This window comes from Brassica napus, chromosome A1, assembly GCF_020379485.1.
Source record: "Brassica napus cultivar Da-Ae chromosome A1, Da-Ae, whole genome shotgun sequence".
NCBI lineage: Eukaryota > Viridiplantae > Streptophyta > Magnoliopsida > Brassicales > Brassicaceae > Brassica > Brassica napus.
The window spans coordinates 23,291,740-23,429,457 of record NC_063434.1 but is presented as its reverse complement, the minus strand read 5'-3'; the positions used below and the strand labels follow the sequence as shown (position 1 = coordinate 23,429,457).

At 34.4% G+C, this 137,718-nt stretch overlaps 20 protein-coding genes and 1 long non-coding RNA gene across 41 annotated transcripts in view; 13 read left to right on the top strand and 8 right to left on the bottom strand.

Moving 5' to 3' along the window:
* The first annotated feature begins 16,158 nt into the window (after positions 1 to 16,158).
* On the top strand, positions 16,159 to 16,946 carry LOC106379420 (cyclin-dependent protein kinase inhibitor SMR13). The gene has a single exon (XM_013819378.3). The coding sequence runs from the start codon at positions 16,356 to 16,358 to the stop codon at positions 16,779 to 16,781; it is 426 nt and encodes a 141-aa protein (XP_013674832.2). The 5' UTR covers positions 16,159 to 16,355; the 3' UTR covers positions 16,782 to 16,946.
* Positions 16,947 to 27,133: 10,187 nt separating this feature from the next.
* Positions 27,134 to 29,142, bottom strand: LOC106345695. 2 transcript variants are annotated; one of them, XM_022720521.2, is made up of 5 exons: positions 28,898 to 29,142; positions 28,314 to 28,628; positions 28,019 to 28,223; positions 27,579 to 27,807; positions 27,134 to 27,459 (listed from the first exon to the last, which is right to left on the bottom strand). In XM_022720521.2, the coding sequence occupies exons 1-5, from the start codon at positions 28,994 to 28,996 to the stop codon at positions 27,237 to 27,239; spliced, it is 1,071 nt and encodes a 356-aa protein (XP_022576242.2). In that variant the 5' UTR covers positions 28,997 to 29,142; the 3' UTR covers positions 27,134 to 27,236. The 2 variants fall into 2 exon arrangements, with proteins under 2 accessions (XP_022576242.2, XP_022576245.2); XM_022720524.2 differs by having other exon boundaries at positions 28,314 to 28,625; positions 28,898 to 29,129.
* An 8,956-nt stretch (positions 29,143 to 38,098) lies between these two features.
* On the top strand, positions 38,099 to 39,867 carry LOC106400142 (peptidyl-prolyl cis-trans isomerase CYP19-1-like). The gene has a single exon (XM_048737580.1). It carries the CDS (start codon positions 38,827 to 38,829, stop codon positions 39,679 to 39,681), a length of 855 nt encoding a protein of 284 aa, XP_048593537.1. The 5' UTR covers positions 38,099 to 38,826; the 3' UTR covers positions 39,682 to 39,867.
* Positions 39,868 to 41,877: 2,010 nt separating this feature from the next.
* LOC106405145 (peptidyl-prolyl cis-trans isomerase-like) lies at positions 41,878 to 43,739 on the top strand. Its single transcript, XM_048737583.1, has 2 exons — positions 41,878 to 42,470; positions 42,626 to 43,739. The coding sequence occupies exons 1-2, from the start codon at positions 41,923 to 41,925 to the stop codon at positions 42,885 to 42,887; spliced, it is 810 nt and encodes a 269-aa protein (XP_048593540.1). The 5' UTR covers positions 41,878 to 41,922; the 3' UTR covers positions 42,888 to 43,739.
* Positions 43,740 to 49,183: 5,444 nt separating this feature from the next.
* Positions 49,184 to 51,055, top strand: LOC106403378. The gene has a single exon (XM_022694318.2). It carries the CDS (start codon positions 49,651 to 49,653, stop codon positions 50,878 to 50,880), a length of 1,230 nt encoding a protein of 409 aa, XP_022550039.2. The 5' UTR covers positions 49,184 to 49,650; the 3' UTR covers positions 50,881 to 51,055.
* A 2,877-nt stretch (positions 51,056 to 53,932) lies between these two features.
* Positions 53,933 to 54,481, bottom strand: LOC106345717 (photosystem II 5 kDa protein, chloroplastic). The gene has a single exon (XM_013784887.3). The coding sequence runs from the start codon at positions 54,361 to 54,363 to the stop codon at positions 54,043 to 54,045; it is 321 nt and encodes a 106-aa protein (XP_013640341.2). The 5' UTR covers positions 54,364 to 54,481; the 3' UTR covers positions 53,933 to 54,042.
* Positions 54,482 to 54,635: 154 nt separating this feature from the next.
* LOC106345728 (protein RBL) lies at positions 54,636 to 57,361 on the top strand. Of its 3 annotated transcripts, none has more exons than XM_022720507.2 (7): positions 54,636 to 54,875; positions 54,954 to 55,007; positions 55,073 to 55,171; positions 55,237 to 56,324; positions 56,416 to 56,659; positions 56,836 to 57,030; positions 57,122 to 57,361. In XM_022720507.2, the coding sequence occupies exons 2-6, from the start codon at positions 54,989 to 54,991 to the stop codon at positions 57,024 to 57,026; spliced, it is 1,641 nt and encodes a 546-aa protein (XP_022576228.1). In that variant the 5' UTR covers positions 54,636 to 54,875; positions 54,954 to 54,988; the 3' UTR covers positions 57,027 to 57,030; positions 57,122 to 57,361. The 3 variants fall into 3 exon arrangements, with proteins under 3 accessions (XP_022576228.1, XP_013640347.1, XP_022576225.1); XM_013784893.3 differs by having other exon boundaries at positions 56,833 to 57,030; XM_022720504.2 differs by having other exon boundaries at positions 54,705 to 54,875; positions 54,935 to 55,007; positions 56,833 to 57,030.
* LOC106345729 (NAD(H) kinase 1) lies at positions 57,267 to 60,553 on the bottom strand. Its single transcript, XM_013784894.3, has 11 exons — positions 60,359 to 60,553; positions 59,874 to 60,045; positions 59,666 to 59,785; positions 59,344 to 59,525; positions 58,988 to 59,101; positions 58,781 to 58,875; positions 58,568 to 58,674; positions 58,406 to 58,479; positions 58,245 to 58,323; positions 57,843 to 58,150; positions 57,267 to 57,755 (listed from the first exon to the last, which is right to left on the bottom strand). Exons 1-11 carry the CDS (start codon positions 60,386 to 60,388, stop codon positions 57,447 to 57,449), a joined length of 1,590 nt encoding a protein of 529 aa, XP_013640348.1. The 5' UTR covers positions 60,389 to 60,553; the 3' UTR covers positions 57,267 to 57,446.
* Positions 60,554 to 76,784: 16,231 nt separating this feature from the next.
* Positions 76,785 to 79,256, top strand: LOC106345730. 5 transcript variants are annotated; one of them, XR_002664835.2, is made up of 7 exons: positions 76,785 to 77,036; positions 77,111 to 77,684; positions 77,780 to 77,872; positions 77,973 to 78,105; positions 78,219 to 78,289; positions 78,482 to 78,667; positions 78,756 to 79,256. It is a non-coding gene; the product is annotated as an uncharacterized LOC106345730 (long non-coding RNA). The 5 variants fall into 5 exon arrangements; XR_001270377.3 differs by having other exon boundaries at positions 77,746 to 77,872; XR_002664834.2 differs by having other exon boundaries at positions 77,111 to 77,872; positions 78,756 to 78,946; positions 79,049 to 79,256.
* Positions 79,257 to 83,794: 4,538 nt separating this feature from the next.
* LOC106345731 (zinc finger CCCH domain-containing protein 55) lies at positions 83,795 to 87,152 on the top strand. 7 transcript variants are annotated; one of them, XM_013784919.3, is made up of 9 exons: positions 83,795 to 84,891; positions 85,296 to 85,466; positions 85,551 to 85,730; positions 85,803 to 85,897; positions 85,974 to 86,222; positions 86,331 to 86,442; positions 86,521 to 86,653; positions 86,729 to 86,771; positions 86,863 to 87,152. In XM_013784919.3, the coding sequence occupies exons 1-7, from the start codon at positions 83,993 to 83,995 to the stop codon at positions 86,645 to 86,647; spliced, it is 1,833 nt and encodes a 610-aa protein (XP_013640373.2). In that variant the 5' UTR covers positions 83,795 to 83,992; the 3' UTR covers positions 86,648 to 86,653; positions 86,729 to 86,771; positions 86,863 to 87,152. The 7 variants fall into 7 exon arrangements, with proteins under 7 accessions (XP_013640373.2, XP_013640357.2, XP_013640351.2 ...); XM_013784903.3 differs by having other exon boundaries at positions 83,800 to 84,891; positions 85,971 to 86,222; XM_013784897.3 differs by having other exon boundaries at positions 83,805 to 84,891; positions 85,800 to 85,897.
* A 39-nt stretch (positions 87,153 to 87,191) lies between these two features.
* LOC106345768 (phosphoribosylaminoimidazole-succinocarboxamide synthase, chloroplastic) lies at positions 87,192 to 90,304 on the bottom strand. 2 transcript variants are annotated; one of them, XM_048737551.1, is made up of 14 exons: positions 90,062 to 90,304; positions 89,880 to 89,934; positions 89,448 to 89,782; positions 89,256 to 89,357; positions 89,048 to 89,177; positions 88,880 to 88,972; positions 88,697 to 88,785; positions 88,507 to 88,587; positions 88,274 to 88,363; positions 88,071 to 88,160; positions 87,923 to 87,973; positions 87,792 to 87,838; positions 87,542 to 87,599; positions 87,192 to 87,440 (listed from the first exon to the last, which is right to left on the bottom strand). In XM_048737551.1, the coding sequence occupies exons 3-14, from the start codon at positions 89,775 to 89,777 to the stop codon at positions 87,375 to 87,377; spliced, it is 1,227 nt and encodes a 408-aa protein (XP_048593508.1). In that variant the 5' UTR covers positions 89,778 to 89,782; positions 89,880 to 89,934; positions 90,062 to 90,304; the 3' UTR covers positions 87,192 to 87,374. The 2 variants fall into 2 exon arrangements, with proteins under 2 accessions (XP_048593508.1, XP_013640411.1); XM_013784957.3 differs by having other exon boundaries at positions 89,880 to 89,939; positions 90,062 to 90,283.
* On the top strand, positions 90,062 to 92,134 carry LOC106345759 (kelch repeat-containing protein At3g27220). The gene is made up of 7 exons (XM_013784940.2): positions 90,062 to 90,370; positions 90,443 to 90,616; positions 90,689 to 90,918; positions 91,001 to 91,171; positions 91,252 to 91,357; positions 91,448 to 91,654; positions 91,746 to 92,134. Exons 1-7 carry the CDS (start codon positions 90,197 to 90,199, stop codon positions 91,914 to 91,916), a joined length of 1,233 nt encoding a protein of 410 aa, XP_013640394.1. The 5' UTR covers positions 90,062 to 90,196; the 3' UTR covers positions 91,917 to 92,134.
* Positions 92,135 to 92,198: 64 nt separating this feature from the next.
* Positions 92,199 to 94,484, bottom strand: BNAA01G25330D. Of its 3 annotated transcripts, none has more exons than XM_013784968.3 (9): positions 94,128 to 94,484; positions 93,803 to 94,009; positions 93,601 to 93,703; positions 93,385 to 93,464; positions 93,224 to 93,301; positions 93,049 to 93,140; positions 92,832 to 92,943; positions 92,598 to 92,723; positions 92,199 to 92,496 (listed from the first exon to the last, which is right to left on the bottom strand). In XM_013784968.3, the coding sequence occupies exons 1-9, from the start codon at positions 94,356 to 94,358 to the stop codon at positions 92,380 to 92,382; spliced, it is 1,146 nt and encodes a 381-aa protein (XP_013640422.1). In that variant the 5' UTR covers positions 94,359 to 94,484; the 3' UTR covers positions 92,199 to 92,379. The 3 variants fall into 3 exon arrangements, with proteins under 3 accessions (XP_013640422.1, XP_048593514.1, XP_013640436.1); XM_048737557.1 differs by having other exon boundaries at positions 93,803 to 94,003; XM_013784982.3 differs by having other exon boundaries at positions 93,803 to 93,958; positions 94,128 to 94,483.
* Positions 94,485 to 101,327: 6,843 nt separating this feature from the next.
* LOC106345826 (GATA transcription factor 24) lies at positions 101,328 to 104,054 on the top strand. 2 transcript variants are annotated; one of them, XM_013785023.3, is made up of 8 exons: positions 101,328 to 101,568; positions 102,100 to 102,387; positions 102,468 to 102,554; positions 102,646 to 102,779; positions 102,861 to 102,992; positions 103,326 to 103,431; positions 103,534 to 103,605; positions 103,726 to 104,054. In XM_013785023.3, exons 2-8 carry the CDS (start codon positions 102,103 to 102,105, stop codon positions 103,774 to 103,776), a joined length of 867 nt encoding a protein of 288 aa, XP_013640477.1. In that variant the 5' UTR covers positions 101,328 to 101,568; positions 102,100 to 102,102; the 3' UTR covers positions 103,777 to 104,054. The 2 variants fall into 2 exon arrangements, with proteins under 2 accessions (XP_013640477.1, XP_013640468.1); XM_013785014.3 differs by having other exon boundaries at positions 102,468 to 102,560.
* A 378-nt stretch (positions 104,055 to 104,432) lies between these two features.
* On the top strand, positions 104,433 to 110,894 carry LOC111216203 (calcium-transporting ATPase 9, plasma membrane-type-like). The gene is made up of 32 exons (XM_048737511.1): positions 104,433 to 104,986; positions 105,072 to 105,188; positions 105,286 to 105,328; positions 105,413 to 105,531; positions 105,610 to 105,741; positions 105,835 to 105,924; positions 106,014 to 106,083; positions 106,207 to 106,277; positions 106,360 to 106,521; positions 106,593 to 106,664; positions 106,738 to 106,821; positions 106,906 to 106,988; positions 107,067 to 107,175; positions 107,248 to 107,303; positions 107,391 to 107,433; positions 107,513 to 107,596; positions 107,674 to 107,811; positions 107,882 to 107,947; positions 108,028 to 108,126; positions 108,219 to 108,329; positions 108,461 to 108,628; positions 108,701 to 108,760; positions 108,837 to 109,001; positions 109,075 to 109,191; positions 109,280 to 109,378; positions 109,453 to 109,590; positions 109,681 to 109,781; positions 109,859 to 109,904; positions 110,005 to 110,142; positions 110,223 to 110,330; positions 110,404 to 110,495; positions 110,570 to 110,894. Exons 1-32 carry the CDS (start codon positions 104,798 to 104,800, stop codon positions 110,673 to 110,675), a joined length of 3,276 nt encoding a protein of 1,091 aa, XP_048593468.1. The 5' UTR covers positions 104,433 to 104,797; the 3' UTR covers positions 110,676 to 110,894.
* Positions 110,895 to 111,154: 260 nt separating this feature from the next.
* BNAA01G25300D (protein MANNAN SYNTHESIS-RELATED 1) lies at positions 111,155 to 113,399 on the bottom strand. Its single transcript, XM_013784432.3, has 6 exons — positions 113,117 to 113,399; positions 112,703 to 112,853; positions 112,545 to 112,615; positions 112,343 to 112,428; positions 111,681 to 112,260; positions 111,155 to 111,598 (listed from the first exon to the last, which is right to left on the bottom strand). Exons 1-6 carry the CDS (start codon positions 113,216 to 113,218, stop codon positions 111,320 to 111,322), a joined length of 1,269 nt encoding a protein of 422 aa, XP_013639886.1. The 5' UTR covers positions 113,219 to 113,399; the 3' UTR covers positions 111,155 to 111,319.
* A 7,214-nt stretch (positions 113,400 to 120,613) lies between these two features.
* On the top strand, positions 120,614 to 122,164 carry LOC106345166 (glutamyl-tRNA reductase-binding protein, chloroplastic). The gene is made up of 5 exons (XM_013784413.3): positions 120,614 to 121,048; positions 121,160 to 121,240; positions 121,365 to 121,469; positions 121,537 to 121,686; positions 121,780 to 122,164. The coding sequence occupies exons 1-5, from the start codon at positions 120,665 to 120,667 to the stop codon at positions 122,026 to 122,028; spliced, it is 969 nt and encodes a 322-aa protein (XP_013639867.1). The 5' UTR covers positions 120,614 to 120,664; the 3' UTR covers positions 122,029 to 122,164.
* Positions 122,165 to 122,662: 498 nt separating this feature from the next.
* On the top strand, positions 122,663 to 123,296 carry LOC106455067 (ATP synthase subunit epsilon, mitochondrial). The gene is made up of 2 exons (XM_013784402.3): positions 122,663 to 122,921; positions 123,128 to 123,296. The coding sequence occupies exons 1-2, from the start codon at positions 122,738 to 122,740 to the stop codon at positions 123,163 to 123,165; spliced, it is 222 nt and encodes a 73-aa protein (XP_013639856.1). The 5' UTR covers positions 122,663 to 122,737; the 3' UTR covers positions 123,166 to 123,296.
* A 97-nt stretch (positions 123,297 to 123,393) lies between these two features.
* Positions 123,394 to 126,693, bottom strand: LOC106365601 (RNA-binding protein, mRNA-processing factor 2a). Of its 3 annotated transcripts, none has more exons than XM_048737494.1 (10): positions 126,424 to 126,693; positions 125,967 to 126,146; positions 125,809 to 125,884; positions 125,542 to 125,671; positions 125,295 to 125,409; positions 124,924 to 125,015; positions 124,745 to 124,814; positions 124,568 to 124,650; positions 124,344 to 124,462; positions 123,394 to 123,720 (listed from the first exon to the last, which is right to left on the bottom strand). In XM_048737494.1, the coding sequence occupies exons 1-9, from the start codon at positions 126,583 to 126,585 to the stop codon at positions 124,360 to 124,362; spliced, it is 1,011 nt and encodes a 336-aa protein (XP_048593451.1). In that variant the 5' UTR covers positions 126,586 to 126,693; the 3' UTR covers positions 123,394 to 123,720; positions 124,344 to 124,359. The 3 variants fall into 3 exon arrangements, with proteins under 3 accessions (XP_048593451.1, XP_048593455.1, XP_048593446.1); XM_048737498.1 differs by having other exon boundaries at positions 123,394 to 123,698; XM_048737489.1 differs by having other exon boundaries at positions 123,394 to 124,462; positions 126,424 to 126,692.
* A 2,385-nt stretch (positions 126,694 to 129,078) lies between these two features.
* Positions 129,079 to 130,774, top strand: LOC106379245 (mitogen-activated protein kinase kinase 5). Its single transcript, XM_013819253.3, has one exon. The coding sequence runs from the start codon at positions 129,534 to 129,536 to the stop codon at positions 130,527 to 130,529; it is 996 nt and encodes a 331-aa protein (XP_013674707.1). The 5' UTR covers positions 129,079 to 129,533; the 3' UTR covers positions 130,530 to 130,774.
* A 4,854-nt stretch (positions 130,775 to 135,628) lies between these two features.
* LOC106455039 (ABC transporter C family member 8-like) overlaps positions 135,629 to 137,718 on the bottom strand; it is a 5,982-nt gene continuing 3,892 nt past the window's right edge. For both annotated transcript variants that reach the window (XM_013897100.3, XM_022720444.2), the window contains exons 5-11: positions 137,717 to 137,718; positions 137,477 to 137,641; positions 137,110 to 137,404; positions 136,463 to 136,983; positions 136,319 to 136,382; positions 135,983 to 136,222; positions 135,629 to 135,882 (exon numbers count right to left, since the gene is read on the bottom strand). The exon at positions 137,717 to 137,718 is cut by the window's right edge and continues 577 nt beyond it. In XM_013897100.3, coding sequence (XP_013752554.2) covers positions 135,755 to 135,882; positions 135,983 to 136,222; positions 136,319 to 136,382; positions 136,463 to 136,983; positions 137,110 to 137,404; positions 137,477 to 137,641; positions 137,717 to 137,718 — 1,415 coding nt within the window. In that variant the 3' untranslated portion in view covers positions 135,629 to 135,754. The remainder of the gene's footprint in view (positions 135,883 to 135,982; positions 136,223 to 136,318; positions 136,383 to 136,462; positions 136,984 to 137,109; positions 137,405 to 137,476; positions 137,642 to 137,716) is intronic.

The window sequence follows — 137,718 nt, the reverse complement described above, 5'->3', positions numbered from 1 at the left end:
GTGTTTACTTGAAATTAAATTTTGTTCTGTTGGGTTTCTCATTCTCTCATTGATAACTAGTTGCATTTTAAGATCCACGCGGGTCAACATTAGTGGGTTTTAAACAGAATATGCAGTGGTCGCAATGTGTGAATCCTAAAAGATTGGTGCCAAAAGTCCAATAATGTAGACATGGTAATTTGATATTATTACATTAGTATTAAACTATTAATTAGATTATAAACGAAGATGTTCCCGATTAAACACGAGTGTATGTACATTTTTGCTGTATTTGAACCTTTTTACATTTGCATAAGTGCCTTCTTTCAGCCTCTCTTTGTCTTTTATGTATCCTTGATTGTCTCTTCTCGGACATTTCTTATCTATATATGCACCTCATGTCAACTTCCCTTTTAATATCATGTTTCATGTTTTTTTTTGAACAAACATGTTTCATGTTATCTTTGGATGTGTGTATGTAAGTGCATGTCTGTATTTGTATAGTATATATGTTTTTCTAAACTCTTTGCTTTGGGATTGGCCATGATGTTGTTTTGTGAGTTTTCAACTCAAATCTAATGTTATGGCTCTTAATTGTATAATGTTATATTTCAAAGGTGTTATATGCCATGTTTAGTTTTTATAGAGTTCCATTAACAATTTTGAAGAAATTGGAATTGTAGCAAAGGTGAATTTACGAGATAACAATAGGTTTGATTTAACCAAAATATTATTGGACTCGAAAAAAATATGCACACAGATACAATATATATAGGGAAATTCTCTCAAATAATATTTTTTTAAGTTTTTGTCACAAAAATAGCATTCAATAAAAAAATGACCAAAATAGCCTCTTTTTATTTTGAAAATTTTAATTTTAATTTTAATTTTTTAAAATATGAAATCATATCCTCAAAACTCCAACTTTTAACTCTAAACCCTAAATCTAGATATTAGTTAACCTTAAAGTATAAATGCATTTTAACTCTTTAATAAAACTTCTTTTGGTTATTTTTGTGACAAAAACTTAAAATGGCTATCATAGAGAGTTTCTCATATATATTAATCGGTTTAGAACCGGTTTGATTTAGATTAAAAACTTCGTTAAATGAATATTCTGAAGTGGCAGAATCTCCATCCATGCTGGGAGAAATGACGAATACAACTAGAGATGAAATAGAGAAGAGGTGAAAGAAATGCATATTTACACTTGAAGCATCTCCAAAAAAACTCTCTATTATACAGTTTACAAAACTTTATATTTGAAGTTTTAAGGTGTTTTTTCCAAAAATAAAACTTCAAATCTAATTTCAAAATTATTTGTAATTTACACTATAGTCTTTATATTTGTCATAATTAATATAAAACCATAATGTTTTTATAAATAACTAGAACATATATAAAAATATTACAATAATATTGTTTAATAAAATATTACACTAAAATATAAAATAATTAATAGAAATTCTAATTAAATATTAAACTACAAGTAAAATGCCATATTATTCTATTAAATTAATTCCGTAATGCTCAATCTTTTGTCACACAAAATTTGTTTGGACAATATTTTAGAGGTTCAAGAGAAATTTTACAAGACTATTAATGTTGTTGTAATATTTAAATTTGTATAGTAATTATGTCTTCAAATATATTTTTAACACGTTTTATTAACTTTTTTGTAATATTTTTATTGTCTAATTCCAGTTTTAAATATTATAAATCATATTTTAAAATTTTTATTTAATTTTATGTGTAAATTTTTAATTTATAATAATAAATTTGAAATATTTATGATATACAAAGTTTTAAAGATTAAAATGATAAATGAGAAAATAGTTAATAATCATAAATGTGATGTTTAATTAATTATAAAGACCAAAATGCAATTAAAAAGAGGAAACTTTAAATTTAGAGTTTTGAGTAGTAAACTTCAAATATGAAGTTTCACTTCTTAAAACTCAATTTGAATTTTTGAAGTTCCTTTTTGGATAGCAAAAAAATCTATTTTTGAAGTTATAGATTTTCTTTTGGAGATGCTTTAGTGAAAGAAAATTTCATCTGATTTAAATATAATACTAGAGTTTGATCTGTGCACCCGCTAGAAAGTTTTTTGAATTTGTTTTATAAATAAATATTTATTTGTATAAGTGATAATATATATTTTAAATTTATCTGTTTAAAAAATTGTTTAATCTGACATTTATGAACACAATAATTTTATAGTTTATATTGAGTAATTTTATTTTATCTTGTAAACCATCAGTTGTATCATCCATATTTTTAAAATATGACCTGTATATCCGCACAAATGTATTTTTATTTTCTATGGATCAAAATTTTATGATAATATATAATAAATTGTTGTATATACTATTTAAAATATATGGTGCTATTTATTTTCTACTTTTCAACATTTATCATACTGAATTTACACTGAAATATTATTTATATGAAAATATATGTACAATAATATATTTAAATATTAATCTATATATTATATAAGTGATTCTTTTTATGTGACTTTTATTTTAGTTATTACTAATAAATAATAAAAATATAATTATATAGCTTTTAAAAACAATATTGTTCATTAACTATTTAAAGCTAGGTAGAGAATTAATAATTTAAAAATCCTAAAAGGTAGGTTAATTAATATGGAATTAATTATTACGTAGATATGGAATTAGTAAAATAATTACCATATAATGTATGTATTTAATTACAAAATTTATATATGAAATTAATTATTTCCAAACATGCATATATATAATAAAATAGGAAAAGACAAAGAATACTAAAAGCTATGTTTGTTAATTATTGTTGCGATGATATTTTGTTAGAATTTAATTTTATAAATGCATTAATTAAAGAGTAAAAGACAAAGAATCCTTAAAGGTAGGTTAATTAATAATTTTAGGAGGATATCATTATAAATAAGTTGAAAAACTAACGGTTATTTTATTTTGTTCTGGAGAAGCATAGAGATGGGGCCGGTGAGGGTTTCTTTGGGTCGAGCAAGAGGACGGTGGTTGTGGTCTGGTGTCATATCTGGCTGCTGGAAGAGATTTGTTTTCTTCTTTGTCTTCTGTGCTCGTCCTTCTCGGTGTGGGAGAAAAGTCCAGCATGGTCTGAGCGTTCGTCGATGTTCTGCTAATGGTGAGGGTGTGGTGTACCTTTGCTTGTTCGGGGTCCTCGGTTGCGCGTTCTTAGGATCTGTCGGTATTGTTCTCAGAGAGCCTTAAGAGAGGTTTTTGTTTCCAAGGTTGGAAGATCCTCCGCGGGTTCTCCGTTGCGGGCGCGTGAGAAGGAGTGGTGCTGGTCTTGTCAACCGATGCTCTCTTTCTTGGTGGCTATGCGTGCTGGGCATGCTGGTTTCAGGAGCAAGATCTAGGGCTGCTACTGACTGATTTTCATTAGGTGGTGCTGCCTGTCTCTGTTTTCTTATGTGTAGGTTCGACGGCTAGTGGCGACTCTTAGAGGTTTCTCTTACCGAATAAATCTCGGTCTCTGTTCTTGTGAGTGTGAGTGTAATTACCGAGGGTATTCCGAGGAAACAAGGTTCCTCGGAATATTTTCATTTAACCGCCAAATATTTCGCGAAAATTGAATTAATGATTTCCGAGGAAATTCCAACGGAAATATTTAATAATGCCGAGGAAATTCCGACGGACATTTTCCGTAGGACGCGTCATTTTATTAGGTCGAACCAGATCTTCTTCCCCATTTCTCTCCGCCAAACTCTCTCTTCTCTCTCGCGAATTCCGGCGTTTCCTCCCTTCTCTCTCGACGATTTCCGGCGAAGCCGCCCTAATCCTCCTTAATTTCAGTCACTGCATCATGTATGAACCCTATTCCACTCTCTTAGGTTAGATTTGTTAAGTTTTTAAGTAGATTTGATGATTTTGGAATGATATTTATAGATTTTTGTTAGGGTGAATGGTAGGATTGTGTAAAATCGAGTTTGATTATGGTATTCACTGGATTTTGAATTTTTTTTTAAGTTTTTATTAATTTTGTGGTTATAAAAATCTAATTGATAATTATGTATATATAATATGAAAACGTTTTTTGTATATAAAATCTATTTTTTGCATTATAAAATCATTTATATATTTATTAAACATTTTTAATATCTATAAAACTTTTTTTTTGATTAAAAACTATTATTTGGGATTTTAAAAAAAATATATATATATATATATTTATATAATATAAATTTCTATATTTATTAAACATTTTTAATATTATTAAAACTATTTTTTGCATTATAAAATCATTTATATATTTATTAAACATTTTTAATATCTATAAAACGTTTTTTGTGATTAAAAACTATTATTTGGGATTTTTTAAAAACAATATATATATATATAATATAAATTTCTATATTTATTAAACATTTTTAATATTATTAAAACTATTTTTTTGTAATTATTAAACTATTTTTTATTTATTAAAACTATTTTTTTGTAATTATTCAACTATTTTTTATTTATTAAAACTATTTTTTGTAATTATTAAACTATTTATATTTTTGTGATTAAAAACTATTTTTTAAACTATTTTTTATTTAAACTGTTTTTTTATTTATTAAAATTATTAGAACAAATTTTTAAATATGTTTTTTTTAATTTACATGTCTAATGATGATCAGACCCGGCCTCGACAGGATCGTGGTCGTGGTGGTACGGGGAGCCAGTCTCGGAGTTCGTCCAGCCATATTCCGGATTCGCTTCGCCCGACAGCTCCTACAATACATCCCCCTCTCCATTTCCCGCTCCTGCTCCTCCGGGTCCTCCGGGAGTGATGAGTGTTGCGGAGTTGGTTCGACAGCCCGGTCGTGACCATCTTCCCTATCTCACTCTGTATCCACATGGACGGGCTCAAACATGGTAATTAAACGTATTTTTTTCACTAAAATTTGATTCATTATTAATAATTTGTTCTTTTTATTAGGTTCAACTGATCCGGAAACGGGATCAGCACATTGGTCAACCGTATGATGTACTCGGTCCTCGACAAGGGACATCCGACTTTCACTAACTTCCCTACCGACAAGCAGCATCTGTGGTTTCGTCAGTTTGCGGTAAGTATTCTAATTTTTTACTTATATTTTTAATCTTTAATATAAATTTTCTACTAATTGTGTTTTTTTTTCAGCAAGAATTCTACTGGAATTCTGATGATACGCTCTTTATCTATCACCATTTCGTCCATAAAGTTATGGACAACTATGGGAAGCAGATGTACTAGTGGAAGAAGAAGTGGGAAATAAACAAGGTGGCTTTTAATTTATTAAACAATTTTTTAATTTACTAAACTATTTTTTTGTTTATTTAACTATTTTCTTTTTTTTTTTATTAAAAGGTCCCAAAGTCGATGAACGACACGGTCTGGAAGGAGTTGTGTGTGCATTGGGATAAGGAAGAGACGAAAGAAACTTCTTCCACCAACTCCACCAACCGCAGGAGCGATCGTAAAGGGAAGGGCGTCTTCAAGCATAACTTGGGTGCTCAATCTATTGCTACTCTGGGGGATCGCATGGTAAGTTCAGCCACTTTTTCTTCAATTATTTAAGTTTTGAAATTTTTTTTTTGTGCATTTCTTCTAATTTCTAATGTTTGTTTAATTTATGTTTTTTTCAAGGCGGAAGAAAATGATGGCGAGCCGGTTGATGATCTCGCCCTAATGAAGAGGGCATATGCCAACAAGAAGACCGGCCAGATTGATGATGGTCTTGTGAGGGACATGGTCACCCTGGTCCAAACTCAGGTGCAAGACGAAGTGTCTCAGTTTCAAACCGAGGATGACGATTCGACGGCTTCGACCAACTTGTCTCGGGTTCGAATCAATGAAATCGTTGAATAGGTAAGTTCTTTTTTTTTTTAAGTTCAATTCATTTATTTCTTGAGTTTTATTTTATCATCTTTTATATTATTTAAATTTGGCTATTTTCTATTTCAGTCGGTTCCAAATAAGAAGGGACGTTTGGTCGGTTTGGGTCGTCGCTCCCGGTCGGCTGCTCATTTTTCTGCACCACCGCCATTTGTTGATCCAGAAGTACTTACAGCTCAGTTGAAGGACAAGGATGATCGCATATCTATGTTGGAGACCCAGATGGCGGCTCAACAGGCGGGCAATATGGCACAGAAGAGGCTGAACGAGCAAATGATGGAGATGATGAAGAGGATGTACCTGAACGTGCAAGACCCGTAATTTTTTTTTTGTTTTTTCAAAAACTCGGAATGTTTTATTTTTATTTGTACAACTTTGAATATTATCTAATATGTTTTCAATTTTAATTTTAATTTTATATTTTCTAATTTAAATTTCAAAAATTTTAATTTTAAAAAAAATTAAATTTTTTTTGAAATTTCGAGGAAAAGAACCCTCGGAAATTTCCGACGAACATTTCCTCAGAACAATTCCGAGGGATTCTTCCTCGGAATTTTCCGAGGGCTCCTTTATTCGAAATTTTCCGAGAGCTCCTTTCCTCGGAAATTCCCGATGAAATTCCGAGGAACATTTTGTCAGAACTTCCGAGGATTGGACCATCGAAAAGTCCATCGAAATATTCCGAGGAAGTGCTCTCTCGATATATTCCGAGGACCTTTCCGACGAACTGGTGGTCCTCGGAGTTTCCTTGAAAATTCATTTCCTTGGAATTCCGTCGGAAATTTCCGAGGAAAAATGAATTTCCGAGGACATGTTTCGTCGATATGTCGTCGGAATAACGTTATTCCGACGACATACCGACGATTTTTTCCCTCGGTATGCTGCTGTTTTCTTGTAGTGAAAAAACAAAAAGGATGGTCTTACCTTAAGTTTCTGGGCTTCTTCAAGTTTCCCTTTCAGATGAAGCTGTAAGAATTTAGCAGCCAATTGACTCACGATTAACGATTTCATATTGGGAAGAGTCGCTTCAGTGATCTCCACGAGTTTCTACGATTTCCACTTATTCATTCTTTTGCTTAGAAAGCATTTTTCTTTCATGAACCTTTCATCATCTGAAAACTTATTCAACTGAGCTGCAGCTTCAGATATCAGCTTCGAGATTTTCATATCTATGGGTTTGGCCTTTTTTCCCCCAAGATAATTAACATGAGCTTTTTTCGTGTTAGGTTTTGCTGTACTACTAGTTTTATCCGTTCTTTTGGTTTTGCTGTGTTGATGCAGATTTTGGAGCATCTGCATCAATATTTGAGTTCAATGGGTGCTAAATCTTCTTCTAATTCACTTGTGTTGCTAGTATTGTGGCTTATGATCACTCAGCGTATGGTAAACTAATCCTTCTTGGATTGTAACATTAGTCTTTTGCTGAAAGTTGTGGAATTAGTAGTAATCCAGATTTCTTTTTGTTTTGAGAAAAAGTAATCTTGATTTCTTCTGTGGTTAAAACGACAGAAACCTTGTAGAGTAATTGTTTTGGATTCTTTGTAGTAGTGTTTTTGTATAAAAATGACTGAGAAAAGTTATTTGTCTTCATTGATATTCTAGTTTGGTGAGAAACCAAAAACAATATCGTGCATTTCTCTTCGATATTTTTTTTTTTTTTTTGAATGTTAAATTTATTCGAATCAAAAAACCATTTTACAAAGAATGCAGCTTTGTTGGTAAAAAATTACTATAAAGGTAAAACCAAAATAATTGTGTTTCTCTCTTCATCAATGATTTGCAAACCACAGCTGCAAATACTTGTCAAACCTACCATTCCTGGTACCTCGAAGCGAGTCGATACGGTTTCGAATCAGCTTATCAATGAAACCACTAAGGTGAGCTTGGTCACGTGATGGTTCACCGTGTTTCCTACCATTCCTCTCTCGCCACAGAGAGTGTACCGTAGCTTGAAAAGCATACCGAAGGATATACAGATAGGCGCTGCTCCAGGTCGTGTCCACCAAGGAGGACATGATGTTCCAGACTGTAGTGTATCGTGACCCCATCAACTTGCCGACTAGATTCTTCCACACTCCTGCTGAATAGTGGCAACTGAAAAAGAGATGGTCTCTCCTCTCAGTTGCATTATTACAAAGAGGGCACACAGAATCCACTTGCGGATTCCATTTTTTCAAACGATCACCTGTGGCCAGGCGGTCATGCACTGCAATCCAAACCATAACCGAGTATTTTCTTGTCTTCGATATTTTCATGATTGTATTTCAGACATTATAGGGCCAAAACCATTGGACATATATGTATCAGTGCAACGGTAGTATAGTTGTTAGGTCTATTCGTTTCTTACCTTTTTCACCTCTAAAAGACAAGACTTCGGATTATCCAATTGATGACTACACTTTGTCTTTTGTCAGTCTCACGATTATTCTAACAGAATTTGCGAGCTCTGAAGTTACAATAACAAACAAAGTTATGTAAATAATACCCTTATACATTAATTTGGGGAAATTATTGATTTTTAAATAATAACAATAGTTATGATTTTTAAATAATAATAATAGTTATGCTATTAAAATTACCCAATATAATATCTTGAAATATTTTGGTAATATAATTATATCAAAGCTGATGCTATTAAAAATTCAATAATTAGTTTAATTTTTATTTTTCGTTACACTGTATAAAAGAAAAATATAGTTAGCTAAGAAAATCGTGTTTCAAAAAAAAAAAATAAAAAAAAAAAGTTAGCTAAGAAAAGGATAACCGGAAAGTAAAAGAAAAGGTTGACACAAACATTCATGTAGCTAGGAAGGAAGGAGATCACGTGGACTGACATGCAAATTGAATGTATACAATAATGTGTATCAACTACAAATATGGGTTTGTGTACACCTCAACCAACTATATACGATTTTAGTTGAGGTATGGTTGTGCATGTATTAGTGAAACAGCAACAATGCCAAATTTTAAAATAATTGATTAATAAAAAAAGGTGAATAAACCTTTTGAACCCCAAAAGTACACATATATATATATATATATATATATATATATATATATATGTATATGCGAGATTGGCTCTAGTGATCATGGGATCCTAAAACATAGGATTCACTATGTTAAAGCGGCCATTTAGATTCTTATACGTCTTAAGTGTTCACACAGACACTGGTAAACAACTTTGTGACTTTTTCTGCCAGCTAAGTATTCATTTGTAAATTCGTTATAAATGTATGTCTCATACTGATGTCATATTACATGCAAACAAGTTTAAATTCGCAGAGCAGAAGAAGTTTAAGAGTACATTAATGTATTTGTTCTTAAAGTATGAGTTTCCATTAAGTTAACATTTAGGTACAATGTATACAATTTATTTATTTGTTTCGCAAAGGAATTATACAACGTTATAGTCAGAGGCGGACCCAGTAAAGGATTGGGTGTGTCAGTTGACACATGTTAAAAGATAAAATTAATGTTTTTTTACATAAAGACTGAAAGAGAATCATCAGTCTAGATGTTAAATGCTAAGGGTTTGACACCCCTAAACCCAAGTAAACCCAAGTTCGATGCTCCATATTGCTTTTCTTATTGTGATCTTTTTTTAAACAAAATATAATGACACAGGTTAATTTAATTGCTGGGTCCGCCACTGGTTATAGTACAAATTAAATAAAAGAGAGACCGGAGTTACGCGATGTTTCATTTTAATAAATCTTATTCAATAGCAAATTATATTGATAAATATGTCATTCTTATAAATCCGCAGGGACACCCGATAATTTTCACATCCTAGCACTTACCCAAGCAAACTCCCATCATCATCATCGCTTGATGGTACACAACATAATGTAGTGACATATACAACTTTTCTCTTCAATAGTACACTAATGGAAGACAGCAGACTTGGACTCTGGATTGAAATATAGTTTCTTTTGGTTTTGGTTAATACGCATATCTTTTTTAAAATGTATACTTTCAAATTTCAAGGGAGATAGAAAGTCCAACAGCAGATTACTTACCAACGCCTAAACCTAACGAAGAAGCCAGTTCAACCATACCATGTCGAAAGATAACAAAGCTATCGAAGATAACAAAGGTAACGGCAAAGATATAGAAGAGTTCAAACATAAACTACATAGAAAAGAGAAAAAGAACCAATCAATTTTGAAGTGCTCAAGAATAATACCCATTTGAGAGCATTGTGGAGGGGGGCTTGTGTTGAAAAAAATTGTAGAGCACCCGAGAGAGATAAAAAAAATCACCTTGTGCAGCACTTTCAGGAATATAGTAAAATGTGATGCTTAAATTTTAAAATGGATTCTGTTTTTTTTTTTTTGATAAAAAAAAAATGGATTCTGTTCCGAATTTCTATTTCTATTTGATAAAAAATGGAACCGCTCTTATTTTTTCTTTTTCCAATTTTAATTTAATTTTGAAACAAATTTAGATAATCATTGATTGATAGTCCTTAGAAATCAGATATATTAGTACAAAATTAAAGACTGATTTTGTGTGTGAATATCTTGATGTACAATGAATGTCATTTTAGGAAAGTGTTATATGAATCAGCACTGTAATTGGAGGTAGAAGCATTGTGATGGACGATGGAGAATATGCTTCAACATTCGCCGTGCCAGAGCTTTGAAACAGACTGCAAAGAGCTGATTGCAATAATAAAGGAACTTCAGGAGTGGCCAAGTGTCGCGACAGAACTGGAGAAGATAGAGACGCTGCAGATTTGTTTCCCGTACTTCAAAATCACTCATGTGCCACGTGTGAGCAACCAGTTTTCTGATTTTTTAGGTAAAACTGCTAGAACCTTTCGTAGGGAGTTACTTTTCATTGGTTGTTTTATTCCGGTCTGGTTACCCAAACCACCTCAAGCTTGAGTAATAGAATGGTAGTTCGACGTAAAAAAAAAGAGAGGCCATTTTTAGTCCTATTTGGAAGGTAGAATAAATGTAGTCGATATGTTAATAATAAAAAGGTTATAATGCTAAAATCTCATTTTCTAATAAAAGAAGAGAAATCACATTAAAAATTCACTACTATTGTTTTAATGTGACAAAATATTTTTGTCTCATTTTTATTTATTAAATATAAAAATAAACAGTTTTATAACAAAAAAAATTAGGACAATAGAAATAATTCAATAAATACTCATATCAATTTAGCAGTCTTTTTTGTTATAAAAATTGATAAAATATTTCAAATAGTGTTCTACTGAAAGAATATTTCATTTCCTACAAAAAATGAAATAAAATAAATTGTATTCTATGGTTTGTTAGGGAATCTATGTGTTATATAATCAATAAACTAACTTTCAAGCTTTATATAACATTTGAGGAATATCTATTGTTATCAACATTCTCTGAATTTTGGTTGAATACATCTTTTACTGTTAACCTATTATTCTGAAATAATCTGAAAACAATTCTAAAATTGATTTCTTTAGTAGAATATATTTTCAAATCTATTGGCTTGTTTCTATATGTACATTGTAAGAACTGTAAATTACGGATAATTATCATCAAATCTCCAAAAGTCTAGAAAACACGGTTACCTAATATTCAGAAAATATTTACAATTTTTTTTATTTATAAATACAGTTACCAAATATCAAAATTTTTTTTTTATAAATTTTGTTCATACACAAACAAATTTCTATGCATGAAAAAAAAAGAAATTAATTTACCCGCTTTGTGAATTATATGTGGGTTCATTTTCTCCTTCTCCGCAACCAAATCAAGACAAACATACCACCGAGCAAACATCCATAACCATTCACACAAATTAAGCAGTTCTGGAAGAAAGGAAAATCCAAGTCTGAGAAAGTATATGCATCTATATTTTCCTTTACAAGAAATTTGACTTCGTTTTTATTGAAGAAAATCGAAAAGATAGAGAGAAGAACATAGATATTATGTCAAGTGAAAAATGAAGTATTTTACTTTTCCAATTATTTATTTTTAATTTTAGTTGAAATATATATATATATATATATATATATATATATATATATATATATATATATATATATATGACAATTAGTTTTATTAAGTTTTAAAAGTTAAATAAGGATTTAATTTGAATTTTCGTAGACATTATACTAATGAGATAATATTCCAAAAGGATTATCTTATTAGTACAATAATAGTGAAACTTTTATGCTATTTTCCAATTTTTCCGAAAAGGAATAACAAGAAAGAAAAATAATAAATAAAATTAAATGGAAAAGGTCATTTTTTCAGTTTGTCGTTGTCGGGTACTATGAGCATCCAAGTAATAATATTACTATTCGTATTAACTTTTTCTTAGTTTATATTTTCTTTCTCTCTCTCTCGTCCGACACCATTAATTTAGTTTAAACAGAAAGATTTTTTTGAAGAACTAAAACAGAAAGGTTTTACTCCCTACTTAGAAAATTTACAGTCGCCATGTGAATTGATAGAGAGCCACCACTGTAAACCTGAATTAATGACATCCTGTATTTCACCTTAATATTGACTAGATTTCCACCCGCACAACCGTGCGGGTATATATTTTCACATTTATATATATAGATATTTGTTTTAATAATTATTATATATTTTTAATGTTACTCACATATTTAAATTTTTGTATAATTATACAAAATATAATAATTTTATAGTTTTCATACTGTAAATTAAAATCATCACATATATATGTTGCTTATTATATATTTGTCTTATTGAATTTGCGTTTGATTACTAAACTAAAATTTTTAATGCATGAAACAACATATATGAAAACAATTTTGTATTTAATTTATTATAATCATGATCCGTAATTCAAATCGCTAGATTTTTTTAGTAATTTTTTTAATGTTTATTAATTTTATATAATAAATTACTGCATATTAAAAAGTTTAAGATAAGTTAAATTTTGATACATGTATTATATAGTTTACTAATATTAACCCGTTCTACCAACATATTATATTTTTAGCATAAATATTTTATATTTATAAAATAAAATATATTAACATATCAAATTTAAAATAATTTTATCATATTTTGTTCAATATAAAATTTTTATTTTAAAATGATAAATAGTATTATAAAATTGATAAAATAGGATATAATTTTATTCTTTTAGTAACATTTCATTACTAATTACAAAATTAGTTGAAAATATTTATATTCAATTTATGACAATTAAGATCTTATTATAATCTTTTTCAAGAGATTTTTTAGAATTTTGACATAAAAGATATTATGATTAAAGTAGTTAAAAATATTATGTATATTAGCATTAGTGATATACATTTAATATAAAATATAAATGATATAAATGATGGTCCAAATAAAAATATCACTCATAAAAAAATCATGATTTTTATTTTATTAGAAAACAAAATTGAAAAAATTAAAATAAATATAAATATTTATTTCTAACAAAATCTTTAAAAATTATTAATAAATATATTTGTGAAATTAATTAATTTCATTTTATTTAAATTTTCGTTTATAAACCAAAACTATATTCAATTTTAATTTCTAATTATATTTCATGATAATTTAAATGAAAACTAACTAATTTTTGAAAGTAAATTTAAAAAGATTCTAAGAAGATTTTAAAAAGATTTTGTTAGAACATTTTAAATATATTCATTTGTATTTCAAATAAAAAAAATAAAGATATTAAAAGATATAATAATGAAGTTATGTTAAATATGATATTTTCTAGGAATGGTCCAAACTAAAAAAATCACACATGAAAAGAAGTCATTACTTATGTTTTAATATATAAGACTAGATTTTGATCCGCGCTTTCAAAGCGCGAGATTATTTCAAAACATTCCAAATTTATTTGATATAAATTTGTATTTTAATTGTATCTATACTTAGATATTACAAATGAAAAATTATATTCAATGTATTGAAATCCGACCCGGCCCGCAGTTAAATTGTCAAATTCGGTGGTTCATATGTAATCCATTTTAGTTTTCAGAAAAAAAATTGTTATTTAAAAATTCTATAAAACCCGTAACAACCGCTAAAACCAGAGATCTGGTTATCGGTTGAACTGATAGATGATTCAATATGTAATCCGGTTTGATTTATTATTATATTTATGGTACTGTAATATATATTCATGAACGTTCAGATGAATAGTAAATATATTATGAAATTGATATTCCAATTTTAATACAATTTTAGTCCTACTAAAATTCCATCTTGTTAATGGATTAATATTTGAGTGGATGCACACTAAAAATAAAATAGATTTGAGCATCAATAATGTGTATACGTCTATTACAAATTAATGATTTACGTTTGCAAAAAAAATATAATTGTTTATTTAGTTACTATACTTTTGTTATTCACATATTATTAGATACTTTTTGATGTTTTGTCTATGGCTTATTTTAAATTTAAAAGTTAATTTCATTATTCGCATTAGAAATGTAAATATTTATTATTTTAATTTTGATATATATTTATTATATTTAATTCTTAATTTTTATAATTTATAGATATAATCATATTTTTAACAATTAAAATATTGACTCTTACTCTCTGGCTTCAATTTATGTTAATGTAATGTTTTATGATATATTTGTGTTAATATATTTGTTCAATTGGTTTGTATTTGATATATATATTACATGTCTGTTTGAGTAACCCGTAAACAATATATTCATTAAACTATCAATAGTAACATATTTCATCATATAATTACTATTAATATTTATTTTATAATATATATTTATATATATATATATATATTAATACTCTAACTATAAGAATTATATTTTTATGTATTTGGTGAGGGTTTTGAACAATTTGTTTTTTTTTTTGCATTTGGATTAATATATAGTTGTATATATACGAATGAATATATATATATATATATAATTATTTATTACATTAATAACTAAAATATAATTGATTAGTTATTTGAATTTCGAATTAATATAAATTAAATTCATTAGTTTAAAAACTAATCGATTAGTTAGTTAGTTCTTTAATTTTAGGTATGATATATATTTAACAATTAAATTAGATATGAATAGAAATAATAGAAAATATAATTAAATATAATGGTCCAACCTAGACTATTTGTAAGTAGATAAAAATTGTTTCTGTTTTAATAGTATTGATGTTTTCTTATTTTTTATTTCTAATTTTAAATATTTTCGTAGTAGCTTAAGATAATTCTCCAGTAATGAACATTTCAACTATAACTTTTATTAACATATTTCACGCTTTTTTGTTAATTTTTCAACCTCAATAAAATTCTCTCTAAATATATAACAAGTTATTTCTCCTTCGAAATTATCATATAGTATCATATGTTTCCTGAACTATGACTACATTTTATATATCTCCAAATCAAAAATTAAAGACTTGAATCCCTCTAAAATAAAAATTTTACACTTGAATCTCTCTGAAAATAAACTCGAAATTTCAAAATCCCTAAATATTAGTTATATTTAGTGTACGGTTTTCTAAACAAATACTTAACCATATTAAAGCAATCATAAAACCAAATTAAGACTTGATTATATTCAATAGACCACAAAAGTGTCTGATTATGATCCAAACCTGGTTAGTTTTGGTATTTGTTTTCAGTTTGTTCTGGTTTGGTTTATTTTTGGTGATTTGATGGTTTGATTTTTGTATTACATTACAAACCATCAAAACCTACATTCAGAAGAAAATAAATATGAAATTTTTGATTCGAAAATATATACAATGTGGTCATAGTTTCGGAGACTTCTGATACTATATGATTGTTTTTATGGAAAAAAAGTCTGTTGATTCTATATTATATATCTTGATTTTGCACTGTATACACGACATATCTTTACTTAATATTTCATATGGGTTCTTTACTACTTGAGCTTTATCGTGGTGAAAATATTATAGTGACAAGTTGATACATAGTTCTTCATAAGCTTTGAAATATTTTCAATTTTCCCAGCAAAACAAAGCTAAATAGTTGTTTCTTTATAATCGGACAAAGTAGATGTAAAATTCAATTTTGATGGAAATGTTCACCTCTAGTTTTGTTTACCTAGTCATGCCTTATTATAATGCTTATTCTTTGAGTCTTTTAAAACGGCAGATAAAAATATACGACCCATTTTGTTGGTCAGGCTTACGTGTAACTTACTACATGCAAATTGATCCTTAAAAAAAAATCTTTTTACCTTTTTTTTTTTTTTTTTGAGCAACAATCTTTCTACCTTTGAAAGAAAAATCAGTTACTTTTCTCTTTGGTTCGTCTCAGTGGAAAAATGTAGAAACTTGACACTCCCATTAACGTGTTGACTCGTGTCTCCTACTATATATTATATGCAAAGTAAGCAAATACACAGCGATTCTCTTCTTCCGATCTTTCCTCTCCCTTTCCTCCTCACCTAACCTCGCAAAGAAAAAGAAAATATAAACTCTCTTCCTCTTTTCTTTCCTTTCTTGAAAAAAAATCCTCATCTTTTGATCAGGTCTAAAATGCCATCACAAAAGGCAAGAAAACCAAACCGAGCCGAGAAGAAACTCAAAAGAACTCATTTCAAGAAACCACTTCCACAACACAAGAACACGGACACAACTAGTATTCTAGATCATGCTTCTTCATCCAGTATGGTTTCTTCGTGTTCTTCAACAACGACGTCGTCTTCTCATCAAGATACAAACAACTATGTTCCCTCTCCTTCTCCGGCGGTGCTGACGTCGTTATCACCAGGTGAAGGTGGTGGTGGCGGCGGTTATTGTACCCCTAAAGCTCATAAGCATCGGATACCGGAGCTGTTGACTTGTCCACCGGCGCCGAAGAAGCAAAGAGTCCCACAGAACTGCGTGTTACATCGGAGGCAGATCGTTTTCTTTGCTCCTCCGGAGATCGAGCTCTTCTTCGTCAAAGCAGGGGATCAATGAACAAATTTGAATTAATATTTGTAGTCTTTTTGTTATTGGTGATAGTTAGGATCAATCGATACAGAAAGTTGTATGTGAAGATGATTAAAATTTTCATCTCTTTGATTTGTTAATACAATAACGAAGAGTATATTATAATATTTCGAGTGATGTTTTTTCTTATTATTTTGAGTTATTTTTTCTGTAACGTTTTGTTCCTTTGGCGCTTGTTTTTTTGGGGATGATTTGAATGAAGTCGGTTTGAGTTTTGTGGTAGGGTAATATCAAAATCAACTACGATTTAAAAGTATCATTAATAGCCAATCTTTTTTATTATTTTATACTTTTCTGGCATCTTTTTCTTATGTGCTATGTGTTAGGTTGCTATCCTTTAATTTCTGGACCTATTAGCTTTGTCGGTTTCTGTAATTTGGTGCGTGGTTTGAGAATTTTTCCTTTTTTTTGTTCTTCGTGGCTAGTTTTGTTCATATTGCTCGAGTTTTTTGTTCAATTTCCTCATTCATTTGATCGACAGAAACAGTTGGTCCCTACACGGAACATTCGCACTGTTTGGATCCCAATAGCATTAAGACAACAACGATCATCTTTAGTTTACAAGTTCACACCACTGAGGTTGTGATTCTCAAACTATATATCAGCATCGAATACTATTTTTATACATGCATATGTATGCACTCTCACATCTCTTGGTATATAAAAACAAAATTTAAAATAGTCCTTTTTCTATTGGCTATGTAACATAATGGGCGATGATATCACTAATTAATCTCATCCGAGTGATCGAGTATGTTGAGAAGCTCAATTTTTTTGTCCAACTTATTGTACCTTTATGTATGTAAAATATATTATCTTTATAAGTTACAAAAGACATACTATCTTTACATTATATTTTTATAGTTCAGCTGGTTTTGTTACACTTCATTTAAGTCTCCGAAATTTTGTTTGGCCAAACTTTGGTTGTTTCGTTATTTTCCACTAATTAGAAATATAGATATGTTTAAAAATAATGCGAAAGCAAAGAGACGAAAAATATGTGAAGAGTTAGTGGGGATGGCCACAGTGTCGAGGCAGAGGATAAGTGATAACATCTGCCAAGGGAATCCAATGAAGCGACTCGTGCGGCTTTATCTTCTTCTTTCTTTTTCCATAATTTCTCAGAAAAAGTTAGAAACACATATTTATTTGATCATTCTTCTCCTTTTTTCCACAGAAATACAATTCATTATTGACTATTAATACGTTCTGCATACAAATCTACACAAAGGTCAAAGTAAGCGAAAATGTCCTTATGATATAATTAGAAATGTACAATACATTATACATGAAGAAAATATACAAAATCCATGGACTGAAATAGAAAATAAAACCCCAAGAAGCCAAAAAACATTTTGAAAAAAAAAGCTACTGGATTTACTAACTCGAGAAAGAATAAAAACACCAGACATGATGATAGTTATTTTAACTGATAACACCCCCCCCCCCCCCCCCCCCCCCCGTACAATAATAGATTGCTTTTACAGTTCCATAAAAATTGTAAATAATTTTTTATAATTTTTTTTACTAATTAGACATGATATTGATTTAAAAGATGATTGTTTCACTGTTTTATAGTCAAATTTAAACTTTTCACTTATTCTGCTTATCTGTTTTTATTCTTTTTATGATTTTTTTTTTAGTTTGAGTTTCTACTGTATTACCATTACCAATCAGGTTACTAGTGCTACAAATCTATATAAAGAGTTGTATATGATTATTTTTCTTTAATCTTTGCTAAAAGTGTAAAATATACAAAAGTGTAAGACCATGTTTATCGCTGGGGAAAAAAACATAATTGGATGAAGAATTTTATCGTCTAAATCTCTTAAAAAAGTGCGATATTTTCACCGACGAAAGTGAGCTCCTTTGCTGCACATCTCCGGAGGCTCGCGCGGCGGCGGAATCCGGCACAAATTCCCTGTCCGCCCTCCCGTTCATCATGGCCAAGAAGAAGAAACCCAAGCTAGGCCTCTCAAGTAGAGGAGCCTCTGCTTCTCCTGCTTCGTCCTCCTCATCTCGATCTTCCGGAGCCCCTTCGGACGCCTCCGCAAAATCTCCACCTAGCTCGACCTCCAAGAAGCTTGACCTCGCAGCCGCTATTGCAGTGAGCTCGGTTGACCTTCTTGTCTCAGATCCCCCTCTTGAGACTAGGGCTACAGAGAAATCCACCACAGACGCAATCGAGCTTTCCGTATCGGATAAAGCTTTGGCTCCGTCTCTACCTCTGATAACTGAAGACGGTAACCTCAAGGACACACCGGCTTCCCCCTCTGTGCACGCTGCTACTGTAGCAAGCCCAGAACAAAATGCTCCAGCCACGACTTCAATGGACTTGGCTGCAGAGAATCTAACACCACCCCCACCTGCGAGCAATCCTACTGATAAATGGGTTGGTTTATTCAAAGGCTACGGGAAAAAACTAGAGAAAAAGGGTAACCCTTTTGCTTTGCCCTCTGGTGAAATGTGTATTAAAATCCCAAACTCTTTGATTGAAAAGAACAAGAAATCTTGGGAGGCTTTTGTTATCGGTCAATTCTACTCAGACCCGCCAGCACAAAAGTTAATTCACAACATCGTAAATGGGATCTGGAGCAAGCAATTCAGAGACATTACTGTGTCTAAGCTTGAAGGCAATGCCTTCCTATTCCGCATCCCAAACGTATCCACGAGGAATCGGGTCATCAAAGAACGGCTCTGGCAAATAGATGGCCAAACCATGTTCGTGGCTAACTGGGAACCCGGAAACCTTCCTGAAAAACCGGCTTTATCATCTGCTCCTATCTGGCTTGAGCTGCGCAATGTCCCTCTTCAGTTCTTCAACGAAGATGGTCTTGAAAGAATCGCTGGACTTGTAGGGGACCCAAAGTATCTTCACCCGGCAACAGCTAACAAATCAAACTTGGAAGTTGCCAAAGTCTGGACTATCATCGATCCAAGGCAGCCTCTTCCAGAGGCAGTAAATGTTCAGTTTGACTCTGGAGATATCAGCAGGGTATTGGTCTCAAGCCCGTGGATGCCTCCAGTTTGCTCTCACTGCAAGGAAATTGGACACAGCATCAAGCGGTGCCCCTCTGCTCCAATCACGTGTGTTAACTGCAAATCAACTACTCATTCTACTGAAGCTTGTACTCGATCAGGAGGACAAGGGAACAAGAAAAGAAACAGACCGAGACGTCCTCGTTCTCATTCAAACCGACCAAACCATTCCCGTAATGGTGAACCTCCTAAACACACAACCACTCCCGGAAAGCAGGATCATGCTCCAGGCCCCGACAAAGGAAAGGGAATTTTTAATGCTGCTCCCTCAGCTGCGAAAGACTCTATTCCCAACCACAGTGCTAAGACTGCTATGCACACTGCTCAAGCTGAATCTAGCAAGGCCCATGATCCTCTATCGGTATCAGAGGCAGAGTCTGACTCCTCGGATATTCAATCTTCCGAGTCTGATGTTGAGGAAGGACAATACATCCCAGTCAAAACAAGGCACAGGGCCAGAAATGGTCGGGACAGAGGTCCCAAAATCAACTAATCCTTTTTTAATGTGTATAGAAATTTTTTGTTGGAACGTGCGAGGTTTTAATAAATCATCGCATCGTAGCGGATTTAAATACTGGTCTAGGAAGAATAATCACCTATTTGGGAGTTTGATAGAAACTCATGTTCAGCAGAGGAAGCAACAGAAGTTCTTGAACAAGTTGTTGCCTGGCTGGCTGTTTGATAATAACTACTCCTTCTCGGAATTAGGAAAAATCTGGATTATGTGGCATCCTAGCGTCAAAGTGGATGTTTTCTACAAGTCCTTGCAGATGATAGCGTGTGAGGTTCAGTTTCCTGACTCTCCCTCTCCTCTGGTTATCTCTTTTGTCTATGCCTCCACGGATGAATCTGTAAGGAGACACCTTTGGAATGATTTAACTTCTCTCTCGGCTGATCAGCGTCTGTTAGGAAAGCCTTGGGCTGTTCTTGGTGATTTTAATCAAGTCCTGCGCCCTGAAGAAAACTCGGCTGCGTCCAGTCTGAATGTTGATCTTCCTACACGTCTGTTTGCTGACTCCCTGATCCAATCGGGACTCGCAGACCTTTCTTTCAGAGGATCTTCTAGCACTTGGTGGAATAAGCGGAAGTCTGAACCTATAGCTAAAAAGCTGGACAGGGTTTTAGTGAATGAGGACTGGCTCCTGCGTTACCCTTTGTCTTTAGCGTTTTTTGGTGCGCCGGTTTTTTCTGATCATGCTTCAATGTCTCTATCTACGCAATCTGGTGATCCAAGGAAAAAGAAGCCTTTCCGTTTCTACAATTATTTGCTGCAAAACGATGGTTTCCTTCCTCTAGTCGCAAGTCACTGGTTCTCTTTTCAAGTCTCTGGATCTTTTATGTTTCGTGTTGCAAGGAAGCTCAAGACACTTAAGCGCAATATAAGGGACTTCAGTAAAACAAATTACTCTGACATCGAGATGAGGGTCAAGGAAGCCTCGGAGGCTCTGGCTGCAGCGCAAGTGCTCACTTTGAGCAACCCCTCCATCGTGAATGCCGAAAGGGAGCTTGCGCTCCAAGAGAAATGGCTCACTCTATCTGCTGCTGAGGAAACATTTTTCTTTCAAAGATCCAGAGTCACCTGGCTCCAAGTTGGTGACCGTAACACCCCCTATTTCCAGCGAATGGCTAATGCAAGGCAAGCTTCTAATCACATTCATTATCTGGAAGATGCGAGTGGAAATCGGTTTGAGTCTCAGAGCGAAATTCAAAACCATTGTGTGGAGTACTTCTCAGAGCTCTTGGGAAAGCCTGTGGATCCACCCCTGTTTATTCAAGAGGATATCTCTGGTCTACTTGAGTTCACTTGCTCAATAGCTCAGCAGGACTCCTTGGTTGCTCCATTCACCAACGAAGATATCCGGGCGGCCTTCTTCTCCTTGCCCCGCAACAAAGCAAGTGGCCCAGATGGTTATACTTCAGAGTTTTTCACCTATACTTGGTCAGTGCTCGGAGGTGAAGTAACAGCAGCAGTAGCGGAGTTCTTCAGCTCAGGACAGTTGCTAAAACAATTAAATGCAACAAATCTTGTTCTCATCCCAAAGATCCCGAATGCTTCCAAGACCACAGATTTTCGCCCTATATCTTGCTTGAACACGATTTACAAGGTGATTTCTAAGCTTTTATCAGACAGGCTAAAAGGAATTCTATCTATTGCAATTGGCCACTCTCAGTCAGCTTTCCTTCCGGGGCGTCTTCTATCTGAAAATGTCCTTCTTGCGACAGAGATCATTCACGGTTACAACAAGAATGGAGTTGACCCTAGTGGTATGTTGAAGGTTGATTTGAGAAAGGCATTTGATAGCATCAGATGGGATTTTGTCATTGCAGCACTCAGAGCCATCGGCATCCCTGACAAGTTTGTCAAGTGGATTTTCACATGTATAAGCACTGCATCCTTCTCTATATCGGTTAACGGACACACGGGAGGATACTTTAGAAGTACTCAAGGTCTGCGGCAAGGAGATCCACTGTCTCCCTATCTCTTCGTGCTTGCAATGGAAGTTTTTTCGGGTCTCTTGCGCTCCCGATATAACTCTGGCTACATCAGATACCACCCTCATACCGAGGATTTGGGAATATCGCATCTTATGTTCGCAGATGATGTCATGATCTTTTTTGATGGTGGATCCTCTTCCCTTCATGGTATTAACGAGACTCTTGATGATTTTGCTGGATGGTCTGGCCTTCATATGAATAGAGATAAGACACAATTGTTCCATGCGGGTTTGAATGCTGAAGAAACCAATGCGCTTTCAGCCTACGGTTTCTCAAATGGCTCATTACCTATCCGTTACCTTGGTCTTCCTCTAATGCACCGGAAACTGAAGATATCAGAATACTCTCCACTGCTAGACAAGCTCAATGCGAGATTCAACTCATGGGCCACTAAATCTCTCTCTTTTGCCGGACGTGCGCTGCTGCTAAAAACAGTAATAACAGGTCTAGTTAATTTCTGGATCTCCACTTTTGCTCTTCCAAAAGGGTGTATCTCCCGGATTGAATCTCTCTGCTCTAAGTTTCTCTGGTCTGGATGCACCGATAGACGTTCCAATGCCAAGGTTTCTTGGAGAACTGTGTGTTTACCAAAGGAAGAGGGGGGACTAGGACTCAGAAGTTTCAAACGCTGGAACACCACTCTGCTCCTGCGTCTGGTCTGGCTCCTCTTCTCAGGCAGTGACTCGCTTTGGGTGGCTTGGCATAAGAGATATAACTGTCAATCTTCGTATCAGTTCTGGTCTCAACAGGAATCTGTTTCACAATCTTGGAACTGGCGGTGTTTGCTTAGACTAAGAGACTTGGCCTCAAAATTCCTATTCAGTAATGTTAAAAATGGTATTTCAACAAGCTTTTGGTTTGACAGCTGGACTGCATATGGCCCTCTTGTTGATGTTTTTGGTACAGATGGGACTAGAAGGCTTAGGATAAGAATTGATGCGTCTGTTGCAGATGCATGTAACTCCAGCGGATGGCGACTTCCTCACCCAAGATCGGATCAAGAAGTAAACCTCCACACGTACTTATCAGCCATGTCGTTGCCTTCTCAGGAGACTGGACCGGATTCGTTCAGCTGGTCCATTAACGGCGTGCTAAGCGACACTTATTCCTCTTCCAAAACGTGGGAGGTATTAAGACCTCGTGGTAGTATCCAAGCGTATGCTAAATTCATATGGTTTAGTGGAGCAACACCTAAGCATGCCTTCCACATGTGGGTCACAAATATGAACAGACTTCCTACTCGCTCTAGACTGTATTCTTGGGGTATGCAGGTTGCTCAACACTGCTGCATCTGCTCTGCCCATGAAGAAACACGTGACCACTTACTGTTGTCTTGTTCATACGCTTTAGTAATCTGGTCTGAAGTCCGGCGCCGTCTACATTGCCATGTGCCAAATTTCAATTCATGGTCAGACCTTATGCACTGGACCTGTGCGTCTGTCCCAAGAGCACCATCTGTTTTGAAGATGCTTGTCATTCAAGCGCTTACTTACTCCATTTGGCAGCAAAGAAACAACATGTTACACAATCAGAACTTGGTACCTGCACTGGCTCTCTTCAAAGACATCAATAGACAGGTTATAAACTCCATCTCTGCACTGAGGAAACGGAAGAAATTCAGAGACCTCATGACTCTTTGGCTCATCTAAGCTTCAGCGCTAGTCAAAGTTTGATATGGGCTTCGTCGAACCCCAACTCTTATGTCTTTTATCACTATCCTGTTTTTTACGTTCTTTTTTTGCCAGGATTGTGATTGTATAGATTAGCTACATTGTAGTGAACTCTTTTATCTCTAATGATATTAACATATTTAGCAAAAAAAAAAAAAAATGTTTATCGCTGGGTCCTTAGTGGATTTTTAAGCAAAATAACTCATTTAATTAAATCAAAACAAAATAAAACTGGGTTTAACGATCCTTAACTAAGGGTTTTTTTGGGACTGATTTTAAGGTGGATTTTTCCACCACGTGTCAGCAAGAAAGGGCACAAGAATTTTTTTTTTCTTTTTTTTTTCTTTTCTCTCTTTTGTTTCCTTGTCTTCTCCGTGGAAAGTCTTCTCAACTCTCCGGACGGCACTGAATTCTCCAAGAACAGCTTGCTAGCTTCTAAATCTGATTCATACGACGATGATAATGGTTTTGTCTCTCGTCTTCCCTATCTCAGTTTGTCTTAGAATTGCTAAATTCTCTGTATTTACTCTGTTCTTGGCTAAAGTCTTATCTTTTTGCTCTGTTCATGGCTAAAGTCTTTGTATTTACTCTATTCTTGGCTAAAGTCTCTGTCTCTACTCTGTTCTTGGCTAAAGTCTCTGTCTTTGCTCTGTTCTTGACTAAAGCTTTTCTCTTTTTGCTTTGTTCGTGCTTTATCTTCTGCTCCAAGTTACAATTGAAGCCTTTTAATCGAATTTAACTTGGCTAGAGTTGTCTTTGCTCTGATATTAGCTAAATCTTGTCTCTTTTTGCTCTGTTCTTGTTAGTGTTGGCTTCAACAACTGACATAGGAGTAGCCACACTGTCGGTTTTGGACCTAAGCGATACTCAAGCCTCGAGACATCGGTCTGAAGGTCTTACGAGAGAAACCAATCAACAGAAACCTCAGCAACTGATCAAGGCTGAATTGAGTATGGCTCTGAGGCCACAAGAAGATGAAAATCTTGATTATGACAGTAACGCTAGCTCATCAAGCTTCGAGTTTCACGGTGGTGTTCGTGGAGAGCGTTCGAATCAGAACCATGTCTCAAGGCTTAGGTGATGCTTCCATTCAACTCATTTGGGACAATGGCAATGGCTAGAGAAGTGAGAGTTCTTTCTCTTATTTTCTTTCTTCACAATTGAATATATATATATATATGTATGTATGTATATATATATATATATATGTTCTAATTATATGTAATGCAAAACATGAGTTTGAGAATGACTCGGGATCGAGCCAAGTGTTTTGGCTGCTGAAAGAGAGTGAGCTGACGCCAAGCAGTTCCAACATCTTGGACGGTCGTTACGCTGTCTTCGGTTACGTTACCGACTTAGATGTTGAGATTTTGTCATTGTTTGGTTGTCGATTGATTACTAGTTATGTTTGGTTGTTGATTGATTTCGTCATTGTTTGGTTGTCAACATAGATGATCCTTGTTTGCATTACCTTTTAGTAGTCAACTAGGTAGTTTTGGACTAGCTTTTTGTTTGATTTGTTTGTTCAAGTTTTAGAGATCCTATCTATTGATAACTTTTATGTGTGTAATACTTCTCATTTGGATTGAAGAAAGTTTCATTTTGTAACGTTCAAGCTTTGGAGATGATTTCAAAGTCTCATTCAAGCTTTGTATTCACAAAGTTTCATTTTTTTTAAGAACTCTTAGCTAAGAAATTCTCATTGGACCACTCAAAATGGAAGTTTCTTACCTAAAGTTCTTAGGTTACTTTTATTAATCAGGGTGATAGGGATAAACATGAAGTGAAGAGGATGGACCTTGTAATACAGGGCTTTTGAAGCTCGTTATAGGCTCAGACCAAACGACTCACACTAGTCCTTTCACGTAGCGAACACGTGGCAACCAAGTTTCAAAACGATCAAAAAACAAAAAAAAGTCCATAAAAATTGCTTTTTTTTTTCTTCTTCCTCTGACTGAAACCAACTCAGATCGTTCCTCTTCGCCTCCGGGACGGTCTATTCGCTCTTTTGATTGAATGGTATGTTGAAAAGTTTCGATTTTCATATCAATTCGTGGTTGATTTTGCATGAGCTCCCATTTTGTTTCAAAGTTGTGAAATTCTATCCGATTTGGTGAATTTAACCACTCAATGTTTCTGGGTTTCGAGATTGCTGAATCCTATTGAGTTTTGTTGTTGTTGTTGTTGTTCTGTGTTTGTTGTGCCTTTGACTCGATTCAGTTAGAGAAGTTAGTTCATATGTTTCATCACTAACGATTAGATTCCGAATAGGAAACTGAAGACATGCAATTCAAAATCTGACAGTAGGAGTCAGAACACTAGTGCAAGTTCTTTTGTGGAAGAAGCTGGAGACAGACCACCACCATCTAGTAGAGATGGAAATGGTAACAAAGAGACACAAGTCACAACCTCTCCCCAATCAGGTGCATTGAATGACTTGTCGTCTCCCGTCGCTTAAGCTTTGCTGATTTGCTTACCTGTTGTGTTGTTACTGTGTTTCTACATGCAGCTGGTGATTACAGTGAAAAAAGTCAAGAACTTGTGGATCCTTGCATTACAACACCTCAACTTGTTAGCCACACAGTTGTATAATCTTTGATCTAGCTGATAAAATTTCAATAATTTTATGATAACACAAGAACCAGTTTACGTGAATGCTAAACAGTACCAGGCGATTCTGAGGCGAAGGCAGGCTCGTGCCAAGGCAGAGTTAGAGAAGAGAAATGCTTGTCGTACTCAGTCCCCAACATCATCTAGCTCTGATCAGCCTGAAGCTTGGAATGATAAGAATAGAACACAATCCAAGGAGATGCAGAGCACAGCTTGTAAGAGAAGGGAAGAAGCAGACTGCTCAGGTCAGCAATGGAACATCATTTCCTTAAATCATCCTTCTCAAGCTCGTCTAGCAATCAAGTGACATTGTCTAGAGGCAACTCATTCTTGGCTTTCTCTTTGTTGGCTTTTTTTGCTACTTGTGCTCTTTTCTTTTGCTACTCTCTTTAGTAAACATTTCTTAGCAAGTGATAGAGGTTTGCCTCCCAAGACTTTGAATCCAAAACTATGTGATTAAATAACTAAATACAAGAGTGTGCCAAAGTGATAAGAGTAATGGAATACCACAAAATCTTTCAAGACTTCCTTATAAAAAACTATCCTCGTCTTGGTCACACAGGCTGACTTATTGTTACAATGAAATTTCGTTTCTCTATATATATTTTTATGTTTTTATATTAGAGTTGGTCCAGTCTTCAGCTTCCTCCTCGCTTTGTGTTTCGTCTACGTCAGCTTCTTCAGTATGGTCGGGACTTGCTGCATCTGAGGAGTTGTTAGCGGCCTCTGTGATGTTCACCGGTGGCTGATTCTCCATCAAACCAGAGAGTGCTAGCTTTGGGGACCACTCAAGGACATCATCAATGATGTTGGACATCCTTCTTTGGTACCTGTATGCACAAAAGGTCATCACAAGTCAACAAACCGGAGAACTCATATCAATTAAAGAGAACAACCTTCTCCTGAGGAGAGAGTCCATTAGTTATGTACTGGTTTTAAGTTAGTATACCTAGCTCGAGCAGCCTCATCAGGGGCATGGCGCCTGAGAAGCATGACAACAACAACAGCCACAACTGTGTAGAAAAGTCGAGATGTCCACTTGGGCGGTTCTTCCTCGTCTTTCTTTGGCCAGAAACGGAACAGTTCCTTCAATGTGGCTTCCTCCGCAAGAATGTTGGGGAAGAACCAGACACGCTTTCCAAGAAGAATCCACATAGCACCGAAAGCAACTGCTCTCACTGCACCATTCAACGTAATAAACAAAAGACTAGTTTCAGTACAAGCCAAGTTAAAACTATTGCCTAGCAGTGCTTAGTGGTAATTCACTGTTCTTCCAATTCTCAAAAGTACAAAAGAACTAGTTTTAGAGCCAATAAAGAGCCAGCCAACACACTCAGAAAGTGACTCTCTATGGTGGAAACTCCAACAGATTATAAATGTAGAGCTTACCGAAAAGCAAGGAGAGAATCATCAAAAGAATGCCGGCACATGAGTAGAGAACAATGAGCTTGCAACGGTGTGGGTAGACAGGAAACAAACAGATTGCAAGAGTCAACACAGGCCAGAAGAAGGACAAAAGCGTTTGCCAGAGTGGATGCCGTTTCTCAAACGTCCATGCAAAAAAGGCATCAGTCTCAGAGAAAGCTTGATCTTCCTGCATTAGAAAAGAGTAAAAAAAAGAATCAAAACCTCAAAACATTTGAGCTTAGCAAATGAACCAACAACCAACAGCAAAACAGCTTACACGGAAAATCTCAAGATGAGCAGGCCAAGTAGAGAGCTTTTTCTTCCCGGGACGGAGGGTTTTGGTAACACGATCACAGCGAACCAAAAGGTTCTTCTCCAACAACACATTGGCGATATCTTCAGTGTCGAGGTCTTTATCTTCTTCTAGAACCTCTTTACACTCGGGGTTGTTCTTAATGAAGTTGACGAAATCTTTGCCTCTGAAGTACTCTACACGCGCTTGCTCCATAACAGCCCATCTTGATTCCAACCCCTTGTGGTCTCTAACTTTCTCAGCAAACATCTGAAACAAATCCTTCTTCACACCTTTCTTCTAGTCAACCACCACAAAAAAAAGAAAGATCAATTCGCATTACAAAGGCTAAAGACTCAAACTTTCAACATGCAAGTGAACAAAATTAACATTCCCACAGGTAAAATGTTCTGAGAAGACAAAACATAACAATGATGTGTACACACAGACATATATACAATTTATGGTAAATTGTGTAATCACAGGTTTACGCTCTATCAGAGAGACTGAAACAGATCAAACAAAGGCCTAAGAAACAAAAGAACGAGAGAAGAGAGGAGCAAACCAACCCTTGGTGGAGCATCAGAACCGGAATCTCTAGCGGCGGTGGATGCAGATCCCGATGATCGTTTAACCCTTTTCTTCTCGGCTCCGACCGGCCTCTTCATCTCTCTCTTCTCCCGAGACGAAACTTGAGAGTTTTTTCGATTTTGTCTTACAGATCCAAAAGTTTTTTTTTTTGTTTTGTTTTGTTATAGCAAAAAAAAAAAAAAATCTCTGGTTTGGTGTAAACCCGTCGAATTGTCGAAGACAGACCGGAAAATGGATTAACACGATTCCATCTCCTGTGTTTGACTATATAAATATTTATACAAATAGTCAAAACAGATTTTTCACGATTCATGTTTGACTAATTATAGTTCTAGTATAAATCTTAACAACTATCAGTTAGAGGATTTCAGATTTTGCATTTATGTTATATTGAATTTTTTTTCTATGAACTTAGGCGGACTTGAAGTGCTCTCTTTTAGGTCTGAAGATGATTGCAGTTCAGAGACTAAGAATTATGGCAATGGAAACCCACACATGTGTTTCCTTGTTTGATCATGAGATATTGAAACGTTGGATGACAAACCAGGAATGATAGTAAAGCACATATGGTTGATCACTGTGTTCAACTGCTATCTAATGTTTTGTGGATGTGTTTTTTTTTGTTTGTCTTAGCCATGAAATATAAATTTGAGAATAAACCCGACAACATGAAAAAGAGAAATGAAAACGTGAGAAAAAAGTAATGTTTTACCTTATCGTCATATTCAAAATGACTTGCAAGAACTGTTATGCGGTCCATCAGCACAATTCTTGCATCAACAAAGTTCCTCATCATACTAGTACTAGTTAGAAAATGTCTTGGTGACATGTTGATAAGCTCATAAATGTCTGGATTGGACACATAAAGAGTCCCGATGTAGGTTTAGTGTCAACTTCAGAAGTTAGTGACATATGTTGGGTGATAGTGCTAATTAAGTCCTTTGACTTCTTGTTGACATCTGATACCCAACATATGTCACGAATCTCTGAAGTTGGTACTAAACCTACATCGGAACTATTTATGTGTACAATCCAGACATATGTCACTAACCTCTGAAGTTGGCACTAAACCTACATCGGGACTTTTTATGTGTCCAATCCAGATTAGATGTCGATCAGATGGTAAAGGTGAATATTTCAGTTAAAAGTTGGTTTGGTTTGATTTGGTTTTGTTAATTCGGTTCTAAGAAACTTTTTACTGAAATTAGTTTGGTTTTGTGTTGGGATCAGTTTTAGTTTGGTTTGGTTTGAGTTTAGTTCAATTCAATAGGTTTGGTTTCTAATTTGGTTTCATTTCGGTTAAAATATAAAAGATGCAATTCAATAATTTTGAATCATATCTTCAAACATAATACAATGATCGTAGATTTCCTTAATGTAGAAAGTTATGTTTCTTTTTGTCGTAAAACATGTTTTCATTGTTGTTTGTGTTTTTTCTATTCATATAAAAAGTAATATAAAACTATGTCTAGTTGTTTATGTTGAATGATTAATTATCTTAATTTTATTGTTATTAGTACATATAATTTTCATGGTCGAGTTTTGTGCATATAGTTAGCCTAATTAAACACAATTTGAGTCTTCAGTTCAGTTTGATTTTGGATTGATAAAAAGATTAACTAAACGATTGAGATATATACATCAATTTAGTTTAGGTCGGTTTGGTTTTGATTGGTTTGATTTGGTTTCTTTTTCCAATCTTACCGGATGGACACAAATTAGAGGTTAGCCATTTTTTTAAAAAATTATCGGGATATGCTAATTTACTGTTTCTTTTCTCTTCGATTATGGTTGTATTGTGTGTTATTAAATGTTAATTTTGTTAACATCATATATTTTTTGTTGATGAAAATACACATGTGAAATACCGATGGTCACATATTGCGCATCCAACAGATAATTTTGATATTTGCCTCACAACAAGACGTTATTACTTTCTGCGAGTTGGAACAAAGTTTTGATGAACAAATCGACGACTGTATTCCCGAGATTCTAGTTCAACCGAAGCTTCCCCTTATTTGATAATATGAAAAACTCTTGTCAGTTCATTTAGTTTGTATGATTTTCACGTATTAGTGTATTTTGTGCTTCATTTAGATTTTATTTATCATATAACTACAATAATGCTTGTTTAAAGGTTTGGTGTGTTTTTGTTTTCACGTTTGGATCTGAATTTGTTGTGTTTTTCTCGATTGTTTACCGATTAATTATGATAACCATAAATTTGGTTGTATTTTGATGGAACCTTTACTACTGTAATATACCATGTGAGACCATTTTTTTTAATAGAATAAATGTTTAAAATAAAAGTTAATACAATTAAATATTTCATCTGTTTTAATTTAAACGGTGTTTTAAGAAAAAAATTGTTTAATTGATATTCTCAAATTTCTATGTATTAACTAAATGTAATTGATGTTTATGATTTCATGATTTTTTATTAGTTGAATCAATTGTAATAATTGTTGTTTCTAGAAAAACAAGATAAAGTGCAGATGTAGTATTTGTTAATAAAAATATGCATTTAATGCATTACAAGTAAAGGTAATTTTTTAAAATACTATTTTAAGTTTTTGTCACCAAAAAAAAATTCATAAGAAAAAAATGATCAAAAGATGTTTTATTAAAGAAACAAAAAAACATCTACCCTTTACTTTTATAGATATATAAATGAAAATAAATCATAAAAATAAATTAAAAATACAAATAAATATAATTTTATAGTTTTGAATTATATTTTTTCAAATTCGAATTTTTTAATATTTTCGAAATTTTTCGAATTTTTTTTTTAAGTCATTTTTGGAAAACAAATTAAATTTTTTTTTATAAACCTTTTTTTTTAAACAGTTAGGACGAGGATATGTGGATGATTTAGGCCAATGGTACTACAAAAGATATGACACAATATGAGAAGTAGTCCACTGTTTCAGACAAAACACAGAAATGCAAGCTTGGATTACGAGAGGGAACTCTTACGATCGAAGGAAGAGGAAACTTGAAGATTTTGACAAAAGAAGAGAAGACGAAGATGATGAAGAATGTGACTTTTGGTCCCGAGTTGAAAGAGGGCTATGGGACATCGTTGAAAACGGAGTATCGCCAGATCCATCAAATATTCCAGTGTTAGAGGCGACCATTCAAGCTCAATATCTTGCAACATGGAGATATTTTGTGGGTGGAGACATGAAAGCGCTCCGAATAATGCAACCGTCTCTACCTGATTGGATATTCAGAGAGACAATGGAGTCTGCTTCCGCCAAAAAACTTTGGGATCTGCTAGAATACCTTTAGATAACTACCTTACGTAGGTGTCATACGAATAGAGTGATATTTCTAATGTTTTGATAAAATAAATGTTATATCTATACTATTAAAAGGGAATCACTCCTAAAAAATCTACTTAAACAAGGTTGTTGGACCTATTTATTTTCAACTTAATATATTATAATAACCAAAATATAATTTAACTCAATTATAGGAACAAACGAATATCCTTATCCTATTACAGTTAATCAAACCAACGTTTATACGTTAGCAACAAATGATGTTTGCAAAACTATGTCTTCCAACTTCTTTCATCAGCTTCATAACAAAACTATGTGAGACGTCGATAGATTTACGTTTTGAATGTTTTTTATCTCGATATATGTTGACTCCATAATACTACAATCTGAATTTGTTGACTATTATATAGTCACAGTCCTAACTATGTTGTCAAATGTTAAACCATCATCATCTTAAGGGTTGGGTTTGTTGCGAGAGTCATAGCTAACCATTTAACCAACAGGTTAACTTTTGAAAACGTGTAGTTCAAAACATTTAAGTAAATTACACAAAAAACTGTATTATCAAATATTCTGCAGTCAAGAGAATATACATTTTATTCTGATATCTAATAAATACATTAAATAAATAAACATATATATACTTTTTATTTTGATATCTAAGCAAATATCTTACTAGACAACTTATGAGAAAACCACTTTACACAATTTCTCAAATAATTTGTAAAGAAAACATCCTATAATTATAGAAATATATTATAAGATTTTTCCAATTTATGCAGATTACGACATATAATTAAAATGCAACAAGATTGAAAATAATAAGTATTTAATATATAATGCACACATTGAAATTAACTTCTGAATTTAAACAATAGCAATTTAAAACAAATTAGATTAGATATCGATCAAACTTCGAGTTTTAGCGTTTTTGGGATTTTAAGATAATGGATATCTCTTAAAATCCAAACCAGATAAAATATCGCATCACCAAGTTATCAATTCAACCGCGGGTCCAGTTTGAGTTTAAAAACACTGATTTAAATGCGTAATGCTTTAAATAGACAAAATTCTTACAAAATGTTTTAAATGGAAAAATCGACAATTAATATATTTACTACATTTAAATAATGAAAACACATTGTTCTTTAGCATATAATATCTATACTATTAAATCACACATATCATCTTTAAATCTATTTCGAATAAAAAAACAAATGATAAAACATAAAACCTCAATTGTTAAGATTTGAAACAAAAATAATGGTAGTTTTAAACTAATTTTGAATTAATAAGTAAAAAAAATGCACGCTTTCTAAGAAAAGTTGGAAACCGGCTAATATGCAAAAAAAAAAAGAAATGAGTCAAATTCAGTTTTTGTTTGATTATGGTTTTTCGGATAATTACGGATTTAGAAATAAAAATATCGGATAATTTGGGGTTTCCATTTTAAATATAGGACAGTTCGGATAAAAATATCGGACAATCAGGACAATTTTTAATCTTTTGACTAAAAACTGATTAGGTAATTTGTTTTTTTTTTTGGGTAATTCGGTTTGTAAATAGTATTTTCAGATATTTGGTTATTTATAAATTAAATATAATTAATATTTTTAAGTATAATTTATATTTTTTAAATTTAGGTATCCATTTGGTTCTCAGTTCGTTTCAGTTTTTCGGTTTTAGAGATTTATAATCTGCTCGGTTATTTATGAAGTTTAGTTAAATTTTGTTTTCAATTTTTTCAGTTTAGTTTGCGGTTCCTGCTAAATGTACTCAAACCTATACATTATTTTATGGGGGTTTTTGCCAAAACTAACCTACAACTTGATTTTAATCCCAAACCTATACCCAAACTTGAATCAAATGCAAAACTAACCTAAAAGCCTAGTGAAATTACAGCTCAGCCCCTTGTGACCAAACAAAAAAACAGAATCCATTTTTACGAATATAGCCCCAGTAAATCGTCTGAGTCGTCTGAGATGTTGGAAGTCGTCTGGACGACTGAAGTGTAAGTCGTCTGGTACCAGTTTATTTTAAAAATAATTTATAAATCTTGTAAAAAAATATTTTGATGCGTAAAAATAAAAATCAAGTAATTATAAACAGTTTTAACTGATATAAATTAAGATATGATAAAATTGATTTGTTTTGAAGATAGATGAGTGGAAGTAGTGAATCATGAAATACTTTGGTTTAGGAGTTTGGCAAACATATGTTGTAGTATTGTATGTATTGTTAGGGTTAGATTTTGGAAAACTAAAATGTTTTTTTCAAAAATTAGTTTTCACCTATATGTGTTTATTTCTGTGTATAGTAAACACTTTTCAAGTTTGATTTGGTTTTATGAAGTGTTTAATTAGATAATTAAGTTTAGGGGTTATGTTTAGGGTGTGGACGACTTATATTTCAGTCGTCTGTTGAATAATTTACCCGGACGACGTATATTTCAGTCGTCCACATCGTACCGAACCTTATATTTTACCAATGTACGTTTTAACCTAACCGGATCATTTTACTCGGACGACTTACATTTCAGTCGTCTGGTGAAGAAATTAAAACAGACGACTTACATGTAAGTCGTCCAAATATTCCCGCCTAAAATTTTTAAAAAAAATTATTTTCCCGCTTAAATAATTTAAACCAGACGACTTACTTGTAAGTCGTCTGGAAAGTCTTCTATTTTAGTTTCCCGCTAAAAATATTTAATTTTCCGCTAAAAATATTAAACTCTTCTGGGTCTGTTTTAATTTCTTCACCAGACGACTGAAATGTAAGTCGTCCAGGAAGTCGTCGGAGTCAAAAATATTTAACCTAATTGGATTTTTTGTCTCCCTATATAAAGAAAAATTTACACATTCTCTCTCCTCCTCTCAAATGGCTGCAACAAAAATGTAATGTTCATCATTCTAAAACTCTCCAACCTCTCTCTAATCTCTTTGACTTGAAAACACCAAACTTTATATGAATTTTTCAGTTTTGTCTCATGTATTTCTTACTAATCTATCTCTTTTTCAGGTTTTTAATCAAATGGTACTCATCTTCCACTAATTTAGAGGTAGATCTATTAATTTTAGATATGTATTTTTGTGTGTTCTATAAATGTAGATTTATCTAATCTTCCACTCATTTTCTCTATTTTTAAGTCATTTGAACGTTTTTGGATATGCAGGTTTTTCAGATCTGGATTTGATGTGCAGGTTTTTTAGATCTGGAAGACTTCTGGGACGACTTACCTGTTAGTCGTCTGGAAGTCGTCTGGACTTCTTGGAAGTCTTCTGACAAAGTCGTCTGGACTTCCAGGAAGTCGTCTGGACTTCCAGGAAGTCGTCTGGACTTTTAGGAAGTCGTCTGGATTTTTCTAAGCGTTTTGGTAAGTTCTTATGTCTGATTTTTCTTCATTTGGTAACTTCTTGTTGTATAAAGTTCTTACTTTTTTCCCAAACTAAAACTCTCCAAACCCACTCTAATCTCTTTGACTTGAAAACACCAAATTTTATATGAATTTTTCAATTTTGTCTCATGTCTTTCTTACTAATCTATTTTTTTTTTGCAGATTTTTAATTAGATGGTACTTATCTTCCACTAATTTAAAGGTAGATCTATTATTTTTAGATATGTATTTTTGTGTATTCTGTAAAGGTAGATTTATCTAATCTTCCACTCATTTTTTCTGTTTTTAAGCCATTTGAACGTTTTTGAATATGCAGGTTTTTCAGATCTGGATTTAATATGCAGGTTTTTCAGATCTGGAAGAATTCTGGGACGACTTACTTGTTAGTCGTCTGGAAGTCGTCTGGAAGTCGTCTAGACTTCCTAAAAAGTCGTCTGGAAGTCGTCTGACTTCCTTAAAATCTTCTGACAAAGTCGTCTGAACTTCCTAGAAGTCGTCTGGACTTCTTAGAAGTCTTCTGGACTTCTTAAAAGTCGTCTCGTCTTGTCTACTCAAGTGGAATCCAAGCTTGTCTTTGTAGATGAATGATCTATAATAGTTTTGTTTGTGGTCTGTTTTGTGAATTGCATGTATACTCTTTTAGTTGTGAATTTTTTGTAAAATCAATAATAATGTTTTCCAAGATGTATTAAATGTGTTAACAATGTGTTTACACATTTACAAATCAATGAAATAATAGACTTCAGTAGCCTTTTTCTTATCTTTGGATCTCTCATATGCAATAATAAACTCCAATGGCATTTTTCTCATCTTAATAAACAAGTCAAAGCATATCATATTTTTTATAAGTTTGCATTGAAAAGCTTAGTAACTAGTCAAAGCATATCATATTTTTTATAAGTTTGCATTGAAAAGCTTAGTCAAATTTAGTAAAACTAAGGGAGAGAACATATTTTGTAAATATGAGTTTTACATATCTTGAAGTTACTTATCACTCTTAAAAATACAAGTTATTCAAAAACTAACGTAGAAGACTTAAAAACTAGTGGAGAAGACGCGGACGACTTCAATCTAAGTTGTCTAGACGACTAAACTATATGTCGTCTGGTCAACGCAGAGGTTATTTTTGCAATTGACTTTGAAATCTGTTATTTCGGACGACTGAAAGTTAAGTCGTCTACTATTGTTTGGTTAAAAAAAACTCCAAAAAAGCTAGACGACTTACATTTCAGTCGTCAGAGGTTAGTTTTGCATTTGACTGGATTATTTCAGAAGTTTGACTTTTTGGACGGCTTACATTTCAGTCGTCTAGTGAAAATTAAAATAATAATATTTTTTTAAAAGTAGACGACTTACAGTTAAGTCGTCATAGGTTAGTTTTGCAATTGAAAAAAAAAACTTCAGGATTTAATTATATACAGACGACTTATAATTCAGTCGTCCACGAGACGACTGAAATGTAAGTCGTCCAGGATTTACGAGGTTTGACCAGAATCTCGGAAAAAAATCCTGGACGACTTACAATTAAGTCGTCTGGTGGACGACTGAATTATAAGTCGTCTGTGTATAATTAAATCTTGAAGTTTTTTTTTCAATTGCAAAACTAACCTATGACTACTTAATTGTAAGTCGTTTACTTTAAAAAAAATATTATTATTTTAATTTTTGCCAGACGACTGAAATGTAAGTCGTCTAGGGAAGTCAAACTTCTGAAATGATCCAGTCAAATGCAAAAATAACCTATGACGACTGAAATGTAAGTCGTCTAGGTTCTTTGGAATTTTTTTTGAAACCAAACAATAGTAGACGACTTAACTTTCAGTCGTCTCAGGTTACAGATTTCAAAGTCAATTGCAAAAATAACCTCTGCGTTGACCAGACGATTTCCAGGTAAGTCGTCTACAGCCAGACGACTTCCAGGTAAGTCGTCTACAGCCAGACGACTTCCCAAGTAAGTCGTCTGACGAACAGATCTGGAAAAAAACTCGATGTTATACCTTAAATTGGTGAGATAAGTTCCTTAGCATACATAAGGCTTCTCCAAGCACACAGAATCACAAACGAAAGTCACCCACCCATAATCGTTAGCTTCTATGACTCTATGAACCATAAAAATTTTAGAATCAAAATCTTGGGTTTTTTTAGTTCATTGTGGAGAGAAAGTGAGAGATATGTTGTGTTTAGTTCACAAGAATGGAAAAAGAAGAAGGGTAAATCGATTTTGGGAGCATTAAGAGCTTCAAATTGGTTGTTCATGGTGGTTGTGGTATTGATGACAATGGCAATCTTGTAATTATTTGAAGATGATGAGGGTGAGAAAGTAAAAATGTCATTTTCGAAAAAAAAAAAAAAATTGATGGTATTTTTGTAAATTATATGAACTTGTGGGGTGAATAGGGTAAAACTAATTTTCAAAAAAAAGGGTGGTTAGTTTTGTGTTTGACTTTAAGTTGTAGGTCAATTTTGCAAAAACCCCTTATTTTATATAGAAATATGTTTAAAAATTAATTTCAAAAACAAATCTGCGCTTTCCAAGCGCGGGTCAAAATCTAGTATAGGTTAAGTATTAAAAAGTTATCAATTAATTATTTTTATAAAGTAATAATAAAAGATTTTTCAGTTGACCATCACGTGGATATCTAATGATTTCTACCGTAAGGGCATCTCCATTGAGAGTTCAATGGGGGAGTTCACACGGTTTTCGAAAAAGAAAAATATTAAAATAAGTAAAAGTGGTGAACCTGTCTCTTGCAAGTTCACTGCAGTGAACCCGGGTCAACACTGTAGCGCGGGTCCCACGGCACGTGGCGGCCCGCGATTGGTCCGATTAATTTTTTTTTTTTTTTTTTTAAACAAAATTCAAACAGAAAAAAAAAATAATAAAAAAATGTTTTGTGAATCCCTCCCATAAGGTTCACTGATGTACATGGCCTAAAGTACATTAAATTATAACATTTATCGTAACTCTACTCGGATATTCCACCTCTGAAAGCAATGTTTAACAGATTAAAAAAAATGTTTACATAAACATACTTCATTTTTTTGGTCTAAATATAAACATGCTTTCTTTTATCCACGGTGAATCTATACACTTTAAGATCTTTACACGTGTATCCAAGGTCAGTGGCTTCTTCCTTTTTTAATCGTTTGGAACTAGTTCCTCTTTCCATACAGCTGCGAATCTCTTCTCGCAGAAGAAACCCTAAATTTATCTGATCCATCTCAGAACATGGAAATTACTTTTCGTTTTAATGAAACCGACAGAGCCGCCTTTACAATTAACGTTCCGTCAGGTGGTGGATTCACAGTTAACTTTAAACCCGTCGGCCAACTCGTTCCACCGGCTGGTGGCCGATTAAACAACAATGGATCCCACGTTCACCCTCAGGCTAGTGGTGGTTTCACAATCAACGTTAACCCTATTGGCCTACCTGTACCACCTGCCAATGAACTAAACGTTAATGGAGCCCATGTTCATCCTCCTTCGGCTGGTGGCGTCAAAGAGAAATATGAATCTGAAAACCCTAAACACTCTGATCCCTCTTTGAAAATGGCCAACCCTAGGGTTTTCTTTGATATGACAGTGGGCGGCAAACCAGCTGGTCGGATCGTGATGGAGCTCTTTGCCGACACAACACCACGGACGGCAGAGAACTTCCGTGCCCTCTGTACTGGCGAGAAAGGCATTGGGAAGTTTGGTAAGCCACTCCACTACAAGGGAACAATCTTCCACAAGGTATTTCCCAATTATACCTTGTGTGGAGGAGATATCATTGGTGGCGGGGAGGAACCAGGAGGCGAATGTATCTATGGAAGTAGGTTTTTCGACGACGAGAACTTCATCAAGACGCACAGCGGTCCAGGTATCCTCACCATGTGGAATTGTAGAGAAAACACCAACGGATCTCAGTTCATGATCTGCTTGAGGAAGATCGTGGAATTTGACCAAGAATGCGTCGCGTTTGGCCAAGTTGTTGAGGGATTGGATGTGATTCAGAACATTGAGAAAGAGGTCGGCCGACCTGATCTTAGCGGCGTGCCTAACAAGCTCGTGGTGATTGCCGACTGCGGTCAAATTTCCTAGGTCTCAGAGATTTTTATCCTTTTGTTTTCATGTTTTGTGTGTCTTTTGTTCTTGGTTTGGATTTTATTTTGGTATGTTTCACTCGAGTTTGGATTCGCTACCATTGAATAAGAATAATTAGTGATATTATTGGTTATTATATCATCACAAGTGTTTTTAACGATGGTTCTTATTAGAGTCACATCTTAAGCTTTTGGCCGATATGAAAATCCCGGCGGCTTTAAGCTGGTAAATAAAGTAAGGTAATGGTGATAAGATGATTGTTTTCACCGTTTAGATGAGAAAAAGGGATAATAAGTTCTGCAAATCGAGCGTTGAAGTTAATGTATATGTGCTTTGTTTTTTGTTCTTGGGATTTGAGTTTGGTGTGTTTCACTAGAGTTTGGATTCCCTACCATCAAATTATGAAAGATAACATAAGTCTTTAGCTATTATTGCTACTATGAGAGCAAATTTCAAAACAAAAAAAAACTGTTGCAAACGTTATTATCATCACAAGTAATTATTTTTTAAGGATGATGCTTATTAGAGTTACATCTAATCAAATATGATTATTTCGCCGGCTTTGAGGTGGTAACGGGATGAAACTGTAAGATGATTGTTTCCACCATTTGGCTGAGAAAAAAAAAGGCTCATAAGTTCTGCAAATCGAGCAATAGAGTTGATATATACATGTGTTATGACAGAAATCTCTACCATTATATATTTGTTAATAAAAATATGGGTTGGTCTTTTGAAAAAAAAAAGATGGAGACTGAGAAAACTCTCAAGCAAGTTTAAAAAATATTATTTAAATCTTAATCTTGACCAAATTCGTTGGATTCTTGCAAATGCATTAAAGTAAACCAACACCGTTTCGAATTTTCATTTGGTTAATTATTTCAAAATTAATATAGGACTTACGGTTATGTAAAGTGTCACTATATAAAAATTAGGAAAATGTTCGTGTGAGGGCTATATATATTCGCTTCTTCTTCCTCCAAGAGAAAACAAAAAGAAAAGTTTTAAAGAAACCCTAACCGTTACGTCTATGGCGGCAGCGAGTCTCTCCGATGACTTTGACTACGACAACTGGGCGCCAACGGGGAAAGCGACTCTAACCGAGCAAGGACTTTGGGATGTCGTCGAAAACGGAGTCCCACCGGATCCATCGAAGATTCCAGAGCTATCTGTGACGATTCAAGCCCAAGAACTCTCTCAATGGAGAGATCTCGTGGTGAAAGACATGAAAGCCCTCCAGGTATTGCAATCTTCTCTCACTGATTCTGCTTTCAAGAAGACTCTCTCGGCTTCTTCGGCCAGACAAGTTTGGGATCTGCTCGAAAAGAGTAACGAACAAGCGACGCAAAGTAGGTTAGAGAAGTTGATTAGGGAGGAGGAAGGAGAGGAAGGTGTGGACAAGTTCAGTGAGGATATGTGGATGATCTACGCCAATGGTACCACTAATCATCTTACTCCGTATGAGAAGTACTTCACTGTTTTGGACAAAACACAGAAAGGCAAGCTTGGGTTCCCAGACGGAAAACATCTTAGGATCGAAGGAAGAGGAGATGTGAAGATCATGATGAAGGGAGGCAAGAAGAAGACGATGAAGGATGTGAGTTTTGTCCCCGAGTTCGACAGAAATGTGTTGAGTCTTGATTTGATGATAGCGAGAGGCTATACAATTGCATCGAAACCAGACAAATGTGTTTTTGTTGACCGAACCGGGGCAGAGTTTGGGGATACTGTGTGGGGCAATGAGAGAAGAGGACCAGCTCTGTGTTTGAACGTGATTGAACGTGAAGAAAGGATGTGAAAGACATGGTCTGCGTTTGGAGGACCTGGACCTCACCTGTTAATTACTTTCATGTTTTCACTTTGGTGCAGGACTTGGCTAGTAAGGTGGACGTATGTGGTTCTTTTTTTGGTTTGATGTCATTGTCTGATTATATTTACTGTTCGTTTAAAATCGGATTCTACTAGTTCGATGGATCTATTGAATTATCATTTGAGTTGATTTAGAATTATTTGATTTTCATTGAGTTTTTAGATAATTTTTAGATGAATTATGAAAGTTTTACAAAATCACAAATCAGTCCTCCCCGGAACTCTATTTTAAAAGGCCCCAACAGATAGTTCAAATAAAATAGAATTTAAATTACAAATTCAATAATATTTTAAATTTTAAGAGTTTTAAAATTCAATTTTGCTTGGAACTAGTTTCCTCCTCTTCTAGCAAAACAACCCTAATTTTTCCAGATGAGTATGGAAATTACTTTTCGATTTAATGAAACCGACAGAGCCGCCGTTACAATGTCGGGTGGTAAATTCACAGTTAACTTTAACCCTGTTGGCCCACTCGTACCACCGGCTGGTAGCAGATTAAACGACAATGGATCCCACGTTCATCCGCAGGCTAGTGGTGGGTTCACAATTAACGTTAATCCTCTTGGCCAGTTCGTACCACTGGCTGGTGGCGGATTGAACGTTAACAAGGCCCATGTTCATCCTCCTGCGGGTGGCTTTAAAAAGGGATATGGATCTGAAAATACTAAACTCTTTGATCCATCTTTGAAAATGGCTAATCCTAGGGTTTTCTTTGATATGACCGTGGACGGAAAACCGGCTGGTCGGATAGTGATGGAGCTCTTTGCCGACACAACTCCACGGACGGCAGAGAACTTCCGTGCCCTCTGTACAGGCGAGAAAGGCATTGGGAAGTTCGGTAAACCACTCCACTACAAGGGATCAATCATCCACGAGGTGTTCCCTGGTTATACCTTGTGTGGAGGAGATATCATTGGTGGCTGGGAGGAACCAGTGGCCAACCTAGGTAGAGGAGAGTAGGTGCACTTGCCCCATAATAACTTTAAAATTTATTACATTTCTTAACAAATTTGATGCCTACACCTATAATCACATCTAAGTTTACACTATTCTAGCATTTGTGCATCCACTAAAAAAAATTTGGATTCGCCGAATGTATCTACGGAAGTAGGTTTTTCGACGATGAGAACTTCATCAAGATGCACACCGGTCCAGGTATACTCACCATGTGGGACTGTAGACCAAACACCAACGGATCTCAGACTCAGTTCATGATCTGCTTGAGGAAGATTGTGGAATTCGACGGGGAGTGCGTCCTGTTTGGCCAAGTTGTTGAGGGATTGGATATGATTGAGAACATTGAGAAGGAGGTCGCTCGAACTGATGATGTATCTTAATGGCGTGCCTACAAAGCGTGTGGTGATTGCCGACTGCGGTCAAATTTCGTAGGTCTTAGAGATTTGTATTTTGTCTTTGTCCTATAACAAAAAGTGGTCGTTTGGATGTTTCGTGTGTCTTTAATATTCTTGGTTTGGATTTGATTTCGGTCTGTTCCACTCGAATTTGGATTCGCTACCATCGACTAATGAGTGATATCCATAAATCTTAGCTATAACTGCTACGTAGTAGGAGAACAAATTTCCATAAATATGTTAAAAACGTTATTATCGTCACAAGTGTTTTTAACGATGATTCTTGTTAGTTAAATCTTAAGGTTAGGCCGATATGAAAATTCCTGCGGCTTTAAACTTGGTAAACTAGATTTTGACCCGCGTTTGGAAAGCGCGGGTTTGTTTTTGTAATTAAATATATTGTAAACGAATTTCTATATAAGATAGTGTATAAGTTTGAGCACATTTATCTAAAACCACGGACCAAACTATTCCAAGCTGAAAAACCAAAATTGAATTGAATTGCATAAATAATATAGCAAATCATAAATCTATAACCGAAAAATTGAAACCGAACCGAGAACCAAATGAGTACCTAAATTTTTAAATAAAAATTATATATTTAAAAATATTAATTACATTCAATTTTTAAATAACCACATATCCTAAAAATACTATTTATAAACCGGATAACACGAAAACTTGAATTACCCGAATATTTTTATTTGGTTGATAAATAATTTAGTTAACCAAAAGTATAATTTATGTATATAATTATTTATTTCAAATATATATAACTATGTTTAATATAACACATAGTATCAAAACTATTTTCAAAATAATATTATGTTTTAAAATAAGTAGATTTGTTCTAAAACACAATTCTACTGCTAACATGTTTTAAAGTATCGATATAGTGTTAATAAATAACAAAGTGTTTTCAAAGTTTTAGAAGTTATCACTAACCGATTTATAATTGGTTAGACTAAATATCTAACAGAACCGAAAATAAATAGTCATTTTCTGAAAATATAGCAGATGGAAAGATTGAACCGGTTTTATGTAGACCATAATCATATGTATGGATTTTTATAGGAACTGGTTTGGTATTAAAATAATACAACCAACTTGGAATATTAAGTTGTGACAAACATCGTTTAATTTGTGAATGATAATGTTGAAGTATTCATATATATAACATGGTTAATGAAATCAGTTTAGTTAATAAGGTTAGTATAAAATAATGGTTCATCTCTGTAAAAATGTATTTTTTACAATGGATATTATATTTTGTTTATAGTCTTCGAAGATATTATCTATTAAATAAATCACAAGTAACCATATACTATATAAATATAGGGTGGACATTATTTAATATTAGCTCAAAATATTTATGATGGAATAATGCGTATATAGTAAACGTATAAGTAGATAATTAGGTTAGTACCATTTTTTATGACTAATTTGCTTTTACTGAAGAATAATTAAGTTAGTAGTATGAGAAATAATAGGATATCTAATTAAATGAAATGGTCCAACTATGACTTGCTTTAAGTAGATTTTTTAGGGCTCCTTCCTTTTTAATAGTATTGATAAAGTAAAGTATCCCCCTGTATATTAAAAGAGAAATCACTTTAGTGATTTCTGGTGACGTGTCGCTCATAGGTGAAGTTTCAATTTAATTGTTATAATTTGATTTGTCGATTGTTCTTAATTTTTATTTATTTAATTTAAATCTAAAAATTTAAGGTAAGTCTAAAATCATTTAACACCACTTGCCATATAATCTAAAGAATATTACAAATAACAATTTATGGAAACTAATTCTCGAAATTATAGAAAGATTAATAATGTTTTATTTATCACTTTCAATATTTATAAACTATAAAATATAATGAACGAAATTTTATATAAGACAATTATAATAGTTTTATACTCTACTTGATGAATTGTATTCGAATATAATTATATAATAACTATTTTAAATATAACAAAATCCAAACATGTTTATTAATATTATTTTTAAATTATTTATCGTTGTTTAAAGAATAAATTTATTAGAATTTTAAAATAACTTATGAATAGTTTAAATGTAAGTTACCTTATTTATTTTGCAAAGTAACTTATGAATAATTTTTTTTTCTTGCGCAAATTGCAAAGTAACTTATGAATAGTTTAAATGTAAGTTACTTTATTTATTTTAAACATTTCTTGCCCAAGTTATTATCACATTTATTAAAATTTTAAATGCCAATTTACCTTAATGTTTCTAAATTCTTAATTCGTTTATAATGACTTACCTTATTACAATATAAAATTCCCGGTGAAATAGTTAATAGGGGGATAACTTTCTTTAATCTTTTTCAATATTTATTATGAAAAACAAATATAGCAACGTCATTTATTTTTGAAAGGTCGACAATATAAAGTTGCCTTATTGAGAATAAGCATTTCTTGCGCAAGTTAGTATCACATTAATTCAACTTTTAAATCTTTCTTGCCTTGTTTTAAATATGCATTACTTGCGCAAGTTCTTATATATATTAAATGCAAACCAGCTTATGACAATGTAGAGTTAATATCTTTTTTTAATCTATTTTAATATTTATTGCGGAAAATAAATATTCAAACGTCATTTATTATGAAAAGTTGACTATATATAAAGATACTCCCAAGGTCTTACATACAATACAATACAGTGTTGTGAAGATATCAAATTTTTTAAAACAGTATGACAATAGTTCAACCTCCCAAACACCGAGTGTCTTTTATCAGGCAATTAAAACCATGTAAAGATACATGACATATTGACGTTAGGGATTCTTCACTTGTGGAGAAATTACAACAAAGATTCCGGAAACACCATCGGAATGGTTTTCGTTGATAAAGAAGTAAGTAGATTACTACATTTTTTACAACTCATAATCGTCTTTAGTCTTTTGTTCTCAATCTAAGTCATATAACTTTATCTCATCTTCGTGTAGGGGACAAGAATTCATGCTTCAGTTGGTGAACAGCTCATCAAACAATTTGAAGGGAAACTAATCGAGGGCGATGCGAAGGTCGTCCAGTTATTCAAATTGTACGATGCTATTGGTGATTATCGGACAACCGCGCATCCGTACAAAATTGGTTTCTTTCAAACAAATTTTGTTGGAACAGCTGATGAATTTCCGAGTGAAGTTCTGGAGAAGTATTTTGTGGATGTGCGGTATGTCAATTTAATATTTCGACAATTTCAATTTAATATTTCGACTATTTTGCGGATGCGCGGTATACCTTCACAGCTTACGAATCAAGTATTTCGACTATTTCGATGACGGTATATCAATTTAAAATTATTTTCTGTTCAATAAAATTTAGAAACTTATAGATCTATCAAATAATGTTAACCCGTCCAATTGCTTACAAAATTTAAGAAATTTTTTGATCAAAGAATTGTACTTCACAATTTATATTATTTATGGATAATATTTTCAATTTTATTATATTTTCTTTTAATATGTCTACATAAATTTTTCGATATTATTTATGTAAAAATAATATTATTCACCTAAAATAAAGAATTACAACACATATACAATACAATTCTAATTAATGATAATATAAAATCTGTTACTTCTAAAACTATGTACTATTTATTCCATATTTTGAAAGAGAAGTCACTTTAGTGATTTCTGGTGATGTGTCGCTCATAGGTAAAGTTTCAAGAAATTGTTATCATTTGATTGGTCGATTGTTCTTAATTTTTATTTATTTAGTTTAGATCTAAAATTTAAGGTAAGTCTAAAATCATTTAACATCACGTGCCATATAATCTAAAAAATATTACAAATAACAATTTATGGAAACTAATTCTCTAAATTATTGAAAGATTAATAATGTTTTATTTATTACTTTCAATATTTATAAACTATAAAATATAATGAACGGAATTTTATATAAGATAATTATAATAGTTTTATACGCTACTTGATGAATTGTATTCGAATATAGTTATATAATAACTATTTTAAATATAACAAAATCCAAACATTTTTATTAATATTATTTTTAAATTATTTATCGTTGTTTAAAGAATAAATTTATCAGAATTTTAAAATAATTTATAAAATGTTATAAATTATTTATAAAAATATAAACCTACTACATATTGATTGAGAAGTCATATAAGTGATTTTTTTATTACGTGTCGATCATAAATGAACTCTTCAAATTGTTATAATTTGATTGGCCGATGATTTGAGGATTTTATTTATTATAATTATATCTAAATGGAAAGGATAATTCAATTACCACTTTTCAAATAATCTACATAATTTTAGAAATAATTATTTATGGTAACTAATTGTTGAAACTATGAAAGAGTAATAATGTGATCAAATTTTTTATATATTTATAAATTACATAAAATAAGAAACAAAAATGTTTATTTGAATTGATATAATGATTTTATATACGTATAGAAAGCCTTATATTTGTATATAAAGTATCATAATAACTATTAATATCTAATAAATTTCATGCATGCTTTATAAATCATTTATTAAATTATAAATAAATTTATAAAATTATTTATATTGGCTTATCATATGTTTTAAATTATAATAAGAAGTTCTATATGTTCTTTGGGAATGTGAGCTATATCATCATTTTTTTTTTCTTCAGCTATTTTCCTATTGCACATGTCGTTTTCTGATTTGACATGTGCAAGTTGCAAAGTAACTTATGAATAGTTTAAATGTATGTTACCTTATTTATTTTAAACATTTTTTGTCCAAGTTATTATCACAATTATTGAAATTTTAAATATCAATTTACCTTAATGTTTCTAAATTCTTAATTCGTTTGTAATGACTTAACTTATTACAATATAAAATCCCTCTTGAAATTTTCTTCTTAAACACACAAATTATTTTGGGACGTTGCAATTATACATATACACAATAACTACCTTTTGATACTGAAGTTACTTTGTTCCCTCTCGTCAATGTCAAATATTGAGTACCAGCTTTTCTCCATGACTGATGCTTTCTCACAAAGACGGTGGTATTAAGATGTAAAATTTGTTACTTCTAAAACTATACACTATTTATTCTATATTTTGAATTTTGTTATGCCCGGTCACCTAGTCTTCTCTATTAAAAGAGAAGTACCATTTTTATCTATCATAAAAAGTCATACTAGCCTTATTAAGTCTATTTCATTAATTACATTTATTTAATATTAATCTATTCAATATAAAAAGATATTAATAATAAATCAATTTTAACTGTAAATTCAAATTTTATTTTTAGTTATAACAAAATGTTAAGAAAAAATCTAACAAAATCTTTTTAAAAATTTAAAATATTTTATTTAAATTAATACCATTTATTAATTTTGTAATTAATAATATATACTATTATAGATTAATTTAAACAAAATTTTATTATAAAAAAAATAAAATAAAAGTGTATGCTATTTTTCAAATTTTATAATCATATTCTATATCTTCTTTATTAAAAGAAATACCATAAAAATTCATACTAGGTCTATTTCATCAATTACATCTATTTGACTATTTAAGTTAATCTATTTAATATATAACATTTCTAAAAAATCTTATAAATTATATAGATATTAATAAATAAATTTTAACTATAAATTTAAATTTTATTTTTACTTATAACAAAATATGTTGAAAAAACTTAACAAAATCTTAATAAAATTTTAAAATATTTTTAAATTAATGCAGAGATTGATTTCATAATTAATACTATAGTATTATTATAATGTATTTACTCATAAAATCCAACAATATACTAAAATAAATAACATAGAAATATAAATTATGCTAAGAAAATATCAGTTTTATAGTATAACTAAATAAAATTTTAAAATGAATTGTATTCCGTCTGTAAAAGTTAGAAAAAATGAAGGAGATTCTCAATTTTTTTATTTTATACTATGAATTTATTTTACCAAACTCGAAAATATGTTAACATATAATAACAATTAATAATAAAGTAAAATATATAAAATAAATTATTATACATTAATAATATCGAATAAGAAACATAACCAATAACATTATAGATTTACACAATATATAACACTAAAATGTAAATATATATCTTTTAAAGTTTTGCGATGGTATCCGTTATATATTTATAAAATGAAAATATATATGTACGGATGTGCGGGTGAAAAATCTAGTTTGTTATAAGATGATTGTTTCCACCATCTAGATGAGGAAAAAAGAGATCATAACTTTTGCAAATCGAGCGTTAGTTAATGTATATGTTGTTAATACTGTATGTGTTATACAGAAATCTCTATCATTAAATATTTGTTAATGAAAAGATCGGTTGGTCTTTTGAAAACAAAAGATGAAACTTTTGTAGACTGAGAGAACTCTAAATCAATGAGTTCAAAAGTATATTTATGAGGATGATGGGTAAGTGTTGGGAGTATTTTCCTTTCTATGGCCATTATAATTTACCAAAAGTGCTTTAAATAAAAATAATTAAAAACTTTCTACCAATCAAACTTTGACCACATTCATTAGGATTCTTGCAAAGGCATTAAAGTAAAATCAAAACCGTCTGGTAACTCGAAACGTTTCATTTGGTTATAATTATTTCAAAATTAATTTAGGGATTACGGTTAAGTAACGTCTAACTATTATTAAAAGAGGATGATCGTGTGAGGGAGGCTATATAAGTTTATTCGCTTCCTCTTTCTCCAAGAGAAAACAAAAAGTTAAAAAACCCTAACCGTTACGGCTATGGCGGCAGCGAGTTTCTCAGAGGGCTTTGACTACGAAACATGGGCTCTAACGACGAAAGCGACTCTAACCGAGCAAGGACTTTGGGACGTCGTCGAAAACGGAGTCCCACCGGATCCATCCAAGATTCCAGAGGTATCGGCAACGATTAAATCCCAAGAACTCTCTCAATGGAGAGATCTCGTGATTAAAGACATGAACGCGCTTCAGGTAATGCAATCTTCTCTCACTGATTCCGCTTTCAAGAAGACTCTCTCCGCTTCTTCGTCCAAAGACGTTTGGGATATGCTCAAAAAGAGCAACGAGCAAGCTAGACTAAGTAGTAGGTTAGAGGAGGAAGAAGTTCATGAGTACTTGATGTTAGTAGAAGGTGTGGATGAGTTGAGCTATGATGAGGATATGTGGATGATCTGCGCCAAGGGTACGACGAATCATATGTCACGGTACGAGAAGCACTTCTCCGTTTTGGACAGAACACACAAAGGCAAGGTTAGGTTAGCAGACGGAACGTTTCTCAGGGTTGAAGGTAGAGGACACGTGAGGATTATGATGAAGGAAGGGAAGAAGACCAAGACTAAGACGATGAGGGATGTGATTTTTGTTCCGGGGTTGAACGTGAACGTTTTGAGTATCGATCTGATGATAGCAAGAGGTTACTCACTAGAATCGAAACGGGACACGTGCGTTTTTTTCGATCGGAAGGGGGCGGTGTTTGGGGATGCCGTGATGGACAAGAAAGGACCAGCTCTGCGTTTGAACATGATTGAAGGTACTCAGGAGGAAGAGATCGCTGTTGATTATGTGATGGCTGCGGTGATAAGCAAAACTGATTTGGTTTATGATGAGGACATGTGGATGGTCTCTTGCTTCTCCACGATCCACATGACTCCGTATGAGAATGTTTTCACGGCTCTTGACAGGACACACAAAGGGAAGGTTGGGTTGAAGGATGGGGCGGTGCTCAAGGCAGAAGGAAAAGGAGATGTGGAGATTGTGATGAAGGGAGGGAAGAAGAAGAAGACGATCAAGAATGTGCTTTTTGTTCCTGAGATTATGAGAAACGTGCTGAGTTTTAGTCAGATGGAGACATACGGCTGTTCGTTTAGAGAGGGACGAGGTGGTGAGTGCATTATAAGCGATGAGACTGGGGCAGTGTATGGGGATACTACGTGGGATGTGAAAGATATGGCTCTGCGTTTGGAGGTGATCAAAGGTAACCGCACCTCTTAATTAGCTTCCTGCTTTTCACTTTGGTACTAGACTTGACTATTAAGGTGGACGTTTGTGGTTCTTTTTTAGTTTGGTGTCATTGTGTGATTTTATTTTCTGTTCGTTTAAATTTGAATTCTACTAGTTCGATGGGTTCTATTGAATTAAGAATAAATTTCATTGAGTTTTTAGATAATTTTAGATGAATTCTGAAAGTTTATAATTTTATTAATTAAATCATAAATCACTCTTCGGAATTCTATTCGAAAATATAAAATCAAATTTTATGTTTTTTTTTAATCTAAAAGCTCTTAAAATAGTTCCAATAAAATATATTTTAAAAATAAAAAAAATCATAAAAAATTAAAAGAATTTTTACAATTAAGATTAAATCCAACTTAGACGTTGTTCTTTTAACCATGGCTTGGTATTAATTCCAAAAACTATTCTTGTTTCTTCGCTTACCAACCCATATAAATTGAACCATATCAAGTATCAACTCACATCCCGATTTGAAAACTTGTGTACCAACCAGATTTACGACGCGTATGTAACCGAGTCGAATACTTGACCGATATTCACTAATTGTATTAAACCGAACCGATAACCAAGATGGTACAGCTGAGGATATTTAGCTACTTGGGTTTTGAATATTGTGTCACTATTATATAAATAGAAGTGTAGTCAATTATTGTTGCGTTCATCTTGCTCTGATTAATTTTCAATATCATTCATCACCAACTCAATTGCTGGAAAGTGGACAGACTTACTTAACCGGGTCAACTAACCTAAATTAAACCAGACTTGGCCAAAAATTGATTTAGCAAAGTTCCAAACAATGCTTAATCTTTATAGACAAGTGAACTGATTTGAAAACTTCAAATGTGTTGAATTTTTACCATACGAATGAACCGAGGCGAATAATTGATCGAAGCTAATTAGTAAATACATTCTCTAATTGCTTTAAACCGGACCATAACCGAGCCACTACGTTAAACCGGACACAAAGAAGTTAATTAGGGTTTGCGGTTTATGTGTATTTTCACCGTGACGAGTGAATACAGTAAGATTGATTTACACCAGTGCTTCGAATCACATGGTGAAGTATTTCACGACTTTAGACAGAACATACAGGGGCCTCTTCAGTTTCTTCTTGTAATGGTTCTGGGCCTGCCCATTAGGGCCTAAACTCTTTTGTCTTTCCTTTTAAGTCTTAACTAGATTTTGATCCGCGCAGGCGCGCGGGTGTATATTTTGAAAAATATGTTGATATTTATTTTTCATGTAATTATTAAGATTTGGAAAAATGAATCCGAGGAACATAACCAATACCGATCCAAAGATATAGTACCAAACCCAAACATAAATTGATTAAATATTCTAATTATTCAAAATTTTGTTATTTAGAGAACCGAATCTGATCCGAACCGAAGTATTTGGGCATCCGAATTTATCTAAAAATAGATTTATATACTTATATATATTAATTATTTTTAGATTTAACGTATATAAAACATCAAAAATGATACTTTTAAATTGGTTTAAATACTTAAAAATATATATAGATAGTCAAAAGTAAATATCTGAAATAGTTAAAGTATACTCAAATCACCAAAAATACTTAAAATAATTATTGATTTCGTATCCAAAATTTTAAATCAAGCCAATTGATATGTTAAGCTTAAGTATTATGACATATGTTATTCAAATTTATACGTAATATATTATTTTATTTATACATTTTGAGAAATTTAAAATATATAATGATTTAAGACTTTAAAAATAATTTAAATTAGTTATCCAAACCCAAACCAAACCCGCAAAGATCCAAATCGAACTCAAACCAAAATTTAGAAACATTCTAATAAGGCTGAAATCTTTGACCCCGAAAACCCAAAATACAAACCGATCAGAACTAAACCCGTATGGGTATCCAAAAGCCCATCCCTAGTCATTATTATATATCGTATTTTATCATCATATAATTAATCGTATTTTATATGTACCATCATATAAGTAATCATATAATTAATAGTATTTTATACATACCATCATATAAATAATTACATATATTATATTTTTAAAACTTAATATGAAATATGAAAACCATAATTTGAGTTGGTATTTCAAATTGGGCTTTGCATTATATTTTTCTTATATATATTGACAATATTTTTTTATAATGGTTATTGAAAAATAGTTTAGTAAAAATCCATTTTTGAATATATGTATATTTTTGAATCAATTTTTGATATAAATCAAATTTGAATTATTATTTTGATTTGAAATATGTATATAAAGTTTAAATTTTGTTTTATGGTTAGTTTAGAAAAAAAATTTTTAGGGAATTAGATTGACCCATTTTGGTATATTTTAAAAGTGGCCTAGATAACTTTCAATTTTTTAAAAAAACATAAGCCCATTACTTTTTTTCTTAATACTACTATCCTTGTTTTCAAACAAAAATATTTTTTTTTAAAAGAGTGCAATCCATGTTTCCAAACACTCCAAATTTTTAAAAGTCCTATTAAAGTCTCCAAACACTCCAATTTTGTACTTGAGTTTTAATAAGATAGATATTATCAGTTGTTCAAAAAAAAAAAAAGACAACATACAGGGGTCGTGTTGGATTAGCTGGTAGACTGGTTATCAGGGCAGAAGGGAGAGGAGATGTCAGTATTGTAATGAAGGGAGTGAGGAAGACTATCAAGAATGTTCTTTTTGTTCCTGGGTTAAAGAGAAATGTGTTGAGTGTTGCTCAGATGACATCATCAAGAGGGTATACAGTGATAATGGGAGCTGGTGAATGCATTATTAAGGACGAGACTGGGATTGTTTTTGGGGAGAGAGAGGCATTGGTCTGCGTTTGCAGGTGATTGAAGGTACTCTCACCTCTTAGTTAGAGGCTAGTCACTTCATAGACTTACTTGTCAGGTGGACATCTCAGTCTTTTTTGGTTTGCTTCTTTAGAATCAGTATTGGTCTTTTAACCTACAGCGGTTTGGTTTTAATCTCTAGTTGTCGGAACACTATTTTGTAATAACTATGCATTGCTTTTGTAAACCTTGTTGAATATGGTGAAAAACGATTTCTTGTAGAAAGATAATGATCAAATATATATGATTACATACCAAACTTAATTGAGAGAGATAGAGAGAGAGACATGAAAGGTGGATAGTTGAATCAGTAACGGCAGATCTTGGCGGTAGGCATAGTGACACAAACTTGAGCGTACTTCTTCTTAGCCGCCTCGGTTCCTCGCTTGGGCTCCTCCTCGTCAGCCATGGCTGCCTTAGCCAAGGAACAGACCGCCGCAGCTGCAGCAGTGAACATGAGATCCCTCCTCATTGTGGTGCTGCTCTGTTCCTCCTTGGCCTTGACTTGTAAGCTGGTTGCGTTCTCGCTCGTCGAGGCTCTGACCACCGAGAGCCTTCGTCCGCCGGTGGTTGACGGAAGCTTAGCTACGGCCGGGAGAAATGTTGATGTCATGGTCATCGATGCCATTGCTTGAATCCTACGTTTGATTCTACTCTCCAAATATCACTCGCTAGCTCTGGGTATATGCGTGCGAGAAGGTGGAATGTGTTTTAAGAAGTTTGTGAATAATTTAAGTTTGTGGTGAATATTATCCATTTTCTTATCCAAATATGATTTTTTGTGCAAATGGTCTGTTGCCACGTGTCACGTTCTATCTTTGTTGCGAATAATTCGCGAGGCGCTCTCGCAGTTGTGAAGACCACATGTGGGTCCATACAAAATAGTAAGCCCAAAAGATTAATAATATCTTCGTCAGATAAACAACCTATCCGAATTATAAGACCGGCCGGGTAGCACCCGACCCGTATTTAACCGGATACACAGTTTTAAACGACACTAATCGCTCTCGCTCTCAAGTTTCCTTTGTTCATCCTCGAGAGATTCGAATCGAAGCCAAGCTTCTTCGATTTCTCCCTCTAATACCTCAATCCTGCTTTCGCATTGCTTCTCTGATTTCGTTTCTCCCTCCGAGGAATCAAGTAAAGAGACTCATAAAACCCTAATCTTCTCTGATTCACGGCTCTTATAATCGTTAAAGGTTTTTGATTGCGTTGTAGAAAAGCAATTCGCATTGAAGACAAAGCAAGAGAGTATGAATGCTCCGATCATAGGTGAGCTCGATTCACAGTCCTTTCTCAAACAGTTCTAGTTACTTATTCACTTTCTCTCTGTGTAGATCCGTTGCAAGGAGACTTTCCAGAGGTGATCGAAGAGTATCTGGAGCATGGGGTCATCAAGTGCGTTGCTTTTAATCACCGTGGTTCTCTTCTCGCTGGTAAAGTTGTCTCCTTTAAGCCTTATGTGTCTCGTTTTTGATGTTATCTTTGATTTGTTTGATAGCTGGATGTGCGGATGGGAGCTGTGTCATCTGGGACTTCGAAACCAGAGGCATTGCAAAAGTGCTTCGTGATAACGATTGTGCTGCTGCGATTACAAGTGTCTCTTGGTCAAAGTATGGACACCGTTTGCTTGTCTCAGCTGCAGACAAGTCGTTAACTCTCTGGGATGTCTCCACTGGAGACAAGATTGCTAGGACAACTCTTCAGCAGACTCCTTTACACGCTCGTCTCAACCCTGGCTTGAGTTCGCCTTCTCTTTGCCTCGCGTGCCCGCTCTCTTCTGCTCCCATGATTGTTGACTTTGAGATTGGCTGCACGACTTTGCTTCCTGTGTGTGTGCCTGAGATGCCTGATGTGTTAGCTCCTCCGCAGCGCAGTAAATGTGCGGAGTCAGGTCCTCCTTTCTCTCCCGCTGCAGCGTGCTTTAACAAGTGTGGGGATTTAGTTTATGTGGGGAATGCTAAAGGGGAGATACTTATTGTTGATTATAAGAGTGTTCGAGTTCTTGCTTTGGTTCCTGTGTCTGGTGGGTCTGCGGTGAAGAACATAGTGTTTAGCAGGGACGGGAAGTATCTTCTCACGAATTCGCACGACCGCATCATCAGGATATATGAGAATCTTCTCCCAGCTAAAGATGTGCTTAGATCACTTGAGGACTTGGGTAAGAACGTAGATGGGGTTGATGGTGTTGAGAAAATGAAGACTGTTGGATCGAAATGCTTAACGCTCTTCAGGGAGTTCCAAGATTTAGTTACCAAGATGCATTGGAAAGCGCCTTGTTTCAGCGGTGATGGTGAGTGGGTCGTTGGAGGTTCTGCATGCAAAGGAGAACATAAGATCTACATATGGGATCGAGCGGGGCATCTCGTGAAAATACTAGAAGGTCCAAAGGAGGCCTTGATTGATCTTGCTTGGCATCCTGTCCATCCTGTAATCGTCTCTGTTTCCTTGACCGGTCTAGTGTACATTTGGGCAAAAGATTACACAGAGAACTGGAGTGCGTTTGCTCCTGATTTCAAGGAGCTTGAGGAGAATGAAGAGTATGTGGAACGTGAAGATGAATTTGATTTGATGCCTGAGACAGGAAAGGTGAGAAATTGAATGGATAGATTGCATAAGGATTCTCTGTTAATTACTCTGTCACCTGTTTACCTGAATATATGTGGTTGTATGTGTGTAGGTGAAAGTATCAAGTGTTAATGAAGATGAGGAAGTTGACATAGAGACAGTGGAAAAGGATGCTTTCAGTGATTCAGATATGTCAGTGGAGGAACTCCGCTACCTTCCAGCTGAACCGATCCCAGATACAAATGAGGAGCAAGACGAGTTAAAGTTAATCGAAGCTCGTATATCTGCATCTCCTGCTTCCGAAGAGGCTGTTCAGAATGGACATGTGACAGACCTTGTATCAAGTCCACAAGGAGGTGAGAAAGATCGTAACAGCTTCATATGAAAAAGACAGTTTATGAATTCCCCTACATTACATACTGGGAGAATATATGTGTGAATAGTATTGTGGATAGATGTATGAATCTGTGATGTTTTATTCCATAGACTTAGATCTTTATTTACTAATGCATTTGGCTCTGTATTGTAGAAGAAATGGGTGAAACACGAGGAAAGAGAAAAAGGAAACCATCAGAGAAAGCCATGGAGTTGCAGGCGGAGAAAGCAAAGGCATCAAAAGCTTCAGGAAGAACAGTACGAGAGAAAAGCAGAGCAGTAGGCGATCAAGAAATCGATGAGAGTGTAAATGGTGGTGGTGATGATGACGACGATGCATATTATTGACCAAGTAAGTCTACTAACCTATATGTATGCAACATAAAAAAGTTGCAGCAAGCTTAAGATATGGAATCATTTTTATTTGAATGTTTTGATTGCAGGCAATGCTGTGTTCTTCTCTACCACGACACATCTGCGCTGTGAATCAAGCTGGATTCTGCACACTAGGAATATATGTAGCCAGGATCTTAAATTTAAGCGTGTATTAAGACAATTTTTAAGCAGTTTAGAGAAAGAGATAGAGAGGGAACATAAACATCTTTTGATTCATTAACTTTGATCATCACATTAACAGAATTATTGCTCATAACAGTTACAGAATACATTTCCTTTACAACAAACAATGGATACAACCAGATAGATAGATAGATGTCAGGACTATGTGTGTATGGTTTTTAAAACGAAGAGTCCTGGATAAATTTGTTTTTAAGTTTCACGAGGGCCGTCAGAAGATTGAGTCTTTCTTAGGTTCCAGTGAAGACCGTCGTGGATGCTGCGTAGGAAGTCATTAGTGGATTCGACCTGGCAAGCCGTTGAGACTGGCCACGGTGCCATGCTACACACCAGTGCATCCCCTGCTTCAAGCTGTTTCCGGCCTTTCCCATCAAACGATACCCAAGCAGAGCTTCTGCTGTTGAATGGCACTTGCACTCTCACTGTCACGTGGTCCGGTAATATCAGTGGGCGGAACGACAGAGAATGCGGACAGATGGGTGTGAACAAGATCCCAGGAACCTGCAAAACATAGAGTTTAGAACTATTGTCTTCCATCTAAGAACTGACATTGCTTAAGCAGATGAAGTTCATGATGGGGCATATTACCTGTGGATGGACCATTGACCCTCCAGCTGCAAGCGAGTACGCGGTGCTACCAGATGTTGTAGATAGTATGAGTCCGTCGCCTTGCACACATGTGACAAATGAGTTGTCGCAGTAGCATTCAAGGTTTGTGAGGAAAGAAGTTATTCCACGGTCGATGGTGACTTCATTAAGAACAAGCATGTTCTCCTCTGTCTCGTAGTCATGCCTAGCTTTATCTCTGATGATGTGACACTGCAACCTGTGTCGTAGTGTTATACTGAGTGGACCCTTCAAAACCGCTTCAAGACATTCTCGGTATTGTTCGCTATCTGGGATCAAAAGAGTTAAAGAAAAGTTTCTAGTGACAGATAATGATGCTTAATGCAACTGATTCTTATAGCTAAAATAAAATATGAAGGATACGGAAAGGAGTCATGAATCCCAGAGATCCCATGGAAAATGGAACAATTGGAGGCACTGGTCCTTTAAACATCGATGCTGCCTGTAATCATTAAGACGTTTCATGTTATAAAGAAGGATACAGATGTGAAGTGTTATAAACTTGAGTTGAGATGTGACATTACCCATAGAACAGTACCATCCCCACCAAGAGTTATAACAAGGTCAATCTTTGGGTGTAGAAGTGAAATTTCTTTGTCTGCATAAACATAATTATCAATGAAGCTTTCATATACATTATGTCTCTAAGCTTTATTAAAATGTAGAGCATATATCAAATATCTTACCATCTTCCCAAGTTTGTACAAAGTCAAAGGAACTTGATTCGGATAAAAGTTCTGCCTTCACTCGTGGTTCAACGTAAACATTTAACCCTTTCTGCTCTCTCAACCATCTGAAATCAATATGTGTTTACTTTATCTTAAGCAAAAAATTTTACATTTCAACAGACATTCTGAGAGAAGTACTGAAACTGATCCTATGGTTTCTTAGATACTGACCTGACCATTTCCACAGAAAGAACTTGTACAGAAGTCGATTTAGGTTTAGTGAAAATAAGAACATTTTGTGGACTGGTCTCCCATGTCAGTGAAATCTGAATGAATATTACAAAGTTGTTTTACGTTAGTCTACTACATACTGAACAACTGTGTATTTGCCTTCACTAAAACAATGGGATAGATGCAATGAAACAAAGACTGGTTTACCTGTTTACTACTGCGGTCTGCTGTAGTGATATTCCCACTCTCAAACGAGACGATATCTTTCTTGTGTTGATCATTGGCCTGCCCCTTGCATCCCCATGAAAGCTTAAACGATGCCTGCATCAACGTTGAAAATGTAATACACTATATGCGAACGTGAAGTAGAGACAGGAGAGAGATTTTTGAATGCAACAGGATACAGCAAAAAGAGCAATATTCATCTAAATCGATGTTCAACGTCTGGTGAGTGCAGAGAGAATGTGCAAGTCCAACAAATACATTGCCTAATTATGTTTATTGACTTTGCATATACCAACAAGATATAATAAGCAAATAACTGGACCAAAACAATAAACTACCTTTCGCTTCAGTTTGTTGTTAGACCCAATAGGACTGTTAGGCTCACAATCTTGGAGCACTTCATGAGCGCAGATACGCTCCAAGGAATACCTTGTTGATTTCCCATTTTCCGGAACATGAAGCCGTGGAGACTTGGCTATATGATCCATCTCCATGCTATTAGCTTCTTCATTTAAAGGTGCTGTAATACAAGCCAGTAAACTATTGTTACATCCATGGCCAATAATAGCAAAACGACTAGATCTAATTGGCGAAGACACTTGGACTTGGAGAGAGAGAGAGTAAATGATTTCAAAGATAGTTAGAAAGAAGAAAAGACACCTTGACGTAGCAAGTCAAGGTTCTTAGACCTCTCCAGCTCATATCTACGTTTCCATTCAGCAGCCTCAGCTTGAGCCAATGCCTTCCCTTCAGCAGATCCTCTTAGAGCCTTTGCAACAGCTATAATGAATATGCAATTAGAAAAAGAAGTAAGTTCCTAATGACAAGAGAAACACACAAAGCATGAGGCTTTTAGCTTCAACATTACTTCTCAAGGCCTCAGAGAACTCAATGAGGTGATCATCTGAAGCCTGCATAGGAGTCTGTTGAATAAGAAGCTCCTCAACTGCTTTCTCTGATTGGGCTAGTGAAGTCAAATCACTGAAAGCATTCTCCGGGTTTGATCGCAAACTGTTTGCATCTCCATTGCCCAATGAATCCTGCCCACAGAAATTTTTTTTTTTTTTAAAGTCAAATACTTTAAACAATGTTGTGATTGAAAAACATGAGCTTTGAAGATAGACGACAGGAACAACACTTTCGTGCACATTCTCAATGAACCAAAATTTGGGGCGATCATAAAAGAGAAATCTTTTTACAAGTTTGATTTAAAAATATCTCAAATTGAAGACGAAAAAAACAAAAAAAAAACAGAGAGATTGAATAAACACACGCAAAAGAAAAAGCAGAGGAAAGAGAGTGGTGATCGATGACTAAAACAGAGAAGCGAGGAAGGAGAGGAAAATGAAGTACAGTGTGATTGAGCTTGTAGTTCGACGACATTGAATTCTCTATGATCGAAGACGACAAGAGGTAGAAATGAAAAAAGGGAGCTTATGGATTTGTTTTGACAAGACGGCAGATTTATATAGAAAGAGTCGTAACTGGGTAAGGTAAGCATCAATCCAAGTTTTTTTTTTCTTTTTTTTTTTGAAACAGTAATTTCTTTCAACTTAACGACCAGAACACATTTTTGACCCCTCAACTAAAATATTCTCTGTTTTTAAATATACAACCACAAAAACAAAACAGAAAAATAATTATTATGAAAAAGATACTGTATATGCAACGGTAGACTTTTTTCTTTCAATAATCATTATAGTTTACAATTTTTACAGTCACATTTTTGCTCTGTTTTACATTTGTTCATAAACATTACATTTTAATAATATGTTCTCCCTTTTTATTTACATATTTTCATGGAAAGTTCAAATATTTTTTGGGTCATCTTACTTTTTTGTTTACAAATATAATAAACCCACGATGAAATTCATATACTTTCATGCATGCTTTGCTAATGGAGAAGAATATACTTGCTTGGGGTAAATGATTTGTGAGACATATGTGAAGTTGGGGGAGGTGATGATGCTTCCTTCATTCAGACTAAAGAATAATGATTCATCTATCTCCACCTTTTGGGGAGGTGGTATCAAGCACTTCTATGATAAAACACAACTTTACATCTTTTGCTCGTATAATTATGTTTTTTATTTTACCAAAACTTTGTTAAGTGCTAGTGAATGATTAGAATATGAGAAAAATCAAAAAAATAATAATAGAGACATTCAGGCAAGCAAAGACTTTCAAAATAAGAAAGAAACAAATACTAGCAAGTATATGAGGGTAGAGGAGAAACCCATTAGAGCATTTTCATTGTATGGGTTCTTAGTTTAAAATAAATATCTAACCTAGAAATAAAATAAAAAGTAACAATTGATTGGATCACTATCTCAAAATGTTGTGATATCCACCCAGAAATATTTAAAATGATATACTTAAAAATACTTCTAAATATGTATCTCAACATTTTGAAATATTCATTCAATTAATTGTTATTTTCCTTATATTTAGTTAGATATTCTAAAATAAGAACCCATGCAATGAAAATGCTCTAACAAAACATCATCTTAGATCAATGGTAAAAGAAAAGACCAACTCGTTTTCCAACTTCCAGAGAAAAGGTCTTTGACTAATTGTATGATGGACAAATTTCTAAGATGACCATTAAATATGTTTTTTAATCAAAAAATATCATGAAGAAGAAAATGACCGGAATTTATTTTATTAAAAAGGGTAAAAAAACTATTTTATCTTTATTTTATATATATTTAAATATATCTAATTATTTACATAAATTAAAAAAAATATTTTCGAATAATAAGTTTTTGAATTCGAATTTTTAAATTTTAATTTCTTTTTCAAGTATAAAAATATTTTGAAATACAAAATTCTTATTAAAACGATTTTTTATTTTCTTAGTTTTTATTTATTTATTTTAAAAAATTATAAACTCCAACTCAAAACTTCATCTTTTAAATCTAAACACTAAATTAGATTAGTTAATCATATAAGGTCTGAAAATTTTGTTAGTCATTTTGATCTTTGAAAACTATATTCGTGATAAAATATTTCTTATATTTATCCTTGAAATTTCTCTTCTATGATTGTGGTTGATTTGAAAATTCCATTTGCATAATTTAGATATTAATTTCGTTTATATGATTATCTTTCCGAATACTTTGTTAACTGATCATTGCGTGATCGAATATAATATACTGACCGAATTTTCGATCATGTTTTTATATTAATACCCTATTAAAACATCAACCCCTAAAATAATAATATGCCATATATATTACATGTTCACATGTTTGAACCATATCGATTAAAAAATCATAAATAACTTAACCAACCATTATACGAATGAGATCACGTCACACAAACCAGAAGTTGCAAAAGTCTTTTCTTTTAGAGTTTCTTTTTTTGCTTAACTTTGGTCTTTTCTTTTAGAGTTAGTCAAGTCTTTTTATATACCCCAGTGTAATACCTTGGGCCGGCTTAATAATATCATGGACTCTGGAGTAAAAAAAAAAAATTAATTTTCAAATTATTATTTTTCTTTAAAAAATCTGATAGATATATGTTTTTTTCAAAATACAAGAATTATTTTTAAAAATAAATCTATGGAAATAAAAAACGCTTTCATATAAAAAAAATTTGACCCCTTTTTTGTTTTTAATATAAAATACATGTATTTTTAAAAAAATCGGACACTTATCTATTAAAAAATAGGGAGACAACGGATTGGACCCAGAACAGTCGCACCACTCACTCCCTATCTAAGCCGGCCCTGGTATTACCCTATTGAAACTCGTTTCTCGTTAAGAAGAAACTGATACCGCAAAACTTTTTGTACTATTCTATGAAGATGATGATTTAAATTAGCGAGATGTAAAAAATGATATAAACAGAAATGGTATAAAGAAATGGTCAAACCTAACGATTTTGTGATCGAAAACCTTTAATGCTTTTGTTCGATCATTAGTTATAAGCAGTGACGGAGCCAAAAAATATTTATACCGGAATCATAAAATTAATTAAATTAAAATTAAAATTAAAATTTAATTTATTAATAATATTTTAAAAGTATTTGTAACATAAACTATTAAGCTGTTTGAATTTTTAAAAATTATATTTGAAAGAATGTGTTTAAAAATTAATTGTTAAATAAAGTTTTAAAAAATGGAAAATGAACAAAATAAATTGCAAAAATAAGTAAACAGCCGAAAGAAAAAATATGTGGCAAAAGCAGTGTTTTGAAACCCGACCCGGACCCGCGGTTGAACCGGTAAACCCGGCAATCCAGAAAAATTCCGGTTTGGGTTTTGTGAAAAACCCAATATTTAGAAACCCGCAAAAACCCACAAAAATCCAGTAGAACCCGGAACCCGATACCGGTTGAACCACTGGTTGAACCAATAAATAACTTTTATTTCTTTTTAAAATTTTTAATTATGTTTTATATTCTAAATTTCCAATTAAAAAGTTATATACTGACAAAAAAGTTAGGTTTTTCCTTTTCAGTTTTATATTTGTGATTTTTAGATTTTAATGAAGATTTTACTATGCCACTTGAAGAAAATAAAGTGAATGATGGTACCGCAAAAGAAATATATTCTCTATAATGGATGTTTTAAAGGTCCACTGAGAACGTAAACAAGCAGAAAAACATAAGAAAACATTTGAAAAGAGTTTGACTTATTGTTCATTTTAAAATTGAACTTTTAGAATCAAATTAGTTAAAGAAAAAAGTAAAAAAAAAAAAAAAAAGATAAGATGGTGCAAAGACGTGTATCGGATAAGGGGGGTCAAAACAAAGTAGTTAAACTGAGCAGCTTTTATTCACATATCTAAGCTTCAAAATTTAGTTTTTCATATTTGACTAGGGATAGCTGACCCCTCTCCTTACCTTGTAGCTGTGCCCCTGGTTATAAGTTATAACATAGATATATTGTCTGTCCATTACTAGAAAACTAGGTGTTCTTCCCGGACATGCGGGCATAATGTTCTTATAAATATTTATCTGTTTATAACTATTAAATCAAAACCAACATAAGAAATTATTAATTATGTTTTTAAAAAGATAAATCAAACATTATACTTTGTATTTTATAGTAAAAAATATTATTTCAGATAAAAACACAACATATTTAATAATTATCTTATGTTTTAAAAATATATTTTATTTATGAGAATTTTATTATATTTACTTATAGTCAATTATCAAATATAACATATAAATAAAATATTATTAATATATATTCATTATTTTTTATCAATATATATATATACTTACTGTTGTGTTAAATTTTAAAAACATTCACATATATTTTAGAAAATATATTTATTTGATTAGCTTTTAATATACATTGTTTTATATCTAACTATAAATTTTATAATAAAATATTATTTTCAGATAACAACATAATATATCTAAGAATTATCTTATGTTTTAATACATGTTTTTATTTTTGAAAATTTTATTATATTTATTTATAGTCAATTATCTAATATAAATATAATAGTATTAATAGAAATTCGTTTTTAATTATTTATATTTTAGATAATTCTTATTATTATTAGTTTTAATCACTTTTTTTAATCAGATTGATTTGAAATTCGTTTTTATTTTTTGACTAATTTATATAATTATTCATTAAGGGTATAAACGATATTAACCGCTCTAACCTTTAACGTGAGAGCTGTGTTACAAAAATTTACTTCGCAAATAATAGTATAGATAAGTTAGCGGGGAATTTTAATCATTACCTGAGGGCTCCGTCTTGGAGCGGGTGCGGATCACGGGTGTGGGTGCGGTTCGAGATTATTTTGCGCGGAGCGGATGCGAGTCTGTCGAATTTGAGTCGTGGATATCCGTCAACCCGCAAATTTTTAAGAAAAAAACTTTTTTTTGAAAAAAAAAACATTTTTCGTAAAATATATAAAATACAATAAATATTTATATAATTTTAATCATAAATATATTATTTTAATATTATTTTTTTAAAATTATTATATAATTAAAAAATAATCATTTTAATTAAAATAATTATTTTTAATATAGTTAATATTACCCACGGGTTTGGCAGGTTACCCGCGGGTTTTGGCGGAACGGGTGCAGATATAAAAGTTTTTGTTTGCGGGTTATGCGGATCGAGTTTTTGAATCGAAAAATGATTCGATCCGCAGCGGAGCAGGACGGGTCAGGGCGGGTTGACCCGCAAACCCACTAAAAAATAACCAACACATATTGGTAGTTTCTTTTTCTTTGTTGTTGACAACTTACACTGGTAATTTAAACCTTAGGTAATTTAATTTTCAAGATACAGTAGTTCAATTTCAATAAGTGACACATCTATATAGGAAAAGAAACCACAAATCAAGAGAAAATAAACTCCTTTCTCCATTTTATCTTTCGCATATGATGATTAGTGATGATTAGTTGATTACTGACTAATTGTAGGATTAGTTTTGGATATAGATCAATGAAATATTAATTAGTTTTAGATTGTAGATTTATAAGAGTTAATATACAAAAATTATCTAATTTAAAAATTATTTTAAGTTTTACTGAAATTTCTATTAAATTATTAATGACACAAACTTTTAAAGCCAATCCTAATTATATTTTTTATCAAATCAAAATCAATCCTACTAATTAATTGATTAGAAGCAATTACACCATTTACTTTGGCGATTACAGATATAAGTGGGTCCATCAGGAACGCTTGGCTGTTTTATAATTTAAAGGACTTTTATTATTTCTGGTCCTTCAGTCTCAAGTCTCAACTCAACGCGGTTATGCGATCGTGGGGTTTCGGTTCCACTACATCTAAGTGCACGCTTCTAGTGAATCAGGATTACGACAAGTGGGTTTCTGTATTCCATAACTCCAATGACGCTTTAGATTTTATCATGCAAATCCTGGTTTGTTGATTATGAAGTTTTTGGACGGTAGTTTTCATAATAACTAGATTTTGATCCGTGCACCCCGCACGGGTATTTACTTTATTTTATATAAATATATATTTGTTGTAAGTACACACTGTTATATATTGTCTGTTAAATGTTCTTTTTTTTATAAGTATAATATAATATAATATTCTATATATTATTTTTTATCAAAAATATGTTGTTATTTATTTTTTATGTCACTATTATATATCATATATGTGTTATCAGATAATTAATGTATTTTATATGTACCATCATATAAATAATTATATATATTGTATATTTTAAAATTTAATATGAAATATAAAAACCATAATTTAAGTTGGTGTTTCAAATTGGACTTTGTATTGTATTTTTCTTATATATATTTAAAACATTTTTTATAATGGTTATGGGAAAATATTTTAATAAAAATCAATTTTTGAATATATGTATATTTTTGAATCAGTTTTCATATAAATCAATTTTAAATTAATATTTTGATTTGAAATATGTATATAAATTTTAAATTTTGTTTATGATTATTTTCGACAAAAGATATTTTTAGGCAATTAGTTTAGGTCATTTTCATATATTTAAAAGTTGTCCCAGATATATAGTTTCTCATAGTATAATGAACCTCTAAATTTTTTCTAATAACATAAGCCTATTACTCTTTTTAATTATTACTATTTGACCCGTACAACCGCACGGATGTTTGTTTTCACTTTTCTATACATAAATTATTATTTTAGAACATAAGTGGTATATAATTTTAATGTTAATCATATACTTAAATATTTATATAACTATTTCAAATACAATAATTTTATAATTGACATGTTATAATTAATTAGTTGTTTAAACCTTATGTATTTGCCACTTCTTATTATATATTTATCTTATTGTATTTGCATTTAGTTATTAAGCAAATTAATATATTCATGAGAAAATATATTTAAAAAATATTTTGTATTTAATTTATGCTAAATTCTGACCCGTATTTCAAAACTGAATTTCTTTTTACCAATATTTTTATGCTTATTCATTTTAGATAATTTATTATTATATATATAAAAGTGTAAGATATGTTAATTTTTAGACATGTATTATATAGTTTGTCAATTTTAAGCCGTTCTATCATCATATTATATTTTAAATAAATAGTTTATATTTATGAAAATAAAATTTATAAATTTATCAATTGAATATAATTTTATCATATTTATTTTAGTATAATAATTATATTTTAACATGATCATGACTATAAAAATAGACAAAATAAGATATAATTTATTTATTTTCATTTTTAAACGATAACTTAAAATACATTAAGTTATTGTTTAAATATTACACAGATTTATTAGAAGTTTTAAAATATAATATATAAATATATATTATATTTAAAATGAAAATATATTATGATTAAAGTAGTTACAAAGATTTTATATTATTAACTTTAAAGAAATACATGTTAATTTTTATACATGTATTATATAGTTTGATAATGTTAACCCATCTTACAAACATATTAGATTTTATTTTTGAACATAAATATTTTATAATTACGAAAATAAAATATATAAATTTATAAATTTAATACAATTTTATTATATTTAGCTCAAAATAATAATTTTAATTTAATATGATTGATTATGATTATATAATAACTAAAATATTATAGATTTTTTATTTTTCATTTTATATAACTGAATATATTAATGTATAATAATATTTTAAACTAATTTCGAAATTAGTAAAAATATTTAAATATAATTTCGAAAATGAAGATCTTGTAAAAATCTTTTTAAGCAGATTTGTTAGAATTTTAGAATAAATATATTTATATTTAAAATGAAAAGATATCAAAAGATACTATGATTAAAATATTTTAAAAATTATATTTATTATTAGTCTGAATTAAAATATAGTATGAATTTCTATGAATATGTCCATTTGGTCCATTTTAAAAAAAATCACACATAAATCAAGGTTGTGATTTCTGTTTTAATATATAAGATGCTGTTATCCATGTTTCCAAACAATAATATATTTTTTCTATTATTATCTATATTTCCAAACATTTTCTAAAGGTACTTTTACTTTAATAAGATAGATACTAGATTTGGAAAGTGCGGGTTTTTTGGATTATATTATAATACAAAGTCTTATTATATCGAAAAATATAATTTTTAACAGTTATATAATCTACGAATTAGTTTATTTGAGATTTTATATGCACACTTTTACGTAAGTTTCTTTTAGGCATGGGAATTATATTCGGTTCAAAAAAACAAACCGAACCGATCCGAAATTATAGGTTTAGTTCAGGTCCAGAGAAGATAACCTATTGGTTTTTATTTGGACCCGCAGGTCTTTGTTTGAGTCCGGGTCCTATCCTACACCCGATAATAAATATGTTGGGTTTATTACGTATATTTGAATATTTTGAATATGTTTCCGGTATTATGGATATTTTTAAAGTTTTTGGTTTACGATTATAGTTTTTGATTTCAGGTAAATTTTCAAATTAAAAAAAAAATTGGGTATTTAGATAAAATTTTGGGTATTTTTCAGTTCAACGTATCAAATTTTGAATAAGATCTTGAATTTTTAGGTATTTGAATTTTTTTGGTATTTGTTTGGAGTTTCAAGTACTTTTTCGTATTTCAGATATTTTTCAGATTTTTTAGATATTTCAATTTTTTTAGGATCCTAAATACCTGAACAGATGTGGATCCATTACTTCCATATTCGGTCCAACAACGTTTTTATATAAATTTTTAACGTTCTTGTACAAAAACATGGTTGATGAATATTTTGCTGAGTAAAGTTATCATAAGAAATAATATTAGGATCTGTTAAAAATATTTAAAATATTGTATGGTTAGAATGATTAATGGTATTACCAAAAAATAATAAATAGTTATACATGACTCCAACAACTTTTTTATATTAGATTTTTTAAGACTATTTTCCTTTTAATAGTATTGATTCGTTTTTAAGTGAAAAATATATATAAGTATTATAGCTAAACAAATAATTTTTAAAATCGTGAATAATCAATACTCATATCATGAAGTCGGGTTGACTTTAACAAAACCAATGAATTTCTACATTTTTTTTAAGGTAACATGACTAATCATTAAATTCATTTTTAAATATGAAAATATCTACCAAACTATAGACGGTTGAAAGTTTAGTATATGATATGAGATTTTAGTGGAAAAGTTTATATATGATATGCTTACTTTATTATAAAGGAAAAGAGGAAGTTAGAATGTACACATATATGTCGTGTAACTTTTCTTGCTTTAAATTATATATTATATGATAAAAGTAGTAATATAAAATATTAGTTTCAATGCTTTTACGATTAAAAATCAAAATAGTAAATATAATAATAGTAGTGATTAGGATTTATGGGTGAGATTTGAATAAATAAAGGAATTGAATAAATTATTGTTAGAGAAATATGTGGTAACATATTGTTAGTCTAATTTTCTTCCCTTTTAATAGTATTGATTCCAAACCAAGTTGACTTTATATTCCCTTTTTTGTCGTATATTCTCTTTTTAGTTTGCTTGCAGCAAATATGTGTTTTTTTCTAACGACTAAAGTCTTAGTATATTTAGAACTTGATAAAGTCCCTTTAAAAAATGTGGGAAACCTTGGAATATTATAGTTTTAAAATGCCAATGAGAAAGTTTACACTTTAGTGACTGTATTGATTGATAAACTTTTTAGCTGCATGTGAATTCTTTGTTCTTCTTACTTTTGCGAGAGGACTACCGATTCAGATGTTACTCAACTTTAATTTGCTCACTATGAGGGTAAATAAATGGCAAGAAGCCAGTTATATATAAAAACACTTTTTGACGGATAGTTTGCTATCTTTGTCTTGTCTAAAAAAGGTCTGAACACTTTTGTAGCGTGTTGAGTATCTTGTTCTTGACCCAGTGTTTGGTATATATGCATATAGGTCATCTTCAACAGTTGACTTTTTATAATGAAATGTGTAATCACCATTTAGCTTTCATATTGTGTTTCCTTAAAAAATAGATTATCTCACATTGTGTTTCCTTCTCGTATATGAATCTAAATGACATGTATATAATTATATTCATAACTTCAGAAGTACGTTTACGTTTGATAATCCTAAATATGTATGCGTCATAGATGCTTTTACGTAACAAACAGCATGGTTCATAAATTTTCGACTAAAAAATTGATATGTTATTGATAGAGTACTGAGTTTCGGTCGTTTATCTCTGCACGTTCTCATGGTCTTTTGCGTTCCATCTGATCCAATCCATCCCCATGTAAGGAAAAACGTAAAATATTGGACGGGCATGCATAATTCTTATATAAAAGCTAAATTTTAAAACTATATTGTTTATATTAGTATTAGAATTAATGTTTGATAGCCCTTCTCTTTCTTAGAGATTGCTTTCAGTTATTCTTAATGCATTTAAAAGAATGATCCAGACCAGTTTTATATGCAAATATTTGATAACGTTCGTAAGAATATGTGGGTCGAGATCGAGTCGAGGACTGATTCAAAGTCTTCCAGTGAGATAGCTACATTCACTGCAAGAAAACAGCGGTATTCTGACAGACGTTCCGACGGAAAATGAAATCATCGGAATATTCCGAGGAATTTCCGAGGATATTCCGAGGAAACACAAAATTTGGTTTCCTCGTAATTTCTTCGGAATATACCGATGGAATTCCGAGGAAATATCATTTCGTCGGAATATTCTTATGGAATACCGAGGAAAATTGTATTCCTCAGAAAAAACCAATGAATTCCGAGGAAATATTATAGACGTTAGAGAGCCGTTGGAGAGCCGTTGGGGGATTTTAAAAATTCAGAGGAAATTCCGACGAACTAGCCGTTGGCATCGGAATTCCGTCGAAATTTCCTCGGTCTGTCGGCAGGATTTCAACTATAAATACAAGCACCCCTCTTCCTCTTCATTCACTCCATATCTTCATCCTCCCTCTCACTCTCTTTACACACGAATTTGATTCATAAAAAACATGTCTTCTTCAAATTATTTTCGTTCTTGGATCGATCGACCTCATTTGGATCCGAACACGAGATTGCTTACGGAAGAATACCAACGAGGTATAACCGAATTCATGGGGTTAGTTCACCAACAACCGGAAGCAAAAACAGGTATGTTAAGATGTCCTTACTCTAATTGTAAAAATAAAAAGGTTATTAAAGAGTGGGATGTTTGGACTCATCTATATTTGAGAGGGTTTACACGAAGTTACAAAATTTGGTATCATCATGGGGAAACTGATTATGAACATGGTAGTACTAGCGAACCTCAGCCAGCGGTTAGATTAGAAGAACCAATTAGAACGAATGTAGATTATGGTGTAGGTACTGAGCAGATGGTAAATGATCATTTTAGAGGGGAAGATTTACCCAATGCAGAAGCTAGGAGATTTTATGATATGTTGGATGCTGGAAAGCAACCATTGTACGAAGGTTGCAGAGATGGTCATTCAGCTTTATCATCTGCTACAAGATTGATGGGCATTAAAACGGATTATAATTTGGCTGAAGACTGTGTGGATGCGATTGCTGATTATGTAAAAGGTATTCTACCCGAAGATAATGTAGCTCCTGGCTCATACTACGAGGTTCAGAAACTCGTAGCTGGTCTTGGTTTATCGTATCAGGTAATAGATGTATGCAGAGACAACTGCATGATTTATTGGAGGGCGGATGAACAGCGGGTTTCATGCAAATTTTGTGGGAAGCCTCGTTATAAAGATACGAGTGGAAGAGTTCCAGTGCCATATAAAAGGATGTGGTATTTACCTTTGACGGAAATGTTGCAGAGGTTGTATCTGTCTGAACGCACAGCGCAACCAATGAGATGGCATGCGGAGCACTCAACAGATGGTGAGATCAGACATCCTTCAGATGCAAAAGCGTGGAAGCATTTCCAATAAAAGTATCCCGACTTTGCGTATGAGAGAAGAAATGTCTACCTTGGATTATGTACTAATGGTTTCAGCCCGTTTGGCAAGAGTGGAAAACAATATTCTCTATGACCAGTCATTCTTACACCATACAACCTACCCTCAAACTTGTGCTTGCGACGAGAGTTTTTGTTTCTCTCGATTCTCGTTCCCGGACCAGAGCATCCTAAGAGATCACTTGATGTGTTTCTTCAGCCACTAATATATGAGTTGCAACAACTATGGGCTCAAGGTGCTGAAACATACGATGTTTCTTATAAAGAAAACTTTCAAATGCGGGCAGTACTAATGTGGACAATAAGTGATTTTCCAGCATATGGTATGTTATCTGGATGGACAACGCATGGAAGGCTATCATGTCCATATTGTCAAGATAACACTGATGCTTTCCAACTAAAACACGGAAGGAAAACGTGTTGGTTTGACTGTCACAGGAGATTTCTACCACCAGATCATCCATATCGTAGAAGTAGGAATTTGTTTACGAAGAACAAGAGGGTGTTTGACAGTCCACCTCCGGAAATTCGTAGGAATGATTTGAAGACACAACTTAGATATTTTGGTGCAGAAAGAACGCCAGACGTCGGTGGACATGAGCGTTTTCCGGTAGATGGTGTTGGAGACCTACATAACTGGCACAAAAAAAGTATTTTCTGGGATCTGCCATACTGGGAGGATCATCTACTAAGGCATAATTTAGATGTCATGCATATTGAGAAGAACTTTTTTGACAATCTTATGAACACGATCCTTAATGTTCAAGGTAAAACAAAGGATAATTTGAAGTCAAGACTGGATTTAGTCGATATATGTGCTCGTTCAGAACTTCATGTTGATGAGAATAGTAGGGCTCCTTTTCCCATATACCGACTTGATGCAGCGGGAAAGGATGCGTTCTTTGATTGGATTTCAAACGATGTAGAATTTCCAGACGGTTACGCATCTAATTTGCGTAACTGTATCGACAGAAAGGAAGGAAAGTTTACTGGCTTGAAAAGCCACGATTGCCATGTAATGATGCAGCGCCTCCTTCAGTTTGCCTTCAAGGAACTATTATCACGAAATGTTCATGAAGCAATTGCAGGGATAAGTGGTTTCTTCCGCGATTTATGCACGATTTATACGGCGAAAATAATCGATGTTTTGAAACCACAAACCCTGGTTCCTCAGAATATCCTCGGTAATTACCGAGGGAATTCCGAGGAAACCTGATTCCTCGGATTATTTTCATCTAACCGGGTAAACCAAGCCGCCAAATATTTCGCGAAAATTGAATTAATGATTTCCGAGGAAATTCCGACGGAAATATTAAATATTTCCGAGGAAATTCCGACGGATAATTTCCGTCGGACACCTCATTTTATTAGGTCGAGCCCGACCTTCTTCCCCATTTCTCTCCGCCGCACTCTCTCTTCTCTCTCGCGATTTCCGCCGTTTCCTCCCGTTTCTCTCGACGATTTCCGGCGAATCCGCCCTAATCCTCCTCAATTTCAGTCCTTGCATCATGTATGAACCCTATCCCACTCTCTTAGGTTAGATTTGTATAGTTTTTAAGTAGATTTGATGATTTTGAAATGAGATTTATAGATTTTTGTTAGGGTGAATGGTAGAATTGTGTAAAATCGAGTTTGATTATGTATTTCACTTGATTTGAAATTTTTTTTTGTTTTTATTAATTTTGTGGTTATAAAAATCGAATTTGTAATTATATATATATATATTGAAAACGGTTTATGTATATAAAATCTATTTTTTGCATTTTAAAATCATTTAAATATTTATTAAACATTTTTAAAATCTATAAAACTTTTTTTGTGATTAAAAATCATATATATAATATTTAAAATCATTTTTGTGTGGTTATAAAACGTTTTATGTATTTTATATAAAAAATATAAATTTCTATATTTATTACACATTTTTAATATTTTTAAAACTATTTTGTTATGTTTATTAAACATTTTAAATATTATTAAAACTATTTTTTATAATTATTAAACTGTTTTTGGGATTTATTAAAACTATTTTTTTAAATTATTAAACTGTTTTTTATTTATTAAAACTTTTTTTTGTAATTATTAAACTATTTATATTTTTGTGATTAAAAACTATTTTTTAACTATTTTTTATTTAAACTGTTTTTTTATTAAAATTATTAGAACTAATTTTTAAATATGTTTTTTTTTAATTTACAGGTCTTATGATGATCAGACCCGACCTCGACCGCATCGTAGCCGGGGTGGTATGGGGAGCCAGTCACGGGGTTCGTCCAGCCATAATCAGGATTCCGTTTCGCCCCACAGCTCCTACCATACATCTCCCTCTCCATTACCCGCTCCTGCTGCTCCCGCTCCCGCTGCTGCACCCGCTCCTGCTCCTCCGGGTCCTCCGGGAGTGATGAGTGTTGCGGAGTTGGTTCGACAGCCCGGTCGTGACCATCTTCCCTATCTCACTGAGTATCCACATGGACATGGTCAAACATGGTAATTAAACTTTTATTTTATTCCTTAAAATTTAATTCATTATTAATAATTTGTTCTTTTTATTAGGTTCAACCGATCCGGGAACGGGATCCGCGCATGGATCAACCGTATGATGTACTCGGCCCTCGACAAGGGACATCCGATTTTCACTGACTTCCCTCTCGAGAAGCAGCATCTGTGGTTTCGTCAGTTTGCGGTAAGTATTCAAATTTTTTACTTATATTTTTTATTTATTAAAACTATTTTTTGTAATTATTAAACTATTTTCTATATTTATTAAACATTTTAAATATTATTAAAACTATTTTTTGTAATTATTAAACTATTTTTGGGATTTATTAAAACTATTTTTTTAATTATTAAACTATTTTTTATTTATTAAAACTTTTTTTTGTAATTATTAAACTATTTATATTTTTGTGCTTAAAAACTATTTTTAAACTATTTCAGCAAGAATTCAACTGGAATTCCGATGATACGCTATCTATCTATCACCATTTTGTCCATAAAGTTATGGACAACTATGGGAAGCAGATGTACGAGTGGAAGAAAAAGTGGGAAGCAAACAAGGTAGTTTTTAATTTATTAACAATTTTTAATTTATTAAATTATTTTTTTATTTATTAAACTATTTTTTTTTAAAAAAATTAAACGGTCCCAAAGTCGATGAACGACACGGTCTGGAAGGACTTGTGTGCGCATTGGGATAAGGAAGAGACGAAAGAAACTTCTTCCACCAACTCCAACAACCGCAGGAGCAACCGTAAAGGGAAGGACATCTACAAGCATAACTTGGGTGCTCAATCTATTGCCACTCTGGGGGATCGCATGGTAAGTTCAACCGCTTTTTCTTCAATTATTCAAGTTTCAGAATTTCATTTTTTGTGCATTTCTTCAAATTTCTAATGTTTGTTTAATTTATGTTTTTTTCAAGGCGGAAGAAAATGAGGGCGAGCCGGTTGATGATCTCGTCCTAATAAAAAGGGCGTATACCAACAAGAAGACCGGTCAGATTGATGATGGTCTTGTGAGAGACGTGGTCGACCTGGTCCAAACTCAGGTGTATGACGAAGTGTCTCAGCTTCAAACTGATGATGACGATTCGACCGGTTCAACCAACTTGTCCCGGGTTCGAATCAACGAAATCGTTGAATCGGTAAGTTCTTTTTTTTAAAGTTCAATTTATTTCTTGATTTTTATTTTATCATCTTTTTATATTATTTAAATTTGGTTAATTAATATTTCAGTCGGTTCCAAAGAAGAAGGGACGTTTGGTCGGTTTGGGTCGTCGCTCCCGGTCGGCTGCTCCTTCTTCTGCACCACCGCCCTATGTTGATCCAGAAGTACTTACGGCTCAGCTGAAGGACAAGGATGATCGGATATCTGCGTTGGAGGCTCAGATGGCAGCTCAACAAGCGGGCTATGAGACACAGAAGAGGCTGAACGAGCAAATGATGGAGATGATGAAGAGGATGTACCCGAACGAGGTGTTCCCGAACATTCAAGACCCGTAGTTTTTTTTCTTTTTTTCAAAAACTTGGAATGTTTTATTTAACTTTGAATATTATCTAATATGTTTTTAGTTTTAATTTTAATTTTATATTTTCAAATTTAAATTTCAAAAATTTTAATTTTTTTTAAAAAAATTAATTTTTTAAAAAAATTAATTTTTTCCTCGGAATTTTCCGAGGGAAAGAAGTTCCTCGGAATTTTCCGAGGGAAAAAAGTTCCTCGGAATTTTCCGAGGGAACGTTCCTCGGAATTTTCCGAGGGCCAGGTTCCTCAGAAATTCCCAATGAACATTCCGAGGAATGTTTCGTCGAAACTTCCGAGGATTGGACCATCGGAATTCCATCGAAATATTCTGAGGAAGGCGTCCCTCGGTATATTCCGAGGAATCTTCCGACGAACTTGGTGTTCTCGGAATTTCTTCGGAATTTAGTTTCCTCAGAATTCCGTCGGAAATTTTCGAGGGATTTCCGAGAAAATATGAATTTCCGAGGACTTTTTTCGTCGGTATGTCCTTGGAATAGCGTTATTCCGACGACATACCGACGATTTTTTCCCTCAGTATGCCCTTATTTTCTTGTAGTGATTTACCTGGTCTGTGTTATTATAAAGGACGTACAATTTTCCTCTTAATTATCCCACACATATTAGTAAACTATGTAATGAAAATTCTTCGAATGTTGTTTTCTTAGCAGTTCTCATAAGATTTTTTGGCCATTTAAATATTACCTATTTATGTGATAAGATTTTTATTTTTAAACCTCATTTGAAAGAATATTGGTATTAGAATCTTCAATTTGGTATAATATATTTGTGTTTTCTCTCAATGCTAGCAACACTGTTCTACATAAAGCCTGAACTTAGAGCATTATTATTGGTAGGTATCTTACAATAAGTATTTCATAATTAAAATCTATCTATATTATAATGAGACAGTTTAGTCTCTCCTAAAGGTGTCCACGTGGACATTCTTTAATATTTGTGGATCCCACGTTTATGTCTGGTTTGGTTATCACGTTCGGCTTGTTATTAGATACAGATGTTTATGATTTAATTTCACAAACAAACGTTTCTGTTCTTCTTCTTCTATCCTCTGAACCGTCTTCATCATCTCCACTCTTTACCAAACGATCTAATGTCAAGATCGATATCGCTACTGAATTGTACGTTAGTTCTTGTCCGAATCTGAGTTTCTTTTACTTTTGGTTTCAAATCTGATTTTTTTTTTGTAACCTAGGCGGCGGCAGCGGAACCGGTCTTCGTCGGCGAGCGAGGTTCCGGTTGATAATCAAGGACCAGTTTCGGATCCTGGATTGGAATCTGGAGAGCCGAACCTTGGATCCTCTTATCCGCAAGGTATGGATGCGGAGAAGCCTGTTTTAACCTATCTGCTGTGATGGAGATCTCTCTTGAAGCCGACACAAATCCTGAAGCCGATGTCTTGGCGACACCTACAATAGCAGGTTTGGTGGTCTGTCTCACGATTTTGTCTGATTAACCAGTGATCAGTTACAGAAGAGGTGAAAACAGTGACAGGGAAAGTAACGGAAGAAAAAAATGATAAGTTCTACTTCGTAGAGATCAGTGAGCGTTCTTCCGAGTAGGCTCGAAACCGTGTTGGAGAAAATCTACAGCTAACACAAATGTCCTCCCATAAACGAAGAGTCGAGGCAGAGCCTTTCTTCGATCCCTGAGGAGTTAGCTTTCAATTTTCTCAGGAAAGCTTTTAATTCCCGGTGCTGTCCAACCTCGACCGCTTCATCCTCTCTAACTTACTGTTACTGTTTCAAGCTCTCCGGCAAAGCCTCAAGGTAAAGTATCAAAAGCAGAGTCTTTCTATTGTATTATTTGTAATTGTTGCTCTGATTGTAGAAGAGATACCTGTTGATTCTTTGAGAATACAAAGCTATGGTGAATCTCTGCACATTCCTCCTCAGCTCTTAGCTTTGAGTGAGCTTGAGTTCAACAAGGCATTTCTGTTGCTTAGCTATATTCCTGGGTATGTGTGTGTGCCTGCAAGTTTTCTACTTGTCATCAGTTTAATCTATTTTAAGTGATTAGTTGTGGTAAGAGTTTTTTTTTTTTTTTATGTTAAACAGGACAGATCTGGTTCAGGTTAAAATAACTACTGAAGAGATCCGAGGTTGGAAGGATTTGTCAATGGTTGCATTTGAAGCTGCGGTTTGGGAACGCTTGGGAAAGGATTATTGTTCCCCAACTGACCGTAGATTGGTATGTCTGCCTGATTTTGAGTTCTATTTGGTGGATTGACAACAAAAGTCTACTACATGCATATTTTTCACTGTTGGGATCTTACATGCTTCTTCTGTTTCTGCACTCACTAGATTGGGACACTGGCAAGACTCATCATTATTATCAGTGTCATGTAGCTTCAGACGGAAGTTACACGTTCAAGGTTCATTTCACTACTCTTCAACTCTTATCTTTTGTGTTTACATATATTCCCATGTTGCATGTGTACTTTTGTGTTGAAGCAATTCTTTTGCAAGTTTTTATCTTATGTCTATTACATGTAGTATCTTGGTGAGGACAATAGAGTCCTTGACTCGATGTGCTTGTACTTATAATGGAGACAGTGTTTTGACAGGGACCTCTTCTTCTTGAACCCGCTGGAACATACTTGCAAAAGGTCTTGGGTGATGATAATGCTTTGACGGTATATTTGAGGATCTCCAGAAAAATTCGTCAGCTTGTAGTATTGACCCTTACTCTGGATACAAAAAGATTGCCAAAAATGGTATCAAGATTGGGTTACGCCGTTATCAAATTTTTGGTGGGTCTCTTTCCTTTCTATTTTATGTTCATGTCACTATACATACAACACTTTTACGTTGTTAAATATTCTTTATTATGTTGAACAGTTTTCAAAGATGGTGGAAAAGAAGAAAGACTTTTCTACAAAAGGAATGAAATGCTACTTTATACGCACAGACTCCACATCTGCTATTGATACAGGAAGTCCTTACATGTTTTCTGGGAAGTCAATTTATGAAGCTCGCATGCATTTTATGCACGTGCACACATTGCCATCTTTGGCCAACTACATGGCAAGGTACTTCAGTTTTTTCTCTGTCTATTTGATAACTTTTCTTTTTTAATTCGAGTCTGTGTGTGTTTTTGTTGATGCTTCGGGTTTTCTTTGATTCTGTCAAAGACTAAGAAGTGACTGGGATAACCTTCGAGACTATTGATGATATACACTGCCATGTACTTTGTTAATTCTTTTGTCCTTTTGGGAACTGTGTCTTTAATTTCTGTGTTTGTATATCCTTGAAAATTCGGTTTGGTTTGTGTGTGTGTTTTTTTCTGAAAAAGGTTGGTGTTGTGTAATTTCTCATTACCAAAATAGTACAATTATATTAGTGCACTTAGCAAAATACAAATAGAAAGAAGTAATATTATAACTTCAAATTTACTTATAGCTTAGGATTTTCTCTACTTGAATTCTCAATTAGATTATGTGTATAACAAGGTAAAGTTTCATTGAGATCATCATCTGCAGAAATTGAGATAGAACAAAATATGTTGACAAAAAAAAAGAGATTGAACAACAGCCATGTCAACAACTCCGCGCTTACGCGGAGCCAAGCCCCTAGTTTAAAATAAAAGAAAAGCAAATCAATAGAAGGAATACGCCTTGCATTTGAGTTTCTTAATTGTCAGAAAATATTTTCTATGCAGAGATATTTATGGCACTAATTCTTATTTTCTTTTTACTTTTTGTATTTAGTGTCATTAATATAAGGGTGAGAAACTATCTTAGAACTCATCAATAATTCTTAAAGTTTAGTGGACCTCTGGGTAGTGATTACAAGAATAAAACTTGGTTATCATTTTCATTTTATTCTCCAACAATGAGAAAGCTTATTGAGCAGATTATGAGATCATGATGAAAAGACTGCAGAACAAACTAATTATACATTATATAAGTCCTTTTTAGTAGTGGGCTGGAGAGTTAAGGCCTTCATAAGATGAAAGTGAACGGAGAGGCAGATGTCTCCTTGAAGACATTGACAACACAGACAGAGACCGGCATTATCTTGAAAGAAGGTCTCTTGTCGAGGTTCGTCATATTTATTTTCGCCTGTATCGCCTTCAAAGCTGGTCCCTGCTCTCTCCGTTAGCTTTAAGACCACGAAGAAGAGAAGCCTGTAACACATAAGGATTGCTGCAAGCCTGCAACAGCAGCTAAGTCCCACCATTTTGAATACCTTGTTTATCACTTCTTCTCCTGTCAATTTTGGCGCACCCGGGAATAGAGGCTCGAACCCTAACTCGAGAAAGTCGTTCTTGTATACTCCCTTTAGCATTCCAAATTTTCTTGTTAGAATTAATTTTACATATTATTGAAAAATAAATAAATATATATATATAAATATTGTCCAACTCTAATTAATATAAGGTTTTTGGAGAAATGCTTTTATGAGAAATCTTTTCTCTTTAAAATAGTTAACTAGATACTGACCCGCCCTTTTAAAGGGCGGGTATTCTATCTATTAAAATATCATTTTTCAATTTTAATATTATTTCTAATTAGATGTATTTCAATATTTTATTATCTAATATGGTTTTATTTTTATAAATTGTAATTCTAATTAGTGCGAGTATGTGTTTGAATAGTTTATTATCTAATATGGTTTTTATTTTTATAAATTGTAATGTAATTTATTTGTTATTAGTAAAATTGTGTTTACACATATAGGACTGCAAATCCGTTGTTTGTTTAATTCTTAAATATATCACATATATTAATTTGTTTATTTCTTAAATGTATAATCTCAATAAAATAAAACAGGCTTTTTATGATTTTAAGTATAGATATTTTACACAAATTGACATAATGGGTTAATATATTTTTTTATCTCTTAAATGTATAATCCCTGTATAAAAAATAAAACAATCTTTTTAATGATTTTCACTAAATATATTTTAACCAAAGTGACCTAATGGGTTAACAATGGTTCAATTTGGATATATCCAATGTACTTTAAATTTCTGTAGATCATTAAAGATATTAAAAAAGTAATGGTATGTTTTGTAATTTTTTAAAAAAGTCAGGGACATAATCATAAGAAAGATTATGCTTTAATAGTATAGATTTAATATGATTTATGCTTTAGTCTAAGATATATGGATCTGGATCTTTGGATTCATATTTACTCTAAAATCTATTTTATAATAAAAGTAGAGTACCATTATAAATGTTTTTACGAGAAATCTTCTCTCCTTAAAATAGTTAATTTAATATGGTTTTATGCTTTAATCTAAGAAGATGTATGGACCCGGACCTTCGGGTCCGCGCTTCCTAAGAGCATCTCCAAAAGAAACTCTATAACTCTAAATATAGAGTTTTTTGCTCTCCAAAAAGAAACTTCAAAACTTCAAATTTGAAGTTTTGAAGAGTAAAACTCCAAATATAGAGTTTCATTTTTCAAAACTTCAAATTTGAAGTTTCATCTTTTTATTTGCATTTTGGTCCTTACAATTATACATCATATTTATAATTCTTAAATATTTTTTTGTTTATTGTTTTAATCCTTAAAACTTTTATATCTCATAAATATTTCAAATTTGTTTTATAAATTTAAGTTTTACACATGAAATTAAATAAAAAGATTTTGAAACAAGATTTATAATATTTTAAAACTAGAATTAAACAACAAGAATATTATAAAAAAACATGATAAAAACTTATTAAAAAGACACATGAAGACATAATTATTACTCAAATTTAAATATTATAACAACACTAATAGTCTGGTAAATTTGCTCCGGAACCTCTCAAATCTCCAAAATATTGTCTAAACAAATTTTGTGTAAACGAAGATGATTGTTGTTGTTGCTTTTGTCGCATTTTTTCGTATGATTCTTTCTTGTTCAGATCGAATGTATTCACGAATATTAACATCATCGATAGAAGCTAAGTGTTTTAGCAATATTTTATTTTCCTATTTTACTTCTTTAAAAGCTAACTTTTTTGCTTCATTTTGCAGTCGTAATTCAATCATCTCATGACCTTTTTTCCTGCTTGTTGTACTTTCGTTTAAAAGATCAAGGATTTTTTCGTTTGATGATATCAAACTATCAACAGCCATATTATGAGGATATTCGATTTCAAAAAAAATTGGCTCGTAATCTACTACTAAAAAATAAAGAGAATCATTTCTTACTTCGAAATGCACTAGTTGATCATATATGGGAGCATTATAGAAATAATTTTATGGAATAATGTAGTATTTGCTTGCAGTTTAATATTTAATTATGTACTTTTATTTATAATTTTATATTTTAGTGTAAGATTTTTTTAATTAATATTTCTGTAATATTTATATATGTGTACTAGTTATTTATAGAAATTTTATGAATTTATATCAACTATGACAAATATAAAGACCATAGTGTAAAATATAAATAATTTTGAAGTTAGGTTTGAAGTTTTACTTTTGGAGAAGAACACATTAAAACTTCAAATATAGAGTTTTAGAAACTTCAAAATAGAGTTCATTTTTGGAGATGCTCTAATAATTCAAAAATAAAACACTTCTCCTAGGTTAACACCAAACATCACTAAACTCATATTGTTTGCAATGCAGGCAGATCAACAAGGGGAGTAAACTAACATCGTTGGGCCGCAGCACAATTTTTATACGTTTTCCGGGAACATGGTTCTCATTTTTGTGGGGGATATAATGGGTTTTAATTGGACTTTGTGTGACGATCAAATTTCTATATATGAATCTGGAAATAAATTATTTCAGCTTACATGGAAAATAGATTAGGGAACAAAATTGTCCAAAAGCATAAAGTATATAACATGATTCATTTCTTCTTCTTTTTTATTTCTGGCATTCATGATATGACAGCTACTCATGCATACACCTAGGATACTAAAACTTAATAGTCATATTTAATTAAAAATCGTTAGATACTTTTCATTGCCACATTACCACATTATGTTATCCATTTCCAGAAATTTTTGATACAGTTTATGAAATCTTATGTAGTTGAAATACTGTTTCTTTTTTAATAACATAAAATTGTATAAAAATGGGAAAAATAAATGGCAAAATTGAGAATTCTTGTTTTCCATAAAGAGCATTAACTTTTGTTTCATTATTGTCTGATGTCTGGTTTCTCTGGCTACGAACTCTGGTCAAATTGACTATTGAGAACCTCACGTGTCCCCGTAAAGCAATCTAAGGTACTTTTTTTACCTTTAACGGTAAAGATCTGACCGGAGTATTTACAACTAGGTGCACTTGATGTAGTGGAATATTTTATTTGAGAAATAATTTATGTCACGCGCGGGGTTTAGTGAGTCAGGGGAGAAGTAAGCGCGGTTAACGAAGCAGCTCGGTTCCAGATTTTTGCGGTATAAAGAAATAATGGTAATTGTGACAAAAAAAAAAAAGAAATAATGGTAAGGGATAAATTTGATGTTTTCTATCGCACAGTACTATTTAATTTGTAATGTCTTAGAGTTATATGGGTGTCATAGTATATATGGCAGAACACCCTTTGTGAAATTCAAAACTAACGCATACAATGTTATGCACTGCAAGGGATTGATTTCTTTGTGTTCCACCCTTAATAATGAAATGCTATTTTTAAAATAAAAAACTCCAGTTACCAACTTCAGGCATTTGTAAAATTATTAGCATATAGTAAAAAATAAGAATGCATAAAATAAAATAGAAAATATTTTGAATTGTATTAATTTTAATAAAATTAAATTATCTAAGTATCGTATAAATTTGATTGAACATCACTAATATGGTAACGATAAATTTAATGAACTTAAAACAATTAACTATATTTAACACAACAAATAACAATATATTTTGGCAAGGTATGTGAACAAATCACAAAAGAATATTTATAGAATTATAGTTAACCATAACAAAAATATGAGGATCTACCACATCCAATGGGAGTAACCTTTGGTTTGTTAAAAAAATATTGAATAAGATCTTAAATAACAATTTGTTAAGCAAAATAAGGAAACAAATTAATTTCCCCGATTTCAAAAACAGAACCCGAAAAGAAAGAAACATAATTACAAAAGTTGTTTTTCTCTTCTCCGATTTTTGTTTAATAAATGCTCATTACAAGACAAAAGCATATACTAAAATCTCCAAACAAAACCCACTACTCTCCCACAATAAAAAGAGCCTCTTCTCCTTCTTCAAAATCTCTCTCTCTCCCTTCCTCCCTCAAAAGAAAGAAACTTTTCAATCTCGCCATGGATCCTGGAGATCCCACTTCAATACTCTTCACAAAGATCAGAACTTTAGAACCAGACTTCGCCTCCAAGATCATTGGCTACTTGCTCTTACAAGACTTGGGTAACAGAGACTTGATGCGTCTCGCTCTAGGACCCGACACTCTCTTACACTCCGTCTGTCTCAAGGCTAAATCCGCTTTGGGTCTCTCCTCAAACGGATCTTCTTCTTCTTCTATCTCCAGACCCATTAACATCCACCGTCATTCCCCCAGGACGAATGGGTTTATGGAGTTCCCGAGAAACCCTCTGTCTCCTTCGGTGAACGCCAACGTGGGTTCGAGCCAGTTTCAAGAAAGTTCGTCTCTTTTCGCTTCAGATGGTGGAAACGGCGACGTACTCGATGAGCAGCAACTCGGTGACTACTTGTCCTTTCTCAACAACAACGACGAATCTGCGGATCTGTTCGACAATGGCGATGCCCATTTGCACAAGAGGAGTTTCTCTGCCAGTGATGTTTGTGAGACCGGGTTTGGCGGCGGCGGTTACAGTCGGTTCGCTCACGGCGGTGGTTTAGGGGATGATTTCGATTCTCTTCCTGGTCGGTTTGGCTCGCCGGATTACGTTAGCAGACAGCAAGAGGAGATAGCGAGGATGAAACTTGCTCAGCGGCAGAGAATGGCCGCTGCTCAGTTCTTGGCGGCTAGTGGCGGTTCTCCAATGTCGTATGATAGTAAAGATATTAACTTTCTCTTGCATTCGCGTAACGGGTACAGGTAATCATGAAATGAGCCTCTTTTGTGCCTAATATAACGTATATTTATACACATATTTGGTTAGTAAAGACTTTGGATCATTGAAAGTTTGAATCTTTGTGCATTTATAATTTACTTTTAGTGAATCTTTAAGGTGCTTGAGATGCCAATAATTGCCACTGTGATAAAAATGTAGTTTTCTTCATATGGTTTTCTTTTGTACTTTTGTGTGTTTACATTTACATGCTAATGATTTGTTGCATAGGCTATGGTTTTGGTTTATTTAGTTGTTTGCCAGTTTTATTATTCAAGTATAGTGAAGTAATTTGGGTCATACAATTGCAAAAAGTCTTCATAACACTTGATGTTGTGGTGTTAATTCTTAATTTTCTTTTTTTTTTTGGTGGTGTTTGTTTTTTTTGCAGATCAGGACAGTTTGGGGATGAGGGTTACTGGTTCGGTAGTCCAGGGAGACATGAAAGGGATGAGTTTATGGGGATGATGGGAGATAAGTCCAACTCTGCATCTAAACAGATTTACTTGACGTTTCCAGCTGATAGTTCCTTCACAGATGAAGATGTCTCCAACTACTTTGGGTATCTTTCGCTTTTATGCGTTTGAATTTATCAAAAAGTTTGGTGGATGTAATATTTACTAATATTTTTTTTTTTGGGTTGTAGGAATTTTGGAGGAGTGCAAGATGTTAGGATACCATACCAGCAGAAACGAATGTTTGGGTTTGTCACTTTTGTCCACTCTGAAACTGTGAGAACCATATTGGCTAGAGGAAACCCTCATTTCATCTGCGACTCGCGTGTACTCGTTAAACCCTACAAGGAGAAAGGAAGAATCCTTGAAAAGTATGTTTCTCACATTCTTCTCTTTTGTGTTCTCTTCCTTTCTTATGATACCTTTTTGTCAAACAATAGTAGGAGGCAGCAGCAACAATTGCTGCAGCAGATGGAGAGAGGGAACTTTTCTCCTGGTTCAAGTCCATCTGGATTGGATCTCTTTGATTGCCACCTCGGTTAGTTGTATTCTTAGTTCTCCATGTGGATATGGTTTATCAGAGCTGAGTTTCTTGTTTTTTTGTTTGCTAGCAGCGCCGAGGATGTTCTCTAACACACAGGAGATGATGATGAGGAGAAAAGCTGAGGAAGCTGAGCTGCAACAAGCATTTGAATTCCAAAGGAGAAGGTTGCTTAATCTGCATCTGCCGGACATGGATAGCGAGTTGTTTCACCATCACCAGCGCAGTCTCTCTATCGGCTCTCCTGTTCATTTCCCCTCTCGCAGTGCTAATCAAAGCATGCTCTTTCGATCTGAAAACTCTGGTGAAGAAGTCATACAAGGTTAGTCTCTCTCTCTCTCTCTCTCTCTCTCACACACACACACACACATGGAACGTGTCTTTCTATAGCTTATATTCACCGTTTTCTTTCCCATGTGTTCTCTCTTAGCAGGTAATGGTGTTTCAGGGCGTTTTCAGTCTGAAGTAAACCATGCTTTTCTGACTGATACTGATAATAACAACAGCCAAGAAGGTGGTTACATTAACCATCTCAACAACGGGTATGATTTATTCTCATTTTGTAGGGCCTTTTAAGTCTTCTCAGTTCTCAGCTTATCCGTGCTCTTTTATTAACATAGGAACGAGACAAGTCTGGAGAACGCTCTGCCTGATTGCTTCTTTGCTTCCCCATCAAAGACCGCTGAAACCCAACAGCCGGAGTCTGAGAAAGAGAACTGTGCCACCTCAACAATTCAAACATCCTAGCTTTTGGTATGTGAAAGTTCTTTTTAAGTCCATGGCATTATCAAATCAGCCTTTGCCAATTCTCTTCTTGGAACTTTTCAGGGTCGATAGTGGCGAAAAGAAACAAAGTGAATGCGTGGAAAAGGTATATGCATTCTTCAAAGTCATACTGCAACTTGAAGCTCTTCCTTTCAAAAATGTTAAAACTGATATGGTTTTAATATCTTTGGTTGCAGAAAAGTAGAGAGACTGATAAAAAGGAGGAAGTAGAAGAATTTTGTATATGTAGAAGAAGCTAAAGACGGTTTTATAACAAATGGAACAGAAAGAAAGATAGGATTTTTACATGTCTCGGAAAAAAGGCGGTTGTTGCAATAGGATTACAACTTAGTACTAACCTCAGATAGAGTGCATCGATAGGAAGAAGAACGATACTGCGACTCAAACCTTAAAAAAGTTCTAAGCTTTTGTCTTTTCATTGATGAATGTTTACCTCTTACCGGATTATACAAGCCTTGGTTCTTTACGTTACCTGAGTAAAGTAAATACTAATGCGCCAACAACGAAAAAATGAAGAACTTTTAAGGACTGATCTTACCCGATCAAATTATTTTATTCTTGGTTGGTTTAAATTTCTCAGTTCGAACTTAAGCTCGTTACAACAACAATCTTGACATATAAATGCAACAAGATAACGAAATAGAGTTATTATAGTCTGCTTTCCTTGGCTTCATGCTCTATCAAAAGACTAAAGTTGACGGAGAGATGAAAGTGCTTGGCTTGTGTTTCTTGAGATTCTATCATGTATTGGTTCCTGTTTACAAAGCTACGGATCAATACGCTTCTAAAGCTGATATAACCTCAAATCTATCAAAAAAATCACAACACAAGTGAGAGAAGTGAACATGATCATACCTGTGTTGGAAGAATGTCAATTCTTGATCCAGTGATCGTTTCATACAAGAAAATGTACCTGCCAAGTCACGGGTTCTCTCATCAGCTCTTTAAAATCCAAATACTGCTAGTAAAAAGTCTAACAGAGTCGAGCAAATGTTTAAAATGACGAGTCATATATATATATATGTTCAATCAGTGTTTATTATCATATTAAAAAATATGTTGTCAAGTAAGTTTATAATCTTAGTTTACAGACTAAACAACATACCGCCAAGCTAATTCAGTTACGAGTTCTGCTGGAGCAGCCGGGAGGACCTGACACATATGCAACACATTTAGACTATTTAGTGGAGTTTCTCATATAATGCTGGAATTTACATTATGAAGATGTAAGCATACCTCGTCCTCATATGGATTGCAATTCTCTTTAAACCACAACCTTAGGAACTCCTGTTTCAATATTTAGAAAAAGAAGAAGAGTGAACATGTGACAAACCGTGATTTGAACTATATGTGGGAAGAGTAAAACAGGAAAAATAACACTCACCTTATCAACATTTTCAGGCTCAAGACCTTTCCGGAAGCGTTCTTCATAAGAACCAGCAAGCCAGTATCTGCTTGAATCCGGCGTATGAATCTATATACAATGTGTGTACAGGTAGATAGAGATGATTTATAATCAGCGAAATTGGCAATTATTTGTGCAAAAAAAGAGAGAATCCACGGAAAAAAGGAGAGAATAAGACTGACCTCATCAATCAATAAGATGGAGCCATCACTACTTTTTCCAAACTCATATTTTGTGTCCACCAGTATCAGTCCATGCTCCTTTGCCACACGCTGAAGAAACCCATAATTTATATATTTAGAATCTAAAAGACCTCCCAACAAAGCACAAGATTTACCATTGAAGCAAGCAAAATTTATAAGATTATTAAAAGCATTACTATCTAATGACTTTACACTGATAAGTTCTAACCAACCTGACCAAATTCAAACAAGCTCAAAGCCTTCATGCTGGCTTCGTCAAATTCAGCTTGAGTCATGAATCCACCTTCAACTATCTGCAAGAATCATTCGTCTGATAAGAAGCAACACATAACTAAACAACTTTGGGTAGACTTCTTCTAATGTTACAGCTAAGCAGAACACTGAGATAGCAAGCTAATGAACCTCAGTTGGAGAGATGGGCACATCATGATCCTCAGCCTTGGTTGTTGGAGTAAGTATATTAGCTGGAAGCTTCTGGTTTTTTACCAATCCTGAAAAGTTCAGTAATGAATTTATCAAATGATCTTCAAAGATGTACTTAAAAGAAGAAGACAACCTATAAATGGCAACAATAAGAAACTTTACCATCTGAGAGGGCATTTCCACAATAGTTCCTTACACCTTTCTTGTATACCGTCCATAAAGATGTGTCAGTACTTCCAGTCACATATCCTCTAACTACAAACAGAAATAACAGTTGGAACTAAAGCAAACAAAGGCTGCATAGAAAAGCAATCTGACTAACATACTAACCCACAAACTCTATTGGAAAAACCGAGCATTTCTTTGCAATAACAACATTCCTATCAGGAGATGAAACAATTGCATTTGGAGTTATGTGCCGTGTGTTATTGAACCACCACAAACTGGTCTCATTAAGAACCTGAAAGTTAAGCAGAAGCACAAACTTGTTATCTTTCTGCAAACCCAGTGAGCTATTATCCAACTTGAATTTACAAACCTGGCCTTTGAAGGGAATCGAAGCAAGGTTTCTGTCAAAGGCACTCAACCGATCAGTTGTGATAAGTACCAGATAGTCACCAGCATCATATATATCTCTGACCTGCAAAAAAAAAATCAAATTTGTTCCTCAACTCAACTATCACTTTTGCTAAAATATACTTTGGTAAAAAAAGGGAAAGACACCACAAACCTTGCCCTTGATTCTAGATTTGAGACCAGGAACAGTCTCTAGCAAATTGGTATCTGAGAGACAGTTAGAAAGCGAGTCTTTGATGGTGCCAAGAACCTCTCCTTTACGGTTACTCGTGACTAGATCGTCAAGAGACAACTGCTGCTGCCTTTGGTCCTTTCCCTGGCAAGACATAACCACTGAACACTGTTTTGGGTATCCCTTGAACTCAGGCAGTGTTCTGAGGAAGGAGACTGATGCAAAAGCTTGGGTTTTTGCGGACACAGTCCTAGTAAAAAAGCTCTGGGGTGTTCTCGAAGGAGTTAGTGTTGACCTCACACACTGAGCCATCTCAACTGCAATAGATAACAAAACCAAAACCTTAAAACAGTTGTACAAGATTGAAATCGATTACACAGCTAAGAACATGTGAGAAAGGAAGAAAGGCAGAACCTTTTACGAAAATAAGCGAAACCCTTCACTCAAGAAAACAGAAGCGCGGCGGATTCTGTTCTGATAAGCACAGAGAAGCCGACAACTCTGTTAAACCCTGTTTTGTAATACTATTCGCCTCGTTTTTTTAACTTTTAAATAAGAAAATAAATATATAAATCGAAAAAAGAACTCGGCTTTACCTTCTGCGTTCTCTCTGAGATCAAGATCTGTCACCTCTATACCATCTTTCAACATCTGTGTGTGTTCGCCTGAATCTAAAGGTTTAACCTTTCTTTGAAGTTCGTGAAGGGAGATGCCAAATTAGAGAGAGAGAGATGGCGAGACAAGCGGGGAAACAGAGTTATGGTCGGCTTGTGTTAGTGTCATGCCTCGCGCTTTTAGCGGTTGGACTCATTGCAGACTTCCTTTGGGCTTCTTCTCATCGCTTCTCCCCTGCCGGGACTTATCTTCCCTCCTCCTTGATCCAAAAACTCCCTCCTGAATCCAATGTAAGCGTCTCTCTCATTCAATTAGATCTCAGATAAAAGACAAGATAACACTTTGTTTTGTACTGCTTTTAGGAGAAAGACACTAAAACTAAGGAAAGGAAGCTTTCTGCAACGTTTCAAGATTTGGAAGCTCCTCAGCTACAATGGGAGAAGATGGCAGCTGCGCCTGTGCCTCGTCTAGACGGAGCTGCTATTCAGATTAGGAATCTTCTCTATGTATTTGCTGGTTACGGCAACATTAATCTTGTAAGTAAAGCCTTAGATCCTTTGGTTTTACTACTAGCAGACCAATGATAATGAGTTGCTTTTGATACTCAGGTGCATTCTCATGTTGATATATACAATTTTGTGGATAATAAATGGGGAGGGAGATTTGATATGCCTAAAGAGATGGCACACTCTCATTTAGGGATGGTAACTGATGGGCGTTACATCTACATTGTCACTGGTCAATATGGTCCTCAGTGCAGAGGCCCTACTGCTAAAACATTTGTGCTTGATACTGATACGAATACGTGGAGTGACTTCATTCCTTTACCAGTTCCTAGGTAATTGCTATTCTCTGTTGTTATCATCATGTTAGATGTTTAAGAGAAACTGAGTGTGAAAAGGTTTGTTTATACATTTTAGGTATGCTCCAGCTACTCAGCTGTGGAGAGGTAGACTCCACGTGATGAGTGGGAGCAAAGAGAATCGACATACGCCAGGACTTGAACACTGGAGTATCGCTGTTAAAGACGGGAAAGCATTGGAAAAAGAGTGGAGAAGTGAAATTCCAATCCCTCGTGGAGGACCTCACAGGTTTTGTTATTTTCACAACTCCATTGGAAACTCTTGCTGCTAATAACTTCATATGAGTTTGACTGTTCTTGTCACTGTAGAGCGTGTGTGGTAGTGGATGATCGGCTTTTTGTGATTGGTGGTCAAGAAGGTGATTTCATGGCTAAACCAGGATCTCCCATCTTCAAATGCTCACGTCGTTTAGAGGTAAGGTATCACCTGTTGAAGTGAATATCATCATGACTTCTCTTTCATTGCTGAGTGTGTGTCCTTTCGTTCACCTTGGTGGTTCTCAAGGTGGTATTCAGTGATGTTTACATGCTGGATGAGGAAATGAAGTGGAAAGTTATGCCACCGTTGCCAAAACCGGATTCACATATTGAGTTTGCTTGGAAAGTGGTTAACAACTCCATTGTAATCGTTGGAGGCACCACAGAGAAGCATCCTGAAACCAAGAAGATGGTTCTCGTTGGTGAAATCTTCCAGTTTAACCTGAATACAATGGTAAAAAAGAAACCCATGTCGTCCTTGCATGCTTAAGAAGAACATCTTTAGCTAGTTAATAAATGTGCTGAGTACTTTGTTTGCTCTGCAGAAATGGTATGTGATTGGAAAGTTGCCATACCGTGTGAAGACGACGCTGGTTGGTTACTGGGACGGGCAGTTATACTTCACCTCGGGGCAACGAGACAAAGGTCCTGATGATCCGGCACCGCGTAAGGTAGTTGCAGAGATGTGGAGAACCAAACTGATACTGTATCCATGAGATAGACGAACAACCAATCTCCCTTTTGTAATGCAAAGTCACAACATTCTTTTTTTGAAGTTATATTCTTTGAACCTTACTCATTGCACTCCAGAAAACAATTGCTTTATCTATTTTCTATGTGGATGGGGGAGTTTGTATATTGTAAACTATAGATAGACACAAAACTTATGTAGAAGATGTCAAAGTTTTCAACAAACAACTGTGTTCTTTCTTTATCTCACTGTTGTCTTCTGTTGTCTCATTAATAAAAGAACATTTTCTCTTCTCAAAAGCATGTAATTCGAGATATGTTTTGTGTCAATTTGCAAAAATATCAAACAGTGACATGTTTTGTTGCTCTATAAAAGGAGGGTAAAAACAGAAGAAACTACAAAATTTCAGCTAGTTCAGAAAGTGGGAGAGAGGAATCAAACAACATTTTAATTCTAAAGACCCCTCTAGAGAGAGAAAATGGGATTTGTCATTTCTGCAAATAGTTTAGCTTCACATTCTCCATCACTTTCCATAGTGCAGCTTTAGCTTCTTCTAGCGTTTCAACACCATGACCTTCCTCAAATGCTAGCCTCTGTATATTGAACTACAAAACCCAAAACACACGAAGAAAAGAAAAGCCAAGTGGGACATTTTATGACCGTGAAGGTATAAAAATCAACAAGCCAACAACACTGTTTACTTTACCTGAGCACCTTGACGAACCCGTACATCTATCCCTTTGCTATCTATAGAGATGAGAGCAGCATCGTCTACCTCTGATTCGATAGACAGTAGCTCCCTTAGTGGCTTTGAGAAGATGGCATTTAGTTCCTATCACAAGTTCAAGAGGGAAAAGTAAGACCCTACTTCAATTTACCAAAAGACAAGAATGGTTGGAGATTATCTTAAAGCAACTGAGAGGGATTTGAAATGAAGCACCTTGAGGTTCTGTTCACCACCATCAACAGCGATCTTATCTGGCTGTAAAGCCTCATACTCTTTGACATCGACCCAAGCGACAGTGCCAAAACCTCCAATAAAGTATATATCACTGCCAATATTCACATTGAGTATGGAGTGTATAAGTTGACAAAGAGACAAACAATCATCTTACATGTATTGGTACTTTAATAGTCAACAAGTTTGGAAGACAAACCTTATGTTGTGCATTCTAAAATAGTGAAAGTTTACCCACTGCTCGGAAGGTCCGTGATGGTGCTTTGCACTATATTGCTTATGTGCCCACTCCTACCAAGTCACAACCAGAGATATTAATCAGCACATACAGATGTTTAAGCAAGTGAAATTAGCATTTAGTTAGCTATCCCTACCTGTTCATCTTCAGACAATGGGTACACATCACCAAATAATGTCACTCTTGCATTCGACAAGCCACTCCATCCAGGTATCTGCCAGCCAAAATCCCCGTTACAGAACCAAAAAAAAAGAGTGAACCTTTACTTTGCCATTTAAACACAAGAGCAAATGTTACCTGAACAACGAGACTGCATCTAGGTTCAGCCAAGAGATTTCTTGTGTGGATGGCCAACGGTGAGAATAAAAATATTGGATCTGGGGAAACAAGAAGTAATAAGCCATTCAAGACAATGTGCACTATAATCTCAACCCCAAGACTCAGCATAAAAAGAAAGAAGCAGCTGCAGAGTTATGAGCAATTGAAAAAAACAAGAAAGACAAAGTAACTTACGCCCCATCCGATCAGATGCAAAATCCACCAAAGAGCCAAAAGGGTAACCTTCCCTGCGATGGTGCATCTTAGACATGACTGTGCATAGATGAGCAAACCTAGCCTTCAATAATTTAACCGACAAACCAACACCAATCAACTTTCTCATCCCTCCAAGTAAGAAACAAGAAGAAGGTGACCTTAAAAGGAGGAATCTTTATACCTGCTCAAGCAAGTTCCGTACAGCCAAAGCAGGCGGAGGCAAGGCATGAGCTGATGTTGCATTCTGAACTCCACCAGATATCGGAGTTCTATAAAGAACAGCTCGATTTCCTCCACTATTACCAGCAGCACAGCCCTGAGGAAGTGCAAGAGATGTCTGCACATCGATCATTACACTACTATGAGAAAGTAAAGTCTCAATCTTTTCCTTCACAACAACATAACAAGAAGTCTGAGATTCGTATCAATGACAAAGTATGCATCTTTAAGCTAACCCACAACCAAAAAAACTGAACTTTCCATGAGAATCAAAACAGAGTATGTACCTGTGACAGAGAGAAGATATCACCTTCATCACTTGGTGTGTCGTTGTTATGTGAGAGAGCTTGTATACGAAGCCCCACGTGGCTTGATCCATCGCTGATTCTCAGATTGGGGATTCGCGGATTACATAACCAACACGGAGACTGGGAAGAAGGTAGCGAGGATTTCAAAAGAGGCTTGATCTGGGGTAAATTGGAGATGTGTGATGAAGTAGAGAGAGCTTCCATGCTCATAGATTCCACGGAGAGAAGAGAATGAAAGAGTTACCGATCTTTTCTTTCACTGTGGGAATAAAGTTAGAGCTTATTGGTGGAATAAGGACTTTCCAGCGTAGGGTTTGAAACAACATTATTATATACTAGAGGTTGGTCCGCCCTACGGGCGGGTTAATTACACTAAACTATTTCATATTAGAATATATTTTAATTTTATAAAATATTTGAATATTTACTTTATATTAAAATAATAAATACAATCTATTTTTATTTCTTTTTATTCTAAGATCATATCATAACTTTTATTAAAATTTTTTGGTTTTAATTATAAAGATCAATAACATTTTTTTCTGAGAAAACAAAATTAATAAATTAAAGTTAATGAACATTTAATGATTTATATTTTTCTATTTGATTTATATTTCAATTTGATATATTTGAAGAAAATTTAAAGTAAGAATAATTAGTATATTTTTATACGGGTATCAGATTTTAATATTATTACAATAACTAATTTTTTCACGATAATAAATTACCACATCCACCTCCAAGCTAAATCAACTAAATAAAATGTAATGTGTTAAAATTATAAAAAAAACATTTTAAAATAATTTACAATTGATTTCAAAAAATATCACAAAATAATAATTAGCTTATATTATGTAACAATTTTATATTTGATTTTCAATTCATAATGATATTTTCTTTAATTTTTAGTGATTTTCTAACTATGTTTTGTAAATTATTTTAGCGATTGTTGAATTTTTTTATAAAAACTTATTTATTGGAAATTTCACGCATGTTGCTTGAAAATATTTTTATAGATAATGTTATAAATTAGTAAAGTATTACATTTCTAGTAGAATTTTACTTGAGTTTCATACACTACCCTATCATATCAAATTAATACAGTAGTGTCTGTACGAACGATTATTTGAGCTCTTAATGTTAATAATAGCTATGAATGTTTCAATGGCTGTTTATTTGTTTACATTTTTAACATCATTTTGTTTACATTTAGTGGATAATAACTGTGAGTTAGTATAAGTGGGTACTTATTTTACACATTGTAGGAAGACATTAAGTTGTTTGTGAACTTTGGCTTGGGCTTACCATTTGGCTTGTACTGCTAAGGAATATGTATTTGTAACTTAAAGACTTGTTGATCTTACTGTTAATGAAAACTTGCAATATTGTTATTTGAGCTTATTTTTTGTGAAGGGTGACTTTAGAAACTTGGTTTATTTTAGTTGTGTTATTGGAGCGTGGGTTATATGGTTTTTGTCAGAATAAAGCAGAGAAGTTTTTGGAAGAAGATCATATAATATATTTGAGCTAGCTTATCGATGATTAAGCCTTGCTTGCTCTACTTTCTCAGAATGTGTTAGCTTATGGAGTTTGTCTATTGATATCTAATAGTATGGGGGTGTTGACAATTACTATGATGAGTGTTGATATAAGAAAATGGAGAGACAATTGTTCGTAACTGCACCATAACTGTTTGTTACTTGACGATTTTAAGGAAATTTTTCGGATAAATATTTAGTAGAATTTCATGCATATATTCTATGTTTTTAAGGATATGAGTCCATTCATTAAGCTGTCTAATATTTTAATCCTTCTTATCCTTAATAAAAAATGCATCACCACGTACTTGTGGCTCTGTTTCGTTATCGTAAATAAACTAAAATATGCAAGTTCTCTATAACATTTCAAAGCGTCTCAGACATAGCTATTCCTAACAATGTGTTTGACTGTTTCGGTGTCTTCCCAATGAGTAGTTTTGCTCGTCGTTGTTATGAAACTGGACTCCTATCCAAGCTGTTTCCTGCAATGTATGTTAAAAAGCCAGGCTGATATATTAAGTTATATTGTTAGAAAGTGAAATCTTACTTGTAGCTTCCGTATTATCAAGTATTTTTATTCTCACAGGCTTTGTGAGTCGTGAGAGAGCCACAAACAACTGACCATGCCTACAAACTGGTCTTGGGAGATTGAGGGCAACCTGTGCATAACATACTCTTATTGGTGGTATTGCCTCTTTTGGAATATGAACGGATGCATATTGTCATTTGCGAATAACTGAATCCTTAGGAATAAGACTTTCTCGCCCACATGAATCCCTGTCAAAATCTTTGCCGACATTTGAGGGAGATCATTAGCTCAAACTTCAATGCACTACAACCGCAACACCGAGCTTGCAAAATTTAGGAAATATGAGAGATTTTTAAAGTAGCGAAGGCAGCAAGAGAACACCGTTGTAAGGTACCTATAACAGCAGTACAAACCTGAGATCAAAAGGTAATGCATCAAACCAAGCTTTTGGGAGGACTCCAATTTCAATGTAATTTGTAATGTTTTATTTTTCTGGAAAAGTACCTGAGGAGAAGGATATATGGTGGATCCAAGTTTCGACTTATTTCCTTAATCTACAGACAAAGGTTCTAACAACAGATATCCCAAACCAGAACCAGTTACTCCACCACCAGCATTAAAGACCAATAACCCCTTGCAAGCATGTATAGTTGTCGGCAAGATCTCTGACACTGTTAAGACAAAGGTCCACAATCTCCTTTCCAACTGCAACTATATAACTTCTAATCACCATTTGAATAATCAGTAAGAAGAAGAGAAAAATAAAATTTTCTCTCACCATTGGCGAAGTTGTTCCCAGAGATAAGTTACTCATGATTGAAAAGCTGCTAGTAAGTCCCGGTAGATTTCATAGATGACAATGGTCTCGAGATCAACAAAGACAGCTCCCAGAATATGGTTTCCGGCTCCATTTTTGCAGACAAAACTGTCGAAAGCGTCAACCGTCGTATCATTGCTAAAGAACCAAAACGAAGCTATGATCAGGTTCTTGGCTCAACAAAAAAAAAACTTTGAATCCATAGAAATTGGAAAAATTCTGTACGAAAGTGAATTAAACCAATGAGTTTCATTTTGTACTTTTTCATTTTTCTTGAGGGCTTAGTCCCAAAAAGGTAAAATATGCAAGGGAAAGTGTACTCTCACTCACCGGGTGTTGTTTGTGAAATGGGAGCTAGATGTTTCCACCTCAGCGTTCTTTCCAAAAATCGAACCAAGCCTTCGATATACTTTCAAGGTCTTCCATGTTTCGGCTAGAAGTTCCTATAAATCTGAAAAATGCCAAAAATAAGGTTTTGGCTTAGAAAGAGACAGAGATTGAAAGAAAACGAATAGTTTGGTTCAACGAATCACAAATGACCAAATTACAAATCAGTAGTTTGGTATTGATAATCTCACAAACGAAATCTCTTTGCAGTAGTCGAAAGAACATGCATTTTGAATCCGCCTCCTCTCCTTATATCCAGACCAATAAGCATGTATCCTCTCGCTGTGCTCTGGGATCCCAAAAATGGATGATCCTAAATAGAAGCTTTGCCTCTACCAAGCCGAGAAGAACATAACTGAAGAACATAGCGTAGTGAATGTGGAGGATGATATTGCTGATTTGTTGGTCATGGAAGTGAAGGATTTTTTTGTAGACTGTAACAGAGTGATATATATATAGGGCGAAGGCATGGAAATTCTATCGGCAAGTAGGTTTTGATTGCAGAAGCCATTAACATAGATTTGATGAAGCTTAATTATTCAGGCAGAAAGTTACACCAGAAATCCGGAGCGGCAGGAAATTTGGGGTTTCGCGAGTAGAAGAAGATGGAAGGACGTGGCTGTACAGATTTTCGGGAAATGTTTTGGGCTAGTTAAAGGCCTTTTGCAAATTGTTAATAATCTAGAGAGCGAGAGTTTTGTAAACGTGAGATGAAGAAATTGGAGAGTAACACGTGGAGAAAAGAACCAATCCCATTGGCTGATTTAAAGTGAGGACGTGGACACTCTCACCACTCATCTTATTCTCCTTTTAGTATAGTATAGATATCAAAAGAGAAAATATTTTTGTCTTTTAACTGTTTTTTTTTTGTATAAGATAAGGATTGATGATTAGATTACACAGTTTTTTAAATAAAAAAAATCGGTCAATTTTTGTATCAAAACAACATGAAACAAAACACAAAAACAGTGCGTACCTTTTGGCTTATTAGTTTTATTTTCTTAAGATAAAATCATAAAATCTATACTATTATTTGATAAGTAATTTTAATTTATTTGATTAGATAATTGATTAAAATTAATAATAGTAAGAATTATCCAAAATCTGAAAATATAATTGATTAAAATTAATAATAGTAAGAATTATTCAAAATCTGAAAATATAATTTTAAAAAGAGATAATTTCTATATATATTGTATTGTTATCTGAAAAAATCTTTTAGTTAAAAGTTAAAAACATAATTATATAACTAAAGTAAATTTTTGAAATCGAGCTCTCACGTTAAAAGTTAGAGTGGTTAATATCGTTTATACCCTTAATGAATAAAATGTATAAATAAATTAAAAAATAAAAACGAAATTTTAATTTATTTGATTAGATAATTGATTAAAATTAATAATAGTAAGAATTATCCATAATTTTAAAATATAATTTAAAAAAAAAGATAATTTCTATATATATTGGATTGTTATCTGAAAAAATATTTTAGTTAAAAGTTAAAAACATAATTATATAACTAAATATTAATCAAAAAAATTCTTAATTATATAGTTAAAAATAGAATATTGAATTATCCAAAATCTAAAAATATAATTAAAAAATAATTTCTATATATATATTGTATTGTTATCTGAAAAAGTATTTTAGTAAAAAGTTAAAAAAACATAAATTATATAATTAAAAGTAGAATATTGAGTTATTTTAAAATTTATTTTAGAATAATGAATATAGTGTACAAAGAACTTTTCAAAAATTTATGAAAATGTTTAAGTCCCCATCGCGGACAAAACACCTAGTACTAAATATTATACTTTTCTAACGCTACCACAACGACAAATCTCATTTTATGATTTTTTTCTGTGGTAAAATCTCATTTTATTGTTATATAAATAATCATAAAGTAATAATTTATTATATATTTTAACTCTTTAATTCGTTCAGGTATGCAACTTTGATGCAGATAGGAATACACACCAGTTAAAGAGAGCTGGTTGAGTTGATCACCATGGCGTTTATATTATTTTGGGGATCAACACAGAGTTCAACTTTAGAAAACCAACGTGAAAACGTTTATTGCCAATTGCCACATGGAGCATAGGATTATATTTCTTGGGAATTTTTAAAAATAAGAGATCAGATTGTTTATTACTTTCATGACTTTTACAATTAAGGTTTTTGATTTAAGTATGACTGTTACAACTTTAAAAAAATTTAAGAATAGAAGTAGCTTTAGAAATAGCTGAAAATCTGAATTTGTGGCTTTGAAAATATATATCACTTTAGAGTAAAAGTTAGTTATTTAGGCTTTGAGATTTTTTAGAAATGCTTTTAAAACTTTAGAAAACTTAAACCCTTATTGGTAAAAAACTGATATTAAAACCTTTAGAAATAAATTAAAGCCTGTAAAACCATTAAAGTTAAAACGCCAATCGGAACCTTAATCAACTTAACTTTATACATAAAAAGGACAAATAACGAACCAGCCCCAAATTCGATTCACTAATTCATATATTTCGTAACTAAAAGTTGTATGTCTCTACTGTTGTATAACTTATTGTATGAATCATTGGGCATGCCCATCCACGCGCTCCCAAAAATTTTGCTCTCGAACTCTAAAGTTTTATCTTCTCCGATTGATTACGTCATACCTCTTTGGTGCTGTTTCGACGCTGTGAGAGGGCTCCACTGCTCCCGCCAAGTTAAACCTTCTCCTCGGTGCTTGATTTACTTGGTGATGCGCTCTTTTCTCCGTTTCAATCTCGACATGTCATTCATATCGACTGTGGTATTTGGTGAATTCATCGTTGACGATAAGAGAAGCAACGAGGTACGTTATTGTAGTTACGAATATAGCATCTTTTCCTCTTCTTTACGGAATCAGTGGCCGCTCCTGAGTTCATGTGATTCGTCGCATGTTTCCGGTAAGAATCTTCAGTCACTATTTGTCATCTAATTGGGAGGGTCTATTTGGTGTGGGCTGTACTTGGATATCTCACGGCCCCAGATTCTCTGACCATGGCGTGGAGGCTTGATGTTGTCTCGCTAAATTCAAGTTCCCATGGCCTTAATATCTTGCTAGCCTATCTCCCATCCTCCTTCAGATTTGGCGTTGCTTGTTGCTTGGATTTGATTGCAGGTTAAGAAGTTTTGGTTAAGGAATCTCTTCGTTTTATTGTGCTCACGGTTTACAAAGCTTCAAGAGGAAATAGTGAGGTCTGGAAGTGGTGATGCTGCCCCTTTCGTTGTTAAGTCGGCTTTGAGGATGAGTGAGGTGTGGAAGTTGAACGCTATTAAATCTCGGTGGTTATTGTTATCTTATGCAGGACCGGATTTTGGTTTCGTACAAGCGTTCCAATTCATACTAGAGGGCAGTCTTCGAGCAGGCTTCTATGATGCTTCAGAGGAATGGTTTTTTTTTGCTACATGTAACAGGCTGAATCAGCTTCTTACTCGCTTAGTTGATCGTAATTCCGAAGATAAGCTTTATCTTCGGATTTCTCCCCACATATCAATATTGGATTTATCTTTTATTCTAGTGCTTCAAGTTTGTATCGGTTATTTCTCTCCTATTTGTTACCAAACTGATCCGAAGATGTATTTTGTGTCCATGTTTTTTTTCTTTTTTTTTTTGCCGTGGAACCAATTCCAAAGGTCTTATATTTGGTTAACAACTATTTGTAACCCTCATCCTTCCGTTCTCGAAATGATATTTACATTTTTTAGCAAAAAGAAAAAACTTAATTGTCTGAATGATTGGGTCAAATGGGCTTCTAATAATGGGCTGATATTGACTTGGGCTGAGCTAATTAGGGGATTTTGGTGATTTCTCTCAACAGGCTTAAGCCGACATAAGATAACGACATTCGACTAAAATGCCCATTAGTCGATAAATCATAATGAGCGTTTATAATTTTCCAAATGTTTTTTAAAATATATTATCAATCATTAGTGATTAGACAAGGGAAATAAAAATAAAAATAAAAATTAAAAAAATCAATAAAAAGAGGTACCTTTTCCGCTCGCCTCTCCTCGCTTGCCCCCTTCCCGGCATCGCCTTGGATAATCAAATCCTCCGTTTAACCGTGTGAATTACTCCCACTTCACCATCCTACCTCCATACTTCTTGCTTGCCTTTCTCTGAAACAACAGGTTCCCTTTTTTTACCTAAGCTTCTTTTTTTTTTTGTTACTTGTCGAAGTCAAAATTCAATTTGGGCTTCTTGTTTGTATCTGGAATTGCCTATATTTTCTTGGGTTTTTTTAGTTGGCAGCAATTGTATTTTTATGATTTGCAATTGCTAAAGTTTTGATCTTCTTCTCTCAAAGGTTGAGACTTTTTTTTTCCAATCCGATCTGATTAATGTGTGGCTTTTATTGCTGGAATTGGATAAAATTAATTGTTAGGGTTTAAGGTGTTTTAACTCTTGTTATGTGAGATTGATTATCTTATTCTGTAATAACTTTTCAAGAGACCATTTTCATTTCTGGAAATAAGAATCATACTACTTTATATCATAAAACTCCAAATCGGTTGCAGTAGGGACAGTTTGTGACAAACCACCAGTAACCGTTAATGATGTCACTTAATGTGCAGTCTAGCTTTTTAATTCTGAAAAAAGAGTCTTAAATAATGTTCTGTTTTTTTTCTTTGATTGGGGTGACACTTGATGAATAAAAAAAGACCATGGATGATGACCTTCATGGAAACAACGGTGGAATGCACAATGGCGGCGGAGTTCAAGATCCAAATCACTCGATGCACGTGCAGTATGATCATCACGGTATGATGGATGAGCAGCACGCTGATGATGTGATGAACGAGGGACTGGAGGCAGACATTCCTTCTCACCTTGGCAACACATCTGATCATCGCGGTGAGGTTGTGGACCGTGGCAGTGAAAATGGAGATCAGTTGACCTTGTCCTTTCAGGGACAAGTTTATGTTTTTGACCGTGTCTTGCCTGAGAAGGTGACTTTAACCTCTTCTAGCAGCTGGTTGGTGTTTTTTTTTCTGTGTAATAAAGCTCTCGTTGATATTTGTTACTGCAGGTTCAAGCTGTGCTTTTGTTACTTGGAGGAAGGGAAGTACCAAATACAGTCCCGACAAACGTAGGATCACCTCATCAGAACAATAGGGTACTGGTAATAAAAGACTTGTTTAATACCATATATGGGAGGATATAAGTTTTACTACTCGATTTTATCGCCTGACAAATGTATGTACCAGGGTCTATCTGGTACTCCTCAAAGGTTTAGTGCCCCGCAGCGGCAAGCCTCGTTGCTCAGATTCAGGGAGAAAAGAAAAGGGAGGAATTTTGATAAGACAATTCGCTACACTGTCAGAAAGGAGGTAGCATTGAGGTGCGTCTAAATCAACAAATGGGTTTGTTTATATCCCCATCTTTTGAGATACACTAAAAGGTTTTGGTTTTCCGCATGCAGAATGCAACGTAAGAAAGGTCAGTTTACATCTGCCAAGTCAAGCAATGAGGATTCTGCATCCAATGGATCGGATTGGGGGTCAGGCCAGAGCTGGGCTTTGGAAGGGACTGAGACTCAGAAGCCAGAGGCTTTGTAAGTTGAATAACTCTTGTAAACTCTTACAACTGTTATTAGATTTGCTTCAACCAACACTAAAACATAGAAATAATTTGATTTGTTTGCTGTTTTTGTTTTTGGGAGTTTCTTTTTCACTTTCATAAACTTTTTGGGAGATGCTTCAACTCTGAATCATATACTTATTATCAAAGCATCAACCATTTCAAACCTGGAGTTATTAGAACGGTTGTCACCTTTTTAAGTCTTTATAGATGGTGAAGTTATTTATAGCTTGGTGTGTACTTGGTTGACAAAAGCTCATGTCTGATCTTTTTGCCATCTTCAAACGGTTGTGAACATGTTAAAAAGATGTCGGCACTGTGGAACCAGTGAGAAGTCAACTCCAATGATGCGACGTGGACCTGAAGGGCCAAGAACACTTTGTAATGCATGTGGACTAATGTGGGCAAACAAGGTAAGCTAAATAACACTTTTCGTTATTCATTTTCTATTAACACTTGGTTGTCTCAGTGATCACTTATAAACAAAACAGTAACATTGTCTTTGATAATTTCAGGGGGCACTTAGGGACTTATCCAAGGCCCCTCCTCCTCCAACAGCCCAGAATCTGCCTGCAAATAAAATTGATGTGAGTGAGTAACATCAGTTTTTTCTTCTGTACTATATCGCTTGAAAGGAATTGGATAAGTTTCGAGATTGAATTGCTCTTTAAGATACCAACCTTTTTTTCTCGATCACATTGTTGCAGGAATCAATTCTTGAGGCTGAGCTAGCTGGGGACATTAGCAACTCACAGTGAGAGAGTAAGTGAGTTAACAAACCCATTGTACGCAATAAAAAACGATGTGAGTTTGGTTGATGAGGGTTCTTTGGGACACTCATAATCTGTTGTTGTATAATTTTTAGAAAGATCACTCATGAGAAGAGATACAAATAAAACATATTTGCTCAGTCTCTTCTGTATGTTTGATTTGTTTCACAAGTCTTTTTATTTATCTTTTTCCTCAGGTAGAAACAGTGAACTTCTTGTAGCTTTTTAAATTTTATTGACACACAATAAAACATTTTTATATTTAATTAGTAGATAATTTAAACAACGATTTGGTTATACTTATATGTCGTGCAACCCAAGAGATATTTACGTCGTACACACGTTCACCATGTCATTGTCATGGACGAACTTTCTCTCCAACTTCACTATCCTCTTATCATTTTTATATTTTCCTGATAAGTTTTCTTATCAAGTTAATTTGATAAAATGTTTTTTTCTTTTCAGTCAAATAGAGCTTAGAAATAATATTTTTTTTATGTAGTTAGATCTGAGAACAAAGAATGATAAATGAAATGTGAGATTGTATGAAGATAAGCCATGTTAGTATATATAATGGTACCATGTTCTTTCCCCCGGGAAAATATCCTTCTTCTTCATTCATGTGCTTCTCTTTCCCATAAAAAGAAAAACGAACTTTCCGCTATTTTTGCGAAAACCAGACCAAATATAGACAATGTCGTCATTCATTTGAGTTCTGTCTCTGTGTCTCTTTTGTTTGTGAGTTTTGTTGTTGTTGTTGTAATTAGTTTCTCTTTTTGTTTTTCTCTGTGATTTACAGAGAGAAAGTTTAAGAGAGAGAGAGATAGTTTTTAGGTTTTTTTGTTGCCTTCTCCTTCTCACTAGTTTGGCTTTCTCTCTCGCCAAACTAATAACGAACGACCTGACCTTTATCAGAAGAAGAAGGTCGTTTCTATTTTCTCCTTTCTTTTGTGGTTTTCTTGAAAAGAGGAGGGAGGAAGAGGTGGGGTGAGAGACCAAGGAAGGGAGGATGAGCACTACGTCGTCGAGCAATGGGTTGCTCCCCACGTCAATGTCAGGACGACACGACGACGTGGAAGCTGGAGGATCAGCCAGAACACAAGATGAGCACCACGAACAGCTTGAACACGATCCTGATGATCCTTTCGACCTTGATAACACCAAGAACGCCTCCGCCCAATCTCTCCGTCGCTGGAGGGTAATGTCATCTCTGATTCTCTTTCCTTAAAAATGGTTGCGTGGCTTGACAGAGATTCGATCTTTATTAATTACATTTTGTGCAGCAAGCGGCACTTGTACTGAACGCATCACGTCGGTTTCGATACACTTTGGATCTCAATAAAGAAGAACACTATGAGAGTCGTAGAAGGATGATCAGAGCTCATGCTCAAGTCATTAGGGTATATATATATATATACTTATTTTTGATGAAACTTTTTTGATTTCATCACCATGTTTCTTGATCTCATACATCAGTAAATTGCTTTATTGAATCAGGCAGCATTGCTTTTTAAGTTGGCTGGAGAACAACAAATTGGTGGTATGTGACTCTCTTTCAGATGAGTCAGATCAGATTCTGTTTTTGTTTCCTCAAATAATCATTCTTTTTTTTTTTTGATTTCAGCGGTTGCGTCATCATCATCAACTCCATCAGCTTCAACTGGCAACTTCGACATTGACCTTGAGAAACTTGTGTCAATGACTAGGAACCAAAACATGTCCAGTTTGCAGCAACATGGAGGGGTTAGTCTCATATTGCATTCATTCATTTGTATGCTATAAATGGCAAGGCTTATGATTACTTAACTACTACCTTTTTAGGTCAAAGGTGTTGCAGAGAAGTTGAAGTCAAATCTGGAGCAAGGAATCGAGGAAGATGAGAAAGAAGTGATAGATAGGAAGAATGCATTTGGATCCAACACTTATCCTAAGAAGAAGGGGAAGAGCTTCTATGTAAGCAGCAGTTTCTATTTTATAATAGGTGGTGTTTCATCAGCTTGTGGATATATAACTTATACATATTCTTAACTTTATGTTGTCCAAAAGATGTTCCTCTGGGAAGCATGGCAGGATTTGACTCTTATCATCTTGATCATAGCCGCTGTAACATCATTGGCATTGGGAATAAAGACAGAGGTTTATATGTTTTTGACTTTCCTTTTTAATGTTCCAAACTAGGAACTAACTTGTTTTCTGCTTCTACTCTACTATCTTTTGGTTACTAGGGTTTGAAAGAAGGTTGGCTTGATGGTGGAAGCATTGCTTTTGCAGTTTTGCTTGTCATTATTGTTACAGGTATGGCCATGCTTTATCGTCTCTATATTTGTTTACATCTTCTAGTTAGGTTCAGTCTTCAGTGTCACATTAATCCATTTAAGACGACTCTTTCTTTAAAGCTTTATCTTTTTATTCCTTCAGCTGTTAGTGACTATCGCCAATCTCTTCAGTTTCAAAACCTCAACGATGAAAAAAGAAATATACAACTAGAGGTGCTTTGCTTTAACATTTTATAGATTGTTTGCAAATTATATGGTTTTGAGCTGATAATTAAATAAATGAAAACTCTTACAGGTCATGAGAGGAGGGAGAACAGTGAAGATTTCAATCTATGACGTTGTTGTGGGAGATGTTATACCTCTTAGAATAGGTGACCAGGTCCCTGCGGATGGAGTGCTAATTAGTGGCCATTCTCTTGCTATTGATGAATCTAGCATGACCGGTGAAAGCAAGATTGTGAGCTCATCCTTGTTCAGTTGTGTGCTCATCTTCTCTTTATACTTTGCTAACACAGACTTTTGTTGCAGGTCAACAAGGATCAAAAATCTCCTTTTCTAATGTCTGGTTGTAAAGTAGCTGACGGTGTCGGTAGTATGCTGGTAAATCTTTGAGGCCTTTGTCCTTTTGCCTGACTTCTTTTCTAGTAGTTATTCATTCGGACTCTTTTAACAGGTTACTGGTGTTGGAATCAACACTGAATGGGGATTGTTGATGGCAAGTATCTCAGAGGATACTGGTGAAGAAACCCCCTTGCAGGTATGTCATTTTGATGACTTTGTTTATGGTCTCCACAATGTCTTGAAGAAGCCTAACCATTCCTTTTTGGTAATCTTGTAACAGGTGCGGCTAAATGGTCTTGCAACCTTCATCGGTATAGTGGGGCTCACGGTGGCTCTTGTTGTACTTGTAGCTCTTCTTGTGAGGTAATATTGGTGAACAAAAGTTTTGGCTTACAACTTCATGGCATGTTGAGAGCTATAACCTTGAGTTGTTTTTTTCAGATATTTTACCGGAACTACCCAAGATTCTAGTGGAGCAACGCAGTTTGTCAAAGGGAAGACTAGTATCAGTGACATTGTAGATGATTGTGTAAAGATATTTACGATCGCAGTAAGTATTCATTCCACATCCCTGATTATGTTATACTGTAGACACATGAGTTAACTCTGGCGTTTGTTTTAGGTTACCATTGTGGTTGTGGCAGTGCCTGAAGGACTTCCCCTAGCAGTTACCCTCACGTAAGTCTTGTTTGATATTATCCACTCAGAAAATATCTAACTGCATTGTAGTTGTTGATATATTTTTTCATGAATCCATGTGAATAGTTTGGCTTACTCAATGCGAAAGATGATGGCAGACAAAGCTTTGGTCAGAATCAAATATAATTCTTCTCTAGCTTTAGCTATTTCTTCTTGATTTTGTCTGACCACCTTTCATTTGCTAACAGGTTAGGAGGCTTTCAGCATGTGAAACCATGGGCTCAGCAACAACAATCTGCAGTGACAAAACTGGAACTTTGACTTTGAATCAGGTCAGTATCCAGTAAAAAAACTCAGCATCAATGATGCTTGTAGATAGCTAATTTTACCACTTTCCAAAAAATTACAGATGACCGTGGTTGAGACTTATGCTGGAGGATCAAAGATGGATGTAGCAGACAACCCCTCTGGGCTCCACCCTAAACTTGTTGCCTTAATAAGTGAAGGAGTGGCACAGAACACTACAGGCAACGTTTTTCATCCCAAGGTGGTGTCTAAGCTCATACTGAGGATATCAAATGATGGATGGTTAGTGCTCATGTTGTAATTTACTGTAGGATGGTGGAGAGGTGGAGATTTCTGGATCTCCTACAGAGAAGGCTATTCTGTCTTGGGCGTACAAGGTATCACATGTTTGCTTACTCTTTGACATATATTTCTTATGTATGTGCATATATATATTTAAAGAAAGCTATCGTTACAGTTGGGGATGAAGTTTGATACCATCAGGTCGGAGTCTGCTATCATCCATGCTTTTCCTTTCAACTCTGAAAAAAAGCGTGGAGGTGTTGCTGTTCTTAGAGTAATTTCTTGTCCTTCTCATCGCCATTCAATGAGGAAAGTCTCCAAAGTATCATATGGAGCTGATCAATATTATATATTAACTCACTGCAGGGTGATTCTGAAGTTTTCATTCACTGGAAGGGAGCAGCGGAGATAGTTCTGGGTTGCTGTACACAATACATGGACTCAAATGGTACTCTGCAGCCCATTGATAGCCAGAAGGTTAGGTGACACAAAATCTATAAATTTTCACTTGAAAGGCACTCTTGCTTAGGAGGACTAAAACATTTTCCTATACTTTGGTCTCATCTCAAACATCAATAACATTTCTGTTCTGGAAATTACTTTTACAGGAGTTTTTCAGACTTGCTATTGATGCCATGGCGAAAAATAGCCTGCGATGTGTGGCTATTGCATGCAGAACACAAGAGCTGAACAAAGTTCCCAAGGAACAGGAGGACTTGGATAAATGGAGTTTACCAGAAGATGAGTTGACTTTGCTTGCTATCGTTGGTATAAAGGTAGGCATGCTGAAAAGCTAACTTGAGGTTTGTTTTATGTGTTCACTATGTGACGATTTTTACTCTGTATAGGATCCTTGTCGTCCTGGTGTCAGAGAAGCAGTGAGAATTTGCACCAGTGCTGGTGTTAAGGTAGGCTCCTTGCCTCTATAACGGCAGTTAAATGTTGCTATAATATGGTATTGATGTTTACATGAGTGTTATCTAGGTACGTATGGTGACTGGAGACAATCTTCAGACAGCAAAAGCAATTGCTTTGGAGTGTGGTATACTTGCTTCAGATACAGAAGCTGTTGAGCCTACTATCATTGAAGGAAAAGTGTTCCGTGAGCTATCTGAGAAAGAGAGAGAACAAGTAGCCAAGAGAATCACGGTATGAACATTCAAGGATCATGTGACCTTACTGATGCTATAGTTCAAATATTAACTTGGGGGGTAACATGCAGGTGATGGGTAGGTCCTCTCCTAATGACAAGCTTTTACTTGTTCAAGCACTAAGGAAAAACGGAGATGTTGTTGCTGTCACTGGTGATGGTACTAATGATGCTCCTGCACTCCACGAGGTTAGAATCACTGGTGATGATACAGGCTATATTAGGTTTTGTGTTCCACTTCCAAATCTGACTTATCTTTTTTTGCTTTGTGTTATAGGCAGACATAGGTCTCTCTATGGGCATATCAGGAACAGAAGTTGCTAAAGAGAGTTCAGACATTATCATTTTGGATGACAATTTTGCTTCAGTAGTAAAGGTTTGTCTTAGTGTATACCTCCATAGCTATTCTTTATGCCTTTTTCTTATAATGCAATTCTTGTACTGTTTCAGGTTGTTCGTTGGGGCCGTTCTGTGTATGCAAATATTCAGAAGTTCATACAGTTCCAGCTTACTGTGAATGTTGCAGCTCTTATAATCAATGTTGTAGCAGCAATGTCTTCCGGTGACGTTCCTCTAAAGGCTGTACAGGTTAGTTAACCTTCCCCCTGGATGGTAGAAATTTTAAGATACTTTGAAGATGGAGTACAGAAGAAATACAATGGTGGTTCTTTGATACAGCTGCTTTGGGTCAACCTTATTATGGATACTCTTGGAGCACTTGCACTGGCTACAGAGCCACCAACAGATCATCTTATGCACAGAACCCCTGTTGGAAGAAGGTATGTAACATCATGAAAATTTTAGTGAAACAAAAGTAGATATATTGTGGTTTATATGTATGGTTCTTGATTTGCAGGGAACCTCTAATAACAAATATCATGTGGAGAAACTTGCTTGTGCAGGTGACTTGTTCAGTGAAAAAACTATCTTGATGTTGATTTATTACTAAAACATTTTGTAGAGTGCATATTGCTGAAATTATAATTTTGGGGGATGTTGCAGTCATTTTACCAAGTGGCTGTCCTCCTAGTTCTTAACTTTGCAGGCTTGAGCGTGCTTGGCTTGAGCCAAGACAGCAACCATGCACATGCTGTGGAAGTGAAGAACACTATGATATTCAATGCATTTGTTATGTGTCAAGTAAGCAAACCATCTCCTCTTTATCATCTCCTTATTCTTTAAATCATATGGAATTGGGTTTAATCATGCAAGTCTTTCAGATATTCAACGAGTTCAACGCAAGGAAACCTGATGAAATGAATGTTTTCAGTGGAGTATCTAAGAACCCTCTCTTTGTTGCAATTGTTGGAGTCACTTTTGTACTTCAGGTAAGACAATAACACAAAAGTCTTTTGACACTTGATAGCATATGATAGTAAACTCTTGTGGTTGAAAATGCAGATAATCATTGTTACTTTCCTTGGAGAGTTTGCTCATACAGTTGCACTGAGTTGGCAGCTATGGCTTGCTTCTATTGTTATTGGACTTGTCAGGTATGTCCATTTTTTTCCAACTTGAAATGAAATGTAGAAACCATAAATATCACTAATTTGTTGTCTCTCTGCAGCTGGCCACTAGCAGTTGTTGGGAAGCTGATTCCTGTACCCAGGACTCCGATGAGCGTCTACTTCAAGAAACCCTTCCGTAAATACAGAGCCTCAAGAAGTGCATAAACACATTACTAGAGATATTCATCTTCCTCATACTGCAACTACAGAAGCAATAACAAGTGACAATGGCTAAACCTTTCTTTCTTTCTTTTAAATGGTAATAGTATATTACAAATGTATCCAATTCTTTTGTCCCTTTTTTCAGATTTTTTTTTGTATGATGTAAAGGTGCAACTTTGAATTGAATTTGATTTGGGGTTGTACTAATGGGAGTTTGGCTCAGTCTTTGGGTTTTCAAAAAGTGTTGTTTAACATGGAGGATTCTCTGTGTTCATACCAACCACAACTCTTTGCTCTCTGTCTGTAAACAAGCTCAATCTACTTTTCACATGGCATCACTAGATTTAAGGACCAATGGACATAGTAAAAGATCACATGGTTATTCTTCCTTCATCAGAAACCCTCCACACTAAAATCAGTCTTACAAACAAATATTGTGTGTTTCATACTATTGAACAAAATATATAAAATGCAAAAGGATATAAGCCAACAAAATCAAATTGTAAACCTCAATTGTTTTCTTTCCTACACAAGGCAACCTTAAATAAAGAAAAACAGAGAAAACATCAAATTAAATATAGCTTACACTTGGTGAAAACTGAGAAAGCCCATGTTTGGAGAGATCACTTTAGAAAAGGTGACAAGGTTCAGCAAAAGCATGAATAAGCCAAGTGGTTCTTCTTTGAGATGTAAGGAGAGATGAAATCTGTAGCAAGGGAAGAAGTCTCAGAGATCTCTGCTGGAACTAGCACTTGAGGCTTACCCAAAGCTATCCTTTTCCCAACTGTGTTTGCATAGAACAAACCAGATATGGCTGGAACAAACACATCGCTTCTTGAGCTTATGTAGAAGTCAATAACATTTTCATACTCAGAACTCTCTGATTCAAGGTACTTTGATCTCTTACTTGCTGGCATTACTGCCTCCTGCCATTTGTTAAGTGACAAAAACATTAGCAACATGGTAAGAGAACTTTTTGGAGTAAAGAATGTTTGTTTTCTTACACACCTTTGTAAACGTTTTTGGGAAGATATCCTTAAGGATATTGAGGCTACTGTCCCATCTAGGCTGAGTCAGATAGATGGTTGTGTCACCAGCAAATCCAAGCTTCCTCAAGAACACAGCAATCTCTTGTGCGTTGTAACAAGTCTTGGACCCTCCCACACCAGTTGAATGACAATTTTTCTTCTCGAGTGCTTCGATTCTAAGGTCAACAGCTATGAAACGGCCATCTGATTTCCTGCTGTGAGTCCTTAACCTCTCAATCATGGACTCAACTACTGCGTTCAGCTCAGGTTGCAACTCCAAGGAACCAAACATTGCCAAACAGGCCACAGGATCGGTTTCGCCGTCTTGTGAGGATTTCCTCAGGTTGACAGAAGGGAAGTATGTAGCTACTCGAATGTTTCCTTTGGACTTGAAGATGGGTTCAATGTGTTCTTTGATGTAGTCTTCTGTAACTCTTGTAGGGACTTTAACAATGGCGATGTCTCTTAGAGATACTTGTTCAGGCAATTGTTTGACAACTTTGATGACATTGTCCAAGCTTTTGATTAGTTTATCAGCATCATAAATGTCTTCAAAGTTCCTGATACCAGTCATAAGTTGATCTTAGAAACCAATTATCAAACCATAAAATGTCATGAACATAGACAAACAAATCATATAACCTTTCATCACCAGGTTTGCTTCCTCTTATATCAGGAAGCACTAGTGTTGCTCCAAGATGCTTTGCCACCATTACAGCATCAGTGATCTAAACATGTGATCAGAATTAAACACACAAACACAAACAGAAGAAGATCACAACACATCTGAATAAAACCATGGTTGACTTAACAAACTGAGAATCAAAATTTTTATAAAGCATACCTGAGAGATATGGTACTCAGGACCATTCGTTAGAGAGAATGTAACATACCCTTTTGATGATACCGCTTCATCTGCAACATTTAGTCCTTAGTAAATAGTCCAGAATCAACTACACAAATGGAAATAAGAAAGAGTCTGATTATAAAACAAACACATACCGGATAGTAATGTTGGCCAACAAGGATTAAGGTCATTGTTATCATCCATCCAAGGTCCTTTATTTCCTTCTAAGGCTCCAACAAGACTATCTTTCACAGATACTCTTGATCCTTCGAATTCGATATCATGTGCATCTCCCTGAGCTTTCTCCTGTGAGTAGAGAAGAAAAGGTTCAGTTTCATGCACTATTAGTTTACACCAAATTAAAAGAGATGAAAATCAATCATGTCCTAATGATCAGCTGAAACACTTCACTGTTGACTCTTGACTTGATTCATGCAAATCTACATTTTTATCTAAAAATGGAAAGTTTGTTTTTCAAGAAAACCCTTTAACGCACAAATCAAGAAAGTGCAACTGATCAAATGAATTAGATCTGCTTGAAAGACAAAAGTTGTCGGCAGAGAAGATACCTGAACAGAATCATAGTAATCTCGATGAAGCATCTGTCCGAGCATCACAAACATGGTGATGGTGAGAATACCAGCAACCACTTGCCTCAAATCCACACCCATTTCTAGTACTTTCTTACAAAACTGGATCGTGAAAACAGAGTTGGAAATAGAGAGAAGAAAGGAAGGAAGGAAAAGAAAAAGAAAAGGAAAGTCCAACAAAGAGAGTGTGGTGTGGGGGCAGATAGAGACAAGGTATCTTCCTCAAATATGAAATCTCACTTCCCCCTTGTGATTACTTTTGTAGTGAAAGTTTTATCTCGTTGTCACTATTGATTGTTGAAGTTGAAGTCTTACGCTAGGAAAAGCATTGGTCATGGTCAGCCACCGACACTTTTTTCTTGCCGTGAATTTTGGTATAATTTTTAACCGGTGGTTTCATAAAACCGGTACCGAACCAATTTAGACCAAAGCATGCTGATTGTTTTGTTTTTAAACATTACTTACTATCTTTATCCTACAGTTTAGAGAATGCTACTGAGGAGCCAGTAAGTAAAATGTTTAATCAGATGGGATCCTTTAATCAGATAAACTATGTTAAAAAAACATGCGAGTCTGTTAGGATTCGAGCTACTGCTACTCACCTAACGGCTCCGATCTATAGCTACCAACGAAACACACAAGATAAAGAAAGTGACACAGGAGAATTGTTCACCCGGAGTTCACTGCACTCTCTCAAGGTGAAAGAGCCGCTATAACTTTCCGGGGCTGGATTGTACCAGCAACTGCACTATAAAGAGATCTAGCTCAAACCGAGCTCTCGAGATACAACAATGGCGATCTTCTTCTTCCGCCTTTCTCTCTCTCTCTATTTTATCTCTAAGTTTCTCTCTCTATGCTGTTATATCACCTTCAGCTTACAACATAAAGAAACGTATACGAGTATAAATACAACTCGTTATAGTAGCGCAGTTCCACGTGAATCCCACGTGCTTGTACGGTTTAGCTTAACCAATACTTCTGATTGAACCGGGGACTTAACCTGATTAGGAACACCTTTCTTCAACACTCCACCTTGTTCCTTATCAGCTCCACCTTCAACTTCATTCTTGTTACTGACACCGTAACTCTCTTAACTCCAAGCAAACCCGCTTAGCTTCACATCCTGAGAAAACCCTCTCAGCCTTTATAACTTACGCTTCTTCTACTTTCAGACTTCTGTGACCCTTAGCAAATCCAAAGCGCCCTTGAATTTGCCAACCGGTAGCACCTTAGTGAAAATGTCTGCTGGATTGTACTCTGTTGCAATCTTCACTACTTGTACCCAACCATCAGTAATCAACTCTCTAACAAAATGATACTTTGTCTGCACATGCTTCGTTCGTTCATGACATACTGCATTCTTCGCCAGTGCAATTGCACTTTGAGAATCACAGTAAATCTTTATTGCATCTTGGTTGAACCCAAGCTCATTCACAAAACCCTTTAACCAGACTGCTTCTCTTGACGCTTCTGACAGAGCTATGTCCTCTGACTCTGTTGATGACAACGCCACAACCTTCTGTAAACTAGACCTCCAGCTCACCGGATTACCTCCAACTGTGAAGACCATCCCCGTTGTAGACCTGCGTTTATCTGCATCCCCTGCATAGTCTGCATCGCAATAACCTCGAACTGCAAACTCTCCTTCTTTTCTGAACACTAACCGAGTCTTCACCGAACCTCTCAGGTATCTGAGCAACCACTTCACTGCCAGCCAATGATCTTTGATGGGGTTGCTCATATACCTGCACACCAGACCCACTGCAAACGCCAAATCTGGACGTGTACGTATGATAGAGTACATTAAGCTTCCCACTGCACTTTGATAAGGAACTTTCTTCATAGCTTCAGCTTGATCTCGCAGCTCTAACTCCGTAGCTGCTCTTAGCGCAAAATGGGTACCCATAGGAGTACTAACTGCCTTAGCTTGCTCCATCTTGAAATTTCCAAGTACCTTCAATATATATCCTTCCTGAGACACCGTCAGAATCCCTTTTGTTCGATCTCTATATATTTCCATACCCAAAATTTTCTTGGCTTCTCCAAGATCCTTCATTTCAAACTCTGAGCTTAGTAACACTTTCAGCTCCTCAATGTGCCTCCGATTCTTAGATGCAATAAGAATGTCATCTACGTACAATAAGAGATACACACAGACCCCGTCCTTCAACTCCTTGAAGTATACACAGCTATCAAACTCACTTCTGACGTAACTGTTCTTCAGCATAAACTGATCAAAACGTTGATTCCACTGTCGCGGTGACTGTTTCAATCCATACAAAGACCGCTTCAGCAAACACACCTTATTTGGATGCTCCTTGTCTTCATAACCCTCAGGTTGCTCCATGTAAATGGTCTCCTCCAGATATCCATGAAGAAACGCCGTCTTGACGTCCATTTGTTGTAATTCCATATCAAAATGGACAACCGCAGATAGGATAATTCGAATCGAGACCAACTTCACTACCGGAGAGAAGATCTCCTGATAATCAATGCCCTCCTTCTGTGAGTACCCTTTGGCCACCAACCTTGCCTTGAACCTAGGACCATCTTCCTTTGTAGCCCCTTCTTTCTTCTTGAATATCCACTTACAGCCTATAGGCTTTTGATCCTTGTTAAGATCCACCAGAACCCAAGTTCGATTCTTCTTTAATGAGGTCATCTCATCATCTGACGCCTCTGCCCACTTGTCACTGTCAGGGCCCTCCATCGCTTCTCTGTAGCTTCCTGGCTCTGCTCTGTCAATGTCATCTCTCATCAAGTATGCGAAGCCTGCAATGTCTTCATCTTCAGGATAGACGTGATAATCTTGGAGCTTTGCTGGTGGCTTCAACGTCCTCCTTGTTCTGTCCCTTGCTAGCTGATAACCTTGATCAGTCTCTGTCGCAGACGGAGTATCCTCAGAAACCATTTCATTCTCCTGATCTTCAGCTTCCTCTGGTGTTACTCGACCACGCTCTTGCACTGCTCCACCTTGGGACACGTTATCTTCTGTTCCTACAAAATCAAAACTCACACGTGTATTAGTAGAATTGACAGGGAAAGAGGTTGTACCTGAATTATCGCTTGACGACTTAGACTCCTTGAACATCTGATCCTCTCTGAAAACTACATTCCGACTGATGACACATCTTTCTTCATCGATAAGCCAGATTCTGAAACCCTTTACCCCTTCCGGATAGCCTGTGAACACCCCTTTCTTTGCCCTTGGACTTAGCTTCCCTTCATCAGAATGTATGTAGACTATACACCCAAATCTCCTAAGTCCTGACAAATCTGGAACTTCTGTAGTCCATCTCTGCTCTGGAATCTCAAAATCAATGACTGAAGACGGAGTTCTATTCAGCAAGTAGACTGCTGTTGAGACTGCTTCTGCCCAAAACTTAGGCTCCAGTCCACTCTCACTCAACATGCTGCGTACAGTATTGACCTGTTTAACCTTTCTGCTACCCCGTTCTGTTGGGGTGTATAGGTACACGTACGGTGCCTGACAATGCCTTCGTCTCTGCAAAACTGATCAAACCTCAAGTTGCAGAACTCCAAGCCATTGTCTGTGCGCAGCTTCTTCACCTTTCTTTCTACTTGCACTTCTACCATTTTCTTCCACTCGACAAACCGCTGAAATGCTTCATCCTTCGTCTTCAGAAAATAGACCCAAACCTTCCTTGACCAATCATCAGTGAACGAGACGAAATATTGGCAGCTTCCAAGGCTCATGGGAACGTTGGGTGAACCCCATAAGTCTGAGTGGATGTAGTCGAGTCTTTCCTTAGTCAGATGCTGAGCTGGCCCAAAGCTGACCTTGTGCGTCTTACCTTTAACACAGTCTTCACAAAACTTCATCTCCGAGACATGTTCACTTGGTATGCAACCTTTCTTGACTAACATCTCGAGTCCTTTCTTTCCCACGTGACCAAGCCTACTGTGCCACAGCTGAGTTTGATCTTTGTCTGAGACAGCAGCTGATAGCTCTCCTAAACTGCTTCCTGATCTTAAAGCAGATCCTCTCAGAAAATACAGAGTATCAGAACCCTTTCTATAACCCCTCATGATGAGTGTGCAGCCCAACACAATCTTCATAATTCCGTTTGACGCTCTGAACTCGCAGCCCTTATTCTCCAGTGTCCCTAGGGAGATTAGATTTCTTCCAATTCCTGGCATGTATCTCACTTCGTGAAGCAGAAACGTAGTACCGTCTGGATTCTGAAACCTGATCGAGCCTATTCCTTTAACCTCAGTCAGAGAAATGTTAGCCATCCTAACCTTTCCTGCTGTTGTGACCTCCTGTAGTTCCACGAAGAGCTCCTTTCGAGGAGTCATATGAAATGAGCACCCGGTGTCTAAGATCCATTCCTCCGAGTCATCAGCACTCTGTGTAATATTCAACTCTGCAGCTATCAGTCCTACTAAATCGTGAGCATCATCTTTCACCAATGAAGACTCTCCTCTCTCGGATTGGTTTCGATGCTTATTCCTTTCAAGCCACTTGTAGCACTGTTTCTTGTAGTGCCCTTCCTTTCCGCAGATCCAGCAAATATTCTTTCTCTCAGTTGACTTTGACCTCGATTTGAAACTCTTCTTCCTACCATAACCATTCTGTGAACTTCTGTTATCTGACCTCCCCCTCACAAAGTGTCCTTCTGAGCTGCTTCGAGAACCTATAACTTCTTTCAACTCCTTTTCCTTGGACCTGGCTGAGCTTGCTACCTCATCCACCTTGATGACATCCCGCCCATACTTGAGCGTTTCTTTCAACTGGTCATACTTCGAGGGAAGAGAGTTAAGCAGCAGTATAGCATGTACTTCCTCCGGGACTTCAATACTAAGGTTACTCAAGTCTCCAATGATCTTCAAGAAGTCATCTATGTTGTCATCTACCGAACGAGTCTCCTGCATCTTGAAGCTGTATAGCCTTAACTGTGTGTGCACGCGGTTAGGTAGAGACTTGGGCATATACAATTTCTCTAGCAAGATCCATGTTTCTGCTGCTGTCGTACATCTCTCGATCTTCCTTAAGACGTGATCTCCCACATTTAGGAAGATGATGTTCATCGCCTTCTCGCATCTTTCAGATCTTGCGATCTCAGCCTCGACGATCTTTTTCTTCTTCTCAGAATCTTTCTCATCTTCTTCCGAGTCCTCCTCTTCGACCTTCGTCTTCTCGATGAGAACATCCTTTAACCCGGAGACGCTAAGGAAAGCGTACATCCGTCTTTTCCATAAAGAGAAATCACCATCGCCGTCGAACTTCTCGATCTCCGATTTCGTCCCCGCCATCTCCGATCGATCTTGAAAGAATCACCTCTTCCACAGATTCGCTAGTCTCGCGAACCTGGCTCTGATACCACTTCTGTTAGGATTCGAGCTACTGCTACTCACCTAACGGCTCCGATCTATAGCTACCAACGAAACACGCAAGATAAAGAAAGTGACACAGGAGAATTGTTCACCCGGAGTTCACCGCACTCTCTCAAGGTAAAAGAGCCGCTATAACTCTCCGGGGCTGGATTGTACCAGCAACTGCACTATAAAGAGATCTAGCTCAAACCGAGCTCTCGAGATACAACAATGGCGATCTTCTTCTTCCGCATTTCTCTCTCTCTCTCTCTATCTTATCTCTAAGTTTCTCTCTCTATGCTGTTATATCACCTTCAGCTTACAACATAAAGAAACGTATACGAGTATAAATACAACTCGTTATAGTAGCGCAGTTCCACGTGAATCCCACGTGCTTGTACGGTTTAGCTTAACCAATACTTCTGATTGAACCGGAGACTTAACCTGATTAGGAACACTTTTCTTCAACAGAATCAAAAATTTATTTTGGCTAAAATAGTTGTAAATATTAACAAATTTAACTCCTAAACCTTGATATAAGTTTGAAATCACATACTTATATCACTTACTCATACCAAGAAATATAAAAAATTATCTCACTAATGTTATATCGTTGATGATAAAGTAAGTTTTAAGAATATCCTAAAATTCCCTTGCCAATAAAATAAGAGTAATTAAAGTTCAGTCAAAATAAAATAAAATAAGAGTAGTTACTTTAACAGACAAATTAATTATGAGCAAATGATAAAGCACGGGATTACAGATAGGTTTAAAACACATTTAATGAGCAAATTTATAATCGTGTTATTGGTTTGACGTGACTAATTTGGTAATTATGTTACTCGGAAGCATTTTTGTTGTTGTTGAGAAAGACTCGAAAGCAATTGTAATGATACAGCTTCCGTTAGAGGCCACGTATACATATACGAGTTCAAATCCTCGACTTTTGCTAATCACCTACACATTGTTTATATCGGCGGCCTACCACATCACTAGTACAACAATGGTCAATTTTGTATGTTCATCTGTCGAATACCGGTTTACCCAAAGAACCAAAAACTAGTGGGAAAGATACATTACACATGTTGATAAATGATTACAATTATGCATGACTCTGTATATTTTGCTTTCCTTGTCTTCTAAGTTTGTGGGAGGGGATCACAGATGAACACTTGATTGTTGAATGTTGAATGGTAGCGTAACGCAGTGTGATGCAACTACACCACTCGAGAATAATAGACGACAGAGCCAATAATAACTAACAACTCATCTACCGTTACATATGATTTCGGAACACATCTAAGCAACACTAATTGACAAAAAAAGATGCCAATAAAGATGATGAACATAACCCTATTTTCACGCTACATAGTCCGAGAAACCCCATTAGACCAATCTTCGTTTGAAGTTTTCCTTTCTTAGCCCTAAAACCACATTTCCCTGTAACCAAAGTTGCATTTATTTATTACAAAAAAAAAGTTGCATTTATTTGTTCTTTGTTTTCTAAGAATAGTTATTGTTAATCGCACCATTCTTCCGGCTGAATGGCATTATTATAAGTTTTTATCCCGACCTAAATCATGTCTCGTGAATCTCTCATCTTAAGTTAGTGTAACTAACAACAACAATTTTCTCAACATGACTTTTGGTTTATAAGATTTAGTCATCCAAACAGATTTATAATTTTATACTTCTATTTTGTTGCTATTAGTGTAGATAATCGTATAATCAATGTTGGTTTAGTGTGGTTTATCTTCTGGTTAGCCCAAAATCTTGGTCGAATAACTGAAGAAAACGACCACAAAACACCTAAGAAAGATCGATCGATAGGGAAAAATTCACCAATCAATCGAGGTAAAAATACAACATTTTCCCTTACATAGTGAGCATATATTAACCAGAAACTAACCTATACTAAACCAACACTGATTATACGGTTATCTACACTAAATAGTTGCACACAAAAGCAATTTTGAATTGAAAAGATAAATGTGAAATCAATTATAGGGTATAATGTCTGGTCAGATGTGAATTTTTCTCTTTAACTCTAACCGGATAAAAATTTGTAATTAATTTGGTTTTCATCGATTACGATTCCGGTTTGTTATATTTATTTTTTTTCTTCTGAAGTTTTATCTTTTTCTTTTACAAAACAAGATTCCATTGTCTCTCTCCCTGAGCAATCAAAAGATGAAGCTCCTCCCAACCCAATCCTCCGCTCTCTTCACTCTCCTCCCATCTCCGAATTTCTCGAAACCCATCGACAAACGCGGCTTCGTCACTCCAAAACGATACCCATCTCCTCCAATCTCCCTCCGATGCTCCGTTTCCACCGCTTCAGACACTCCGTCGACGGCCACCAACCATCATCTCTCTACAAACCACAAGCCCTTCCCGGCGGAGGTTTCGAGGAGCATCATGGAGCTTTCCTCCGTCGGAACTCTCTCCACTCTGACCCACGACGGCTGGCCCCTCGGCGTCGGAGTTCGCTTCGCCGTTGAACAAGACGGCACCCCTGTTCTTTGCCTCAGTCGCAGTTTCTCTCCCGACAAAAGGTCTTCCCTTCATGTTCAGGTCAATCATCATCTGTAAAAATGTGAAAGTTTGATCCTTTATTCTATAAAAGTGAGAAAGTTTGATCCTTTGGTTTGAAGAATGATGTGGAATTGTGTTTTGGTGTATCAGTTGGAGCAATGTGGATTGAGGACTCCTCAGTGTACGATACAAGGTAGCATTGCTCGACCTGGAGACGATAATGCTCTTAAGGTACTGTAATCACTCTCACTCTAAAGAACATAACATCACCTTTGTGTATGATTCTTTCTCTCTTTATGGAGACTATAAGGTTTCTTGATTGACCTGAACCCAAGTCTTTATGTTTTTGTGGTAGCGTGTTAGTGCTACATGGAGGAAAAAGTTTGGGGAAGAAGTTGAGGAAGACAGTTTATATGTTGTTGCAGTTGACCGTGTACTCCAAATTGAAGACTTCATGGAGGTACACCCTTGTCTCTTTGTTGTGATCCAAACTCTAATAACAAATATATTAAAACAAAATTTTGCAGGATGGTGTTTGGGTGGCGTCATCAGATTATAAAAAAGCGAGTCCTGATCCTCTACGTGATGTTGCAGAAGACATTGTCAACCAGATTAATGCCAACAACATGGAGGACATCTTCCGTTTCTGCAACGTATACGTTGACCTGGACTTTGTGGTTAGTAAACTCGACATGCTATGCAGATACTAGTTTAAGAATGCACAATCACATTAGATGTTTATGAACTATACTTGGTCTGCCTAATGTTAGGTTTCAGAGACAAAGATGATATGGATGGATAGGCTTGGATTCGACCTTCGAGTATGGTCTCCACGAGGTGTATATGACGTGAGGATTCCGTTTCCAATGGAAGTAACAGATGAAAAGGGAGCAAAATCATCGTTTAATGGAATGTCACAGCTTGCTTGGGAAGTAGAGAAAAGCTACTGCCCTGCAGATTTCAACAAGGTTAAATTACTGAAGCAAGTAGTTGGATCATCACACAAGGGAGGACAATAACGATACTATTTGACTTCTTTTTGTTGTTTACCAGTTGATGCCAAAATTAGAAATTGCCTCTGTTGTATCTCTTGGAATAGTATATGTTCTGAGTAATAGGGGCCGTGTGCTCACTTAATATGTTTTGTTTAGTACCTGTTTCAGTTTTCCTCTTCCTATATTTTTCCTTGACAAAGATTATTGCACTGCGAGTAAGACGACTAGGGTGTAGGCTAAGATAACTGTTTCATTAGATCATAAAAATGCAAGTCCCTGTCCTTTTGAAGATGTTGCAGAAGGCGACAACAATGTTTCTATTCAGTTTTGTTGTATGGCACCTGACCCTATTAAATGTTGTGAGTATATCATCATTTTTGCCGTTGCGAGTATTTGTTATAAGTATCATCATTGTTCTCTACTACCAGGTCTGTTGGGAACCTATTATCAAACAAGGGATTATGTAATAGTTTAATTTTTCTAAATTTGTTTTATGTAAACCTTTTGAGTAAAGATGTAACTTCACCACAATGCTCATTCTCAGAAGTCGGAACAAGTATAGAGCTTGACTAGTGACGGGTCATAGACTCAATTACATGGGCTAATTCAGAAAGGGCCCAATGGGCCAACACTGATTTTGAGGGGGTTGACTTTAGGTCGGAGAATCATTTAGGTCAGTTGCAGCAAGTCTGTGAGATAGCTTTCGATCGATTAAAAAAAAAAGAAAGAGCAAATGGCATCGAGCGCGGCGGTTCCGTTCTGGAGAGCAGCGGGGATGACGTACATAACGTACTCAAACATCTGCGCGAATCTGGTGAGGAAATGTCTAAAGGAACCTTTCAAGGCGGAATCAATGAATCGCGAGAAGGTTCACTTCTCCCTCTCCAAATGGGCTGACGGAAAGCCTCAGAAACCAGGTTTCTTCTTCTTCCTCAGGATCATTGTTCACGTTTAGCTTCTTCTTATTTGTGTGCAACAAGATTACGTTGCCTTTAATTACAACCATTACAATGTGCAAGTGTATGATAGCTTTAGGTCTTGTGTGCTCAATCTTTAACCTCAAGTCTCGTTTTAGACAATGCACTTGTTAAACTCATGTTTTGTTTCTCTTCTTTGTTGACAGTTTTGCGCTCAGATGCACCTGAAGTTTCAGACTTTTGATCAAGATATATGTTTTCTGAGATTGATTATGTATTGCTTAATGCTATAACGTCTCTGCGTGTTTGTTTCCTTTGTTGTCTGTAATGAAAGCACGATATGATACTATCCAATCAATAAATTCATGTTAAACATGGGGCTTCTGTTTCTTGCTTTTGCTTTAATTAAGACCAATTATTTTGTGGATTCTTATGTATTAAACTATGGCATTTGTCCACAACAGCTGAACCATGGGTTCAAAATTTTGATAAACCAAAAGTAGAAATCTTCTTCTACAAGGCTCGATTTGATAAGTAAACAAGGGACTTTGAGAATTCTAAAGCATCGCAAATTATTTGAGAGAGTTTGAAAATAACACAATGGCAAAAGAAAGAGACTGTAAATCGCCTTCACGTTCAGAATCAACTTAGCCTAAAGCAGCAGCACACTGACAAATGACAAGTAGACCCCGTGCTTACTCTAACGAACCCCTGCGTCAGGCTCTGTTACTGGACGCCAGAAGATAGTCTTAGTCGAATATTCCAACCTGATTGTCCCTGCATAAAGGCCATACCAGACCTGGGGATGGATATACATATTTTGCCTCAGCTATAAGCCTACATTGTAACGAAGTGCCTATCTTCAACTAAATTCAGTTGTCAGTTTCAATAACTGACAAAAATGGATGTGCGTGTTTATCAGCCTAAAAAGGGAGAATGATCAAGATGAAGAATGACACCGACTTGAGACAAGATCATGAGAGCAGCATTCCACAAAATATAATGTCATGTTATTGATGTGACAGGTCATGCAGTAAAACGAAGTTGATGACAGGCATTTGGATGTCATCATGTCATGATGTACCGTGATGTTATGTTAATTCCTAGCTAATATATCAAATGAGAGTTTCATTGGAATGATTGGTCAAAAGGATGAAAAGGAATCCCACAAAGTATGCAAGAAGACGAAAAGAAAATGGCAACACACAACTCCTACAGATTTAAAAACCACACTTGAGAATGCATGTAGCAAAAAGCTAATACGAGCTGACACATGTTATTTGTTGATTATGTCACAGTATATGCATCCATCACATGAACAAGAAGCAAATGCTGATGCTTAAAATGTCGAGAATGAAATGAATGCAAATGCAGACTGCCTGCAAGATATGTGAAGTTGTTGGAAGATAGAGAAGAGAGTACATCCCCCCTTCAAGGCCTACTGATACGTCAAGGCTCCTTGAGCTCCATTAGCGCTCGGTGAAGGAAAGAAAGAATGGCCGCCACCTTCCTTCCTTTTCCCATATGGATTCTTGGAAAATGTATCATTGGGTTAAGAAGAAACAAACTGAACTAGAAAAGGCAGCTGAGCATATATTGGAATATAAGAGAAACGGTAACAGTAAATGATTTGTTAAAAAGGATATTGGATCCTCATGCCAACTGAACCAGAGCTTGGAATGACAGCGCCTTGCAAATTATGGTGAACGTTTGTGGCACTATTCACATCCTGACAAAAATCATAACAGAAACGTTTAGCAATATGCTGTAAAATGTTCCCAAGTGCGTACACACACAGATAGGTACAGGTGAGAAGAAGTAACCTCGAATTCAATAAAGCAAACTGTGTGCCTTTCTTGTCTAAGAACCTTCATTTGCTTGAAACCAGGCTGCCTGCAAGATGAAAGGACAGTTGAACACTTGACAAGACAGTAATAGACAAGTGAAGATCTCAAAGAAAGCAATGTACTAAAAAATGCCACCAAAGCAAACAGATACTCACGCGCTCAACAGGCTCCTCAATTCTTCTTCGTTTATATTCTCCCCGAGATTACCAATAAATAGGGTATTGCAAGGAGGGTTATCCTTAACATTCTGCATTAAAAAGGAAGGATAGAAAACAGAATGAGATATAAAATCAGCAAACCTAGGTTAGAAAACCTCAAAAACTGGTAAAACATTTATCAAACAATAAGAAGCTATAGCAAACTCAGAGCAGTCCACAATGTATCTAGATTTGTTAACAGTTGATTACACCAGCGAGTAAAGTATGCAAGATAGGTAGAACAAAAATATTAGACGAGTGCCACATGGATTCCACGTAGAAAGTAGCAAAACTATAAAAGTAAAGTGATGAAAGAAAAGCAACTTCACCTGGACAGGCACATAAGAGCTAGGAGCTGCTATAGGTGCAGACGGAGGCATTGGTACAGGGGGAGCATGGTAACCTCCATAGGGATCATATGGTGGAGCTGCGGGTGACAAATACCTGAATCAAATTGTATTTGATGTCAAATGAACAACTAAACAGAAAACATATAACAAAATAAAGCGTCTTCCCAGGTTTTACATAACATCTCAAATTAATTATATATATATGAAGAAGAATAAAATGCCTCACCCATGAGGTGGACCCCAAACTTGAGGTGGTGGAGGGTGGAAGGGAGACGGACTATAAACAGAGTGTGTGCAGTCACCACCAGTTCTTAGACGCTTACTTTGATCATAAGCATTTGAATCCCCAACGATTCCTAACAGAATAACAACAGAGGGGGTTCAAAGGTGAAACATGAGAGTATAACAAGATCCTCGTATAAATGCACAAAACAGTATCAAACAAGCTTCAGTAACATGACCCCTGCTTGAGATAATAAGAGTTTAAGCTAACCTCTTTTAACAAAGAGATTCTTCTTGGCCATCTCTGCATGTAACACAGACTTGGACTCCGCATCAAATACCAGATGCTACATGCCAAAAACAATATACATCATCATAAACTGAAAAAAAAAGGGTAAGGATTAGAGTCAGACAACAAGTAAAACAGACCTGAAGGGCATCTCTGGCAGCCAATGCAAACTGTGCAGTGGAGAAAAGAGCAAAACCCATGGGCTTCTCTCCCTTGAAGTTCACCTGAGATGCCTCGTAACCTGGCAACCATCTCAAGAGGTTCAGAAGCTCTCTCTCTTTCACATCATCAGGAAGACCCGCGATGAAGATTGTCCGAAGCTGAACACAACATATTCAAACTCGTGTAAGAATATATATATATATATATATATATATATATATATATATCCCAAATCAAATCAGTCGAAAAAACAAGTAATAAATAAACCATGTCCATCATATTCAGACATTGAAATAAATAACAGCACGCGAATTGAAGAAAAATCTCAACTTGAAACAAGATCAAGAAAGCTGGTCTTAACAACATCAAGAAAGCTTGTCTTAACAACATATCACAAAAACTACCAAAACAAAGATAGATAGAGAGAGTTGCGACCTCGTCATAAGGAGGACGATCAGCTAAACCAGGGGGAGGAGGGTGATGATGATGTACAGGAGGGGGATGTGGTGGAGGAGCTGATGATACTGCCGACGGAGGAGGCGGAGCTCCTGTAGGCGGCCACTGCTGGTGGTAAGGGTGGATTCCGGCGCCGGCCATGCGAGCGATGGAGAGAGAGAAAGGAAACCCTAAGAGAAGAGAGAGAGAGAGAGAGAGAGAGAGAGAGAGAGAGAGCGAGCGATTTGCTGGGTGGAAGAATTAACGAAGGACAAGTGTGCCTAGACTTGTTTTTCTAAGTAAGTCACATGCTACGCACGTGATGGGCCTAGTGGGCTGAATTGAAAATTTGTTCTTTTATTCGGCAAAAAACGAAACAAATTTTAAAAAAAATCTCGAGTTATCCGTTCTTACTGATTAAGTGATTAGAGTGAATGTGAATATAATGATATTGATGTTGGAGATATATATATAGCAAATGATGTTTTGATCTTAAATCTATTGAAAAGCTTCATAATCTTAGGATTAGCATGTTCCTGAAAACATCAAGGTGAGATACATGTGTATACTTTCATATTTACGTGTGTTTATGTATGAATCATCAGATTCCAAACCATCTGAAATACATATTACAGTGAAACCTCTATTAATAATGTTGGAACTAGTTTTTTATTAATTTATATAAAGATTATTAATTTATCGATATACTAGTTGAACCAAAAATTCAATTTGAGACTATAAAATTATACTATTATTTTATAGAGATTTTTAGTGTATATTAATTTATAGCTAAAAAGGTTATACTGTACATGAATTATCCAGTTTTTAAACCATAACTCTTTCAATATATTCTTGAACATTATAATGCAATAAGAAAATCGGCTCTGTATATGTGTTTCACTGAAATCACTTAACAGAAAAAACATGCTTGTTGGTTAAAGTTCTCTTCCCAGTCGAACAAAGTCTCAGTTTTGTATGTTTTCATTCTGATGATGTTATATACTTATATTGTATGAATTGTCATTAGAAGAGGTGCACTCACTTATTGACGTCTGAAGTTTTAAGGGATCTCTATTGCAGCAGTTGTTTCATATATTAAGATTGAAAAGGTTATTCTTTATTCACATGGTGACTGAGTATTATGAATCATTCGGTACAGAGCCAACACAATTATATGTTTCTTTGATTAGGATCCAATCTCAAACAATTTAAAAAAAGATACATATAAAGTAGAAGGAACCAAAACATATAATTAATTTGTCTTCTTTAATGTGATGTAATCTCTTTATGAAAAAAACGTTGTGGAACTATTTATTGGCCATCATATTGCTGATGATGCTCTGAACTTGGTTCTCAGAGAGATCAAACATCTGGATAAGCTTATCTAGACTTAGGGACTCAAATGAGGCAGAGTATGTGAACAAGTAAGTCTCCGGGACTTAGAAATATTGAAAGTCTCCTTTGGTGAGACCTCGAGTTGCTGATATGACTAGGCCTAGCTATGATATGGCCACACATGTTCTAAGGAGGAGCAGTGAATGCTTTGATAGTGTGAATGTTTCGATGATTATCTTACTGATCACAAGAATGTATTTATACAAGGATTCATATCTATTGATATCTACCGTATCATAACTAAGTAAAGATATACACAAGAATATACTTAGGATATTGGAATTTCCTAACTAACACTCCCCCGCATTTGGAGCAGAGGTTCTTGAGATAATTACTTGTTTATTTTTATAGATATTGAAACACACTCACGTAGTATTAGGCTTGAGAATCAATAGTTATGAAAAGAAAAATTATATGAAATTGTGATAGAATTTTAAAAAAATAAGAGACTGAATAACTATCCAAAAAATAAATATTATTTTAGAAAATTTATAATCAAAAGAAAATAAATTTCTTTATTGTATTAACGTAAATACTGATTTAGTAACTAAACTGAATTTTTCTTATGAAAAAAATATTATATTTTAAATGAAAAATATTTAACTAACGTTATTAACAATCGTAGAAAAATGTTCTTAAACAAAAAGTATCCATAAATTTTTATGAAAGTGAGATTTGTATAAAAGGAAATTCATTTTTTTAAATCACATGTTTTAAATATCAAAAATCAGTATTTTTTTAAAGATTATTTTTGATACTAAATTCCAATATGATATATGATTTTATAAAAAACATTGAGAAAAACGAAAATATATATAGATAATATTAGTAATGGAAATTAGTAAAATATAGCTTATGAGATTTATATAAAATGAAATTTCTTATTGTCAAATTACATGTTTTAAATATAACAAATCGCTATGTATTTTTACTTTTAAGATATTTCCTTTCGATACTATTTTTTTTTTTTGATACTATATTTCTTTATGATATTGATATGATTATATTTATACATATATATTAAAAACGAAAATAAAAATAGTTTATAGATATTTTCCCTTTTTATTTAAAAAATATTCATAAAAACTAAAATAGAAATTTTGATAATGACAATTAAAAAATAGTATTAATTCATTAAAGTTACCAATATAATAAGTCATTGTGAAAATTAACGTGAACACGACACATATTAAACTGATTTCTCAAATAACATTATAGAGATAAAAAATGTTATTTTAAAAACATTTGGATTGAATTTCACTTTATTTTTGTATAATATAAAAATGCATTTAATATATGCTTCCTTATGCTACATATCCCCGCAACAAAAACAAATCAATCAGCTATGGGACTCTATGGATTACACAAACAATTCAATCTATAGTTTCGAAGACGTGGATAATGAACCCACCATGATGATGATAATGATTGTTTTATTTGGTTTGATGATCATGTCTTGCTTTGGAAAAAAACCCCACTGACACGCCAATAACAGACCGAACAACAAAAACATGTCAACGTGTTACAACACAGAACCACACAGCCAATCCTGCGATTGTTCCCCACGCGCCTATATGATCTCTCGTCTTCCATTTTTGGAAACCAAAACTTTTCTTCTTCATTCATCTTCCTCTTTCTTTTTCGATATGATCTGACTCCAAAAGCACGAATCAAACCCTACACGGCGACTATATATATATATAAAGAGAGACACCATGAACCCGATTCAGCCCCCTCCTTCCCCGATGAAGAGCCGCTTCCGTAAACGTCCTGACCTCAGCCTACCACTCCCTAACCGCGACGTAGCCCTCGCTGTGCCTCTCCCCCTCCCTCCTCCTCCCTCCACAACCTCCGCGCCCACGTCAGGCTCCGCCATCTCCCCCAACGTCTCCGCCGCGAAAAGCTTGTCCGAGCTAGAACGTGTCAACCGCATCGGAAGCGGCGCGGGAGGAACGGTTTACAAAGTGATCCACCGTCCGACTTCGAAACCCTTCGCTCTCAAGGTCATCTACGGTAACCATGAAGACAACGTGAGGCGCCAGATCTGTCGCGAGATAGAGATCTTGCGAAGCGTCGATCACGCCAACGTCGTGAAATGCCACGATATGTTTGATCACAACGGGGAGATTCAGGTCTTGCTTGAGTTCATGGACGGAGGATGTCTCGAGGGAGTGCACGTGTCGCGAGAGGAGGAGCTCTCGGACATGTCGCGGCAGATTCTCAGCGGGTTGGCTTATCTCCACCGTCACCACATCGTCCACCGCGACATCAAGCCGTCGAATCTTTTGATCGACTCGGAGAAGAACGTTAAGATCGCTGATTTTGGAGTGAGTAGGATCTTGGCGCAGACCATGGATCCTTGTAACTCCTCGGTTGGTACCATTGCTTACATGAGCCCCGAGAGGATTAACACTGATCTGAATCATGGACGTTACAACGGTTACGCTGGAGATGTGTGGAGTCTCGGTGTTAGCATCTTGGAGTTTTACTTGGGGAGGTTTCCTTTTGCTGTGAGTAGACAAGGTGACTGGGCGAGTCTAATGTGCGCCATTTGTATGTCTCAGCCGCCTGAAGCTCCGGCCACGGCGTCTGAGGAGTTTCGTCACTTTGTGTCTTGTTGTTTGCAGAGTGATCCTCCCAAGAGATGGTCTGCGCAACAGCTTCTGCAGCACCCTTTCATACTCAAATCAACCAGAGCTCCGGGGTCTTAGTTTTTGCTTTCCCGTTTTGCCCTTATCATCTTTTTTTTTCCCTATATTCTTTTGCTTACATAAGTTTTGTGGTGATTGTGATTAGGGTAATGATTTGATTAGGGAAGAGACACAGTTTTGAGTCTTGTCATGAATGATGAAGATTGAGTTTGCATGGCCTGTAGTAGCTTTATTATTATCATTGTTTCACATCTTTCATTTGTTTTAAACTATCATTAATTAATAAAGCTTCTTCTTTTGTTTCAGTTTGCTTCTTATCCATAATCATATATCATAAAGGCCACTCCTTTCTTTTTCGTTTTGCTTTTCCCTTTATGGTGTTGATTGTATAATAATTGAGGAAAAGTTGAAAGCTTGTCTTTTGACCTCAGCTTTCACCTAGTTTCTTCTAATATTGCCTTGATGCTTTAGTGCGATTAGGAATCTGATCTAATTTAAGTGTCCAGTTCAGGTTTCTAGCTTTTCAACATCTACTACGACAGTCTACTTCATGTTTATTATGTTGGTCATAAAAGTGAACAAAAGGTTTTTACATTTATATTGCTCTCTTTTACCATATTCCACTTTTTGGTGTGATGCTGTTTCCTTCCCCTTCTTAAACTCTCAGCTTAATGATTTGTGAACTTGTATATGACTGCTTCTATATTTTAGTTTCTAGAACTAGCCTTTGTAGTTTTAAACTCTCTCAGTACAGATATGGGATATTAGAGATGAACTTCTGTTGGCATAACCTAGAAGAACCTGTTGGGGCTTTATTTGATCTCGACGTCTAACCACAACAGTGGGTATGTTTCTGCTCCTGAATCTTCTATTGATCTGAAATAGTTGTAATTCTTCTTAGGAGGATCGTGAAATGATGATAGGAATGTTACGTTGTCGAAGGTAGTTTTAGCTTTAGGTTGTTCCATACTTCCAAATACAAACAAGACATGGAAACTAGCGCGTAACTAAAACTTTATAGTACTACTAATTAATAAACTATAGAAACGCCCTTGACTTTACAGGATTGATGTCTTGAAACCAAATCGGATTTCAAATAATTGCTTCTTAACTACTTCTTAATTAATGACTTTAATGTTCGGGCACACACATGCATTCAAAAGTCTCTTGTATCTGTCTAGGGTCCTTGGTTTCCAATTTAGCTCGGAGTTCCTTCCTCAAAATCTTTTCTGCTGGTTGTGGTATAGCTTCTATGAAAAGCATGATCTTGATTCGCTTGTAAATGAACCAACTATGTAGATTATCATACCATTAGTTGTTTGTTTTGCGTTTGAAGACCAGAAGTAAATCTTTCATGTTTGTTGACATAATGTATGACAAAGTCACAACGGTGAATTGTGATCATGTCAACTCTTGTGTGTTTGTCCTCGTTATTATTGGAATAAATTTGATAGGAACTATTAATGTTTTCTTGCATGTCCCACAATCTATCAATACATGGGAGATATTTTTTGGCCAAATCAACGTCAAATGTACTTGGAAATATGAGCTATAAAATCGATTTGGACGGGTGATTTTTATAAAGGGACCATTGATGAATGTGTCCGGGACTAAATAATTAATTACTTACGGTTGTGAACTTATAATCATCCAAAAGCAAACACAAGAAAAGTGAGAAACAAAACAGAGATATAGTGCAGAATGAAAGGGTGTCTTTTGCCAGACATTATCTTGTGTGTCAGAATGTGTGGCCTGTTGTATTCTCCTCGTCTTATAGAATTGTTATAATTTTAGTCTATAATATTATTAGAGAAATCATTTTTTTATGTGTCGCATTCACATTAATTTTTAGAACGGTTAATTACGTAATTATCTTTAATAAACTAAAAGTATTTTATATGATTTCCATTAATAAAAACTACTTTTCTTTTTTTTTCTTAATAAAATTTAAATAAACTTTTAATCTAATTTTTTCTTTCTTTAAAAGCACATAAATAAGACAAAGTAATATTTATAAAATATATACATATAGTTTTTTATATATAAACAAGTTTAATTTTTATTACCTCTTATCTTTTCCCAAAAACATAAATTAACATAAAATATCTAGAAATTTTTTAAAATGTATTTACTTATGTTTATGCTTGGTAGTTTTCCCGTGCTCATGCACGGACATAAATATTTATAATTATATAATTTTAATATTTAATGGTTATTTATTTGATAATTTATTTTTATTCTTTTCTGGTTATAAAGTTTTTAATTAATTCAATTATTTTTTTGACACTAAGCTTGTTTTTATTCATCTCAACTAAACCATAAACGTTTCATGATTTTAAATAGGTTAAAATTCGATTAACTTTATTTGTTAATTGGCTTATATTCATAATATATTATCGTAATATTATGCATAATTTGATATATATTATTTTAGGAAACAGAATAGGAAAGTGTTGTAAGTTTGGAGTTGAATAATCAAACATAATCCTTAATCTATTGAAAGTTTATGCATGTATAAAAATATTTATGACCAAACTAAATCGTAATAATTTGTTAATATATTATTTTTATTTGTTTATAAGTTTTGAGCCATTTGTAATTTACATGCATAAAATAAATAGAAGACTGATATGTAAATAAGCCTCTAATTTTGAGTATAAGTGAATCATATTAAAATTGTACTATTCATTTAAAATGAACAATAACTATTTTTCTTCTAATTAGATTAAAACTGATTAATTTTTGTTGTATTGATGTTAATTTTAAGTTTTAGATATAAAAATATATTATTTTATTTTTAAAGCAAATACCTATATTATTTTATTGTGCAACTATGTTTTATGTATATGATATATATATATATATATATTATATAAATTTCTTATAGATATTTCATTTTTATTGATGGTGCTTTATGAAAATATGAAAAAGTAATTAAAAATCGTTATATATATAAATTTATATTATTATATATTTTTATGTGGCTTTTGTAAAAAATAACTAAAAGAAAAGGGAAATTACAATGAAAACCCAACTAAATTAATATCATATGAAAATTAATGTTATTGTAAATTAAAACACAACTATATTCATTAATTTAAAAACATAAATCATCATCTAATATCATATGTTTCACAAAAATTAATTACATAGATAATCTTAATGAGCTAAAATTATACCTAAATACCATTTTTGATAATTATTTTGTTTTTTCTTTATAAAAAAAATAATTAGCTTTTTAACTCGAATTTCCTTTTTTCAACAAAGCTTAAAATTCCTTCTTCACAATGGCACATAAAAATACAACTAAATATTTATCAAATATAAAAAGATAGATTATGTATATAAAAAAATATTTTTCCTTATATTTTTCCAAAAACATAAACAAAAAATAAATATCTATAAATTTAAAAAAATATAGATATATTAATTTTATCGAAATTACGTATATAAAATTATACAAAATTGTTTTTTATCAACCTAAGGAAAAACTAAAAAAAAATTAACAACATTATTCTTATTTTAGTTTAATTAGAACCAAAAATATGATTCATTTCAAAAAATGATATAATCCAATATACCAAAATGTAAATAACGAAACCAATCAAAATATGAAAAACTAAACCAACCAAATATTATGATTTATCTATTATATATATATATATATATATATTCATATATGTGCATTAAGTTTCATAATATTACATGTCAGGTATGAATGGTGACCAATGAACGAAGAGTAACAATGCATTGCTTAACATTCTTGAATTTTTTTACCATTCATAAGGAATAATTTTTCCTTTCCATTCCTTCTCGTTCCTTTTGTTGCAGAGAAATATAGAATAAATTTATTCATCACTAGGGTGTGACTGGTGACCAAGAGAACGAGGAGGAACACTATGTTCCTTAATATTCCTTAAATTTTTTACTATTCATGAGGAATGAATTTTCCTTTTCATTCCTCTTCATTCTTGGTTCGTAGAGAATTATAGAACAAATCTATTCCTCATTAATTTTGATAAGGAACCATCATTCCTAAACTAAAATTTTATTCCTACTCATTCATTTCCTATCCGTTCCTATTGTTTCTATGATGGTTACCGGTCACACTCTAAAATATGATAAGGAATCATTATTCCTCATCATTCCTATAATTTTATTCCTTTTCGTTCCTTTCATATCCATTCCTAATGTTCATGTGATGGTTACCAGTTAGACCCGTCATGTTTAGTAATGCATATCTGATTTGATATTTCTCTTTTCTATTTCTAAAACAAGATATATCAAACCATACAAAATTTATAAAATATATTTACAAATATAAGAGGATAAACTGAACTACCAACTAATAAGTCAATTTAAACCTGATTAAAACAAAAACAAAAAATCATCGTCAATTAAAAAAAAATAGAAACAAATCAACATATTGTAACGAATAGTTAAACTAATACAAAATATTATATTTGAAATCACATATCTAATTAAGGTCGTAACATAAAGATACTTAATACAATTTTTCTTCATACATACAAATAACAAAATTATTTAAAACCTATAAACAAACAAAAGAAAATATTTTTAATATTATAGTTACTTATTTTGTAAATTTTTATTCTCGTGCATAAGGACGGGAGAATCACCTAGTATGGTTGTATTTATGATGAAAAATATGAATGACAAAGAACTTGTTTGGATACTATAATGTTGGTTCAACAATGTTATTATCATATCTTTAGAATAGAGACTCAAATTAATCACATTAAATAAATTTGAAGTGATCAACAATGTTAGTGATATTCCATCAACCAAACGAAACCACATAACGAGTCTACATAAAATCATATATATTGGTACTCGAACATCGCAATTAGCAGTAGTTTTAAAGCTTGCCGGTGAACCACTCACAAGAGCATGTGTTTGACCATTTCAATTTTGGTTCATCAGTCTATTAACTAGTCTTGCTCTTAGATGCTTACTCAATATATCCCAGATGGAGACAGTGACACCGTTGATCACGCATAGTTTTGCTGCAAACTCGGAGATGTTTTGGAAGGTGTAGTCGTGGAGAGGGATGGCTGGGGATGTAAATATCTGTTAATTTTCTATCGAAAAATGACGTGAGCGTCAGCACTGCTCTGTTTCTGATTACTGATCATCGCTTTTGTGTCTTTCTTTAATTTAATAATGACATTTTTAATTATTTAACTGAAGTATCATAATGTGCATTATAAACTAATACATTGATGTTTCAGTAGCAGCTTGTACAAGTAGACTTGCAAAAGAATTTAGATGTGGACTTGAAGATTCTGAGAAGAATGTCCTCTGCAACTTGCCCAGTACTCAGCAACTAGCTTGGAGAAGTAAGAATCACTCTCCATCAGCTTCCAAGGCTCGTTGTACTCCACGAGATCACCTGTTCACAAAAACCAAACCAAAAACCCCATTGGTACTCATGAGCCTCGACATGAAATAGAGAGGGAATCATTATGATTTATGAGGAACAAGATGTTTACCAAATGAGAGAACCATGACCATGTCACTATCTATAACCGTTGGTACTCTATGCGCAACTGTTATCACCGTGCACTCGGCAAACTCCTCTCTTATAGTCTTCTGAATGATTGCATCAGTGGCTGAATCAATGGAAGCTGTAGCTTCATCTAACACCAATATTTTGTTTCTCTTCAACAGCACTCTCCCCAGACAGAACAACTGTCTCTGTCCCACACTCCAGTTCTCTCCTTCCTCACTCACTTCACATACAACAAAAAGGATAAACATAAAAGTATAACCAAAAAAAACAAAGTATAACTAAAATCTTATAAACATAAAAACATCATTTCATTTACCTGATGAATCAAGTTTATTAGGCAGATTGCTAATCGTTGTCTTGAGCTGACACTTCTCGAGAGCCTAAGGAAATTGTTTCATCAGAAAAAGGCTGCAAAGTGTTTAGAAGAAATCACATTCTTGTTTCTTGTTTTTTCTTTTACCTTCCAGATTTCATCGTCGGAGTAAACACCTAAAGGATCAAGGTTGGTCCTTATGCAGCCACGGAAAAGAGTTGGCTCTTGAGGAATGATGCTGAGTTTCATCCTCAGGTCTTTCAGACCAATCTTACTTATGTCAATACCATCAATCAATATGCAACCACTTGCTGGTTCTACCAAACGAAATAAAGCACTGATCAAAGTGCTTTTCCCACTTCCAGTTCTCCCCACAACTCCCACTCTTGTCCCTTCCCTGAACGTGCAAGAGATTCCTTTGAGAACCAATGGAGCATTGGGACGGTATCTTATCTTAAGCTCCTGCAAGTGAATTGTACCATTGGAAGGCCACGAGGACGGTGGTCTTCTACCATCCACAACCGCAGGAGGTTCTTCTGGTATGCTCATATACTGTTTTATCCTCTCTACCGAAATGATGGAGTTCGATAAGGTACAATACCATCTGGTTAGAAACACCTGAGTTTGTGTCAATGTTAGTGCATATGAGAGTGAGAGCCCAACTAGGCCTGCAACACAAAAGCACAAGTTCATGCAGAACTTTCAACTTGATGAATATCTTGAATATATTAAAAAAATTCTTCCAAAGAAAAGGCAAAGATATAAAGATGTGATGAGTTAGAACATGCATGTACCTGGAGCTATGTAGCCCTTGGGAATAAGGATAAGCAATAGTGCACAGGTGAATAAAGTCAAATTCTGAAGAATCTCTATCCTCATAATGACCCATTCCATGGCTGCATTAGACAAAAAAAATAGCGCCGCATCTGCATCAACTAGGTTTAGGTAGCTTTTAAAGAATCTATCTACCGTTCCAAAAGCTCTTATTGTCACAACTCCAAGTGAGGTTTCTGCAGCATAATTCATCACTGGTGCTTTAGTTGTTCCGTTGATCCTAATCAGCTCCCTTGCAGAGGCTAGATAGTAATCCTTTTTTATACAATGAAGACATGAATGTTAATAGCCTTCTTTGCTGCACAGGAGTAAGATCAAAATAGGTACCTGAACAAATTTGGTGGCTGCCAAAGCAAGAAGAGCTATGATAATCACTTGCCATGTAACATATGTCATGACGATAAGAGCAGCAGTGAGCTCAACAGCAGGTACTACCACAAGTATGAACGCAGATGGAATGTCAAAGTCCAAGATGTTCATATCAGATGAAGCCTGCCAATGTTAAATATGGTTGTCATACTTTGAGCTGTAGTGTTATTCATATACATGTAAGAAAAGAAATCTTACTC

Bases quoted from the DNA above. Each gene is read 5' to 3' on its own strand.
- LOC111216203 (XM_048737511.1), top strand. From the start codon at position 104,798: ATGAGCACTACGTCGTCGAGCAATGGGTTGCTCCCCACGTCAATGTCA. The intron at 105,532-105,609 runs GTTAGTCTCATA...CTACCTTTTTAG, and splicing joins GTTTGCAGCAACATGGAGGG to GTCAAAGGTGTTGCAGAGAA. The intron at 110,331-110,403 runs GTAAGACAATAA...TTGAAAATGCAG, and splicing joins GAGTCACTTTTGTACTTCAG to ATAATCATTGTTACTTTCCT.
- LOC106345166 (XM_013784413.3), top strand. From the start codon at position 120,665: ATGAAGCTCCTCCCAACCCAATCCTCCGCTCTCTTCACTCTCCTCCCA. The intron at 121,049-121,159 runs GTCAATCATCAT...TTGGTGTATCAG, and splicing joins GGTCTTCCCTTCATGTTCAG to TTGGAGCAATGTGGATTGAG. The intron at 121,687-121,779 runs GTTAGTAAACTC...GCCTAATGTTAG, and splicing joins ACGTTGACCTGGACTTTGTG to GTTTCAGAGACAAAGATGAT.
- LOC106403378 (XM_022694318.2), top strand. From the start codon at position 49,651: ATGGCGGCAGCGAGTTTCTCAGAGGGCTTTGACTACGAAACATGGGCT.
- LOC106379245 (XM_013819253.3), top strand. From the start codon at position 129,534: ATGAACCCGATTCAGCCCCCTCCTTCCCCGATGAAGAGCCGCTTCCGT.
- LOC106379420 (XM_013819378.3), top strand. From the start codon at position 16,356: ATGCCATCACAAAAGGCAAGAAAACCAAACCGAGCCGAGAAGAAACTC.
- LOC106345731 (XM_013784895.3), top strand. From the start codon at position 83,993: ATGCTCATTACAAGACAAAAGCATATACTAAAATCTCCAAACAAAACC. The intron at 85,467-85,550 runs GTATCTTTCGCT...TTTGGGTTGTAG, and splicing joins GATGTCTCCAACTACTTTGG to GAATTTTGGAGGAGTGCAAG. The intron at 86,223-86,330 runs GTTAGTCTCTCT...GTTCTCTCTTAG, and splicing joins TGGTGAAGAAGTCATACAAG to CAGGTAATGGTGTTTCAGGG.
- LOC106345826 (XM_013785014.3), top strand. From the start codon at position 102,103: ATGGATGATGACCTTCATGGAAACAACGGTGGAATGCACAATGGCGGC. The intron at 103,432-103,533 runs GTAAGCTAAATA...TGATAATTTCAG, and splicing joins GACTAATGTGGGCAAACAAG to GGGGCACTTAGGGACTTATC. The intron at 103,606-103,725 runs GTGAGTGAGTAA...ACATTGTTGCAG, and splicing joins TGCCTGCAAATAAAATTGAT to GAATCAATTCTTGAGGCTGA.
- LOC106405145 (XM_048737583.1), top strand. From the start codon at position 41,923: ATGAGTATGGAAATTACTTTTCGATTTAATGAAACCGACAGAGCCGCC. The intron at 42,471-42,625 runs CTGGGAGGAACC...CATCCACTAAAA, and splicing joins GGAGGAGATATCATTGGTGG to AAAATTTGGATTCGCCGAAT.
- LOC106345729 (XM_013784894.3), bottom strand. From the start codon at position 60,388: ATGTCGTCGAACTACAAGCTCAATCACACT. The intron at 59,526-59,665 runs GTGTCTTTTCTT...CTTGTATTACAG, and splicing joins CCTTGACTTGCTACGTCAAG to CACCTTTAAATGAAGAAGCT. The intron at 58,151-58,244 runs GTATCCTTCATA...TTTTGATCCCAG, and splicing joins GGGATTCATGACTCCTTTCC to ATAGCGAACAATACCGAGAA.
- LOC106365601 (XM_048737494.1), bottom strand. From the start codon at position 126,585: ATGGCCGGCGCCGGAATCCACCCTTACCACCAGCAGTGGCCGCCTACA. The intron at 125,410-125,541 runs GTGAGGCATTTT...AATTTGATTCAG, and splicing joins GTTTGGGGTCCACCTCATGG to GTATTTGTCACCCGCAGCTC. The intron at 125,016-125,294 runs GTGAAGTTGCTT...TTTTTAATGCAG, and splicing joins GCTCTTATGTGCCTGTCCAG to AATGTTAAGGATAACCCTCC.
- LOC106345768 (XM_048737551.1), bottom strand. From the start codon at position 89,777: ATGGCTCAGTGTGTGAGGTCAACACTAACTCCTTCGAGAACACCCCAG. The intron at 89,178-89,255 runs GTTTGTAAATTC...CTTAACTTTCAG, and splicing joins CGATTCCCTTCAAAGGCCAG to GTTCTTAATGAGACCAGTTT. The intron at 88,786-88,879 runs GTAAAGTTTCTT...TGAACTTTTCAG, and splicing joins TGGAAATGCCCTCTCAGATG to GATTGGTAAAAAACCAGAAG.
- LOC106455067 (XM_013784402.3), top strand. From the start codon at position 122,738: ATGGCATCGAGCGCGGCGGTTCCGTTCTGGAGAGCAGCGGGGATGACG. The intron at 122,922-123,127 runs GTTTCTTCTTCT...CTTTGTTGACAG, and splicing joins CGGAAAGCCTCAGAAACCAG to TTTTGCGCTCAGATGCACCT.
- LOC106345717 (XM_013784887.3), bottom strand. From the start codon at position 54,363: ATGGCATCGATGACCATGACATCAACATTTCTCCCGGCCGTAGCTAAG.
- LOC106400142 (XM_048737580.1), top strand. From the start codon at position 38,827: ATGGAAATTACTTTTCGTTTTAATGAAACCGACAGAGCCGCCTTTACA.
- BNAA01G25330D (XM_013784968.3), bottom strand. From the start codon at position 94,358: ATGAGCATGGAAGCTCTCTCTACTTCATCACACATCTCCAATTTACCC. The intron at 93,704-93,802 runs GTATAAAGATTC...AAATTATTGAAG, and splicing joins TACGGAACTTGCTTGAGCAG to GCTAGGTTTGCTCATCTATG. The intron at 92,944-93,048 runs GTTTGTCTTCCA...GAATATTGGCAG, and splicing joins TTTAGAATGCACAACATAAG to TGATATATACTTTATTGGAG.
- LOC106345728 (XM_013784893.3), top strand. The intron at 55,172-55,236 runs GTAAAGTTGTCT...TTTGTTTGATAG, and splicing joins CCGTGGTTCTCTTCTCGCTG to CTGGATGTGCGGATGGGAGC. The intron at 56,660-56,832 runs GTGAGAAAGATC...TCTGTATTGTAG, and splicing joins TGTATCAAGTCCACAAGGAG to AAGAAATGGGTGAAACACGA.
- LOC106345759 (XM_013784940.2), top strand. From the start codon at position 90,197: ATGGCGAGACAAGCGGGGAAACAGAGTTATGGTCGGCTTGTGTTAGTG. The intron at 90,371-90,442 runs GTAAGCGTCTCT...TACTGCTTTTAG, and splicing joins AACTCCCTCCTGAATCCAAT to GAGAAAGACACTAAAACTAA. The intron at 91,655-91,745 runs GTAAAAAAGAAA...TTTGCTCTGCAG, and splicing joins AGTTTAACCTGAATACAATG to AAATGGTATGTGATTGGAAA.
- LOC106345695 (XM_022720521.2), bottom strand. From the start codon at position 28,996: ATGAAGAGGCCGGTCGGAGCCGAGAAGAAAAGGGTTAAACGATCATCG. The intron at 28,629-28,897 runs GTTGGTTTGCTC...GTGGTTGACTAG, and splicing joins GTTCTGATGCTCCACCAAGG to AAGAAAGGTGTGAAGAAGGA. The intron at 27,460-27,578 runs GTATACTAACTT...TTGTGCATACAG, and splicing joins GATGAGGCTGCTCGAGCTAG to GTACCAAAGAAGGATGTCCA.
- BNAA01G25300D (XM_013784432.3), bottom strand. From the start codon at position 113,218: ATGGGTGTGGATTTGAGGCAAGTGGTTGCTGGTATTCTCACCATCACC. The intron at 112,429-112,544 runs GTATGCTTTATA...TCACATGTTTAG, and splicing joins CTGAGTACCATATCTCTCAG to ATCACTGATGCTGTAATGGT. The intron at 112,261-112,342 runs GTTATATGATTT...GACTGGTATCAG, and splicing joins AGCAAACCTGGTGATGAAAG to GAACTTTGAAGACATTTATG.